This window comes from Calypte anna, chromosome 1 (assembly GCF_003957555.1).
Source record: "Calypte anna isolate BGI_N300 chromosome 1, bCalAnn1_v1.p, whole genome shotgun sequence".
Classification (NCBI taxonomy): domain Eukaryota; kingdom Metazoa; phylum Chordata; class Aves; order Apodiformes; family Trochilidae; genus Calypte; species Calypte anna.
The window spans coordinates 194,932,932-195,058,098 of NC_044244.1; the positions used below are offsets into that span (position 1 = coordinate 194,932,932).

Here is a 125,167-nt window from a genome sequence, read left to right on the forward strand (position 1 = left end):
CTGCTCCAGCCCTCTGAGCATCTTTGTGGCCTCCTCTGGGTTCACCCCAACCCTGGACACTCCATTTCCTTCCTGTTTTGGGGACCCAGCCCTGCAGGGACATCTCACCAGAGCAGAGCAGATTTACTGCTGTGGTGAAGTGTACACAGCTCCCCAGGTGATAATCCCTTGCTACTCAGGGAAACACGTCAGAGAAGACAGGAAAGCTGTATTTAAAACAAAATTCTTTAATAATTTTAACTATAAAGACTCAAATTAGTGCTTGACTGCAGCATGAATAACAAATGAAATACATTAGATATTTCAAAGCTTTGCAAAACAAGATATGCTGATACAGGTAAGCCTAATGTTAGTTACCAGCTGGTTTGGTACAAAGAATCAGTTCAAGATATCAAAATTGTCAATAAGTGTTGCTCAGCAGAGCTGTGTTTTACAGGTCAGCTGCTCTTCCTCTGTCACAGTGTCATTATCCATCTGCAACAATATACTGAATTTCAGGAGAAAAAAATGTTACATCCCAATGAATAGTGTCAATGTTAGAAAGTTTGGTCACATGTGGGGTGTTTCATGTCCCTTACAGGTGGACAGATGTTATCTGCTAAGACAGTAAACATCATCAACACATTCAGCCACAGTTCAGAGTCCAACAGTCAACATCAGCTTGGAAAATCAAGAGAAAAATCAGTTCCTGTTTAGTCTCAGGAGTTTAAGGACTGCTTATGCTGCTTGAAACTCTCTCCTAAAATCCAAGAAGCAATAATGCACACAACCCAAACTCCTCTCCTCTAAAATAAAGCCAGAGCTTTATTTTAGACAACATTTTGGGACACATTTTGCTAAGAGCAGGGGTGAAAGCTCAGTCTGTTCAGTGCTGGCTTTGGAGCCACATCGAAAAACTCCAGAGATTTGGGGAAAGAGGGTTGAATCTGAGATTGTGCTTACAGATATTCCTGTGGACAAATATTGAAAAGATCCTTTATCTCTGCATGGTTAAAAGCTCAACAATCTGCTCTAAACATGAGGCAGATTCAACTTGTGTGAAATATGTGCAAAAAAAAAAATAAAATTTGCAGGCACTGGTTTAGGGTCTTGCATTAGCTGGATTGTGAACTTGGTTCTGCTTGTACCTGCAATTATATGCTAATTAAATTTAAATACTTTCAACGAGTAAAAAGAGAGTTCTGAAGTAAAGTAAGAGGTTCAGGCATCAACCCTGTCCCCAGAATTTGTATATGGGAACCCTTGTATCCCCAGTCCTGTTCAGAGCATCTGGCTGGGAGCTCCAGTAACAGGGCTCTGCATAAAGTGCTTGCTGGACTGGTGTGCCCTCCCACTGCTTATGGTTGAAGTATGGACACTAAAATAAACACCAGTTGCAGGGTTAAATCCCTCAACCAGCTTCCAAAAATCTTAAGAGATGCATCAGGGACAGGGGGTAGTCAGGCACAAGTCTGAATCAAGCAGAAGCAGCCACGTGCTGCATAACTACATTGCTGGGGAGCAACTAAAAAGAGTGTTGGAGGAGAATTTTTAATAAAAATAAAACCCAAACAAACTGACCTCCTATCTACCAAAGATCTTGTATTATGGACCCCAGGAGAAAAAAAAAGCCTCAGCTCTCAGAAAAACCTTGTGAGAGAGATCAGGCACTTGGGAGCTGTAAGCAGAAGTGAGGGAAACTGAACCAAGAAACCCAAACCCAATCTTTAATAGTTCCACAGCATGTTCCCTGCAGTTACACTCTGGACATCCAAAGCTGGCAGAGGACATTCCAGAGGGGTAGGAAATGGATTAATTCCTCTACAAAACAATCTGTGTCAAGTCCCACCCTCACTAAAAAAAATAACATCTGAATAATCTACAATGAAGCCAATATAACAGAATCTACAGCATTTCTATGGTAAAGAAGCTGCAGTTTCACTCTGGACTCCCAAAGCTGGCAGAGGACATTCCAGAGGGTAAGAAATGGATTAATTCCTCTACAAAACAATCTGTGTCAAGTCCCACCCTCATTAAAAAAAAAAACATCTGAATAATCTACAATGAAGCCAACATAACAGAGTCTACAGCATTTCTATGGTAAAGAAGCTGCAGTTTCACTCTGGACTCCCAAAGCTGGCAGAGGACATTCCAGAGGGGTAGGGAATGGATTAATTCCTCTACAAAACAATCTGTGTCAAGTCCCACCCTCATTAAAAAAAAAAAACCATCTGAATAATCTACAATGAAGCCAATATAACAGAGTCTACAGCATTTCTATGGTAAAGAGTGAAGACTCAGCACTGGAAGTTAAATGTATAAAACAGCAAAACCTCCAAATTTGTTACTAAAGTGAAGTTATGGGGAGGGTGGGTGATGTAATACCAGGGGATTCTGTGCTTAATCTTTTGTTATTCCTTTCCATGTAAGATTTTTAATCTCCTTCTGGCTATTGCTTCTGGGTAATAAAGGAATTAATCCCTCTTCATACTGAACTCCTGCATTTAAACAGTATTTTGTGGTTAAAATCTCCCACTGCCTACTTATAAAGTGCAGGTGGGGTTTCTTTAAAGTGAACCATTTCACCTGAATATGTTAATTTAAATTGTTCTGCCAAAATTAAGGTTTGATCCTGGATTCTGAGGTCTACTGAAGAAAACAGGAGTGCAGTTTTCCACTGAGAAGCATTCTAATGAGTGGTTTCACCACCTGCTATCAAATGCCAAAAATACAGCCACAAGGAGAAACAGTTTTTCAAAATGCAAAATAGTATTACCAAAAATCTTGAATGCAGACTCAACAAGGTGGTTGGGACTGTGAGAAACCCTTGTGGTACTGGGAGAATTTTCTGTTGCTAAGAGTTTCAGATGGAGGAGTTTGCTGAGAAACTCATTCAGCTGCTCAAAACCAAATGTCAGAAGCAAATGCACTACAGCCATAAGAATCTCCTGGATTTCAAATCACTGTATTTCCCTCCAGTCAAACAAAACAGCACAGGATCAGATTGAAAGAGAATTAAAACTAATTATAAACCAGTATTTGCCATCACACCTCTTCAAAAATCATATAAAACAAAGTCATCCTGTTTGCATCTTAGCTCTAAATGTAACTGAACTGCCCCAAAGGTCTCACTTTACCTGCCTGAATTCAAGTCCTCCTACTCATACCTCTTATTAAAGCAGCCAGACTTCTGCCCACAGATGCACAGCAGACTGAGCACAACCTGTAAGTGACAGCACTGAACAAATCAGGATGTTTATGGAGAATAAACAATCAACCAAGGATCAGTCCAACACTGGTGCCACCCCAGGGGCTGCATGGTCTGAGGATAAAAACATTGTCTGCACATCCCAGCAGTGTATTTAAGGGCACAGGTATTGTAAAATACATGAACAGAGGTAGATTGGTAGGTGACAGACTGCATATTCCAATTCTGACTACAGGGTAGTCTTCTAAATACTTGTGGGTAGCACATCTTCCTTGTGCTGAGAGAAAAAAGCATTAAAATGAAGTCCAGAGATGAGTAACACTGCTAGCTAACAACACTGTCTTCAAAACACTGATGAGATTCATCCTGATGGCACAGATTTCTGTTTCTTCTGTCTTCTCTTCAGTTCTGAATGATGTATTTCTTGACCTGTATCCAGAAAAATTCCTGGTATAAGGTTTGGTGTTGATCCATACTGGGAGAGGAATTTGATGGTTTTACTTTGATTTCCAAAGAGGAATTTTTCAGCTCCCAAGTCTGCAGAACTACTCCTTGCTGCTTTGTGCCAAGATGATGGTTGTAAGGTGGCAGATTTTCTGGTTCTTCATGGGTGTTAAAGAGTTCATTGCTACCAAGTCTGTCCAACACATCACAAAGGATTGATATGAAACAACACCTCCTACTTCCCTAATTCCCTTTAAAGTAAATGTGCTCTGAATCCTACTCAAAAAACAGCATCAAAAATCACCCACCTTTAAAGATGTAGTGCAAGAAAAGTTTGGGGTGTGCTGTTCTAAGGGTTGTAGAAAAAACATCAGCCTGTCATACAAATGATATAAATAAAAAGCAATTTAAAAGACATTTAACACATCACAGGAACAAGGATGTTATGTCTCTGCAGGCACCAGAATAGGCAGTCTGAATTTCAAGTGACCTGCAGTTAAAACCTGGCTTGCCATTTTCAATATCACTCACAAGATCAGTAAGGCAGTGAAACCAAAGCACCTCTAAGTTTGGATTAATTAAGCTTGGAAGGATACACACATTAATTACATTCTTCAGAGTCTAACAGAAGGTGAAAGAAAGGCTGCTGGAAGGGTGGTAGAGGTGTGCATGGTTTTGGTCATTTGGAATGAAGGAAGAAGCCAATCCACAGATTTTTTAAAGGTAAAAACATCAGTGACAAATGGTATGTGAGTGAAAAGCTAACAGCAGCATCCAACTAAATCAAGTGCTTTTCCAATTTTTTTAAATCCTGACAATTTAATTCAACAAGATCTGAATCTAAACATACACGAGCTGCAAATGTGTAGAAGAATCAATAAATTTCTTTAAAATTGACCACTGTGGAGATGTCTTATCAAATAGAAAGCAGCTTTTCAGCAATCACAGGGAAACCAAAGAGAGCTCCCAGATCCTCCAGTAACAAAACTAAGGCCACTAAAATAAAGTTTTTCTTCATTTTTTTTTTTTTTTTAAGTAATACCATACCTAGCAGGTGTCACAAGTGACTGCTGATAGGTCCTGCTGCTGCACTGCTCCTGCTATGGGACTCTGTCTCTAACTTACAAACCATTGTAAACATATTAATAAGAAAATCAGATACAGTGTACAAGAAGCATGCTTGAGAGAGCTTGGGGGTGAATAGGCAGGCACTTATTTTTAAGCTACATTTTAAAAACACTTCTCAAATCTCTTTATCCTTCTGGATAATAAAAGACACTTGATTCAAGACAGCATTTTCCTACTTTTACTCTGGTTATTCCAACATCTTGCAGTCTGAAGATCACTCACATTTCCCAACATGGATGCTGACTTTGGCTATGGAACTGGAACCCACTGAAAACAAATCTGGTTTAAAATTTTCATTCTTTGCAGTGGTTTGCTGTTTACAGGTTGAAATGCACTGCTATCTGTATGTGCTTAAACCTCACTGAACTCACTCAAGGTTAAGTATCTTCCTCTAGCCTTGAGCTTGGGTCTGTTTAATCCCCAGAGTCCAGGGTCAGTCACGTTCCAAAAGCCACAATTTTATCAGGAGTACAGAAGTAGGAATGCTACTGATGGACAGGGGGGGTGCAGCTAAACTTCAAACAGGAAAAAAAAAAAGATATCAAAGGGAGGAGACCATTTTAGTCAGCATTGATTGTACAATCAAATTTCAGCCCAACTTTTGCAGCAGTTGCAGCAAGAAAGCTTTCACCAGCTGGGGCTTTGTGATCTGGGAGACTGCTTGATAGCTACATTGCCCCCACTTGCTGCTGTGGGCATCTTTTAAATCAATATAGGCTGGGATTTCCAATCAGTCTGAGTGTTTTCCCTTTTTTCCTTCATAGCAGGAAGGCTAAATCCCTCAGAATATCAAAAGCAGATAAAAATTGCATAGCATGGCAGCTAGGAGGCTCAGAGACAGACTGAAGATCTGTAGAGTCAAACCCACAGCCTCCAACATGAGGTATACTCTGAAAAACTGTGTTAGTTCAATGTTTTTTTATGCTTAGTTATTCACTTTCATCAGCTGGGCAGACAAAAATGCAGAAAGCAGAGGATTTGTCCTCTAGATTAATTCCCAAAGTCTGGTTTAAAAATGATGGTCAACTTTCCACAGAATAACCATGTGATGGACAGATTAAAAGCAAGCAAAGTGCTGCTGATTATATTTTGGGACATCCTCAATTTCAATCTTGATCTTTACTCCTTCTTCCTATTTCTAAATCAGAAGATGCTTCTGAGAGCCAGACCAATATTTAAGACTTGTAAAATAAGGGAAAGAGATAATTTGAAAGCTGAACTAGCACACATCTAAGGTGTTTGTCAATCTGGAGCATGAATGGGACACAGGGAATAAACAAGGCTTAGGAAAGGGAGGGATGTAAGTAACAATTATTAAAAAAATAATAAAAAAAAGTGTTTCTTGTATTTATACAGTCAGCCTGAAGTCTCCTGATGGATCACTGGTCACACACAACTAAAAATCCTAATAATGCTTCACTAATTTAAAGTGTCTTCTGCCTGCCACACCGTGGAACATTCTCCACGATGTCCCTCAGTTGGACTAAAGAGAAAATGGAAGCTTGGTACAAAAAAAAAAACCCAAATGGCACAGGAATCCCAACCGTTCTGCTTAACATAGGAATTGCAAAGGAGGCTGTGGAAAAGCAAGATAGAATAAAGGCCGAAATCAATCATTACATACTTCATTAATTGTATAAAAGTGCAAGATTAAAGTAGTTCAGGTTAAGCATTCAGTTCACTATAGGCCACACAAATGCTCAGCTTGGCCAGCAATGGCCTGGTTTTGTCATTCAGTTACTAATATTTGTTTAAACCACAGAAAGAACAACTGAATGAAAAAACATCTGCAAACCACTTCAAAAATGGTTAGTTTTCTGTGACCAGCACGAAATATTAGCTCTGTATCATCAGCTATACAATATATACATAAAAATATTGTGTCTTAATCTTTGTTTTAACAACTTAGAATAAAGCTGTACTAAACATTATTTCCCTAGTCAGCCAACTCTTTGTTCTGTTCCAGCTGGCTGGCTTAGTGACACAGAAAAAAAAAGTCCTTTTTAGAGCAATGGTACTTGAATTGATCCATAATTTTGACACTTCAGCTTCTGTAACTGTTGAATTGATATATTCAGCCAGGCTGGATGATGGGTGTGTGACTGCCCAGGTCTTGGTCAAAGTTTCTTGGGTGGCTCCACAAGAAGAACAGGCCATATTCCAAAAACAAACTGTTAAAAGATAAACAGGAAGAGAGGAAACATTTCCTGGAATATTAAAGCTCTTGGAACAGAAACTGAACACTGTTAAACATTATTTTGGCTACGTTTCTTGGGATTGAAGCAGAAAGCAAAGATACAGCCTAAGAGGCATTATCAGTGAGCTTCAATGCAAGTTGAAAGCAAAAGATATCTGACTGCTGCAGGACATCCATAAACAACAAATATTGGTTGCTTACCTTCACCTTTGGCCTGTGTTTCAGGAAAAGTGTCCTTGTGTATAAACTGAGGAAAAGGAGAAAAAGATGCTTAGAATTTCATGCATAGAAAATAATAATGATGTAATAATCACAGTTTTACTTTCCCACTAGGAAAGAATTGCTTCTGTGATTGCAGAGCTACCCAGTCTGCCTAGATTTACATAAAATAGGAGCCATTAGGTTACAATAAATCCCTTTGTGCTGGTCTAGGATTAACAAACTAATCTATCCTACCACCTATGGGGAGGTGGAGAAATTCAGAGAATTCTCTCTCCACTATGGAAAAGACTAAAGAGTGACCAGAGCCTGTCCTTTTGGAAGAATGAAATTTACTACCACAAAAAATAGCAGATGTTAAGGGGGTGGGGAAACAACACAGATATTCTTTATCTCAGTTCAGTTCCTATACATGTTCTCCCCTCAGTAAATATTTTCCTATCTATGACCTTCATTTTTTTAAGCAGATAAAGGTGATGCCACTATGTGATTGAGGAAAAAACCCAGAAACTACTGCAGAGAAAGCATGTGGTTCACTGGGGTAGGAGTGAAAAATCAGGCATCTACACATTCTCCAAGGGCTAGAGGATGCAAACCCTAATTATTTTCTCTTTGCAGCATGCTGTGGTATCCAAACTGTCTGTATCAGCTTGCTTTCTTTAAGGAATTTTCTTCAAGAGATTATCTGAAACTGTTTAGGGCAGCAGACAACCTGCCAGTCAAAATGGAACAACTGTTTTACACATACCAGGCACTATTTAATATAGATATATTTGTAAAGGTATGTATAGACACACATCCATATATATATGTGTATATATATATACAATTATACATATATGGATATGTATTTTAAAAGCTATTAAAATAGCTACTGGAAATGTACTTATTTTCCTTGCATTTTTCTTTTAGTAGCTATTTTAACATCTGACAAAAAAAGAAGACACAGAAAAACTGATAGGCAATAAAGTTTTCTCAACCTAGAACAACTCTGTTACACATTATGTCATTACATAATAAAAAAGCTCCAGAAATTCTTCAGATTTCACCTTAAAAATCTATTTTTGTTCCTGGTTCCACTAGATGGTGGTAAAGAGCAAAACCAGAAAAATCTGTGGGCTGCAGACTGCTATCTCAGGCTCTCTTCTACCCTGCACTTCTGAGACAAGCTTTGCTCCAACCACTTCAGCTGTCACCTTTCTGCTCTGTAGCATAATGCCTCCTAGTTTACAGGAAGGACAGCAAAAGGATTAGTTTGCCTCTAAAATTAAACATTTTTAAACTCTTCAGGATTGCTGCTCAAGAAGAGAAAGGTACTAAGAGCTGATATCTTGAAATTAATAAATTGCAAGACTATTTGAAAGTGTAACTGCTACAGGGTACCCATTTCTGAACTGCATTTTTCTGAAGAATCAAGATTATTTCAAAATAAAATTATATTTTGGAGTCTTTAGATCAGTTTTTGGACCACTTGCAAAGAGAAATGCAAAACTCCCACCAGGTTAGTAAGAAGTCATTTTCATAGAATCATAGAATCATAGAATTAGCCGGGTTGGAAGGGACCTCAGAGATCATCTAGTCCAACCCTTGACCCACCGGAGCAGTTGCTAGACCATGGCACTGAGTGCCACATCCAGTCTTTTTTTAAATGTCTCCAGGGACGGAGAATCTACCACCTCTCCGGGCAGTCCATTCCATAGCCTAATCACCCTCTCCGTGAAGAAATTCTTTCTAATATCTAACCTAAACCTCCCCTGGCACAACTTAAGACTGTGTCCTCTTGTCTTGTTGAAGGTCGTCTGTGAAAATTTTCCTACTCTTCTGGTTGTTAAAACACTTTGAAGTAATCTGAAGCTGGGAAAAGTCCACAGAGGTTTTTTTTTAGGAGTGTCCAGTTTTAAAAACATTTCCTACCTTAGCAGGATGTGAAGGTAAGAACCCAGACCTGTGAGAATATGCCACCAAGCATGAAACTGTGTCACAGCTCCCACAAGAGGAGGCAACTGCTCTCGTAGTGCTCTGTAAGAAGGAAAACACCATGAAATGTTTTTTTTTATTTCAAGCTAAGGAATCTCAAATCCCTGTGCATCACTCTCAGACCACATGATGCTGTTTCTGTCTCTCAGGGATGTGCTTCATGAAGTCAGGCTTTCATCCTGCCAGGACAGAAAGCTGTGAGCAAACTGGGGTTTTACATATTTAGAGAAAGCACACATTTCTTCATCAAAGAAAGGATCATAGAATCATAGAATTGTCTGAATTGGAAGGGACCTCAGAGATCATCGAGTCCAACCCCTGAACCACCGTTGCGGTTGCTAGACCATGGCACTGAGTGCCACATCCAGTCTCTTTGGAAATATCTCCAGACATGGAGAATCCACCCCTTCCCTGGGCAGCCCATTCCAATGCCTGATCACCCTCTCCAGAAAGAAATTCTTTCGAATCTCCAACCTAAACCTCCCCTGGCACAACTTCAGACCATGGCCTCTTGTCTTGATGAGAGCTGCCTGGGAAAAGAGACCAACACCCCCCTGGCTCCAACCTCCTTTCAGGGAGTTGGAGAGAGTGATGAGGTCTCCCCTGAGCCTCCTCTTCTCCAGCCTCAACACTCCCAGCTCCCTCAGCCTCTCCTCATAGGGTCTGTGCTGGATCCCTTCACCAGCCCAGTTGCCTCCTTTGGACCTGCTCCAGCACCTCAATCTCCTTCCTGAGCTGAGGGGCCCAGAACTGGACACAGGACTCAAGCTGTGGCCTCACCAGAGCTGAGTACAGGGGCAGAATCCCTTCCCTGGACCTGCTGGCCAAGCCGTTCCTGATCCAGGCCAGGATGCCATTGGCCTTCTTGGCCACCTGGGCACACTGCTGCCTCCTGTTCAGCTTCCTGGCAATTCAGACTCCCAGGTCCCTTTCTGCCTGGCTGCTCTCAGCCACTCTGTCCCCAGCCTAGAGCTCCCCATGGGGTTGTTGTGGCCAAAGTGCAGGACCCGGCACTCGGCCGTGTTGAACCTCATTCCATTGGGATCATCCCAACTCTCCAGTCTGTCCAGGTCCCTCTGCAGAGCCCTCCTGCCTTCCAGCTGATCGACACTCCCCCCCAGCTTAGTGTCTGGACTGAGATTTCAGGGAATACATTAATGGCATCCCACAGTCCCAAATGGCTTCTACCATTCACCTTTCCAAAATCCAGTGCGCTGCTGTCCATAGGATGAGTTTAAGGTTTGTGAAACTTGGAGCCATCAGACATGGCCACTTGTCACAGCATCTGTTCTTCACTCCCTGGAAGCTTAGTTTGTCTTTCTCTCTTGTACAGGGACAAAATGGGTGAGCAGTCAAAAAGCAAAGTTGAAGGACTGAAACACCCTGTCTACATCCTTTGTATTTGGCAGAGTTATGGAGTGTGAGCTTCTTGGGAAGATCATAGAATCAACTGGGTGGGAAGAGACCTCAGAGATCATCAAGTCCAACCCTTGATCCACTTGATCCAGATGTAAAGGGATGCAGATGGAGAAAGGGAAGGAACTACAGTACCCTGGTTCCTTCTGCTCACTGGGCTTCTACAGATAACAACTATTTTGGCTGATGGGGGAGTATCTGTCTTCTTTTTTGACCTTCATTCCACATTTAGTCAAAACAAAAGAGAGAAAACAAGGATCCCTTCCAGCCCTGACCATTCTATGATTCTTAAGGCAGAAAAATCTGCAGCTTCTGCAAGGCTTTTTTACTGCTTGATGTTGTAGGGTTCAGTCCCACAGGCTAAATGCTACTCCCTGAACTCCTGCTTACTTTTCAGAGCTTCTCAGCTACAAATATGAACAGAGCTTTGATTCAGACAGCCTGGGAATGACATAGTGGAACACAGAGACTGTCCCCCTGGCACAGCCCCTCAGCCTTTAGAAGGCAGGAAATCTCACAGCTCAAGTTCAGAAGTCCATGGAACCAACCAGGGAAGCTGACTGCTACAGATGTGGTGTGGGGGTTTTTTGTTGTTGTTTTTGTTCTTTTAAAAAAGGTTGATATTTAATGAAATAGAGAAAAAACAAAAACTGAACTAACATACAATTTTTGAACACTAAAACCAAAAAGAGCAAGTGGGTGGATGATTCATAAGTTAGATCTTCAGAGAATACAGAAATTACAAGCAAACAGAATATATTTTCTCCAGAGCTTTGAGTTATAATACCACCTGGAGAAATTCAAGGTTCTGCAAACACCTGATTAAAGCTTGTAAACAATTTTTTTCCCAGCACCTTCACCAAGCAAGTATTATAGGAAATATACTTTTTTTTTTTTCCCTCTTTGCAAATTGAGGATGGAAAAATGTGTTTCTGCAGCTGGTGTGATCTTTGAGTCTAGGAAGAAGTTCCAAAAGCCCCATGGACCTGCAGCAGCTCACCAGGCTTAGTGAACTGGGGGTTATAATCTCACCAGTGATGTGATGCAGCTGCAAAAAGCAACCCTGATGCCAGTATTTGAAAAATCCCTGCATACCCACCCACTCATGTTGGCAAATAAATTTTCTATGCCATCTGTACCAAATGTTTCTGGTACTGGGTATTATATTCAGTTCAACTCTATTAAAAAAAAAAAAAAAAAAAAGAAGTTTCTGAACTCTGTTGGGGTTAACTTCCAACTGGCCAAACTCTGTGCAAGGATTACAGAGCCAAAAGGGACAGATGGAAAACACCAGATTCCTTTAGAGCACACTATGATCTGACCCCAACAAACCAACCTACTAGGACAGTTCTGAACACCACAGATTCAGAAGCATGACAGCATGTCAGTTAGGCAAGGATGGATTTTCTGGATGCTGGCATCAACCTTTCTGTCTCCTTCAGGTTGTGGTGAAACACAAGCATCACAACCAGGTGAAAGAAAGAAAGGTGCAGTTGTCCAGTTGCAGAGGAACAGGTATTAAGAGATGAGTTTTTTAAACTAAATGAGGTAGTTCAAACTGAAAAGAGGGGAGATTTAGATGAGACCTTAGGAAGAAATTCTTTCAACTGGTTACCCAGAGAAGCTGTGGCTGCCCCATCCCTGGCAGTGTCTCAGCCCAGGTTGGATGGGGCTTGGAGCAACCTGGGCTGTGGGAGGTGTCCCAGCCCAGATGAGCTTTAAGGTTCCTTCCTGCCTGTTACCAGCACAATCACTTGGCTCAGAGTTACTGTTTTTTTGTAATATCCCCAACCAGCTGCTGTTTATTGGTGGCAGATACATTGCAATAGATTTTAACTTGCAGAACGACTGCTTTTGATATTTTCCTGAGAAACAGCAAGAGCAGAAACCAAAAAAAATGAAATCACAGATCAAATCAATTGTGAACAGCACGCTTTAGTAAGCCACAGATCCTCAAAATTACTTCCATTATATTACTTTCTCTCAATTTAACTTGCAGTTAAAGAGAAATATCAATTATTTTAAAAATCTATTCATGAGTTTAAAAAAAAGTTGAAGTGTTGAGTGATGAATCAAGTCATGAGCAAACTGGATAAACCCCTTGTGAATGTCTTAGAGGCAGCATATCATACATATCATGAGATAGACTTGAATGTACAGCACAGAAGAAAAAGGAACTTTATGCTAAAAACCTTTAAGAGCTATCCAAAGCAAAAGAACTCACCTTAATTTATCACAGAAAATGTTGTCCACATTCCAGAGAAAAAATCCCATTAAAAATACAGTTAAAGATGTATAGCCTAGACCTCTTAGCCATGGATATACCCTAGAGAGAGAGAGAAATAATGCAAAGTTTAGTTCAAGATTCTTTAAAGGTAGATTCTGTTATGTAACACACATAAATACTATTACATACAATCTGTTTTATCAATTTACTCATATTTTTTTTTCCAAAAGGAGAAACCTCAACTTCAAGTCTCATCTCTTTCAGAATTGCATTTTACCTCCTTCCCTCTCAAACTCACACTCAAGATTGGTCTTTTAAATGTTTTACTAAATACTGAACTCTCCAAAAACAAGGCCCAGTTCTGTTCAATATCTTTATTGATGATTTAGATGAGGGGATTGAGTCCATCATCAGCAAATTCGCAGATGGCACTAAGCTGGGGGGAGTGTGGATCAGATGGAAGGCAGGAGGGCTCTGCAGAGGGACCTGGAGAGACTGGAGAGTTAGGATGATCCCAATGGGATGAGGTTCAACACGGCCAAGTGCCGGGTCCTGCACTTTGGCCACAACAACCCCATGGGGAGCTCCAGGCTGGGGACAGAGTGGTGGGAGAGCAGCCAGGCAGAAAGGGACCTGGGAGCCTGGATTGCCAGGAAGCTGAACAGGAGCCAGCAGTGTGCCCAGGTGGCCAAGAAGGCCAATGGCATCCTGGGCTGGATCAGGAACAGCGTGGCCAGCAGGTCCAGGGAAGGGATTCTGCCCCTGTGCTCAGCTCTGGTGAGGCCAAAGCTTGAGTCCTGTGTCCAGTTCTGGGCCCCTCAGCTCAGGAAGAAGATTGAGGTGCTGGAGCAGGCCCAAAGGAGGGCAACCAGGCTGGTGAAGGGACTTGAGCACAGACCCCATGAGGAGAGGCTGAGAGAGCTGGGGGTGTTGAGGCTGGAGAAGAGGAGGCTCAGGGGAGACCTCATCACTCTCTGCAACTCCCTGAAAGGAGGTTGGAGCCAGGGGGGGGTTGGTCTCTTTTCCCAGGCAACTCTCAGCAAGACAAGAGGCCATGGTCTCAAGTTGTGCCAGGGGAGGTTTAGGTTGGAGATTAGAAAGAATTTCTTTACGGAGAGAGTGATCAGGCATTGGAATGGGCTGCCCAGGGAAGGGGTGGATTCTCCGTGTCTGGAGATATTTCCAAAGAGACTGGATGTGGCACTGAGTGCCATGGGCTGGGAACTGCAGCAGTAGTGCAACAAAGGTTGAACTCGATGATCTCTGAGGTCCCTTCCAACCCAGCCAATTCTATGATTCTATGATAAGTGTGTGGGAAAACTGAAGCTGGCTGAAAGTTTCTAATTCTTCAGTTGCATGTATAATCTTTTGGTTAAAAAACAGCTATGTTACAAATTAGGACAAAGAAGAGGCTCTTTTCCAATATATGATATCACTATACTAGGGGACCTGCTTAAATGAGGTCTTTCAAAATGTCTGTAGACTTTTGTGAATGCAGACCACCACAGCCCACAGCTAATTAGATGAATGGTTTTATAAAACAGAAGTTTCATGTTGGATTTTATCACTGAGTGCTACTGAGGATGGCAAAATGTCCATTTCATTTAGGGAGGGGAAAAAATCCTCTTGAGGATATGGGAAACGCACTGAAAAATCACAGCCAATAACCTGCAGCATTAATAAATGTATCCCCACTATCTGCATTCAGGTTGGAACAAGGAACTGTAAATTTCCTACATGGAAATTGATAGAATTTGCTACTTTCCCACTTGTAAGAGAAGTCCAAAAGCAAACCAAATACCAATGCTAAAAAGCTGTCATTAAATTATTACTTGTTTGGTCTAATAAATGCAGAGAGCAACCACATGGTACCTGGTAGAGACAACACTGTGATATTCCCAACTCAGTTCTAGAGACACAAGCATGGCCAGGACATGGAGGAGCACTAAATGCTATGTTGTGAATGCTGATAATTAGGTAATTATAGCTTGAATTGCTCAGGGAATAAATGGTGTTGTTTTGTGAAGAAATGAGAGAAGGGTTGGCATCACTTATTAATGGAAAACATGCTCTGTGAAAAGAGAACAACATTTGCCAGGTTGTCATCTTGGGAAGGGAGCAGACCTGAGAAAGAGATGAAAAAAGTGGGGGAGAAAGAGGCAGAAGCAGCAACAAATGATGAGGAGAGGAGGAAGGAATAATTTGAGATTCTTATTCTAAGCTCAGGGTGAGTTCAAGCCCTGCACTAAAAAATACAAGAGGAAAGAAAAACATTTAGGAAGAAGGAAACAAAATGAGCAGAAATCAGCTCTGGCAGGGGCATTGGACTAGGTAATCTTTTGAGGTCCCTTCCAACCCTTAACTTTATGTGACAAGGAAGTTGAAACTGGTTTGGATAAGTGGCAGCACTATCAATGGAGAGACAGGAATATGTTTTAGCACTGAAGAGGAAGTAAATCCTAAAGTGTGGCTGGGAACTTCATTGTTAGAAAAAAGAAAGGGTCCTTTGGGTTGGTGCAGCTTCTTTAACAGAACAAAATTTAAAATTAGCAGGAGTTTAGTTAAAATTTAGAAGTAGTTTATAAGCCTACTTCTCTCCCCACTTCAACTTGCTAGCCATAATATAACCAAGGGGGGAAGCAAGTTTTTGTAGGGTCATGTTGTAAAGAAGTGATGGAGGAAACTAAGGAATTATTAATAATTAAGGAAATATACTCCAAAACCATAGAATTGAAGAAAACAGGAGGTGGAACTTCTGAACACACTTTGCTAGAGGAAAACAAGGAATGATATCCTGGGAGGAAGGATGTTGATGCTATAGATAGTGCTGAAATGCACAGAAACAATGAGAATTCACAAGCATGTGGAATGTGCAGAACTGGAAAGACAGCAGAGCCCAGGGTTTGTCTATGCAGACAGGAAGAAATTTAATTTAAGTGTTTAGAACTGTGCTAAATCCCTGTCTAAGAACAAAATCAAAATTAGTTGAACTTTATTTGATACAGTTTCCCTTGGAACTGAGTGAAGGTTGTATCAGCTTAAGTTCCCTATATTACAATCAGAATTTCCATGTTCATGGGTTTGAAAAGTGCCTTTAAATTGATTATTGTTTCTTATGCCATAAGCAACACTGTCAGTTTTAAGTCTGTGAACATTTAAGACTTGGTCTGTGGGTATTTCTTGGGGAATGTTAAACCAAATGAACTAAGATTGCAATTGGAAGGTGATTCAATCAATCTACTTTATATTCACATCTTTTATTAAGTTCTTTTTTGTGCTCCTAAAAAGACAGATGTGTAACTCAAAACAAAGTAACAAAAAGCACAAAGTGAAGACAGTGAAGAGAAATCAGTAATTTTCAGGAGCAATCCCCAAACACATGAGAACATCAACTATTCATAGGGGAGAGACAGGAAGGGGCAACCAGCTGAGTCCCTGAGTCCTGTGTTCACTCCAATACTGATTCAAACCCTTTTTCTTCACACGAACTCACCAAGTCTTTGCTCTGATAATTCTAAGGCTTCTAATACCTTACATTTCTAATACCTTTTTGGTTTTTCTTACTAGTTTTTATTTCCATAATGTGCTGATTTTACCCAGTCAAAACTGTAAGGAAAAACTATTATTCAACCTTCTGTGTTATCTTTTACTTTTGAATTTTAGATCTTTGAGAATAGGAAAGGAAAATATAAATCAGTGGCAATAGATTTCACATGTTACCCAGTAATAACAACACAGAAACTTCATTCCCCTTGAGATCTCAGCAAACAGCTGAAGCCATCAGCAGAACACCTGGCACTGAACACTGATCCTGGTTGTAGAGGTCTTGGTTTTGTTTAATGTTTTCTCAGTGCCTTCAAAAAAATTGAGGCATTCCCTTGCAAGGAGCTACCACTATATACACAGCAAAAGAAATTTTGCCACTGCCAATTTCCATGTTAAACCCACCAAAAAGAGAGGTGCAAATGCCAAGTTCTATCTTACAATGGTTACTTACCATAATACTATATAAACAGAACGTAGAACTATAATGGAAACCAGGGTTCCATACATGATCTGGAAATAAAAAGATAAAAAAATTAAGCAGCTGGATTCAAGAGACTTTATAAAACACTACAGGAGTAAAGACTTTGAAGCCTCTGCTGATTTTTATTTATTATTATTATTTGTTATTTTTATTTATTATTTTATTTTTATTTATTAACCTTAGGAAAACAGTAACCCCTCTAACTTCTTCTCCAGAAATTCTTCCACAAAAGTTGCAAATAAAAGTCTGATTATGAACCATGCCCTTTCATGCAATTACAGGAGAAGTCAGTTGTGTAAAGCTGCTGGTTTTTGAAATAAAAAGCACACACTAGGTGGCACTCAGCAAGCATCCTGAGCCCAAACCTGTAACCAACTCCCATCAGCTCTCCTGTATCCCTGCATTTTATCCCAGGATTGCATAAGCATCAGCAAAAACCATTCTTGAAAGCTCTATTCCTTTCACTGACAGATGATTAATATTTTTTCCTGAAACAAAACACCTGAATTGACTGTGAATTCTGCCCACACTGAGCACCACTATGGTATGGGAGAAACTTTCCAGGAAGTATTTAAACCCAACTATTACAGATTGCTGGGATTCAATCTAATTATACAGTGGGCAGGCAGCATGCTCTGAAAAGATCCAGGAGCAAAATCTTGCTCATTGTAGACTTGATGAATTTGAATGTAATTGCCTGACTTACATAAAAAGTCAAAGTAACAAATTATTTTCTGCCCTGTGATTCTTAAATCACTCTCCCCCTTTTTTATTCACAAGCTGAGGCTCGACATAACAACATAACACCATCTCCAAGATGTGCAGATTAAAGGAGAGAAGAAATGTGGTTAAACCATGCCTGGGAAGTGATGCAGAAGCCACTGCAGTGGGGAGGATTTTTTGACACTGGTGGCATTAAATTACTGCCCAGGCTTTTTATTCTGAATACTCTTTTCCCCCTGCCAAAAGGCAGCTTCTTCCAAGCACTTGTGCCTTGCTCTTTGCCCCTCTGCAGCAGCCCATGAGCCCCCTGCTATTTTTTTGCTTCCCTCTTCCTTGAGCTTCCTTTTTCATTTTGCTTTAAGTCCTATCTAATGCTGCCTTGAAACACAAAAAAAATATAAACCTCTGCTGCCTGTTTTTAAAAGCCAGAGCCCCACAGAGATGCATTTACAAACAAACCAGTGACCTTAACCATGTTCTACTGACCTCCTCATACCTGTCCTTATTTTAGATTATGTTGTCCTTAAGGCAAGGACAACCTCTTCCTCTGCCCTGCAGGCTGTTGTTATTTTCCTGCAAACATCTGCATCTGTCTACTCATCTGACATAAAACAGATTGCTGCAAAAGTGCAAAGTGAAACCTACCTTTCAAAAAAGGTGAATTTTCAAACTCCTTGTAGCTTTAAGAGTGAGGTTAGTGGCACATACACCCTATTTCCAGTGCATATACACACAATAAGACAGGCAACAAAGTCTTTATGTTGGACAACAGGTAAATATTGACTGTACAAAGCCTTTCAGCACAGCAGCTCTTTATCTGCATGCAGATGAAATAACTTCAGTCACTCAGCTACTACTACTGTGTGCTCTGCTCTGTGGAGTTAAAGCAAAACTCTTTGAAAGGCTGATTTGCTCTGGTTTGTGCTTTACACAAAACTGCAAACTAATTCCAGTCCTCTTGCTGGGGTACAGCACATAAATCAGGAAAAAAGGAAAAAAACAAACCATGACAACACCTGCTTGAGCTAGGCTGAGTATCAAGTGCTTTCCAGTCCCAAGCTAAAGGCAGAAGGGTGCTCAGGTGTGCTAGGTGCTGGATTCTTCCTGACTGACATTATACCCAAAAAACCCCACCATATAACAAATACAGTTTGAAAAGTTCAATGCCATTTCACTTCAGTCTCATTTAAAGCAGCCTGTTGTGTTTTCCTAATTAAATCAAACAATTTGTTCTAAGAGAGGGATGGAACAAAGGATGAAACTCACAGAAAGGCTCCTCTCGAACCCAAATCCCAGTTTGATGCCCTTTCCTGGCTCATTTCCTCCTTCCTACAATTTCCACTGCTAAAATGCTCTTCCTTCACCAGACACACAAGAAAAAACTACTCATTAAGACAATTTTCTAACATACTGGTTAGAGGGGCAAGCAGCTTCATGATTTTATCCAATTTGCTCTTGGGTTCTTTGTAGAAGGAGTTAAAACAGTGTCAGCCTATGTCTAGAGAAACATGAGCTGTATGCAGCCCAGGTACAACAAAGGCTAAAAATGCTTTTTCTTGCAGCAGCTGCTAAAAGCAGAAAAAAAGCAAAAGCTATGAAAAGCTTTCTTTGTAGAGCCTCTGGCTTGGTATCTCCTAGTGAGCTGCTTAATGGCTTGCAGAAGAGGACAGTCCTAATGGAGGGAGGCAGGCAAAATACAAAAGGAACCTTGCAGTGACAGAAGAAAAAGATGCCCACAGTTGACACTTCCATTTCTTGCCTTCTCTGCTCCCCCACACAAACAGGTTGTTAGCAGTAAAACACATTTGTGTTTAAAAGCCTGTGAAAAACTGGAACAACAAACTGTTCTGCTCTGCAAGCTCCAATCCTCCTCTTCACACCCAAGGTGAGCATCGAGGAGGTGTTGCTGTGATAAGCAGAACCTGCATGGCTGGCTACAGCTGTTTCTTACTAGAGCCCTAGAAACTGAGCTCCACAACTCAGTTCACCCTTCAGTGCTTTGTTTTGCAACTTTAACCACCCATGGATTTCCTATTTTCATGGTGCTAAAAATTGGGTAGGTATTCTCTGTCTCCCCAAAGAAGGAAAATGTATAAAATAAAATAAGAAATCTACCTTATTCAAGCTGATTCAAACATCTCAGTTCCTTTAGCTCCCTTTGTTTTAATTCAACACATCTCTGAAGTGACAGATAAAAACCCAAGCAACTTTTAGGCTATTTTGTCTCACAGTTCCTTTAAATTCTATAGCTCAAGAACACACTTTGACTACAACTGAAACAAAAGGAACAGCAGAAACTCATCATCTTTTGTTATCACTAGACAGATCCCTCTTTAAGATGCAAATAAAGCTGAATGTGCTTCAGCTCTGAAGCCCATCTCTGCAGTGGGGAAAATCCCAAAGTCTTATTAATACACAGTGGATTACTTGCTAAGAAGGCTAAATATGAAGAATATCCTTCTAACTCACAAAAGGGAATTTAACCTTTTGGGGGTCAGTGTTTGGCAGCATTTTTGATGTGGAGGTAGTTAAGCAAATCAGAGGGATTCACTTCTTATGCAAGTCAGAGAGGCAAGGTTAATACTCTGCACTGGGGGAGCATCCAAAACTGGTTCTTCATCTCCTCTTCCAGGACAGAAAGCAACAACAGGCTGTTATTTCCCCTCCTCTTGTTCCCCCTGCTCCAGTCCTTGGTTAATAAAGTCAATTTATCAGCCTCAAATATTAGTGTACACACTGGGAACTGCACTGAAAGATTTGGGGTTCTTGGCAACCACTCCTTACCTATGAATACACCAACCATAGAGAGTTATTTCAAGTTGGAAATGGGATTGGCAATTTACAACAACAACAAAAAACCAAACCTGAGGACTTCTACATGCTCTTGGTATTGTGGAAAAGAAACCTGAGCAGAGAAAAAGGAAGAGATTCTGGAAAAGAACCACTGAGTAACTTAGCATAGTTGTATTTATTTAGTGCTCCAGGCTGCCTTGAGAGCTCCTGAATGAATTAATTCAGATCCACTTGGTTTGGTTCTGTTTAGATGCAAGAAAGTGATAGTAAAGTGACTCAGATTTTAGTAACTGCAGCAGTGAACTGAGCTTCTCCTTCAATGCCCTATAGAGCTGATCCTTTGGAGGGTCTACAACCTTCTACATTCCCTCAGCTCCTGTAGCCAGAATGAAAGCTGGAAGCTTCCACTTTCTGGAAGACATCTCCAAACAGCTGGGTAAGAGAGTGAAAAGTCACCCAAATTGGTTCTTTACGTGGTTTTCAGCAGGACAAAACCCAAACAGAAATGGATTTGTGGGTACAACATGCCCTGAAAAGCTCATTTTTAACAAACTCCTTGGAAAAGTGAACATGTAGAAAGTAAGAATATGTTGCATGAGAAAGCCCAATATATGAAGCCACCCACAAGCCTTCATCTAACTGTTGCCTTAGCCCAGAAGAGCTGTAGGGCAGCAAATGGATCCACAGAGATTACCCAAAATGTGCTGAGTCCTGTAAACCTAATCAGGTTGTGCCCTGACATGCCATACTCTTCAGGCACTTTCAGTGTCCCACATGTACTTCTCATGCACATTTCATTCTATTTTGTCTTTCTTTTTTGCACTTGTAGATTTAAAACACCTGTGGAGATCCATGTTACTAGTTTTTTTCATTGAGGCAAATGAAATACCTTTTTATCCCAAACTCAACTCTTTTTCCTCTTATCCAACGTCACCACAAATGGTAAATCCAATACTTGTATTTTCCTTCTGGCACTACTGCAGAAAATTCACTGGTAATATTATTATGACTCTCACCAGGATCATTTGTCATCCTCAGGGTCTGCCAGTTACCACTTCACCTCCTCCTCTGTGCCCAGTGATGTCTCTGAACTTGGCATCACCACAGGTATCACCACTATTCCACTTTTCCTGCTACAGGTTGCTAAATAAAACCAATCCCACTACTAATCCCAGGAAAATTCAGACTGAGACTTTCTTCATCTCCTTAAGCCATTTTCCCTTAGTCATTCCCTCCCCCTATTTGCAATTCTACTTCTCCAGCTTCCTTTTTTGTCATGGGACATCAGAACCACCCTTCTGGAATGTTTATACAAAAGACATTTTTAAAATCACATTTCCTAATGTAGAAGAACCAGCTATTTAATCTAATTTTCTATTTACCTTTTGATTACCTATTTGCTCAAAATTTGCTTCCAACTCTTTCAGCAAATGACTATGCAAATAAAACAGGTTTTGAGATCTATTTCATTACTAAACACAATTTGGCCCACTATCTGAAAGGTTTTTGATCATGAGTGTATAGCCAGCATATGGTATGCAGCAAATAAACAAATGAGGATGGAAAATATTGCTTCCTAGGTGACAACTTTCTAGGCTGTAATCATATTAGAAAGAAGGCTACTTGTCAGAATTGAGTCTAGAAGTTTTTACTGCCAGGGTAATTTCTTCTACTTCCAGGGTGGTCTTGTATTTGTGTGTCTGTGGATCACTCCACACCAGCAGTCAGTCTTCTCTCACCCCTTCCCAAGTCTGAGCACAAATAAACAAACAGGGATCAGTAACTAAATTAATTCCAAGGAGGGTTTTAATCTGCTGAGTATCCTCAATCACACTGCCATCAATTTGTGTGCCAGGTGGGAAAAAGGGTTGAGGCAAAGCTGGTTAGAATCATAGAATCATAGAATTGGCTGGGTTGGAAGGGACCTCAGAGATCATCAAGTCCAACCCTTGAACCACCATTGCGGTTGCTAGACCATGGCACTGAGTGCCACATCCAGTCTCTTTTGAAATATCTCCAGGGACGGAGAATCCACCCCTTCCCTGGGCAGCCCATTCCAATGTCTGATCACCCTCTCCAGAAAGAAATTCTTTCTAATATCCAACCTAAACCTCCCCTGGCACAACTTAAGACCATGCCCTCTTGCCTTGCTGAGAGTTGCCTGGGAAAAGAGACCAACCCCCCCCTGGCTCCAACCTCCTTTCAGGGAGTTGCAGAGAGTGATGAGGTCTCCCCTGAGCCTCCTCTTCTCCAGGCTGAACACCCCCAGCTCTCTCAGCCTCTCCACACAGAATCTCTGCTGGATCCCTTCACCAGCCCAGTTGCCTCTTTTGGACCTGCTCCAGCACCTCAATCTCCTTCCTGAGCTGAGGGGCCCAGAACTGGACACAGGACTCAAGCTGTGGCCTCACCAGAGCTGAGTACAGGGGCAGAATCTCTTCCCTGGACCTGCTGGCCACGCTGTTCCTGATCCAGCCCAGGATGCCATTGGCCTTCTTGGCCACCTGGGCACACTGCTGGCTCATGTTCAGCTTCCTGGCAATCCAGACTCCCAGGTCCCTTTCTGCCTGGCTGCTCTCCAACCACTCTGTGCCCAGCCTGTAGCGCTGGTTTGGGTTGGAAGGGGCCTTAAAGATCATCTTTTCCCTTTGATAATGATGCTGGCTTCAAAACCATGGAAATTAGGTAATATTAGTGCTCTAGGCTTGAGAGATTTTGACATGAACAGGACAAAACAAGCTTGTAAAGGCCATTGCTATCTTTCAGTTAATTGATGAGGTGGTAAAAAACACCAAATAAGTTGGGAGGCAAGGAAGTTTGTTTTTTTTTTCCTTCCAATGATCCTCTAACCAACCAAAATACTCATCTCATCCTTCCTGTGGTTGAAGCACTAAGGCCCTTAAAGATCTGCAATATATGGATGGATAAAAAGCTGTTGGTCTCTGGTGCCACTGTGCCAGGAATAACAAGCTGAAATCCCTGCTGGCAGTAAGCAACTTATGAGCTTAAGGTGAGGAGGAAAGTAGAAAGTAATTCACTGAAAAACAGGTCTTGGATCTTGACTACCAAAAATATTAGGATCCTTTTCTACTTTTTCCATTCTTAGTGCATTCTTAGTGTCAGGGAAAAAAATAAACCCACATTGAAACAATGAACAATAAAAAGCTGTCTGTGTAGTTATTCCTCTTTTTACAAGGCTGACAAATGTTGATGATCACAGGCAAGCACCTAGAAGAATCCAAATCTGCTTTATGTCCTGAAGCTGCTTTTTAGTACAGCTAGAGAGCAAGACTATGGTTTAAACTGTGACTGCAAGAGCAGATTTAACCTTACTTCAAGTTTATGTGACCCACTCTGTTGGAAAATACTGAAATTATATTGAGATTTCTTTTTTTTTTTTTTTTTTTTTTTGTACATCAGAAAGTAACCTTGCTTAGCTGTGCAGTCAGAGAAATGTTTCTTCTGGATTTACAACATATTTAGCAAATAATGTAAAAAAAGCATGGGTGCAATACTTGAACATCTGGAATTTGGCTGTGGCTGTTAAGTTCTCCATAAAAATATATTTGGAAAGAGTAGTTGGAAAAAGTCCAGCAATTTTATGGGTTTAAATCTTTTCTACATTGATTCATCATGTATAAATTATAACAGGGGATTCATATTCTGAATAAGAGAAACCAGATGTGAGACATTCAATGTCTGGGGCAACAATTCCAAGTTTCCCTATTTCCATATTTCCTGACAAGTCTCAATATGTATTATCTTAATGACAGTGACATGGGGACAATATCTGTGTCAATGCATCTAACTGGAATATAGTGAATGTGATATATAGTGAATATAGTGAAGCTGTGATATATTTATTGCAATAAGTGTAGACTGAGCAGATAATTGGTTAAAGAAACCAGTCCAACACCAGTAGCAAATTCTACCACTGTGCTTAACAAAATTACTTTAAGTTACTTAATTCAAAACCAGTGCTAACCAGCTCAGTAAAAGCACCAGAAATTAAAGCTAGCACCCCTGTCAGTCCCTTCCTGCTGGAAACAAGTAGAGGGGAAAAAAAATGAATTAAGATCATCAAAAAAACCCTGCAAGTTTATCTTCTTATCTATAAGCAGAGGAACAATTTAAGTTTCTAGGAGAGATTACTCAGAGCAGCTGGGAATTTATTCTGTTATTCAGCACCAACAGGAATCACATATCCTTGTTACAACTGCTGATGCAGCAGGCACATTTTGACAAGCACTACCAATTTCAGAAATTAAAGCTTTAAAGCCCTGTCCTGCAAAGAGCTCAGTGCTTTGCCTTGGCAATTTTTCAGCTGTTCTCCCTGATCAAAAAATCATAAATGAGGAAAAACTACTCATGGCACAGGGAAGCAAGCATGATTTCTAACCTCCTGTGAAGAGGCAAGTGGTACAAGTCCTATCCCCACAGGCAGTGAATGCACATTAATATTATGGGACTGCTACAAAAGGAACCTCTTCCAAAGATGCCATTAAGCCTGCTAAGACAGTACCAGGCTCCTACACAACCCTAGAGGATATCCTGGTTTTGTAAATTCAGCTTGAATTTACACAAAAATTGAGTAGCTAAAAAAACCAAAAAAACCCAAACCCAAACAACAAACTGGTGTGTTAAAGTGGAGAGGAAAACATGATGTCAAGGGATCCAAGGCACATCTTTGCTGTGGCAATTTTTCAGCTGTTCTCCCTGATCAAAAAATCATAAATGAGGAAAAACTACTCATGGCACAGGGAAGCAAGCATGATTTCTAACCTGTGACATAGGCAAGTGGTACAAGTGAGGCAAGTGGTGAAGTTGAGGCAAGTGGTACAAGTGAAGAGGCAAGTGGTACAAGTCCTATCCCCACAGGCAGTGGATGCATATTAATATTTTGTGGTTGCTACAAAAGGAACCTCTTCCAAAGATGCCATTAAGCCTGCTAAGACAGTACCAACCAGGCTCCTACATAACCCTAGAGGATATCCTGGTTTTGTAAATTCAGCTTGAATTTACACAAACTGAAATCGAGTAGATAAAAAAAACAAAAAAACCCAAACCCAAACAACAAACTGGTGTGTTAAAGTGGAGAGGAAAACATGATGCTAAGGGATCCAAGGCACATCTTTGCTGTGGCAATTTTTCAGCTGTTCTCCCTGATCAAAAAATCATAAATGAGGAAAAACTACTCATGGCACAGGGAAGCAAGCATGATTTCTAACCTCCTGTGAAGAGGCAAGTGGTACAAGTCCTATCCCCACAGGCAGTGAATGCACATTAATATTTTGGGACTGCTACAAAAGGAACCTCTTCCAAAGATGCCATTAAGCCTGCTAAGACAGTACCAGGCTCCTACACAACCCTAGAGGATATCCTGGTTTTTAAATTCAGCTTCAATTAACACAAAGTGAAATCGAGTAGCTAAAAAAACCCAACAAAACAAACCCAAACCCAACCAACAAACTGGTGTGTTAAAGTGGAGAGGAAAACATGATGCTAAGGGATCCAAGGCACATCTTGATGTCAGATCCTGGTTTCACAACATCTGCTAATGGAAAGGACAAGGACTCCTGAAGCCCTCCTGCTGGCACACACCTTAGCCCACAGCCAGGGTCACCTGGTTACACTTGCCACATGATGAAACCCACGTGAAATATGAGGTCAAATGCTAAAAGACAACATCCATGAAACCATTCTAGTTTTTCAGGGCAGCAAGTAGAGGAGGATAGCACTATGACAGGCAGCAACACTGATGAAAGAAGAAAGAAAAGGCAAATTGGGCTTGCCTTCCATCTTCCTCCCAGCTATAAAATCCCGTAAAACATTCCACAAGAGCAGCAGAGTTTAAAACAAAGATTAGGTCCTTAAAAAAACCAAGATTTACCTGATGGAATACAGGCTCTTTCAAATTTAAGTAAACCTGAAAAGATCAAAAAAAAAAAGAGAGATAATTTGCAACAGAGAACTATCATAGCATTAGTCATCTCAGTATTGCTAAGACTTGTTAAGAATCAAGACACGAGTGTCTCTCCAAGCACTGTTAAAGTGGATTAAACATTTGAATTTTCCTTTGGCACAGCCTGAGGTCTTAACTATGGAATTATTTTGAAATAAGAAGCACAAATAGGGACATTAACTTCTCTTCATTTAATAGAGTTGCAACACAAAAAAAAAAAAAAATTAAGATGCAGAAATTACCAGATACATTCTCCATATGCAAGAAAATGTACTGTACTTTGATCTGCTGTTATTAATGGTTCTGACAATGCTTTAGCATTTCAGTTCCTTTTACAAAAAGCTAGCAGTGCTTTCTATTGTTAACAGAGTTAATTTAATTTCTGCTTTTGAAGCAAGAAGGGCACTAGATCTTAGGCATACCATGCCACAAGTATAAAAAAGTTTTAGGAGGCACAAAAGAGAACAGGCAAGTATTCTGAAGGGAGAAAACAACCTATAATCCTTATTTTTTCAGAGACCTATTTATCAATAAAAATCATGAAGATGATTCCACCTGTGGTTGACAGCCAGTAAAAATATCATTTTATTCATAAAGAGAACACACTGCACTGAGAAAGGGCACCAAGTTAGCCAGGACACAGTTAAAATATTTCCCCATTTTTTCACAGCTAGGTTTCCTTCTTATTCTGGCTGCTGTTTTAAAACACCAGTCAAAAAACCTAGACTGTGTACCACAGATTTTTTCAGTCTGTTGAACAGGATTATTCTCATTTCTGTAGAAGAACTGAGGAATGCAGCTTCTCCAAGGTCTCAGAACAAGTCAACAGTGACTGTTTTCCTCATATTCCTATTCTAGCAACTGGATTACTGTTTCTCTTCTTCATTTATGCTACACAATGCTTTCAATAGAAAGGTTTTGGGTTCCTCTGGCCAGCAAAACTTCCTCAACAAAAGAGTAATTTGTCCTTCTTGACTGGAAGTGACAGGGATTCAGTACTGGCTCTATAATATTCCTTCACTGTCAACCTACAGGTAAAAAAATCTCATATTAGAATAAGTTACTTACTATGGTGACTACGAAGCTGTATGTTATTAACAAGAAAAGCAGTGGATAATTGACTGTATTCTTGTGCTTGAAACATTCATACCTGGAAGAGAACATAAAGGAGAGTGGTAAGATTTATCAGCATAAAAAGGATGCATTTTTTGAGGTATGCTATCACAGAACTTGTGAGAAAATTGATCCAAAGGAGTCTCAGGCCTTTCAAGAAATTGTAGCTCCTCCAATAAAGATGCAAAATTTTAATTTTTTTATTAAAAAAAAAATCACACTTTTATCAATAAGTGATTTTTTTTTAAATCTAGTGCAAAAAACCCCAATAAGCTCACATAAAAAAAAATAATCTTGTCAATAGAAAGTGAGAAGCAGAAACATTTTCAGAAGGTGCTTAAGGGGTAATAATGGATAGCAAATTAGAAATAAGTTTTAAATGCAATGCAGCTGCTAAAAAACATAACATCTGTGAGCCAGAGGCAACGTGGGAAAGGGACTGCCTTACAAAACAGGGAGCTCTAGACATTTGGTAAAATGCAGATTGTTTATGGCCTTATTACAGTCACAGTGCAGTAAATTTTCTAGATTGGGTACTGGTAGAAGTGGAAAGTGAAAACCAGCTAATTGCTCCCAGTATGTGAAACAACTAATTAAAATTGGCTTCACAATCCCTGTGCTATGCTTCAGTCACAGTTGTGATGGAATTACAAAGATAAATTCAGATCCTATCATCTCCATCAGCAAAAAGATCCAAAAACCCCCAACAAAAATTAACTTTGAGAAGCACAAAATCATTAGGGCTGGAGGAAGTTCTCCAGATCAATCCTATGTTAGGTCTTCACTAGATTATTTGTTTATTAATTTTTGGAAAAAGGCACTACTGAGGGTGAATAAAAGGGAAGAAAGCAAACACATGCAGGAATATCTGGGGGGAAAAAATGTACAAGGCAGCACATTGCAAAACCTTGCAAAATGGTTTGCCAAAGTAATCCCAGAGCTTGGGAGGCAGCAAGGCTGGATGATGTAAAAGGGAAAGTCCTGTGCAGATCCTGCACCTACTTTCAAGAAAGCCAAAATGATTATTAAAGGCTTAACTGAAACATTAGCTTGTTCTTCAGAACATTTTAATTACTACCAACCATACATACACAGAATCTTACTACAGCTAGAAATGTAGTAAGAGATTTCAGTGCTGTTGAAGGTAAAAGAGTAACCAGTGCACAAAAGAAGCAGAATTATTTTTTCAGAGAGATTTTTATAGCCATTTCTCATTCATTTCCCCAACTCTATTCAAGTCAGATAAAATAAATGTAACAGGAATTTCAAAGAGCTACAATGGAAATATTCCCACTGATGGAGGCATTATGATTCTGGTCCTGACTCTGCACAAATCATACTAATGTATGAATCATAAACTGAGGGTAATTTCCACAGATGTAGGACTAGATTTTAGTCCTACAGTGCCCCATCTCCAATGCAAGCCACCAATAACCTTCACTAAAGATCTTCTCATTTTGAATGGCTGAATATTCAATATGCTCAAAAGCAAAGAGACTTTTTTTTTTTTTTGTCTGCAGCAAGTCAGTTTATCATGTGGATTTACAAGTGACAGAACAAATCATGTTAAATTCAGGCAAGAAAATGCCAAATTACAGTATCATTGCATCTGCCAATGCTCCATTGCTCCCCAAATTAAATGAGGAAAAACACCTTGGCATGGCATTAAGCTGTCATGCATGTTCCAAGACACTCTCTATAAAATAGGTGCTCAACTCTTCATCAAATCTTTTTTCTTTAATTTTCCAGTTGAGTGGAAAACAGGCTTAGCCAGAAAGCTGAAATTTACATTTGGAGTCAATAGAAATACAGCTCAATTAAATGGCAGTGTTGATCTATCATCTGGGAGGTGTTACTGAAGTTGATTTTATTATGCCTGCTGTTTATGTGCCAAGTAGCAGTGAGCTCTGCTTGTAGATTACACAAAGTCTTTAACAAGAGGTTTTGTTTTCTTTTCTTGCTAAACAAACACTGGTAAAATATTTCTAAATTAGCAAAAATTAGGACTAAAGCCAACCTGGGGCTCTAATGGCCAAGTTGTAATGCTGTACTGCTAGCAAAACTGAGATGCCACTGAAATCAGCTGCAGCTTCAGTGCCAGCCTCACTATATAAGAGATTTGGCTTCCCAGATTCTCAGTTTCCAAAGTTAATAATTCATAAATATTCAGGGAAAATAAAACATTTAACAAATACTTACAGGCAGTAGACAAACACACAACAACTGTATATCATTGGCAGTTCGTCCAACAGCTAAAAAAGCAGAGACATCAAAATATGAAAACTACTTTTAACTCACACACCTGTGTAATTAAGGAAAGAGAAATCTTAAGAACAGTTTTTAAATCATTCTTGGCTTGTCAAATCCTATTCAACTCCTTAAAGCTTGCTGCATTAATAAGCATATTACTCTGAAGCTTTTGAATATTACATTTCATAAGAAGCCCAGACCTTCAAAGAATCATGCAATTTTTACTGTTCATACCTCCTGAAAGATAAGAATTAGTTTTCTCAGGTCAGATTAAGACCACCCCCTTTACAGCCTGCTCAACATACCCAGCAGCATTTATTATTTCTATACAAACTTCACAGAGAAACTGAAAATAAATATTTTCCATAACATAAAATAGAACTTTAGCCCATTAGGAAATACCTTGTGCTTGCATGTTGATTTCCTAATTTTGGAAATTCCTTACATTGTTTTAATTCACAGAGACAGGGTTTGGTTTGGTTTTTTTTCATTGGTTGGTTGCTTTTTTGGGGGGTTCTTGTGATTTTTTCCCCCCCAAATTATGACTGCCATCTAATGTTTTCTTCTCTTAAATAGCAGAATGTCATGCTACAGATAAAAAGAGTTTTCTTCCAGAATTTGATACCTTAATGGAGCTAGAATTAAAAAAGTAAGCACAAGAAAGGTGATTTCTCAAGAACAGATATGCTCAAAATTGCCATTTATTTATCATTAGAGGGGAAAAAAATAAGAATCATAGCATCAATTTCTTCTAGACCTTTTCTCATCAAAGAACATGAACAAATTTCTGCTCATAAATATATAAACTTACCTCCTCTTAGGAGGGACTGAAAATCATGAAAATGCAAAAGCAAACAAATGGATCAATGAAGACTCCTTCTGATTTCTAACATGTCAAGCAAATGTTAATAGTTGGGCATTTTAGAACTGTTAGACCAGGTTTGAATCTTTCCTAAGAAAATGAACTGGATGCAAACAAGACTTTGAGCTTTTTCATCACTCAAAAGGTGGTTGATGGCCATTCCTGTACAGAAATGACCATCCTACCACTGCTACAAAGTACTTAAGGAGTTCAAAACCATTTTTTTCTGAATAATGAGATAAAGAGCAGCAGCAGCTTGCACAAAAGCCACTCTGACTCTGTTTGTTTTGGGAGAATTTTCCTAACTGAAAATTTGAAAGTGATTTAGTTCTTTACAGAAGAGAGCTGGATCATTCTTAGTGTCAGCTCTTTGGGGTTTTGGTCCCAGAAACTTCAGGAAATGTTTCACAATCCTGACTACCTGCCACTGAAGGTCTTGCTTCTTCTTGGAGCCAGTTCCAAAAGCTGATCCAGCACACAAGTAACCTTGCACAAAAAGGTGGAAATCCCTGAATACTCAGTAAGTAGCACAAAGAAAAGCAACAGGAACACAGAGGTGGCAGCTGAAGCTAAGGGGTGTGTTAGGTGGCACCTTGCCATCACACACTGTTTTATCTTTGCTGTGATGCCTTAAAGAAGAGAAAACAGAAGCAATAGCTGAATTCAGCTCTGTACCAAGAGTTATTATCTGTAAATTCAGTGATATGCTTTACCAAGTCTGCTAGGAATTAGCTGCAGGATTGATGCATGCATCTCTAAAGGAGCAAGTCAGTTAAAGCCTCAGAAGAAAGAAGGGGGAAAAAAAAGAGCAAGAAATACAATATAGTAATTAAAAAAAAAAAATTGGACAGCTGATTACAGTCTTAAGTTTGTATGCTGGCAGCATCTCAGGGAGAGAGCTGTAACATCAAAGAGCCTCTCAAAATACCCTGTTAAGAAACTGCTTGCAGAAGACAATGCACAAGTATCCACAAGAATTAATGCTTCCAGAAATACTGTCAATGCCATGTCTGAACATGTCTGAAGGATGGAGAAACATGGAGAGAATGAAACTCAGGGAGCTGATTTCAGTGGTTAAAGGAACACTTTGGATTCTTGAGAAATGCACAATCAAGCAGATTCCCATAAAAATAAGAGAAAAAGAAATTGCTGCTGAAGTATTCTAAATAACTTTCAAGTTTTCACATTTCTTTTAATTAACCCATCTGAATTGACCATTTACAGTATTATGATTGTGAAACACATGTAAAAAAAAAAAAAGAAATCTCTTTAAGAGTTATCAGTGCTGACTTTTAATCAGAACAAGAGAGCAAGTGAACAAAAAACCCCATTATTTACTGGTTGAACTGTTTCCTCTGTGGTGATTTGTGAGCCAGCAATCAGAGTAACTATGAGCCACTTGCAGATCTTATTTGGCTGCCAAATAACAAGTGTACTTTGTCTCACATGAAGCCTTTTACACCACTTGGAAAGATGATGCAAGACATCCCTACTTCCCACTCATCAGCCTCTGCTCCCACCCTTTACTTCCCATACTCCATGGGGCCCCATAATTGTTCTGATGCACCAGAACTACATGGATAGCAGCTTCAAAGTGATTTGGATTAAAATAGCTTCTACAAACACATAAAAAAAAACCCCAAAACAAACAATCCCAAAAAACCAACCAACCAAAAAAACCCCCCAAAAGCCCAAAACAAACCAAAACAAAAAGTCACCCAAAAGTCCCACATAAGAATGTTTTAAGCCAGGCTCATTATCATGATCTGGGTTTCAAGGTGCCCTTGCTCACTCATCAGTGAGTTTCACCATGACTCCTCACATCAGTGTGAGAATGAGGATTTGAAACACTGAAAGGGTTAGGAAGAAATAGCTGAAGGATGAGAGATTAAAAGGTAGAGATTCAAGGAGGTTTCACCACTGAAGAGAATATAAGTAATTCACACTCAGTTTGGGAGGAAGTGGTGAAATGGATCCAGAAATCCCCTTTCTAATGCCAAGAAAAGCTCCAAATATCCTGTGGGGCAACAGGGTGCTCTGTGGAGGCTGAGTTTCCAGCACATGCCAGAGATATAAAACTAAAGCATTTTGGAGGCAAACTCAATATTGTAAATTCAGTTCAAGCTCAAGACACTTTTGGTGTAGACACATGGAGTGTCCTAGGTCGCCTTATGATTAGCAGAACTCCAGGACCCAATTCAGTTGCCACAGCACAGGTGCCTGATGCCATCTGAGATGCTCTGTCTCCTCCAATACATGCACCCAAGATTAGAGGATGTGACACAGGGGTCTAAGAAACCTACACATTTGTGGGATGGCACCTGGAGGGCAGATAGAACACTCATGGGGTCTAAAATGGCACTGAACACCTATATAAAGTAATATTATTCAAGTGAAGGCTGCCATGGACTTTACTGTATCTCCACTGACTGTGGGTGGGAATGCAGACTTCAAGGATATTTTTAAATGCAGGTTTCTTAGTTCTGAACTGTACCCTGGCTTTGATTCAAAGGTGAATTCCCTTCATCTTCTCAGACCTGAAACAGGACAAGAGGACAAAATTCCTTGTGTCCCTTCAGAAAATGGAGTATACCAGGAGGAAATGTTTAGTGCTTTGTTACAGAATGCCTTCAGCCTGAGAATAAGAGTGAGGAAAAGACTCAGCTCTTGCTACTTAGAAGATACTAACTTCAGTATTAATGCTACAGGTACATTTAGATAAATAAAAAACAGAAGAGAAAACATTAAGATGAGAAAAAAGATACAAGAAAAAGCAGTAACTCATCTGTAAAGATAACAATTTGAGTAAAAAGACAGCTTGATTTCCCATAGGATAAAGTGTCTTCTGCCAACATAAGCAAGTGATGATAGCTCTTATTTTAAATGCAAGTATAGATCCCTGTATATCTATTGGTGGAAAACAGCTAATGAAACATGACCTGTGCTGTTCTTTTGGTGTTTTCATCTAGTCAAGAAATGGCAATATGACTATGTAGTGAGATACACAGTTATTTCTCAATACTCACCTGCATTTCATACTTCAAGGTCATGTGGAAGCACCAAGATCCCAATCCCACAGCTGAAAAGAAATCAAAAAACCTATGGTTAACATAAAAGTCTCCATGTAAAACTTTGAGGTGCATCAATTTAAATGCATGAACTTCAGAACATTTCAGGGACACATCCACAGTTTTCCACAACCTTCTACTTTACATTCTGGTCACCAGTGATGTGCTGGAATTAACAATTTTTGGGGCCAGGTGTCCTCTTTCCCTCAACTCAATATTGTGTCCAAGGAACTGCTGTAATCTCAGTGAGGATAAGACTGGAGGGAACTCTGAATGACTGGATCATCATAATTCTATTTCTCTTTTTTTTCATTTTAATGTAATTAAGATTTATCTGTCCTAATCATTCTATAACACAGAGATTAATTCAGCTGCTAGTACTCCTGAAAGCCCATAATATTTCTATTTACTGTTCAGTTTTAAAATCTAAATTTTAAGAGGAGCTTTTTGTCAGCTCTAGAAGCAGCAATGAATTGCTACTAAACCTCAGAAATTCAGGGTAAGGAAAGAAAACCCAAGCAGGAGAGATTTGCTTTGTAAATGAGATCACCATTTCCAAGCCTTCTCTTTGGAAGCTCATCCTTCTATGTAATGATTTTTATTTGGTATACTTTATTTTTAAACCATTAATTTACTCCTGAAATTAATTTGAGATCTATACTTTGCCAATAAACAGGGTTTTTTTCAGGTCGACAAGGACAATGTTTCTTAGAAGTTAGATTTAGAGCAGAACTGATACAGTATTTAATGCATAATTCATTACTTGGAATTGCTCTCAGTTTAACACTTTCATTAAGCATCAGCTCATTTTTATTTGGTGAGAACCAGCCCATTAATGCAATGTTTTTGTCTTCCTTCAAGAAATTATGTTTTACCTTTCAGAGAAAGCCAAGTCCTTTGCACTTGAGGTTTGCTCCATGGGTAGAGCTGCTCTGCTTTGCTGCAGGGGCAGCACCTTTTCTACTACTGCACCAAGCCATGGTCAGACCCCTGGCCAATAAATTGTGGCAAATGATTGCCTAGGCAGCTGATTGATGTGTCTGGAGATTTTGCTTTAGATTTACTAGCCTAGAATTGTGATGATTACATGTACTCAATGAAATGAATCATCTAAGTGTGGAACTTGAAGATAGGACTGTAATGCACCTCCATTTAAAAATGGATTATCAAATATTTTCACATAATTAATTCTCTGGGAAAATGAAGCCTGGCTGTCTACAAGAATATAAACAATTGCAGGTGCTTTGCTAAGTTCTGGCTAAATTGTCTTGCTTCTGAAGAATCTTTCCAAGAAATAACCAACAATTGGCTTTCATCTCCATTGAGTTCTTAATGAGAAATTCTCAGGGTCATTTTTCTCTGTACACAGGAAATACAACATTTACTGTTCACTCTGAACAAAAAACCCACCAACATGTCAATCATCATTAAAACATGATCATAATTAACATCATATTAACATCATTAAGCCACTTTCCTGGCTGTCACAGTGATTCCTGTATCTTCATGATACAAACTTACAATCTGTTCCAAGTGTAATTTTCAGACAGGGGCAAAATCATTGCATAAGAAATTTCACCTGATTTTAAATGAATAACATGTGTTGTTAGGGTGCTTTTGTTGTTGTTTTGGGGTGAGGTTTTTTGGGTTGTTTTTTTTTGGGGGGGTGGTGGTGGTTAATGTTATTGATGTTAATAAATCTCAATAATTAATTACTGAGCTCCTCCCTTTCCTCCTATATGACTGGAAGCAGATATTCCTGCCAGAGGGGGGCCACAGAGATGATCCAGGGGCTGCTATGAGGAGAGGCTGAGGGACCTGGGATTGTTCAGCCTGAAGAAGACTCCAGGGGGGCCTTAGAGCTCCTTCCATCACCTGAAGGGAACCTACAGGAAGGCTGGAGAGGGACTTTGCATTAGTGTCCAGTGATAGCACAAGGGGAAATGAATTTAAACTGAAGGAGAATAGATTTAGACTGGATCTTAGGAAGAAGTTCTTCAGTATGAGGGTGGTGAGACTCTGGAACACCTTGCTCAGAGGAGTTGGGGATTTCCCCTCCCTGGAGGTGTTCAAGATCAGGTTGGATGAGGCCTTGGGCAACCTTGCCTGGATGAGAGGTGTCCCTACCCATGTCAGGGATATTAGAGTAGGAGATCTCTAAGCTCCCTTCCAACCTCAGCCACTCCATGATTCTGTGATTTTTCCTTTCCAGCTTTTGGAAAAATTAAGACTGCTGCAGATATTAGTGTTTCAGGTCATTAATCCCTTTACTACAATTCATTCTAAAACAAATTAAACCAAACCAAGCCAAAATGCTCTTGCTTCTGTGTAATGATCACACTTTCTTTGATTATGAAATTTTACAATGCATTGAAGAAGGATGCTTTAGCTGTGTTGTGTAGCAATAAAACAGTTATCTGAAACAAGAAATGTTTACAGGCACTCATTAAATGGTCCTTCCTAAAATAAAAACCTCTCCTGGAAATGGCTGTGAGACTGCTTGCTGCAATCTTGACAGAACTGATGAACACAGTCAAGTCTGTCTGGTATTGAAGTGCAGTCAGCAAGAAAGCCAGGATGGTGGATGGAGTAACTAAATTATTCATCAGGTGACACACTCCCTCTCAAGACTGCACAGACAACATTTTCTTAAATGCTGTTTTGGTTACTATGCACAGTTGCATCTTTTTGTAGAGATAGTTTAAATGAAGACTGAAGCTCAAAACTACAGATCTTTATATATCCTATTTATATCTGTTTCTTGTGGGAGGATAACTTAAAAAGGTAGGTTTTACATTGCAGGGAACTTAAAAATATTTTGCATCTAGACACTGAATGAGCTGAGAAACAATTTTCTATGTTAGGCATATGTTATATCTCAACACAAAACTGCAAAAAGCTTCATGAACCCATACAAAAAAAGAAGGAAATTGCATTAAGAGATGATGATGTGAACGACAGCAGCTGAAGAATGGGTAACTGATGAGCTTCAGCAGAAGGGAACTAATGGTTAACACTACACTCACTGGGCCAAGAGCTGTGCTTGTCAGAGCTGCTGTCTCCTGGCTTAGTGTAGGGTTAGTGTTTGGTGCTGAAAACACTAAAGAGTCCAAAAACAAAAGATCTATCACATGTCAAGCATCCCAAGGAAATCTTTATTTCAACTGCTCTACCCAGAACACTTGACCTTTCTGGCACACTTGAAGCATAACTTGCAAAATCAGAAAGGGGTTTGATGTCTGTTTGTCTCCAGTAAACACTGGATTAATTTTTAAGCTCAAACATCTTCACAAGTAGCTTCCACCTGCAGTTCTGCTGGAATGCAGCTGTCTTTAGCTACACCTCTCACCATGCAGCTTCAGAACCAAGACACTTTCACAGAATATTTCCTTCTCCAAACCATTGCTGCAAGGAGGCATTCTGCCAGCTCTCTACTTGTGAACACAATCCCTGCAGTTCCAGCACAGAAGCATAATCCAGAGAAGCAAATCTCCCACACAGCCACTAACAAACTGAGCCATAGATTTACTCCTTATCTTGTAAGCAGTAGTTAGAGTTTTCATTTTGGGTGTTTCCTTTTGGGATGGAGCTTAACTCACTGAAAGCTGTGTACAGGTTGGGAAATTTGAACACCATCTGAAGTAATGCTATTTCCTCTCTAGCTACTGTACCCATTTCTCACAGATACCACTATCACTCCACATTTTTACATCAATGAAATTCTCAAGTGACACAGTTCTTTCAGTGTGCTTCACCACTGTAAAAGACTTTAAGGCAATATCCCTGCTAGAAATAATCTAATACTATACATGAGTTCCAGCTCCACATATGAATGATGTAAGCCCTCTGGATTTGAACCCTAGAAGGATACCAACATCCCCTATGAATTTTTTAATAGTTTTAGTAAGAATCAGAGTATAACATAATCAGTGATAATTCATTTAGATAGAAGACTATCCATCAGCTTTCAAAATTGTTTTCATAAGCCTCAGGCTTTTATAGAAAAAACCATTCATTAGGATTTCATAGATGTGACTTGAATTTAAACTGTACAAACCCTGCAGGAATACATTCTGAAGGAAAGATGCTCCAGATTCACACACTTTTTCTGGGTATCTGGATGTGAACTAGGTGTTTAAGCTTCCACTAAAAAGAATGATATTATAAAGAGTAATTCATCTGTCCAGATATAATAAGGCTGAGCCAAATGTGGGAGGACAGAGCCTTCTGCACATGGTTCAGATGTTTGATTCTGGAGCTGACTGACATCTGTTGTTTCTTACAGTGGTAGAACTGGTAATGGCTTTGAGTGGAAGGGGGTAGATTTAGGCTAGACTTTAGAAAGAAATTCTTCAGTGGTGAAGCACTGAAACAGGTTGTCCAGAGAAGCTGAGAATGCCTCCTCCCTGGAAGTCTTGAAGGCCAGGTTGGATGGGGCTTGGAGCATCCTGGTCCAGTGGGAGGTGTCCCTGCACATGGAACTATATGATCTTTAAGGTCCCTTCTAACCCAAACCATTCTATGAACTGAAGATGAACAGCAACATCCTGCATTGTAAAAAGCCAAAGAATGGACCAAAATGATGAAGCAGAATTAAATGAACAATTGTTACTGCATTATTTTGCTCTGTACTGCTTTCTCCCCACAGCACAAGAGACAGGAGAGACCTTGGTAACTCCAGGGATACAGCTCTGCAAGTGAACTCCATTCCTAGACACTAAAATCTAACTGTCTGTGCTAGTGAATTGTTAGAATAGTCTGTGGGTGAATCTGTCCTGGTCCAAATAGCACTTTCCATGAGCTGCTCCCTGGCACAGCCCAGCAGCCAGAAGACTCCAGGGCCCTTGTCCAGCAGGGAATTTGTATGCAGTCACCTTGGTTTGGAGGCTAAGACAGACACAGGCTGCTCCATGTTACTGAGATTCAGCACTCAGGAATGTTCCTCTGGCTGCTAGGCAGGAATAAAGGAATTAACTTTGACTGAAGGGCTTCTAGGAATTATTTTTACGGATTGAGGCTTTCACTGAAAATGAAGTTTAGTTCTTTACAAGTTCCTATGGCTATAACTAACACTGACAACTTTTTCCATTTTTTTTTTTCCTCTCTCCACTTTGGCTCAGTTTGAATGATTGAGCCCTATTATATAGGCCAAGGGAACAGAAAACAGAACAATCCTTCCAAATTTCATGTAAAGCATCTAATAAAAAGTACAGCCCTCTACTGATTTTGCTTTTTCTTTTCTTGGGTTCAAAACACTTATTTTTATTTTTTTTTTTAATCGGGACTTTTACCTTTTATTTATTCTTTATCATTTTAGAAAATGAATCATTTGCAGGAATTATGAGGAAATGACATATGGTAGAACCTGACACAATAGTACAGCATCAAAAGGAACCATCCAAAACCAACTGCTTCTTCTTTAAATTACTGTCAGTAATTTAAATTACTGACAGTCCCACCAACTTCATGAGAAGCAAGATCCTAAAATAATTGCTTAGGATTATTCTTCATAATTTATAGGCCTATTAAATAGTTCCCTAAAGCCTAAAAATCCTATCCAGCTCCTACTGAGTTAATTGACAACATGCTTTTTGAGCTGAAAGGCAGCAGAAATAGGAGCTGAGAACAGTGTGCTATATCTCAAAGAACTTGCTGTAAAGTGCAACTCGGTCTCAGCATCACCATGAACAAGGAAATTTATTTAAACTGTTAGTTAGAAAGCCCCCTTTTTGTCCTGCCAACTTTGGATCTTAGCATCTATGTGAAAGGAACAGTGCTTCCCTAATTCAAAATGCTTTGGGTTCAAAGAGGGAATAAATGTCAACAACAGAAATCGTGGGGTATAAAAAGTGAAGCATTGAACGTGGTGTGGTAAAACACAAAGGAAGTGACAATCAGCTAAATGTCTGGAAGCATGCAAAAGAAACAGCTGATTTGAATCAAAACAATGTCTAGAAACAACACTTCTAATGTTCTTAAATGCTAAGAGATTTAATTTTAAGGTCCCTTTGACAGCTGCCTTTTACTTCTTGTGAAGAAGCAGTAATGATTCAAACGTTTTATAACCTAACAAAGTGCCCTTCCTTCCACCCCCATCTTCATAGCAAAATTGTTTAAGAATTTCTACTTTAACAAAAGAGTCCTTAGATAGTACTAGCTAGGAGCTCTGCTGTATGGTTTTTAATCAAGCATGGTTCCTGAAGTGAGATCAGAAGTCTATGTTAAATTCACTCTCTCTTTACAGGTTCTGTCTCTTCTTGTTTGTTCCAAATTAAGTAGGTAGCATGAAATCTGTTAAATAAAATTACTGCAAGGGAAAGAATTCTCTCTGGTTCTTTCTTACAAAAAGAAATTTCTGTACCTTTATTTCTACTTTATTATGCTTCTAATTCAGTCACATAGACAGAAAGAATGGCATAATTCCTGGCACATTCCAACTATGTTTAAAATTCTGTTTATCTTCTCATTTGTTTTTTTAGTCTGTAGTTGAACTCATGTTAAGAGGTTTGTGATTCCAAACCATCTTGTTCCTGTTTTTTTTTCTGAAAAACTGTAAAGCTTTCTATATTCCTTCACACCTTTCAACTGTAACAGAATAATTCAGCATTACAAATACCAAAGCACAGGCAAAACAGAAGATAAATGCTTTTGGGAGAGATGTTTCCTGTTAGGTTCCAGCATATAAGATTAAAATGAAGTTGTGCAAGTATTTATCACTTCAGACAGAGTCAAAGGCAGCCCAGTCCAGATGAGCAGAACCCAGCTGGAACCTGGGGCTGCCCTACAGTACTCCTGTCAAAAATACTGGCTGAGCTCCCCTTCATCAACACCAAGAAGAGGATAGAACTGAAGAGCATGGTATTTATTGTGAGCAAAGAAAGAGTTTTTACTTTCAAAAAAGAAAACATTTTAAACATTAGCAGTATTTGGGAGATGTCCACTCAGGGCAGTCTTGGTGTGACTTTCTGCCCTGGTTTGGGCCAGGATAAAGGTGATTTTCTGTCTTGTACTTCTGCTTTTAGCTAAGTCTCCTTAAGTATTTGCACTTGCTGAAATTAACAGCAAGTTTCTCAGACAGTGTGTGCTTCTAGGACTGATAACACTTGATGTTTATAGTTACTGCTAGAGACTGGTGTGCAGAGCCAGGGACACTGCTCAGCTCTGAGAACATTTTACCATCCAGGAGGATAAAGAGGTCCCACCTGCAGCCTCCTTTGGGGAGGAACGGACAAGATAGATGCCAGAACTGACCAAACAGAGGATTCCATCCCATACACATCATTCTCAGTATAAATTTGAGGGAACACGAGGGATTTCTGGATTTCCTGCTTCCCTTCCTTCACCCGGCATCCTGGGAGGATCCCATCCATTCCTCTGCCTGTGCTCCTGATCCATCCCAGCCTGAATCTGTGTGTTCCTGCCTCCAGCTCCCAACTGCTGCTGACTCCAGGATTCCAGCCTGGACTTTCCCAGGGCTGCCCTGCAGCCTCAGTGGTGACGTGAGAGTTATTGGGGGAGAGGAGGGAGAGAAGTGGTATCCATTTTCCTGTATATTTGTATAGATTTAGTAACTTTTCCTATTTATCATTACTGTTTCATTAAAGTTGTGTAGTTTAGTCTCCAACCCATCAGTCTCTCTCCCTTATTCTCTCTCCTTTCTTTATCAAGGAGAGAGAGATTAATAGAGAGCAGCTGTTACTCGGTTTAATTGCCAGGCCAGTGTTAAACCCTGACACTTTCTAATATTCTGGTCAGCTAGTGGCATACTTTGACCATGAAGTGTCACCCACAGAGGCAGTCACAGCTTAAAGTGATGACAATCTCAAACACAGTTTTACTTTTTGTTGTTGCTGTTGCTTTTTGTTTAGAAAGAATGGCATTATAGATACTTCCATTCAAGAGAGTCAACTTCCAAACATACATACACTCTTTCACTGTCTTTTTAAAAGGAAACTCTGACCTTCTTCCTACCAAACTGTATTATACTGAGACAAAAATGGTAAATTACTCAAGCCCATAAAAAGCCTACAAATGGCTATCTGGATATTATTTAGACAACATCCAAAGTTGTGCATTGTTGCTGGTTGTTTTTCACAAGGATCAGGGAAGCTGAAATAACTGAAAAACCATGAAGTTTTACCTATTTAATTGCCATCAAGAGTACAGTTAGCATATGGATATGGGATTTTTGACAGTTTATCTAAACATATTAGTATGCCAATCTTAAAAGTAACATTTACAATCAATCAAATCTCTTAACACTGGGAAAGACAGGCTCTACAGAGAGAGCTGCTATAGCAAACACAGAAACCCTGTGAAACACAGAAATGCTCTGAAATCTATCTCAAGACCCAACTGCCAAATTGCCCCTCTCTTAAGGAAGTCTTCTAATTGCATAACTGATGTTTTAAAGGCAGTTCTTTTCTGGACTTTGCTATTTTAGAAAAAACAGGTTGTCCTAAAGTTCATTTCTACATGAACATCATGTTGTGCTTCCATCCTTGCTAAACTTCCCAGATATGGTGGCAGTTAGGCCATTGGGTGATACATGACAAAAGAGGAATGAAAGCAAATTCCAACTCATGAAAGAATGCTTTTGCACTTCCTTCAAGATCATTTCTTGTACTACTGTTCCAAACAAATGTCACCAAAAAATTCATATAGTGTGAAACTGTTTGGAAATAGGGCATACAAGGTGTGTTCTGTAAATCATCATGAAAGGATACAGTAAGCTAAGATGCACTGAGCAGTATTTAAAGCCAGAAAAGGATCACTGTAAAATCTCATAATGCTATTCAGTGAATTCCAGCTTCACATTCATCAAAAAAATACCAGTTTTCTGTAAACATTAACATGTATAGCAAGTTGAGGTTTATGCTTCCCAAACATAATATTTGGATTTAACTCCTTGGTTTATTAATATCTGGATATTGTTCATTGCACATCTGAGCTTTCTTAATAATGAAAGAGCAAATTAAGTTTTACACATACCTGTCAGACACAAGTAAGCTGCTAAATATCTTTTTTCAAGGCCATCTTTGTAGGTCTGAATCGCACCATAGATTGGAGGTAGAATGAAAATCAGGTTACTCAAAGTGTTCCCTGTGGGACAGAAAGCAAAAGGAGAGGTTAAGAATTGACTACTATGCACTTTAAATAAAGAAATTGTTATTAATTCATTTGTTAAAGGCACATTCAACCGTTTTCATCCAGAAAATTTCATTTTTTCAGAAGCTCTCTTCTGCTTTCACACCTAACACAAAGCTCAGTTTTGGTAAAACATGGTAAACTACTTAAAGGCTAAAAATACTCTAAGTCATCTTTTTTTTAAACATAAATTAGTAATTTATTTCTATCCATATAACTAAAACGTTTGGCTGAGATGATGCTTACTTTCTTGGCAAGGTTTAAATAAGGAAATAAGTTTACCTTGAGTGCACAGCTCATGAATTAAAACCTGATTCTTTAAGAAGATACAAATCCAAAATAGTTCAAGCCTGATATTTTAAAAGAGCTTTTTGTTTGTCTGTTTGTTTTTTAAAATTTTTACTTTATTTTTTTAAAGCTATTCTTGGAACTCTGTCCTCCACACTCTCTACAGATCCTTTAAGGTCAGTGAGTGACTTGTCCTCAAAATGAAACCAGAGGGATCTTTGCTCTTACTGCTCCAGCGACTGCACACATGCAGAACAAGCTGGATGCTGCTGCCTCACAGATCCCCCTGTAACACCAAACACCCTAAGATGGATTCTCAAGTTAGAAGCCACTAAACATCACCAGGACAAGCGACTGCCACAGGTCACCAAGAGTCTGAGCTTCAACAAGGTACCATTGCTCTCCATCCCTCCTGTTGAAGCTGGAATGCAAGGTTAAAAAATGACAGAGGGTGTGGAGACCAGAGGGGACAAATGGCTCTCCCAGCACTGAAGATAAATCATAGAATCTCAAACTGGTTTTGGTTGGAATGGACTTTAAAAGATTATCTAGTTCCAACCCCCTGCCATGGGCAGGGAAACCTCCCACTACCCCAGATTGCTCAAAGCCCCATCCAATCTTGCTAGGAAGGCATCTCTTTTTTTTTTTTTTTTTAATTTTCTTTAAGACTCCTCTTCTAACTTGCTTTAGATGGGTTTTACCAACTCTCCTGCCCTGTGAAAACGAAACAGAAGCCTAAGGCAATTCCTCAGCAGAAGGGCTGCAGATTCAGCTTTTCAGTCTAACAACAAAACAAAATCTTGAGACTAAACCGTATGTAATGGGAATAAAACAGCAAGCAATTTGGGGAAAAAAGGGGAAAATCTCTTAAAAAAGACAGAATGTTGTTTACATAAATTAAACTGCACACTTTCACATGCCATCAGTTAAATACATATAAAACTGAAACTTCCAAATATCTCAATGAAGACTAAAATCTATGAGGCTATAGAGGAAAAAAAAACCCCAAAACAAAACAAAAACAACAAAACAACAACAAAACCCCAAAAACCTCTTTCTGCCTTTCTTATTCAGCAGAAAATTTCAGAAAAGTTCTATTTTCTAAAATGAAGAACAAGAGTGAACAGACCATGTCTGAATCACTCCCCTTATTCCTGCACTTATTTTTTCAGGAGTCCTCCTTATCAAATCATCTCAGACTGGTTTGGGTTGGAAGGGACCTTCCAGCTCCTCCAGTTCCAACCCCTCTGCATGGGCAGGGACCCCTCCCACAGCTCAGGTTGCTCCAAGCCCCATCCAACCTGGGCTGAGACATTTCCAGGGATGAGGCATCCACAACTTATCTGGGCAACCTGTTCTAGTGTTTCACCACCCTCAGAGTGCAGAATCCTCTCACAGTAAAGAAGCAGCTAAGATCCATCTTAGAGAATCAAGTGAAAACGACCAAACTGTGATCATCCCATCCCACACTAGAACAGCACCTTGGGTGACAAAAATCCATACTGCAGAGGTTTACAGAAAATGTAAACCTAAATGGAAAAATGGTTATCTCAGGAGGCATGAAGCAGAAGTGCACCTAGTTAGATTTAATCAGTTAGTTCTTGTAGATTCAAAGCTCAGTTTGAGACAGCCTTCCAAAACCACATCTGTTTATCAGACCTTCTTTAAATCAGTTTCCTATTGATTTAACATCACCTTCTGCACAGTCATGAATTTTCACCAAGCTGTAAGAAGCAAACCAGAGATATGCCCTTACTCTTCTGTAGTGAAGTTCCTCCATGTAAAAGAAGCTCAACAGAAATCAAAACAGCTCTGCAAAGATGTACAAGATTGTATCAATATAAAAGGCTTTTTTCATGCTTGAACTCTTCAAGGAATTATTAACCTTTTACCACATTCCCACAGTGCTGCAAGGGGCAGTGATTCCCTTTCAGTGTAGACTAAATTTGGAAGGAATCCACTAAAACTCAGCATTGTGTGGTCCACTGACCATTACCACATCCTCCCACAAATCATGTCAAGATGACAGCCAGTCTCAAAAAGCAGAGTAAAAGCTATGTAGTCTGGATACTGAATCTTCTGCTTTCCAAAACCAGCTCTCAACTATGCCCATTTTCAAGAGAAATTATTGGAGATTATAGAAATGTCACTGCTCCAAGTCACTTTGTTATGAAACTGGCCCAAACCTGGCAAAAATTCAAATATAAAAATGCTGAACAAAAGAGACACCACGATGTTTACCCCAAACTAGGAAGGCTTGAGAAGAGCTGCAGTAAGATAACATACTTCAGATGGATGTAAGAATGCAGAAAAGAGATTATTCTGTAGGAAGGGGAAGGTTTCAGCACTTCCTGTGAAGTTGTAACTCTGTTAAATAACTGAACATTCGCACGCACTTAATCTAGGACCATCTTGGTGAGAGAGGAAATACCATAGGCCTAATCTAGCTGTAAATTCCTGCCACTCCTTCTCTGCACTTTTTGGCCCTCATTATACAGAACATTTAGCACAGGGTATAGGCAAGTCTGTCTGCAAAACATAATGTCCTGGTTTGGGCCAGGATAAAGGTGATTTTCTGTCTTTTACTTTTTGCTTTTAGCTAAGTCTCTTGTAAGTAGTTGCACTTGCTGAAATTAACAGCAAGTTTCTCAGACAGTGTGTGCTTCTAGGACTGATAACACTTGATGTTTATAGTTACTGCTAGAGACTGGTGTGCAGAGCCAAGGACACTGCTCAGCTCTGAGGAAAACATTTTACCCTCCAGAAGGAGTAAAGAGATCCCACCTGAGCCCTCCTTTGGGGAGGAACAGACAAGATAGATGCCAGAATTGACCAAACAGAGTATTCCATCCCATATACGTCACACTCAATATAAATTTGAGGCATCACAAGGGCCGAGCCAGATTTCTGGATTTCCTGATCTCCTGCTTCCCTTCCTTCACCTGGCATCCTGGAAGGATTCCGTCCATTCCTCTGCCTGTGCTCCTGATCCGTGCCAGCCCATATCTGTGTGTTCCTGCCTCCAGTTCCCGACTGTTGCCGACTCCAGGATTCCAGCCTGGACTTTCCCAGGGCTGCCCTGCAGCCTCAGTGGTGACGTGAGAGTTATTGGGGGAGAGGAGGGAGAGAAGTGGTATCCATTTTCCTGTATATTTGTATAGATTTAGTAATTTTTCCTATTTATCATTACTGTTTCATTAAAGTTGTGTAGTTTAGTTTCCAACCCATCAGTCTCTCTCCTTTATTCTCTCCCCTTTCTCTATCAAGGAGAGAGAGATTAATAGAGAGTACCTGTTATTCGGTTTAATTGCCGGGCCAGTGTTAAACCGTGACAGATTTCTTGGCGCCCAACGTGGGGCCAGGATCCATACTTATTACTGAAAGTTGTGCACATATTTTAAAAAGGGAAATGGGGGTGGGGGAACAATGAAGTCCTCTGGTGTGCTGCTAGCAAAATTATTTCTTCCAAGAAGAAAAACTACAAGGCCTCTTTCAAACCCAAGGTCCCTAAGATTGCAGATTTCATAAAAATCTAGCTGTTCTTTACAGGATTATCTTCACAAAGAGTAGCTTATAAATTCATTAAAAGGGAATTTTTTATTAATTCCATTAAAAAATGGCAGGGAGATATGCACAGAGATTAGCAAACAACAGCAAAGAAGAAAAAGATGACACAACTCAGACCCATAAGACAATTAAGAAACACGGATGTGAAACAAATTTTGAGGGAATATGGAAGATATGGAAGCTGAAAATGGAAAAAAAGAAAGTTAAAATCGTCAATAAACCTAAACTCTTTTTCATCAGATCTTTTTTCTTTAAATGGAAGGAAAAAAATAATGTAAATGTCCCTGGGAAAAGCAGAGACTGAAGAATTTTCAGCTAAGTCACAAAGCAGAAGGTATGCAGTATAATTAAAGAAGAAATTCATGGCTATGCCTGTAGAAATATATTATATAAAAATGAGATTATTGCATGTGGATGAATTTAGGCTTAACTCTGCAGACCATGCATATATTTGGTACTGGATTCCTTGAATACTGGCCCAGGGAGTGATTTATTTTTCATTAGTGACCAAAGACTGCTTCTCAGCCTTTTATCTTCAACGTGCCTGCCAAAGAAAGGAGGACTAGATGATCAGAGGAAGAAATGAATAAAAGGAGAGGAATGGGATTAAATATGATGGACCAGAGCATGCCTTTCAATGTGAATATGAATCCTTATTCTAAAATTATGATTAATCTATTTAAAAAGTGAATTAAGATCACCTGGTGACTGATCCTCAGCCACCACTGTAGACACCAAAGCCCCTGAATTTATTTTCAAGAGAGGCAGGGAAAATATAATGTCCAATCCAACAGCAGAATGCACTGTTCTCTTGTTACCAACAGTAAAAAGAGAAAGCACATCAGGTGCAGATAAAGTTCACTCCCATCTGAGGGATGAATGGGAGCTACAACAACAGAAGGGACCAAAATTTCTTAAGCTCACCTAGCAAGCCCTAAGCAAGGATGGACTAAAACTGTGCTCTGAAAACACATCAATGCCCAAGATGAAAGGGAGCTACTTGGACAAAAGGATTCTATTGACAGAAGAAGAAAGAGATCAGTTCAGGCTAGAAGGTAGAGAAATGCCTCTCACTGAAGAGGAGAGGGTTACAACTGCTTCCCAACAGAAATGGGCAGAAATGGTCAACCTACCTGTACCTGCTCTCAGGATGAAGCTTGGTAAGCTCAGAAGCCAGAGGAGATGATGTGCCAGCCCAGCACAGGGATAAAACAAGTTGTGTCCCCAGAAATGATACATGGTACTAGGCAAAGGGTAACCATGATCAATGCAGATTGTGTGGCTCCCCTTCCAAATTATCATAGAAGTCTTTCAAGAGTGTTTTAATGCAAACCATTGTTCCAAAATCCTGTTTTATTCATTGAGAGGATGCCATATGGTACCAGAACAAAATCAAATTTATGCAAAGCATCATTTCAACAGGCTTCTGTCTATGGGAAGGACAGCTGTATGAGTGTTAAACCACATCTGTACCCTCCTCTATAAATAAAACAGCAAAACCCAACAAGTCTTTTCTGCAATGCATGTAAATTCAGAGTCATCTTTGGGTCCTGAAAATTAGTCCTATTATCATAAATCCACTAAGATCTTTACAAAGATTGACCATCTCAATGACAAAAAAATAGAAACTTAAAGAAGAAATAGTATTTCCAGGCAAACAGAGACACAATATACTGCTTACTGTTCAACAGACACCTTGGTCCTGGTAGAGGACACAAACTTGAAGGACCTTACTTTCATAAAGTTTCCATTTCCCCAAGTGTACAGTTAATTCTACATTAGAAAGGTTTTTCTAGAAGAAATTTGAATGAGGAGTCAAAAGGATAAAGCAAGTATAGCTGGAAATAACTCCAGTTGTAACAGGACATGGTGACAAAGAAATAACTTGCAGGATGTAAAAACATCAGGAATAGAACAAATGGATTTGGGAGACATTTTCAGTGAGGGAGGCAAAGTGCTACTGTAAAAAAGAACCAAAAATTATCAACTTGAATCATAGAATTGGCTGGGTTGGAAGGGACCTCAGAGATCATCGAGTCCAACCCTTGAACCACCGTTGCAGTTCCCAGCCCATGGCACTGAGTGCCACATCCAGTCTCTTTGGAAATATCTCCAGGGATGGAGAATCCACCCCTTCCCTGGGCAGCCCATTCCAGTGTCTGATCACCCTCTCCGTAAAGAAATTCTTTCTAATATCCAACCTAAACCTCCCCTGGCACAACTTGAGACCATGGCCTCTTGTCTTGCTGAGAGTTGCCTGGGAAAAGAGACCAACCCCCCCCTGGCTCCAACCTCCTTTCAGGGAGTTGTAGAGAGCAATGAGGTCTCCCCTGAGCCTCCTCTTCTCCAGCCTCAACACCCCCAGCTCCCTCAGCCTCTCCTCATAGGATCTGTGCTCGAGTCCCTTCACCAGCCCAGTTGCCTCCTTTGGACCCACTCCAGGACCTCAATCTCCTTCCTGAACTGAGGGGCCCAGAACTGGACACAGGACTCAAGCTGTGGCCTCACCAGCGCTGAGTACAGGGGCAGAATCTCTTCCTGAGCTTCTGACAAGGTGACCAATGTCATTTACACAGTGTTAGGAGATCCCTTCTCCTGTGTATGAACACAGAATGACTGCAAGATTTACCACCTGCCAGGATCTTCTCAGACATTAAAATCTTTCTCTCTGTCAAAGATCTGAAGACTTTGCACTCTGCTAATAGGAATAGATGTCACCTTCAGGGAGCAAAGAAGTGAATTTTTGCATTTAAAGTTGACTATATCTAAAAAGCTAATTTAAAATCAAGATGAACAAACATGACATTTATCACAGGCTCTCACCCTCTCCTTACAGACAACTGTGAAAAGAGGAGAAAGAAAACCAAGTGCTGCTTTACAAACCAAATACCAAAGCTGCAGTCGAGTCAAAGTGTCCTTTTTTAAGTAAAACAGGCAAACAGGCAAATAAATAAGATTTGGAGACTAAAAAAATTCATTCAATTGTCTGGCTATGTGGTGCACTGCAGAGTCATTGTCACTGCACTTCCCAGCTCATGGAGCTTTTCCTTTTTCCATCACTGCGTGAAGAAAATAAAAATAGTTTTAAAAAATAAAGCCTGTCAGATGGCATCATGCCCAACCTGAATCATCCTCCTGGCTGCTTTCAAATATAAGGAATTCTATCTCATGGCTTTTGTTTCTGGAGTCATCTCAAAGTACAGCTCATTATTACAGGTTTTACCAAATCTAAAGAAATTGCAAAGCAAAGCAATTCAGGCACACTTGAGAGCATAACCACTTACCATTAGCTCCCCTCTCTTTTAAAGAAAGATCTATCTCTTGGGATGAAGAAGAATCTCTAGGGATGTGGTATCAGAGATGAACACAGAGAGAATAACAGCAAAAGAAAGAGGCAAAAAGGGTGGCTCAGCAGAAAGAGGTAAAATGAGACAAAAAAGAAAAAGCTGTTGGGAAATTAATCTGAAGTTGAAGATTATTAAAGGCTGAGAGGAATCCAATGTGTTTTCTTATAAGAAACTCATTCCAAGCTAATCTGGGACTCCTTGCTAAGATAGAAACTTCACAGCTCAACTATCACAGCATTTTAAGTGTCAACAGAGGAATTAATCTGAATAAAACAAGTTTCTATACAGTATATACTATGTATTATCAGTCAATAATAACTAAGCCAGAGCCCAGAGGAGGTCTGTATCACTGAGGTTTTAAAATGCATTTCATGATTGTTCAGAAGCCCACCCTACACAGAATCAGCTTTTTTTTTGGGCCCCTAACTTCAATCTGGTGCTGTTTTTCCTTGGGGCTTATCACCAGGAGGGCATCATAGCAATTAGATTTTCACTTCCACCAACCACTTTTAATATCTTCCACTTCAAAGTCTACAGTAACAGCATTTCAGAGTGTCAGGAAATGAAAACTCCTGTCTCCATTTGATATTTCAGAAGGACCTCAAGGGGAGAAAATCGAGTCATTCCGATGGGAATTTTGCCAATATGTAATTACTGAACTCCCTGCTTCCTAATGTGCATGAAGGATCAATACAAACTTCCTGTTACTCACTGAAACACAACACAGAGGTATTTCAGGTTGGAGCACAGGACACATTCTGCCCTTAAAAGGAAAACAAAATTTAAAAAAAAAAACAGAAATAGGGACAGGGGTGTTTAGAGTCTCTATATTCAAGCAACAAGATCTGTTTCTCACCTCCTGTAATTCTCCTTTCCAAGCATTAAGCAAGCTTTGATTTGGTTTACCTGGACATCACTAAAAGTTCCATCTCTAGCAGTTTAGTTGCAGTTTGTTTTAGGCACAATACAAAGTGTATTTTTATTATTTCTAATAACAAAATGGGAAAAATACTGAAAGAAACAAAGAACAAAGCAATTACTGAGCTGTAGAAGTAAGCTATGTATGAGAGCTTTCTGAAGAACCATAAAAACAGGTATTAAAAGAAACAAACCACTTGAAACTAACAGGTTATTAGAGGGACATTAAATCTCCCAAGGTATTTAAATTGAAACTAGAAATCTAAAGACCAAGTTCATCTAGTTCACTGGAATTATAAAATTAAAAGGCAGATAAAACAACATATAAAAATGTGATAAAGCGAGTGCATTACAAAGGGATGCCTGATTAATCTAGCTCTGAACAGATGTTGATATACCAGTATGAGGAAAACTGTAAAAGAGAAATGAGAGGGAAAGGCCCCTTGACCAAGGTACCAGCTACAAGAAAGCAATGTGGAATCCAACAGATTTACCTAAAAAAAAAAGTAAAAAAAAATAAAATAAAAGTATTTATATTCCTAAAGAAGTGCATTCTGATCAGCCCTAACAAACTGAAACAAGGAAAAATGAAGGTAAAAGATCTAGAAATCAGGCTTATTTGGCAGCAGCAGCATCTCCTAAAAGGAGCCATGAATCCTCGAAGAGTTTCCAACAAGAACGACACAGGTGAAGAAAACACCAGGAGAAAGGAAGGAAAGGAGGTAGGAACGTGGGCTCCTCCTCAATGCCTTAACACCAACACAGACACAGCCATACCATGTTCTGGCCACAAGTTTCTCAGCCACAACCCAGAGCTGCTTCCAGCTCAGCAAAATGCTGGGAGGAGGCCCAAAAAGCTGAGGTCAGTCTTGAGGTTTCAGTGTTCAGGGCAGTGCTTCTCCATCTCCCTGTCTGCTTCTCTCTTTCCTCAGTTTCTCCAGATTATCCCAGTGTCTGCTGATATCTTTCTGAAGAGGTGAATCAGCTCAGTGATTTACTGGCTTGGGGAAGGGCAATGAGGTAATTTAAAAAAAAAAAAAAATCAAATTAATTATTAACAACTCAATTTGATTTTTATTCCCAGGGCTCCTTTGTGAGCAGATCCAATGTGCTGTGTCAAGCTATCCAATTGATTTCTGGCCTTACACACTTTCAATTCCAGCTGCAGGAATCATTCCCTTGGCATTCATCATACCAGGTGCACTAATATTTCTGTAGCAATATATATTTATTGATATAAATATATTTATATTCATATAAATATGTAGTAATATATATTGAATATATATTTATTCACCTTTACGCCATTCTGTGTTCTGTTTGTGTTCTTAAAAAACAATTAAAAGGTAGTCAGGGAAAATAAAAAAAAAGCTCTGGCCACTCCTAATAAAGCACAGGAAAAGAAAGCACAGTTCAGACCTGGGAAGTGTGGGTGTTTTCCCATGCACAACCCTTGGTGTCCATGTCTTACAAAAGCAATGACTGAACTGCTTCTGAATTGCCCCAGGTTATAATTAAGCTTTTCTTTTCCCAAGTGTTTTGCTACTGTGTGGCAAAGACACTAGAAAATTAAATCCTTCCAGGAGGCCTACTAAGGCTGACCTTGCTCTTATGTATATTCTACTAAAAATAAATGAGTGAAAGCTAATGCTACAGGAATGCAAATTTTAAAGCTCCACTTTTCTTCTTTAAAAAAATAATAATAATAAAAAAACCACTCTTTCAGTCCCAGAAATCCAATATTTGTGTTCCCAATGCATATTTAAATTTAGTGAATCATCCATTGCTGGGCTAAGCTCTCCTCAACTCTAAAATGTGTGGGTTACCTATGTAACTGCAGTGCTTGAGCATCCCAGACTTATCCTCAGCATCCTTGGAAGAGGAGAGGATTTTATCAACAATTATACAAATATTTAGAGGGTGTGTGTCAGGAGGATGGGGCCACTCTTTGCTCACTGCTACCCTGTGGCAGGACAAGAAGTAACAGGCATAAACTTGAACACTGGAAGTTCCATCTAAACACGAGAAGAAAGTTTTTTACTCTGAGGGAGGCAAAGCACTGGAACAGAGTGGTGGGGGAGTCTCCATCTCTGGTGAAAAACCAAAACCTGCCTGGATACCATCCTGTGCAACCTGCTCGAGCTGAACCTGCCCTGGCAGGGGGGTTGGACAAGATTTCCAGAGGTCCCTTCCAACCCTTAACATTCTGGGATTCTCTGACAGGCTTCTAGAGGGGGCTTGAGTCCCAAGAAACACATAAAAGTGATGCCAGGACTTTGAAACACCAAAGCTTTCCTCTAGCCACTAGACCACCCCTTCACCTCTCAGCAAGACAAGAGGCCATGGTCTCAAGTTGTGCCAGGGGAGGTTTAGGTTGGAGATTAGAAAGAATTTCTTTATGGAGAGAGTGATCAGACATTGGAATGGGCTGCCCAGGGAAGGGGTGGATTCTCCGTGTCTGGAGATATTTCAAAAGAGACTGGATGTGGCACTCAGTGCCATGGGCTGGGAACTGCAGCAGTAGTGGATCAAGGGTTGGACTTGATGATCTCTGAGGTCCCTTCCAACCCAGCCAATTCTATGATTCTGTGATTCCTTGTCACAAGAAAAATTCGTGAGTTCACCACAAGAGCTCCCCTAAAGAAAGCTCTGAATTGAAATCCCACCCCAGTAAGAACTGGGTACTTGCCAAAAGCAACATTTTTATTACCAATTCTTAAAATGTTTAGCATAACAGAGTCCTCTTCCTACTGGAACTGTTGAACACTATCACAAATGAAGCAAAAATGATGACCCAGAACTTGGGTTTGGTTTTTTGAGGCAGGATTGCTTTTTTTCTTTTTTCCAAACAATCTTTCACAAAGCCTTTCATGAGCTGTTCCTCAGAAGAGGGTTAATAGGGCAGATTACAAAATGTGGAGGTTGGACTCTGAAGTTTAACAAATAATTACGAAAGCAATTGGAAGGGAAATATGCTGAGGCCAGAATAAAGATAGCTACAACAGCTAAAAATAAAAAAAAAATGTTTTCCTCACTTTTGAAGCCAGTTTTACTTCTTCTCTTACTGGGGCTCTAACTGTGTCTATCACATCTAGACCTAGACAAGTGCAGGGCATTATGAATCCGTATTGAATGGGGGGTTTTGGGTTTTGTTTTAAAGGGAACATTCCACAAAAAATAACAGTAAATACAAAACAAAAATGCTAGAATCTATCCTTGGTTGGTTTTTTCAGAATGCAGAAAGCAGTGTGGACAAATATGCTGCTATACAGCTCCTTAGCAGGACATTTTATTCCCAGTCCAAGATTTCCACATTTAAATAGACTCCAAGGAATAAACTTCCATTACAATAAGCTCATACCCTATTCCATAATATTTCAATGTTTTTTTCCTAGAGGATGGGAAAAGAAAGCATTATTTTGCTAATAAAGGTGCCCCCAAGATGATAGCAAACAGACCAATTACTTTGAAGTACACCTGGGAGGATTTTGCAAGTAAATTTGAAGGAAAAACAGTTGACATAAGCAGATCATTTGAAATATCAATCTAGAAAGTTCACTGAAAGCAAGTGCTTAGTGCTGGGAAATGCAATCAGAGTCTAAAGAGATTAGGCTGAGATGATGTAAAGTTAGAATATTACATGCAATAAGCTTCATGCTGAAGGGCAGGTTTGAAGCTATTAGAGCCTCAACTGGAAAACAAAAGAGAATATATTTTAAATGTTGTTTTAAGGCAGGCAAGGAAACAACCAAAACAGAGAAGCTTACTCTTCAGTCACTGCTAGAATTAAGCAGTGACCAATACCATGTTGGAGCAATGAACCATTTAAATTTTCATCATACATAACTCCTTCCAGTTCTCCTTTCCTCTTTCCTGCTTTCATGTTCAATGTCTGCACCAACTTCTCTAAACCTAAGGGTCTGTCCAGAACAGAAAGCACAGCTTTTGGGAGCTGGGGACATCCAGCCCAGCACCATCCAGCCTCACCACCCATAAAGATACCAACTTGAAGCACTGTGTGCTGTGGGGATCATCTCAGAAGCTCTGCAGTTCTCTTGTAGCCACTGAACAGTCAGACATCAGGGCTAAGTAGCTGGAGAGTCAAATATGCCCCCTGGATGGGGGATGGCAGAGAATAATGTGTCCATGTTGTTTTCCACATAGTTGTAGCTTTTGTTTGAGTAGAATTTCTTCAAAATCCAAATCAAACCATTCTATGATTCTGTAAGGACATGGAGGGAGCTGCTGGAATGAGTTCAGAGAAGGCCACAAAAATGATGTGAGGGCTGAAGCAGCTCTGCTATGAAAGGCAGAGAGAATTGGGGTTGTTCAGCCTGGAGAAGGCTCAAAGGAGACCTCAGAGAACCTTCCAGTAAATGAAGGGGCTAGGGAGGGACTTCTGGCATGGAGTGACAAGAATGAGGGGGAGTGGTTTCAGGCTGAAAAAGGGGAGATTTAGGTTAGACATTAGGAAAAAACGCTTTGCTGTGACAGCAGTGAGCCCCTGTCCCAGGTTGCCCAAGGAAGCTGTGGCTGCCCCATCCCTGGCAGTGTCTCAGCCCAGGTTGGATGGGGCTTGGAGGAACCTGGGCTGTGGGAGGGGTCCCTGCCCATGGAACTGGATGAACTTGAAGGTCCCTTCCAACCCAAACCATTCTGTGATTCAACAGAATCCCCTTGCTTCCCTCCCTTTCTTGATCTCAGCATGGATTTCCCCCATATGTTGAGGCTGATTAAAGGCTGATAATGACTCACTCCATTCTTTTGCCCTACCTGGATGGTAGGAAATCAATGCTGAGATGCTGTGTGCCAAAAGAGAGCATGTGGGAATAAAGAAACCATCCAGCAACTACAGTCTGACTCAGATGTACAGCAAACCCTGCCTGATGACATTCCCTCTTTCAGCAGCAGTAATAGCAGAAAATCCCATCTGTAACTTCTCTGCAGAACTGCCTTAAATGAAAAATCCTAAGGCTACCTGAAACACGAAAGAAAGGAACCTGAAAAGTTACTGTTTTTCTGAGAGAGGAAGGGGAGAGAGGAAGGGGAGAGAGGAAGGGGAGAGAGGAAGGGGAGAGAGGAAGGGGAGAGAGGAAGGGGAGAGAGGAAGGGGAGAGAGGAAGGGGAGAGAGGAAGGGGAGAGAGGAAGGGGAGAGAGGAAGGGGAGAGAGAGAGGAAAAGGAAGAAGTGGGGGGGCAAAGGGGGAGGAAAGTAAAAGGAAAACCCAAACGAAAAAAAAAAAAGATAAAGGCCTGAGTTTTCATTCATGAGCAAAACATCACCTGGAGCAACTCAAGAGTTTATACATTTTGTTTTTTCTTAAACATACAAGATTTAAAACCTGGAAAAAAAAAAACATCTGTGTCCTCCTGTGGGAGGAATGCAAGGAATATCTACAGAATTACATCCTGAAGTTCTCCATATCCTACAGTGCAAGAAAGCTCTGGTGCTTGCCTGACATAGTCTGAGGCCAGCACTAGACCAGGCTCTGGCAGGAAAGAAGTGGAAACTCTCTCAAAGAGCAAGCAAGTCTATAATGAGCATCACACAAACACCCTTTCCTACAAAGCAAACCTTGTTAAGTACTCGTGGAGGAAAAATTCACCCATTTCACCTACAAAAAAGAGAATTTCACTCTGTGACCCTAAAACGAGGTTTTTGGATCATTTTAGCTCCCTGTTGTAGGTGACCCATTTGACTTCAGAGAAAGCCAGGTCTGCAATCCTATTTCTCCAAGACACGTAAGTAATTTTTCAGGTATCTCTGGGTTTTTTCACAGTGAGTTCAAAACAGGCACAGGAAGGGGTCACAGCAGCATGGTTTCCAGTTGGGAAGCAGCTCTCTGCCTGAACAAATGGTGTTGATCAGGGAAGATGAAAAACTGATGAAGAAATAACATCTAATAGAGAAATACTCTGCCCCAAGACTGTCAGTGTCCAGACTCTCTTTAATGCTACACAGCTCTACAGGACTTCCTTCATCTAATACTGCATCTGATTCCTAAATGCTGGATCTGGTCCAAATGAAAAATCCTCATCCCACCAGAATTGGCAATTACTAAAAATTCAGCCTACAGGGTAGCAGCATCTTGAGTTTCTGCTGCTAATAACAAGCTCATTAAAACACTCTGTAAATCAGAGAGCTTGGAGGGTTGTGTTTTATGACCACAAAGTTGATACTTTGAAATCCTACTAGCTGGAATTCCTACAAAACACACTCTGGTGTTCTGCACCATACATCCAGGACTTATAAAAAAGCAGATGTGAAGGAAGAAACTGAGAGAGAGGCAGGGATAAGGTTATATACAGTGTGCTGGCTGCACTCACCTCCTGCTGTTACAGAGGGGCAGATGTTCAGCTCACCCCCAACACCACATTTTTGGCTAATTCTGCTTCCCCACCTAAAGACCACCTACCTTTGACTTCTCAAACCTAAAAGTCAAGTCTCAAACTAACATCTTGAACCTTATCCAGCTGTCCACACGCTTTTCCCCTTTCTCCAGTTCCTCTAGTTAAGAGAGAAATCAGGGCAATATTGCCTGGATGAGGCTACCAAGGGAAAATACCCCCCTGCTCCCAGAGCCAGCTGGAGATCCTTTAAGAAATGCAGACTCTGCACACATCATTCCAGGGTCACCCCAAGGATACTGAATTCAGCAAACAAGTCCAAAGGAACTCAGGAATAACACAAAACCAAATAAAGTAAAATAAAGCCCCAGGACACAGCTGGGAAACAGATACACTGCTGGACATCAATCTTCATTTTGAAATAAAGTTTGGAATTTCCCTCAGGAAAGCTCTGGAACGTGGAGGGCAGGTTGAGACACCAGTTGCTGGAAAGGCAAAGAACTGGAGAGGAATCTCATGAGGCTGGAGGTGAGAAGGGGAGGTTGTGCACAAAGGGTGCATCTCCCCAGGGGGACTGCCAGAGAGGGCTACTTCTGCCTCCCAAATTCCATACATTGAAGTACATCCTCTGCCAGAGGTCCATGGATCTTACTGTAAAGGAGGTAATGATCCTGCAGATGCTGACTGCACTCATCACTCAGAAAATGCCCATTTTTCAGTCACTGATCACAGTGCAGATGCAGTGTATTTCTTCAAGGAAATTAATTTTTAAAAACGGATGAAACAAAAATTATCTTGTTCAGATACTTCAGGGGTTTGAGCTAGGGCAAAACCCAAAGTATTTTAACTTTAATCTTGCCTGAAACCTGGAATTTTAACAATGCCCAGAAATATCAGTGTGACTCTCTACACAGAGCTACACGGAGATAGTCAGATCAATTAAGAGTTGGGCTGATTCCAACGGGATGAGGTTCAACAAGGCCAAGTGCCGGGTCCTGCACTTTGGCCACAACAACCCCATGGGGAGCCCCAGGCTGGGGACAGAGTGGTTGGAGAGCAGCCAGGCAGAAAGGGACCTGGGAGTCTGGATTGCCAGGAAGCTGAAGAGGAGCCAGCAGTGTGCCCAGGTGGCCAAGAAGGCCAATGGCATCCTGGCCTGGATCAGGAAGAGCGTGGCCAGCAGGTCCAAGGAAGTGATTCTGCCCCTGTGCTCAGCTCTGGTGAGGCCACAGCTTGAGTCCTGTGTCCAGTTCTGGGCCCCTCAGCTCAGGAAGGAGATTGAGGTGCTGAAGCAGGTCCAAAGGAGGCAACTGGGCTGGTGAAGGGACTCGAGCACAGATCCTATGAGGAGAGGCTGAGGGAACTGGGGCTGTTCAGCCTAAAGAAGAGGAGGCTCAGGGGAGACCTCATCGTTCTCTTCAACTCCTTGAAAGGAGGTTGGAGCCAGGGGAGGGTTGGTCTCTTTTCCCAGGCAACTCTCAGCAAGACAAGAGGCCATGGTCTCAAGTTGTGCCAGGGGAGGTTTAGGTTGGAGATTCGAAAGAATTTCTTTCTGGAGAGGGTGATCAGACATTGGAATGGGCTGCCCAGGGAAGGGGTGGATTCTCCATGTCTGGAGATATTTCAAAAGAGACTGGATGTGGCACTGAGTGCCATGGGCTGGGAACTGCAGCAGTAGTGGATCAAGGGTTGGACTTGATGGTCTCTGAGGTCCCTTCCAACCCAGCCAATTCTATGATTCTATGATTCTATGATAAAGTCTGATATTAGTGATGCTCTGTTTGGTTTGTTGGGTTTTTTTTGTTTTGTTTTTTTATTGTAACATTCTCTATAAACTTCCCTCCTCTTAACACAAATATTCCTTCTTGGTAGTACTTGCATAAACACAGAATAGCCAAATATCTTGTTTCATGCAGCAAATCAGTTTCTCAGACTGAAAATATGCCTGCAATTAATGAGGCAGGTTAGAAAACCTGCCCATAGAAAACTCAAAGCAACTGAAGCTGGGTGGCTTTTCCCTGATAACCTTTTGTAAGTGGGTTCCCTTCTACCATTATAAACTTAATTTTGATACATATATTGAATTTAAACTCTTAGCATTTTCTGAACCTTCTGAGATCCATGAACCTTCCTGAAATCCTCTATATAGATTTTTGAAGCAGAGAAACAGTCAAGTGGGTTTGCACTTGCATGCACAGCAAGATGAAATGCCCATATACTGCTGAGCTGTTGGGATTGGAGACCACTCCCTGAGTCCCTCTGAACATTTCTGCAGCTATTGTTAAATCTTTCCTTTGTTGAAAAACATCTCACCCACTGATCTGTGAAAGGCTCCAGCAAATATGGAAAATGCATTACATAAATAGCAATTTCACACACAAAGACACAACAAACCCCAGACGAAAAACATTTTTGTCTTTCAATTATAACAGACTAATTTTTATCTGTGACTAAAAGCTCATTTAAAGGCATTTAGAAGTCAGCTGTGTTCCCTTACCATAATTTATTTCACATTAATCTTCTTATTTCTAGCTACACACATATATATATTCTGCAAATTTGTGCCTGGCAGTTCAGAAGCCTCTCTGCCTTGGTTTGCACATAAACAAAACTGTAAAAATGCCACTGCTCTGTTACCATTTGGAGTGGCAGATGTCCAATTGCCAGCTGTACAAGTACTGAATATGAAGCACTAATTACAGAGTAATCAAATGCTTTGTTAAACCATATTTAAGAATTTTATTGTCACCTATACAAGTATTAGCAGATAAACACACATGTGGTTCATTAGCACAGCTTCCCCCAAGTTTTCAGCATCTCCATAATGTGTTGGAGAAATGAGAACTCTTGATTGGATGAATGCAGACTTTCCAAAAGCCTTTGACCTTGTCTTTCAATGAAAAAAACTCTTGGGAAAACAGAAAATTAAGCTGTCCTGAGATGAAAGGCAGAGTTGCATCATGGATTAAAAAACAGCAAAGAGATTAAGAAAAAAAAAAAAAAGAGGAAGAATTAAAAAAAAAAAACAACAAACAAAAATCATATAGATTATTAATTATGGCAAAATGCATCAAAACAGTTCCACAAGTTAATCTTCAGACTTAAATCAAGTATATACATTTACAATCTGCTGAGGGAAATAACTTAATGCACCAGTATTTGCCACTGACTCGAAATCACTTAAAATCATTAAATGAATAAGAAAGCCCAACCACAGAGACCATCTGTCTGCCCTAGGAGTTTATTTCTGCTACATTATTCTCTGAAGGATGGAACCCCTCTTTCAACTCCTTTTTGTTCATAGCAGAAAAAACCCAAAAAAAAAAAACAAAAAAACCAAACAAAAAAAAAAAAAAAAAAAAACAAAAAAAAACCCCACAACAAAAAACAGAAGTCTTCATCTTAAAAACCCTCTCCCAGCTGAGCACCATTCTGTCCACTCCACTTGACCTTATTCTACCCACCAGCAATTAGTTTAATGTTCCCTTTAAATTTTTGCTGCCCCCTAAGTTGAAGGAGCTCCCTCCAGGAGCCTGATAGATTTAAAGAGAAAAACCTGTGGGGTGGCTTCCTGTAATTATGTCATTAAAGTTACACACTCAAATCCCTTTCAGCCTTAAAGTCTGGGAGGCTGGGACATGGTCTTCTCTTAAATCACACTTTAGAACTCATCTGTGTCATAATATCTTGAAATAATTCAGCTGCAGACAGGCAGTGGGGCTGATCCCACTCAGTTAATCCTGATGATTTTTCCCTCACTTGCCACTTCATTATTGAAAAATCAGATCTCTTGAAGCCAGGAAGAGTTTGCATAATTTTATTTTTTTAAACTCTCAGGGATTCTACCTTACCCAGCAGTCTCTGGCTGCTTTCCAAACCCTCTGGCAAAAGAGACAAACTCCAGCAGGATGTGGAAAAAGAACAGGTGAGAGTACATATGTGGCAGTCAAAACTCAACATTAAGGACATGATTCTTATTTTAAGTATATTTTGTGAGTTTTTAACTTCTAAAGTAATGATCCTCAGGCAAAACAGAGAGCTCTGCATCTTTGACAGCTGTCTTTATTGAGCAAAGCTTACAAAAAACACCAGTGTCACTGCTTGAATGGCAATCTATGCATTAATGAGATATCTTGCATCTAACAACCTCTAAGTCATCTCTAACTCTTGTCAGAAGCAAAAATGGAGAAGCTGATTACAGGTTGGGTAGAGAATGGACTCAGAATTACCCTAAAAAAGAGGACTTAGAATGGTTGGTAGAAGCTCAACATGAGCTGGTAATGTGCACCTGCAACCCAGAAACCAACTGTGTCCTGAGCTGCATCAAAAGCATCATGGCCAGCAGGTTGAGGGAAGGGATTCTCCCTCTCTGCTCCACTCCAGTGAGACCCCTGTGGTTTTGTGTCCAGTTCTGGGACAAACGAGGCCACAAAAGTGGGCTGAGGGCTGGAGCAGCTCTGCCATGAAAAGAGTTGGGGTTGATCAGCCTGGAGAAGGCTCTGAGGAACCTCAGAGCACCTTCCAGGACCTGAAGCCTCCAAGACCCATGGGGACAGAGTTTTTAGCAGGGCTTGTAGCAACAGGACAAGAGGTGATGGTTTCAAACTGAAATAGGGGAGATTCAGACTAGATAGAAGGAAGAAAATTTTTACACTGGGCTTGCCCAGGGAAGCTGTGGCTGCCCCAGCCCTGGCAGTGTCTCAGTCCAGGTTGGATGGGGCTTGGAGGTTGGATGGGGCTGGTAGGAGGTGTTCCTGCCCATGCAGGGGGATTGGATCTTGATGATCTTTAAGGTCCCTTCAACCCAAACTATTCCATTTCAGGAAGAGCAGCAAAAGCAGCTAGAAACACAGGCAGATCCTCATGAGTATTTTTTTCCTAAATAAGTGTCCCATAAGAAAAGCACAGATACAAGTATTTATTTACCAGATCTCTAGTGAAAGGGAAAAGAAATGGATTTAACTCTGCTAATGAGAAAAATATTTTCTTATATGAAGACAACAGAAAGTACTGTGACAAGAGCAGATGCCCAGAAAGAAACAATTTCCTCAATTCCACGAGAAGCCTGGAGCTATTCTCCAGATGCTTGATGCTGTAAATGCCAACATAAGGGTATCTCTCTCAAAAGCAGTCATGTTGAAGATGATGCATATTACTCATAGACAATTATAGCTTGAGGCAATGTTTCACATACTGGGAAACATCACTCAAGTTTGATCCAAACACAGCACTGAGTTGATAACAACAACAAATTTGCCCCATGATTCTCCTGACTGAGAATTACAAGCCCTTGGGTACCACACGGGGCTGCTCTGAATTTCAAGTGTTTGTTTAAATTGATGAATTGAAATTTGAGAAGTTTAAATTGGATCTCTATCTTTTCCAGAAAGGAAATGAAGATCAGTTATATCCACTCCTCACATTCTGAAAGATAAACTCTTCTTGCAATGATGGAAGAGAAAGCAAGAAGGGTAAGGATGTCATCCAGACATCCACAGCAAAACAGTCCCCTAAACTGAACACCACCTGGGCTAAACCAGGCTGAAACATCAACCCAGCTAAAATGAGTAACATTTAAACACTTAAATGTTAAAAAACAGCACTTGACCTTGCTCTGTTGCTTGGTTAGGAGGATGCTGGTTTTATCCTTTATTATTTTGCTTATGCTGGTGTACAAAAATGGGGTAATTCAGCTCAGAGCTGGAAAAAAAAACCAAAACAACACAACCATCTCTACTGCTTCCCCACAAGAGTGAATTCTAAACTTCTGAGAAACCCTGAAAAAGGAATTACTACACCACACAGTAGATTTAATCACTGAGGGATGCTAAGAGTTGTTTTAGGGCTTAGCATAGTTAAGCTGGCAAAATAATACCCTTCAACTGGTTTTCCATTTCAGTTGTTGTAATATTCTACAGAAGGCCGTAGAGCAATTAGTCATCCACCTCCACAAGGGAGGAAAATTGGCAAGGTTCAGGCTCAGAAAGGCAAGAAAAAGCATTTTTCATTATTAAACATAAGAATCTTTGCATACAGGTCATTGTGTTTGGGGTATATTAAGAGAAGAAAAATAGAGAGAGCTGCAAAACCACCATAATTCACCTTCACAGCTTTGAATGCCAACAACTTTTTAGCTACCACCATTAAGGAATTCTTTAAGGAGTGAATGGCAAAGAACTCACTGCATGTGGGCTTCAGGAACACAATGTAGCAACTGGTACTAAAATTAGCATATTAAAAACAAATTCCTAAATAGCACAAAGATGTCATTTGCACAAGCTTTCAGTTTGGCTCTTCAGACTGCAACCTAATGGAAGCATAATATTTGATTTGGACCTCCAAGCATTCTTCAGGTTTTGGGGCCTACAACAGCTTCGTATAAATTATTCCTAACAAATATTTAATGCAAAAATTTTTAAATAAACCAGCAGCTTAACTGAGTGGTACCAAGAGAGCAAGAAGTCAGAAACTGATTTTCATTTTTCTGTAATATAGGCTGAATGTGAGCTTTAAAAACAGCGTCAGCAACATCAATTATTACAGTAAGAACTTTGAGATGAGAAAAATATTTTTGTATTTTCTGGTTTGTTTGCTCTCTGAATTTAAACTTTTGATAGAGTAAGGGGCCATAAAAGCACAGCAATTGGCAGAAGACCACTGGGCCACAAAGAACCTGAATATACCCTCAGTTCTTCTGCTAAACACTAATTTCAGGGTAACATCTCTCTGATCTTCCAAAATAATTAGCTTCATGTCAAGCATTTTAGAGTAAGTTGGGAAAGACCCCCTGGTTTGTTTTCTGAAAGGTATCTTGCCAATCAACTTTTGCTGGCTAAGAATTAAATGCAGTGGGTTCATATCCTCCAAAAAATATCATCCTCTCACCCTGAAAGTGCAATTACAGAATTACTGATGAAGAAAATCTAAACCCCAGACATCTCTACTAAAATTATCCACTGTGAAGCTAATCCTAAAATAAAGTTGGATTATTTACTGATTTGCTTTTTAAACTTGGACCATTTTAAAAGCTGTAATTTGCAGCACAGCCCTTACATGTATATTTTTCAGCACAACCAAAAAACCAACAAACTATGGCCCTGAACACTAAAACAGTAAGAAGGGACCAGCCCTTCTATAATTAGTCCCTTTTTCTTCAGAGCACACCTTTCTACCTCCCACCATTCTCCTCATCCTCATCTTCCTTCTGCATAATCTAGAAACGGATTAAAAGTATCAGTTCAGAAGAGCAACAATGTGGGGATTATTTAAAAAAAAATCCATGCTAGTCTAATTTATTTTTATGTGTGTGGTGCAATGGAGCCTCCTCTTCCCAATGAGCATTATCTCAGAAATTACTTTTTACCACGAAGAAAACTCCAAAAGACAAGTTCTGCAAAAGTCTCATGCTATTTAAGAACTTCTAAGTTCATCCTGGTTTTAAAAGCATTTAACTTTGTTCCCTCTTCAACCAGCCTGCCTCTTCTCAGCCATAAATCTACACACCAACTTCCTTTTTCCTCTGAGTTTCTATGCTGCTGTTATTCAGATCCTCTACTCCCTTCCCATTCCCACACTCCAAAACCTCTTCTGCAATTTTTCCTTTTGGTCCTTCACCCGTGTCAGTGTCTGTAACCAGGACTCACAGCTTGGAATGGACACCCAGAACAGAACCTTCCATCTCCTGCATGCCAAGCTCTTCCCAAGCACTGCTGAAGCATCCCAGCTATGCAAAAGGCCTTCTCAGATTGCCCACTCCAGGCACTTCAGGGTAGGTGAGCTGGGTCACTTCAGGACTATTTTCCAAGAGTCTTAACACTTCAAAAGCAGCTGCCTCTTGTGAAAGCTTTTTGTGGGCCAGGCCATCTGTCAAGTGGTAGCACTTAACTACTACACCCTTTAAAGTCACTGACCAGGGTGCAAAAATATTAATTTTTTTTCAGCAACACATCAGGGACAGAGGGTTTGATCCTTTACCTGCTACCACTGCTCACTTCTTGAGCACCAGCTGGATGACCTGCAGTCAAAGCAGCTTTTTCCTTCCCTGTGATGAGCTCCAACACATCTAAACTTCTGGCTGGCTCTGAATAACAGCTTTTTGAGGTCAAAACAACTGCCTGCTCTCTTGCTACTCTTAAAAGAGCACCACCTGCACCAGAGGGATCCTTCAGGCTATTCCAACTCCCACCACCTGCACCAGAGCAACCTGATGACAGCCAAGACCCAGCAAAGCTGAGCTGGGTGAGGGTGTCTCTGCTTGATGAAGATCTCTCTTGTCCACCAATACCTTCTCCCTCCCTGCTCTCCCTCAACACTTTCACACGGTTTGATCAGCGGGACCTGGGCAGATGCTTCCATCTCCTCCCAAGGCGAGCAGAGCTGCAGACTCACATGGCTTTACCCCAAGCACGAATTGAGTGAAAAATCCCCTCTTCAGCCAGCCACACAACCACCCTGCTCCAGCACTAAGAGCTCCAAGCCTCACCCCACCTCAGCCACCCTCTTGATGCCTCCCCAAACCCCCGGCCACCCTCCTCTTGCCCCACCATCACTTCGGACAGAGGCCAAAGGGACAGATTGTGGGCGAGGAGAGGCAAAAACCACGCCGGGACACAGGGAGAGAGGAGGCTACACCACTCCGTCTTGAAGAGACGGATTTGGGGGGGGGGAGGGAAACAGGAAAACACCCATTTCCACCCACCGGGGGTGGCTGAGGGAGAGGGGCCCCATTACCCCGCCATTTGTCCCCCCCTTCAGGAACGGGGGAGCCATGGACGAGGGGACATTCCCCAGCCGCGGGGCCTAACGGAGTGGCGGCGTGAGGGCCACGGAGGGTTGGCGAGGGGTGACTGAAGCGGCGGAGGGACGCGGCCCCCCCGGAGCCGGGGCAAAGGCGGCCACTCACAGAACTCGGCGATGTAGTAAGAGATGGCGTAGTTCTCCTCACACCACTCCAAGGTGGAGGTCGGTTGGCCCCAGTAACCCTCCCGGTCTCTGACCGGAGCCATCGCGGCGCTCGTTTACAGGCCAGAGCGGTGCAAAGAGAAAAGGGAAGGAGAAGGAGGAGGAGGAGAAAAAGAGAAGGGCGCCGAGCCCGAAGAACGGCGGTAGTGGGGGGCGGGAGCCGCGCTGGGCCCGCCCGGCTGAGGGAGGAGCCGGGAGCGGAGACCCGCGCGTTGCCATGGCGACGGGCTGCGGCCTGCGGCCTGCGGGCGGGGAAGGCCGGAGTGGGCCGGGTTGGAGTGTGAAGGGGGGAAATCTTAAAAAGGAGGAAAACGTTGAGGTGAAAAAGGCAGATTGAAAGAAACCGGAGCGGCTGGGTGTACTTTTGGCTCAGAGGGTCCGCGGGAGGACCTGTGGAGAAGAGGCAGGGTTGGCAGAGCCGCTTTCTCCTCACCCGCTTTTCCAGGTCAGCCGCGAGTGGGTTTGGTGGCACTGAGGTGGTTTCCCCTCTGGGTTTTTCCTTGCAGGCTGTAAAAGAGGGTTTGTAACGTGAGCGAGGCAGCGTGGCGGCTTCATGTTTTTAAATGAAGAGGCAAACGTGTCTCGTAGTCGTGGGCTGGAGGGAGGAAGGAGGTTTTTTTATAGCACTGCCTATTACACGAGGGTTTTCTCTCCTCTGGTGCCTTATTTAGTTTCCTCGGTGCTTACTACGAGTGCTATACTTAACACCCGGAATATGCAAAGTGCTTTGCAAGCAGAGTTGAGATCCAAAGGCAAGTAGGGTTTAAAAAGGGAAAGACTTGAAGCACATGAGGAAAGAACGAGTACAAGTAAAAGCCTAAGGGTGTCCTGTGTTTTTTCTCTTTCAGAAAAAATGGCCAAAGAATTGATGAGAAGCTTCAGACAGATCTTGAGGGCTCAATGCAGTGACTACACCCTGCTGATAATGAGAGTTTATTATACTTGCATATAAACACATAAACTTCCTTTTCCATGTCTTATTTATCCTCACCGCCCCTTCTGTAAGCTGAAAAGCTCCAAGGTAAACACAGACATTTTCTAGTGAAAATGCTGGTGTTTGACAATGTATACATCTATAGTGAACTGTGAGGAGCAACCTGCTGTCTGCAACTCACCTTTTATATAGTTGCTGTCAGCATCAGGTGAAGTGTGTTTAACATTTTTCTAGTGATTTTCACAGCAAAATTGATTTTACTATTACTAAAATATGAGGATTGTCAAAATATCATCAGAATGCTGTAGTTTTCTTGTGCAGCCCCCCCCTTTTTTTTTAATTTTATTTTTAGAGTTAGAATATCATCCCCAGATTTCAACTTTCAAGATTGAGGTCTGGAATTGTACCAAAATGATTAAGAAACCTGAAACTGCTTCTGAACAATGCAGAGGAATCTAGCAATCTAGACTGCTTGATGGACTTAAGCTTTTTTGACTTTGGAAGGTACAGTTTATATAGTCAAAAATCACAGAATGGTTTGGGTTGGAAGGGACCTTAAAGATCATCCAGTTCCAACCCCCTGCCATGGGCAGGGACCCCTCCCACAGCCCAGGTTGCTCCAAGCCCCATCCAACCTGGGCTGAGACACTGCCAGGGATGGGGCAGCCACAGCTTCCTTGGGCAACCTGGCACAGGGGCTCAGCACCCTCACACCAAAGAATTTCTTCCTCCTATCTCCTCTCCATCTCCCCTCTTGCAGCTGGAAACCCTTCCCCCTCATTCCATTCCTCCAGGCCCTTCTCCAAAATCCCTCCCGAGCTTTCCTGGAGCCCCTTCAGGCACTGGAAGATGCTCCAAGGTCTCCTTTCCTCTCTCCTCCAGGCTGAACACCCCCAACTCTCTCAACCTGTTCCAAGCTCTCCCCACCCTCAAATTCCAGAATTTCTTCCCCATCTCCAACCTCAATCTCCCCTTTCTCTCCAACTTTTAACCCATTTCTCTTCTCCTCTCCTCTCCCTACCCCCCTGTGTCCAAAGCCCTCCCCCAGCTTTCTTGGAGCCCCTTCAGATATTGGAAGGTTGCTCTGAGCTCCCCTGGGAGCCTCCTCTTCTCCAGGCTGAACAACCCCAATCCCTCAGCCTGGCTTCCCAGGGAGGTGCTCAGCCCTCTGAGCATTTCAGTGCCTCCTCTGGACACCTTCCAGGAGCTCTGTGTCCTTCTGATGCTGGGGACTCCAGAACTGGACACAGGACTCCAGGTGGGGTCTCAGCAGAGCAGAGGGGGAGAATCCCCTCCCTCAACCACTGTCTGTGTTTTTCCTGATGCCCCCAGGACAGGGTTGGTTTCTGGGCTGCAAGCACACATTGATGGCTCATGTTGAGCTTCTTCTCCACCCCCACCCCCAAATCCTTCTCCTCAGGGCTTCCCTCAATCCTTTCTCCTCCCAACCTCTATTCCTGCATGGGATTTCCTTCACCCAGGTGCAGAACCTTGCACTTGGCTTTGAACTTTGTGCAGTTTGCATGAGTCCACTTCTGGAGCCTCTCAGTGTCCCCCTGGATGTCATCCCTTCCCTCCAGCACTTTGACATCACCACACAGTTTGGTGTCATCAGCAAACTTGCTGAGAGTGCACTCAATTCCAGTGTCCATGTCACCAACAAAGATGCTAAACAGCTCTGCTCTGAGTTCCAGCCCTTGAGGAACACCTCTCATCCCACATCTCCATTTGGACACTGAGCCACTGATCACAACTCTTTGGGTGTGACCACCCAGCCAGTTCCTTATCCAACGAGTGGTCCATCCATCAAATCCATATCATTCCAGAGATCAGAATGCTGTCTGGGACAGTGCTGAATACTTTGTACAGGTCCAGGTATTTGATAGCTGTTGCTCTTCTTTTTTCTTTTGAGGCTGTGACCCTGTCATAAAAGGCCACCAAATCAGTCAGGTAAGGCTTGTCCTTAGTGCAGCCGTGGTGGCTGCCATCAATCACCCTTTTGTTATCTGCTTGCCTTATCAGAGCCTTCAGGAGAATCTGCTCCATGACCTTGGGAGGCACAGAGGTGAGACTGACAAGGAAGTTGTAGGGTTCTGATCTATCATGGTTAACCATTTTAAGATTAAAAGTTCTTAGCAGAAAAATAATTCAAAGTTTGAAATTGCAGCAGTTCAGAAGCTAGCTAACTATTAAATATCCCATTTGCACACCAGGAGCAGAAGATGGGAACAATATGAAAAACCAAGCAATTTGTATGATACTCAATTACAGTTGGCTTGAAATAAATAATAGAAAATATTGATGGTTTTTTTCTTTTCTCATCACATGCATGCTTGATGTGAGAAGATTTTTAACCACAATAGAAGCAGAAACCAGACAGGAAGCCAGCTTTAAAACTGGCCAAGATAAATTAATGAAAGATTGTGTGAGGTGGATAATAACAACAGTTTGTTTTATTATTGATCCTGTTTTGTTTTGTTTTGTTTTTCTGGAGAAGGAGAAGCAAAAATGTGCAGCCAGCCTTTCATTTGAATAACTGCAGATTTTTAATTTATATTTATATTTTTATAAATATTTTTATTTATATTTCTGTAGTATTCTCTACCAAAATATGCATTTATTTGTGACTTACTCCATGGTTTGGCTCTCTGCTTTTGAACTCTGGAAAACCTTTCCCTCATTGCACTCAGAACCATAGTACTGAAGAGGTAACCACAAACCATTCTAATCATAGAATCATAGAATCCTAGGGGTTGGAAGGGACCTCGAAAGATCATCTAGTCCAACCCCCCCTGCCAGAGCAGGGCCACCTAGAGCACTTCGCATAGGAACGTGTCCAGGCGGGTTTTGAATGTCTCCAGTGAAGGAGACTCCACGACCCCCCTGGGCAGCCTGTTCCAGGGCTCTGTCACCCTTACAGGAAAAAAATTTTTCCGGATATTCAACTTGAACCTCCTGTGCTCCAATTTACACCCATTACCCCTTGTCCTATCACTGGTCACCACTGAGAAGAGCCTAACTCCATCTCCCTGACACTCACCCCTTACATATTTGAAAACATTGATGAGGTCACCCCTCAGTCTCCTTTTCTCCAAACTAAAGAGACCCAGCTCCCTCAGCCTTTCCTCATAAGGGAGATGTTCCACTCCCTTAATCATCTTAGTAGCTCTGCACTGGACTCTTTCAAGCACTTCCCTGTCCTTCTTGAACTGAGGGGCCCAGAACTGGACACAATACTCCAGGTGCGGCCTCACCAATGCAGAATAGAGGGGGAGGAGAACCTCTCTTGACCTACTAACCACACCCTTTCTAATGCACCCAGGATGCCATTGGCCTTCTTGGCCACAAGGGCACATTGCTGGCTCATGGTCATCTTCTTGTCAACCAGGACCCCCAGGTCTCTTTCACCTACACTGCTCTCCAGCAGGTCAGCCCCCAACCTATACTGGGACATCGTGTTGTTCTTCCCCAAATGCAAGACTCTACACTTCCCCTTGTTGAATTTCATCATGTTTCTCCCTGCCCAACTCTCCAGCCTGTCTAAGTCTCTCTGAATGGCAGCACAGCCCTCTGGTGTGTCAGCCACTCCTCCCAGCTTAGTGTCATCAGCAAACTTGCTGAGGGTACATTCTATACCCTCATCCAAGTCGTTGATGAAGATATTGAACAACACTGGTCCCAGTACCGACCCCTGAGGGACTCCACTAGTCACACACCTCCAACCAGATTCTGCCCCATTGACTACAACTCTCTGACTCCTTCCTTTCAACCAGTTCCTGATCTAATACATTCCTTTTTTCCCTGAAACTGTTTTGTAAAGGTAAGTTCATCTTCTGTAAAGCCAACTTTGACCATGTTAAAATAATAAATATTAAAAGCAATGCTTTTCCTCTCTAACCTTGAGCTACTCTTTGTGTGTGTCACTGCTTTGGATATAATGTGACAGTCTGAAGTTATTTGCATCTCAATGGGGTCTGTCTGACTAGAATGGTCACACCTACCCTGTCCAGGTGTTGGATTGTCTTAGTCTGATCTGTACAATTTACAGAGGAAATGTCTTGAGTCTGAAATAGCAATAAGGGAAACAGAGCTCCTGAAATGCTTCTTTCTATGGCTAAAAAGATACTTGACATGCCAATGGAGTAGTATCCTGTGGCATCATGTTGCCTGTGGCAAAGGATCACCTTTCCATGCAGTTTTCTGATGTCCTGAAACCTCCTGGCTGAGCTGAGTTAATTGAGTCATGTTAATTTACACCACTAGAGGGGTGTGTCCTGTAAATTCAGTATGGGGATCCATTAGTTTTTTCCTTGGGGAATGGGGAAGAGCTGCTGTTCAAAAGTGGCATTTTCCAGAATCCCAGAATCATTTGGGTTTGAAAGGAGCTCTGAGATCATCAAGTCCAACCCTTGATCCACTCCTCCCGTGGTTCCCAGCCCATGGCACTCAGTGCCACATCCAGTCTCTTCTTCAAAACCTCCAGGTATGGAGAATCCACCCCCTTCCTGGGCAGCCCATTCCAATGTCTGATCACACTCTCTGGTGATTTTTTCTCATTTTTCCTGATATCCAACCTAACCCTCCCTTGGCAGAGCTGAAGTCCATGCCCTCTTGTCTTACTGGTGGGAAAAGAGCCTGATCCCCCCCTGGCTCCAACCTCCTTTCAGGGAGTTGTAGAGAGTGATGAGGTCTCCCCTGAGCCTCCTCCAGACTGAACCTTCCCCTTTTGATCTGAAATTCAGGGAATGATACCTGAAGATGAAAATTTTTCTCAATGCAAACACTTTATCCTGACTTGCACTGCTGGTTGTTTAATTCCTGCATAAAAGGAGACCTGACAAACAGATTGATTAGAACTCATTCTGGCTACATATGTTGGAGAAAATTGTACATACTCCCTCTCATCAGAATATGCATGTGAAAGAAGAGATACAATTGACACAAAATCTTGAAGATGTTTTCCTTACGTGGTTCTAATAATATCAAAATAAAGGTGGCAGCCATCTTAATAAAGCTGAATTTTGTGCTACAAATCCCCTGTTCAAATTTTACATTAATTATGAGCCTGTGCTTCTTCTGGGTTCTTATTTTATTGGGTCATAATGCATGCAGCATCTTAGGAGTGGAATCCTGACTCAGATTCTTGGCATAAAAATCTCACATCCCACCTTAATGTCAGCATCGTTACCAGGGCTGCAGCTCCCAGTACCATTACCTGTGGCTTTCTGAATTGTCCAGTCCAAACTGGTTGCAGAAAAAGGTCACAAACACCTCTAGATCCTGCAAGCTTGGTCCTGTGTAATGTGATTTATCCCACTGATTTATATGCAGATATCATGAGTAAAATGGTAAAAGCAGGATTATAAGAAGCTGAGTCAGGCTCTTTGTAAAGTGCCTTGAAGTTTAGGGGTTCTTCTATGAGAGCCAAGGTTGGGATGATGATAATTATGCCTGAAGTAGTACCACAGAAATTTTTTGACCCCTGAATGAGTGGAGAGCAGCCAGAGAGGGACCTGGGAGTTTGGATTGACAGGAAGCTGAACAGGAGCCAGCAGTGTGCCCAGGTGGCCAAGAAGGCCAATGGCATCCTGGCCTGGATCAGGAACAGCGTGGCCAGCAGGTCCAGGGAAGGGATTCTGCCCCTGTACTCAGCTCTGGTGAGGCCACAGCTTGAGTCTTGTGTCCAGTTCTGGGCCCCTCAGTTCAGGAAGGAGCTTGAGGTGCTGGAGCAGGTCCAAAGGAGGCAAGTGGGCTGGTGAAGGGATCCAGCAGAGATCCTGTGAGGAGAGGCTGAGGGAGCTGGGGGTGTTGAGGCTGGAGAAGAGGAGGCTCAGGGGAGACCTCATCGCTCTCTCCAACTCCCTGAAAGGAGGTTGGAGCCAGGGGGGGGTTGGTCTCTTTTCCCAGGCAACTTTCAGCAAGACAAGAGGCCATGGTCTCAAGTTGTGCCAGGGGAGGTTTAGGTTGGACATTAGAAAGAATTTCTTTCCAGAGAGGGTGATCAGGCATTGGAATGGGCTGCCCAGGGAAGGGGTGGATTCTCCGTGTCTGAAGCTATTTCAAAAGAGACTGGATGTGGCACTGAGTGCCATGGGCTGGGAACTGCAGCAGTAGTGGATCAAGGGTTGGACTTGATGATCTCTGAGGTCCCTTCCAACCCAGCCAATTCTATGATTCTATGAAAAAAGAAAAGCAATTTCCTACCGTGAAGAAGGATCTGACCCATGAAACTTCAGGAGGCTTTAGCAGAACTGATTTCCCATTCACAGCGGGGCAGAACAGAAATGTCTCTGCTGAAATTCCATGGAGTCACAGGTTTGTAAAGCATCATCAAAGGGACTCAAATCCCGGAGCCATTTAAAAACGTTCCAGTGGGATGCCACTGTCCTTAGCCATTTTTCCAAGGCCACTGTAGGTGAATGAGTGTGGCAGTGGATGAGAGCATCAGGGATTTCAGCTCTGTGAATTCTTTGAGCATCCAGCACTGAAGGGCTCAGGTATGAGTACAACAACTTGAAGATTGTTTTAAAAGGTTGATGAAAACAGAGGCTGCAGAGCACAGGTATTTAGGAAAGAAGGAGAGGAGAGGAGAGGAGAGGAGAGGAGAGGAGAGGAGAGGAGAGGAGAGGAGAGGAGAGGAGAGGAGAGGAGAGGAGAGGAGAGGAGAGGAGAGGAGAGGAGAGGAGAGGAGAGGAGAGGAGAGGAGAGGAGAGGAGAGGAGAGGAGAGGAGAGGAGAGGAGAGGAGAGGAGAGGAGAGGAGAGGAGAGGAGAGGAGAGGAGAGGAGAGGAGAGGAGAGAACATTCTTTCATGCAGAGAAAACTCCAGTCCTATACCCAATCCCTGTAGCAGATTTTTGGGATGCATTTCTCTTTTCCATCCTTTTCCTAGCAAAGCCTATCTAATTGAGTCTATCACAAATGTATCCCCAAACCTTTGGAAATCAAAAGCTGGTGTAGCTGATACCATCCACAGCAGGTCCCATTTTGCCCAAATCTGGATGTCTGCTTTCTTGCAGCAGTGGATTTAGCTAAAGCTCATCTGCACCCAGTGCTTTCTACCCTGAAAGCAGACAGCATGCGTAGGTGTCTCCAAGCACCTGCAGCTTTCAACCCATTGCATTAACATGAAATAAAATTGATGTCAGGTTGTGCTAATTTGCAGGGCTGGAATTGGTACAGGAGGAGATAAACCTCCTGTTCCACCATTCCTGAGGGAGAAGCAGTTGACCCTGGGAAAAGTGTGGAAGAAGAGCTCAGCCTTGTAGCTTTTCCAATAGTCTGAGCATAATTTACCTTTATATGTGAATCAGAGTGTTTATCAAGATGTGGAGAGTAAATGTACACCAGCTGAAATATAAATAAAAATCTATCATGGGAGGGAGACATTCCAAACACACAAATGGCATTGACTTTCTAAGGAATCTGGGAATCAGGCTGTCTTTCTGCTTTGGAATTCTCTCTCATTAAAAAAGCAAAAGCAAATGCTGTAAGGATTAATTGTCTACACTTGTAAAGAGCTTTCTCCCTAGGAAAAAAAAAAACAGAGCAAGCTGTCTTTTTCTGCCTGCTAATTTACATACACAAAGCTCAACGCAAAGACATTTGCATGAACTCCCTAACAATATTTAACATGTTAATCTCAGTTTGAATCCTGCCTTAAAGGCTCCATTCCCTTCCATAAATGCTGGCATCTTGTATCGTTTGAGAGTCTTTCATAGCAGTACCTGAAGGCCAGGAAGGATGCCCTGGAGTCACTGGATTTTCCCTAGATCCGTACCCCATATGGCTCTCAGCTGCTGTGTGTCCAAGAGCACCAAATATCCATATTTTGGTAGCTTCACTGAGTTTTGGTGTCTGGATTTGTTGTCTGGATGCAGTTGGGTGAAATCATGAATCCCAACTCCTAACTCTGTTCTGATTTGAGGTCAATGAAGCTCCTGTGCTGTCTTCTGTACTCATGGGGTCCATGGGAGATCCAAACCTAATCGACTCTTGGACTTGCTTTGATCTCAGCTGTCTGGAAGTGAGACATTTATGGGAAGCAGCCCTCCTCCTTTTTATTACAGCACTCACTGGAGTCATCTGTCTTCAGGAAAATAAACCCCCTATATGAAACCTAGGAGGAGAGAGATACTGGAGGATGAGAGCCACAAATTATTGGTTCTCTCCAGTGCTTGAACAGTCAGCATGGAGTCCATCTGGGACTCCAAAAAATGGCCCTTTTGTCACGGTAGAACAGGAGCTCCTCTGTTTTTCCTTCCAATCCTAGCTCTCTCCCCATGAATGGAGCTGAGAAAAGGTTTGGAGAAGAACACATCCCTGGGTCTCTTTTACAGCCAGCTCCTTCTGGGGAAGAGAAGGGAGGCCATTGGCATTTTGCAGTTAAAATAAGGTTCTGGACATAGTTTTGTGATATTGCTCTGGCACAGAGGAAAGACAGTTGTAGCACAAACTTGTATTTTCAACCTTGCAGGAAATTTTTGATTTACTGATATCAAGTGCCAAGCCCTCTTGTGTATCCATCCTTCCCACTCACACCATTTTGGGGGTATGGTCAGATGGAGACTGGGCAGACTGGTTACTGATCACCTGCTACAGGAATGGATGTCCCAGCAAGATAAGTGTGACTTAAGGCAAATTTTGAAGGCAAGACATTATCAAGAAGAAAGGAAGTGTCTGGAAAAAGCTGAACTCTGTGAGGGATAAAGGATTGCACTTTTTTACTCCAAAATTTCACTGGAAATAGACTTAGAAGAACTGTGTCTTGCCAGTGCCTTTCCCTTTTCTTATAACTTTTGGTTTAGGGAAGAATGCACCCACAAAGCATGTGTTCACCATAGTTTGTGTAATGAATCAACTTTTTTTGGATTGCCAGGAAGCTGAACATGAGCCAGCAGTGTGCCCAGGTGGCCAAGAAGGCCAATGGCACCCTGGCCTGGATCAGGAACAGCGTGGCCAGCAGGTCCAAGGAAGGGATTCTGCCCCTGTACTCAGCTCTGGTGAGGCCACAGCTTGAGTCCTGTGTCCAGTTCTGGGCCCCTCAGTTTAGGAAAGATATCGAGGTCCTGGAGCAGGTCCAAAGGAGGGCAACCAGGCTGGTGAAAGGACTCGAGCTCAGACCCTATGAGGAGAGGCTGAGGGAGCTGGGGGTGTTCAGTCTGGAGAAGAGGAGGCTCAGAGGAGACCTCATCACTCTCTCCAACTCCCTGAAAGGAGGTTGGAGCCGGGGGGGGGGGTTGGTCTCTTATCCCAGGCAACTCTCAGCAAGACAAGAGGCCATGGTCTCAAGTTGTGCCAGGGGAGGTTTAGGTTGGAGATTAGAAAGAATTTCTTTCTGGAGAGGGTGATCAGGCATTGGAATGGGCTGCCCAGGGAAGGGGTGGATTCTCCGTGTCTGGAGCTATTTCAAAAGAGCCTGGATGTGGCACTGAGTGCCATGGGCTGGAAACCACGGGGGGAGTGGATCAAGGGTTGGACTTGATGGTCTCTGAGGTCCCTTCCAACCCAGCCAATTCTGTGATTCTGTGAACTGGTGTCTGACCCTGGAAAGTGATATAACCCACCCCATGCTCCATAAGCCCCTCAGCCATCCAGTTGTGCCCTGTCTGGCATTTGGTCTCATATATAGGCAAAACCTCTGCAAAAAAATCCAAAACAAAACAGGGGAGGGGGAGCCCCTAGGAGGAAGCAGAAAGTCTCAGAGGTAAGCAGATAGAGAGAGAGTGAAATGTCGGTTGTTAAAAGTATACTTAAGAAATTAAAAACTTGAAATCATTTCAGTTGCACTGCACCTACAGTAGGAAAGGCAGCTGCTATTTTATTTCTTGATCTCTGGGAAAATGGCATATTTACCCCAAGCATATGCACATTTTTCTACCTAGCCTGGGAATGAAGTACATTCTGTTCATGTAAAGAAAACATTTTTTTTTATTTCTCTCATTTGCTGCAGGAAGGAGGAGGAGAGGAAAGAGCTCGAGTCATTATTTACTTGGTAAAATCCTTTGTTACTTTTCTGCCTATCAGTTAATTACCAGTGAGTAATCAATCTACACCTCAGCCAAACCCAAACTCCTTTAACAAGTCATTAATAAAGGAGACTGCTCAGATAGTTCAAATTTACTTTATTAGCATAACTTGGATATTCCAAACCTGTGAACTAAGAGGACAGAAGGAAATACAAAGAAATACAGTAATGGGTTGCCACTTGCAACTTTCTTCTGGGGTGATGTGTGTCCCAAGGTCATTCCTGCTGTAATATTTGATGATCAGCCTTGATAGAATCATAGAATCATAGAATTGGCTGGGTTGGAAGGGACCTCAGAGATCATCAAGTCCAACCCTTGATCCACTACTGCTGCAGTTCCCAGACCATGGCACTCAGTGCCACATCCAGTCTCTTTTTAAATATCTCCAGGGACGGAGAATCCACCCCTTCCCTGGGCAGCCCATTCCAATGCCTGATCACCCTCTCCGTAAAGAAATCTTTCTAATATCTAACCTAAACCTCCCCTGGCACAACTGCAGACCATGGCCTCTTGTCTTGCTGAGAGTTGCCTGGGAAAAGAGACCAACCCCCCCCTGGCTCCAGCCTCCTATCAGGGAGTTGGAGAGAGTGATGAGGTCTCCCCTGAGCCTCCTCTTCTCCAGCCTCAACACCCCCAGCTCCCTCAGCCTCTCCTCAAAGGCGAGGTCATTACTAGACAGAGAAAGGAAGACATTTTCTGGAGCTTTTATACCACTTTTATAACACTATATGCTTTCTTGGTGTCATCAGCTCCCGAGGTGTGGGTCACTTTAGTTAATATTGCAGAAGATCCTTGCTTTACTCACCTTGGTGAGGTCCTAAGGATTCATTAATTCAGTATGAATGAGAACTGACTTCTGGGCATGGTTGTGTTGAAATGAACCAAACTTCATACGTCTGTCACACCAAAGGTTTAAATGACAGCAGGTCCATCGTGACAAACTTTTCTGCAGTGTCATCCAAAGGTGGGACATAATTTTTCATTACAATGCAAACTGCATAATCACAGCCTAGGAAGAGATGAAGCACGTTCTGAATTCTGTCTGTGTCATGGCATAATGGCTGCAGTGGTAAATCAATATAACTTAATACTTAATACTGAATTTCTTGGGTAACTTCTGCCTGTACCAAATGCTGAGCCTGGCAGCTGTGGACAGTCTGAATGACTCCATGGTTTTCTGAGCAAAAAACCCACAGTAGATGTGAACTAAAAGTTAGGCAGTGCTAATACATGGTTTAAACCTGACACAACATGCTCAGCACAAGCCATAGAGCACCTTCTGTGAACCCTGTGAGATTTGGGTGATCCATATTCATGGCTTTGTAGCTTTCTGGTAGAACCTGGAGTGTGACTGTCACAGGAAAGGGATACAGTGACTCTCCCTTGTAAGCTATAGATCAAATCCCAAGGTTTTTACAGGTTTGTCACTTGTAAAATAAGAAAAGGGCCCTTGGAATAACCATGACTTTCTTTAGGATCATCTCTGAACAAAGCTTGGGATCTAGACTGCTCTTGGAATGAATTGTCTGCACCACTTCTGCCATCCAAACCATGATCAGATGGGACTGATACAGGTTAGGGAACTGCTGATGCTCAAAAGAAAGGGGAATAAAATCCAGCAAGACTCCAGCTCAGATCCTGCTCTGTCGTGCCCCTCTGCTATGCACTCAGAGGTCAGGGCTCTACCCCAGCCCATCTCATCTCATCAAAGGCTTAGGAGTGATGCTGGATGAATTAAATAATTTATTATTTTTTAAATGCCATCAGAGCAAAGGTGCTATATGCTATTCAGCATAACACATAAAGCTTAACACCAGACTCCCTGTGTTCCCCTTTTAAAAGGAGCATTTCTACCCACACTCCCATTGCCAGAGACTCTGCCCTATTCACATGACCATCTCCATTTTTTGAAGCCAACCCTCCCTGATGGCTTTGGAGGCCAGACTGCTAATCTCTTGACAAGCAAGTGAATTTCTTGACAGGGTGATTGGTGTTGGCCCATTGCCCTTAATGGCTTGGCCCTCTGACAGCTGGCAGTGATTTCCTGACTGCTGGAGCCCCAGTCACATGCCCCCTGACAGCAGCAGAATAACATTCTCATGCCTGCAATAATGGCAAATGCATTTGGAAAGCTCATGAATAAAATTCCCTCCTCTGTCTCTTTTTATAAGTCTGACATGTTTTTCTGCTGCCCCGTTTCTCCTCATTCTTTTTCTTTTTTAATTTTTTTTTTCCCTGAACCCCCTCCACAGTTTTTTCTCCCACTCTGTTATTATTCCTTCTGTTATCAGAATGGCAGAGACAGACACTTCTCATTTCTTCCCTGCTCATGGCTCAATGGTCTTTCTTTTGGTCTGTGAGCAATATTCCTCAGATATTGTTGGCAGGAGGCTGAGTCCTGTATGAAGCTACAGTGCAGAACTTCTTTGATTTTGCTCCTACCAGCTCCTAACAACACCGGTTCCATCTTCCATCACCCCTACTTGCCAGGTTTGATATTTATTTTCAAAACATGCCTTGGGCTCTTGTGTTTTCTCAGAAACCTTTGGGCATGGTTCCACAAGCCTGACATAGCTCCTAATTCAAAGAGCAGAGAGGAACCACGGGGACAGGGAGGCAGGGAAAGGGGGAGCCGTGGTTTTAAAGCTGATTTTTATTTTTGCCTGAGCTCATGGAAAATATGTCTTTGCCTTCAGCTGAGCAGCTGGTGATTGGGACTTCTAGCTCAGCTACATGTCAGAGCAGGAGTGGAGGAAGAGGAGGCTGGGGATTTTTTCAATGGGACTTCTTTATTATCCCAGAGAAACAGGTCGTAGGAGGGAGGTGATTGATGCCAGCATGCAGGAAACCTCTTGTTTCATCAATCTGGGATGAAAGATGAATGCCTCATTCTCTGGGGCCTCTGGTAAGATAGGAAAACAGATCAGCTTGTTGGTTGCAATGCATCCCTCAAAACAATTGTGTGTCACTATATGGAGAGTCCTCCTCCTTATTCAAAGGTGGGACACTGCTGCTGTTGTGTGTAACAACACCCATCCCATCCACCCCCCTTCCCTCTGATACCTGTTTTACCATTGCATTCATTTAGCAGTGCTCAGTGGTGCCTGATGAAGCCATCTCCAAGGCTGGAGAAGTTCCTGGGCTGTGTTTGATCTCAGAAAAGAGGGCTCAGACTCATGAATCTTGCAGTGTGGGCACTTTGCTGGCTCTGAGCCTGCCTGTAGCAGAAGTTCAAAACTTCCACACCGTGTTTAGGAATAGCTGAGTGGAGCAAAATATTCCTTTGCCTGGTCCCATGTCCTGCTTTGGGAAATGTGAAGAAGAGCTGGGATCTGCATGGCTACACCCAACATGGGCTCCAGCCTCCCTTTCACAGCTGCTCCCCAGGCTGTGCACAGCTATGGGAAGAGCACGGGCATCAGCCTGGTCCTGAAAATGGGATAAACCCAACAGTCTTTGGGGTTATTTATTGTCCTGGTTTGGGCCAGGATAAAGGTGATTTTCTGTCTTGTACTTTTGCTTGCAGCTCAGTCTCTTGTAAGCAGCTGCACTGCTGAAATGAACAACAAGTTTCTCATTGTCTGCTTCTGGGACTGATAACACTTGATGTTTATAGTTACTGCTGGAGATTGGTGAGCAGGAGAAAAGGAGCAAAAAGGTCCCACCTGAAGCCCTCGCTTAGGGAGGACTGGACAAGATAGATGCCAGAATTGACCAAACAGAGGATTCCATCCCATCCACCTCATCCTCAGGATAAATTGGAGGGATCACCAGGGTCAAACCCCTTCCTGCTTCCCCTTCTTCCCCTCTCCCTCTTCGCTTGGGCATCCTGGGAGGATCCCATCCATTCCTCTGCCTCTGCTCCTGATCCATCCCAGCCCATATCTGTGTGTTCCTGCCTCCAGCTCCCAACTGCTGCTGACTCCAGAATTCCAGCCTGGACTTTCCCAGGGCTGCCCTGCAGCCTCAGTGGTGACATGAGAGTTATTGGGGGAAAGGAGGAGGAATGTGGGATCAGTTTTCCTGTGTATTTGCATATATTTAGTAATTTTTCCTATTTATCATTCCTGTTTCATTAAAGTTGTGTAGTTTGGTTTCCAACCCATCAGTCTCTCTCCCTTATTCTCTCTCCTTTCTTTATCAGGGAGGGAAGGGGAAGGGGGATTAATAGAGAGCATATATTACTCAGTTTAATTGCTGGGTCAATGTTAAACCCTGACATTTATACAAAGGACAAGAGCAATGCCTGTGGAGGTGAAAACTTTCAGTATTCCTAAATCTCATTGCAAGGGAGATCCACAAGTGAGCCTAAGATCACAGAATGGGTTGGGCTGGAAGGGACCTTCAAGCTCATCCAGTTCCAACCCCCCTGACATGGGCAGGGACCCCTCCCACAGCCCAGGTTGCTCCAAGCCCCATCCAACCTGGGCTGAGACACTGCCAGGGATGGGGAATCCACAACATCCTTGGGCAACCTGTCCCAGTGTCTCCCCACCCTCACAGGAAATAATTTCTTCCTAATGTCCAACCTAATAGATTCATCAGAAACTGTTGGTTTAAGTCTTAGCAGAATAACTTGGGTGTGCAACCACTGTAAGGGAGGGGGACAGGAGGCTCCTGCATTTAGTGAAGTGTTCTAGGCTCAGGTCTGATTGCTCTTCACCTTTCTGCTGTTTAGTTGTGTTGGTGAGGGAGGAAAATAAAAGATCTTTATGTCTCATCTGAGTTTATAGGTCAGCCCTGGGGAGCACTTCTGCACAGAGCAGAACCTCTTTTCCTGGAGTTCGCAAGAAAAACCTGCAAGCTGCTCTAGCCTGAGCTCTTCCAAAGGCAAGAATCTACTTTTTGGAAGTGTTTGGGGGAACTCCAGGAGAACAACTTCTTTTGGAGGCAAGGAAATTGCTGCAGATACCTGTACAGCCAGGTGGGCAAGATGAAACAAGTGGATCCCTGCAGCCCCATCATGGTTCTCAGGAGAGCAGTTGGGAAAAGGTTCTGTTCTGGGTGAGTGGGTGTCTCAAATTAGGAAAAACACCCAGCAATTTCCTCCCTTTGCTGCACTGCTGCTGCTAAAAAGGGGCTGCCACAAAGGATCTCATTTTATTTTATCTAGAGATGTTCCTCAGAGTTACCTCAAGGGTGTCTTAACTGGGTATTTGTGAAATATTCTCTGGAGCCCTTCCTGGTGGACCAGGAAAATGATCTGGTTCATCAGAGAGCTGTGGTGATAGAATTACAGAATCTGGGTTGGAAGAGGATTCTCAAGGATCATCTGGTTCCAACCCCCCTGCATGGGCAGGGACACCTCTCTCTAGGTGAGGTTGTTCCAAGCCCCATCCCACCTGGCCTTGAACACTTCCAGGGATGAAGCAGCTTCCAGGGTCCACCTTGGTTTTCTGTTCTCAGATATTGAGATGCTGTAGGATGAAGTAGACCAGAGCCCAGTTCTCTCCTGGACTCTGAGCACTGCAGTGCCAATGGGCTTTCATGTCTTCTGTGAAGGTGAGTCTGTCTTCTGGACAGACTAGAGAGCTGGGCCGATTCCAACGGGATGAGGTTCAACAAGGCCAAGTGCCGGGTCCTGCACTTTGGCCACAACAACCCCATGCAGCGCTCCAGGCTGGGGACAGAGTGGCTGGAGAGCAGCCAGGCAGAAAGGGACCTGGGAGTCTGCATCGACAAGAAACTGAACATGAGCCAGCAGTGTGCCCAGGTGGCCAAGAAGGCCAATGGCATCCTGGGCTGGATCAAAAACAGCGTGGCCAGCAGGTCCAGGGAGGTGATTCTGCCCCTGTACTCAGCGCTGGTTAGGCCACACCTCGAGTACTGTGTCCAGTTCTGGGCCCCTCAGTTTAAGAAGGGTGTAGAGGTCCTGGAACAGGTCCAAAGGAGGGCAACCAGGCTGGTGAAGGGACTCGAGCACAGGCCCTATGAGGAGAGGCTGAGAGAGCTGGGGCTGTTCAGCCTGAAGAAGAGGAGGCTCAGGGGAGACCTCATTGCTGTCTACAACTCCCTGAAAGGAGGCTGTAGCGAGGTGGGAACTGGACTCTTTTCACAGACGACCTTCAACAAGACAAGAGGACACAGTCTTAAGTTGTGCCAGGGGAGGTTTAGGTTAGATATTAGAAAGAATTTCTTCACGGAGAGGGTGATTAGGCTATGGAATGGACTGCCTGGTGAGGTGGTAGATTCTCCGTCCCTGGAGACATTTAAAAAAAGACTGGATGTGGCACTCAGTGCCATGGTCTAGCAACTGCTCCGGTGGGTCAAGGGTTGGACTAGATGATCTCTGAGGTCCCTTCCAACCCGGCTAATTCTATGATTCTATGATTCTATGAGCAACAGAGCATCAGCTTTGTCCTGAGTTTGCATGGCCAGGTTTTCTGCCAGAACTTTCTTTTTCCCCTTGCCTTCCTTTTTTTTTTTCCACTTGGTTCAGCTGTGTCAGCAATTTCTCTGACTGATCAAGTGTCTACAGCTAATTTGCTATATTTTGTACTACCATACTTTACACGAGTAGCAGTAAAACCCAATTATTTTGTGAAGAACAAGGCCCAGCTCTAACACAGTGATGTATTATAGAGAAATACAGGGCTGGGACTACAGCAGAGACCTTGGGGAGTGGAGGTAGGAGGTACAACATTGAGGGGGGCACAGATGGGATGAGAAAAGATGGGGCATGGGCTGGCATTGGAGACCTTGTGGCTATAAACAACTCACCCATGGGGAGTTACAGAAATGCAGACCTGGAAAAAACTGATTTTAGGGGTAGCAAAAAAAATAAATTAATAGTATCTAACATACATGTATATATATTCAGATGTAAACTTGATCTGGAAACCCATGAAGGAAGAGAAAGGTGTAAAAGCTTATTTACAAGCATATAAAAATGACCCAAAGTGGATTTTAGAGTGAGGATGGATAAACCAGTAGCATAAAGCTCATGTTCTTCCCAATGAAGGGCAGCAGAGACTGATGATGACTTTTGGTGTTACCCTCTCCAGCAGCCCAAAATCATTAATGCAACTTTTATTGTATCATTACTATTAATGAAACTTTTTCTGTAGAAAATTACTGTAGATGTAATCATTATTCTTTTTTATCTAACAATTACATTGGGACTAATAACAATTCTTGAATTAAAGAGTTAATTTTTCAGTTGTACTAGCCAGAAGTTATTCCTTTTACATACATCCATGGTGTGCTTCCTCTTCGGACCTGCACAACATTTGGATTATAACACTGCAGAGGTTGAATTCTTCTGGATGAAATATAAATATCTACAGGGTAGATGTTGCCATCCAGGCTGGTTTGCACAGATGCCCACTCTTGCCAGTGGGGACTATAATTTAATCCTAAAGCAGAAGCCTAAAAAGGGGTCAGATTAATTATGCTGTAATACTATCTTTTTTTTTTCTTTTTTTTTTTTTTCTTTTCTTGTTAATTATACAGAGAACCCAGGCTGTGGTGTTAGATGGAGTTGATTTAAGACTTCAGATGTCTTGAAATAATGCAGATCCACCCCAGATGTGCATCGTGTTCTGTCTCCACATGATTTACTTTGAAGACCCAAAATGTCCAGGTGATCCTGGCAGCCTTTCCTGGATGGATCCACTGATCATGTGAAGCTGCTGCAATGGGAGCAGAGGATAAGCAGAAGAAGGTGGCAAGTGGGGTCAGGTCCCATTTGAGAAGTTAGTATTTCCCCAAGGCTTCCTCAAGCCAACACCAGAGCATGGTCTTGCATTTAAAGAAGTGAATTTGGATGGGAATGACAGTGACAGCTACTCTTGCATTCACTTTCTAACATCAGGCTGAATTTTTTTTTCAGTTACTTAGCTAATCTAAAGCATCTAAAAAAGACCTGAACCTCAGAAAACATTATTCCTTTCCAAGACCATCAAGATGCTGATGTTACAGAGAGCTGCCAAGCCAAGGAACCAGTTTGTCTGGGCTAATGGATGCAATTCCATGGAAGGTCATGCACATGAGTGTGTCTGGGCTGGTGCTCAAGCTTTGGAGATTATTTTCTGCTGAGCTGAAGCATCTTTCCTTGAACATATCAGTCCCTTGCTATTCATTTATTGGGTACATTTATTTTACCTGAGGGCTTCCCATGCTATCTGGTAAGATCTGCCCTGGACTGACCCAGGGACTCATTTAGGTTGGAATCATTTAGGAATTTAGGATGGAATCATTTAGGTGGGAAAGTACCCTTGAGATCATCAAGTCCAATTGTTAACCCTACTGCCAAGGCCACCCCCTAATGATTTTCCTAAGTGCCACATCTTCATGTCTTTTAAATCACAGGGATGGTGACCCAACCACCTCTCTGGGCATCCAGCACCAGGGCTTGACAACTCCTTCAGTAAAGAAATTGTTCCTAATACCCAAACTAAACCTTCTCTGGCACAGCCAGGGGTTGTTTCCTCTCAGCTGATCATTTACTACCTGGGAAAATGGGTTCATCTTGTAAAGGGCTTCTCTTTCCTACAAGAACTCCAAGTGCCTTGTCAGAACCACGTTGCAGAAGATCAGAGATCAGGCTTTGAATTTGGGCATCTTCTGCATCCCAGGACATCTTCCATATCTCTGGAGACTTCATTTCTCCACGAGATTCCACTAAGAGCCCACGAACACACAATCTGTGTTGCTCCAGTGGTTCTTCATCCCTCCCTGGTGTAAGGCTGGCATCAAGCAGGAGCTCTCTTGAAGGCTTCCACCTTCCAGGTGCTTTTCCCTATGGATGGAGAACAAGAGGAGTGCAATGCAGCTGCCAGTAAGGCTGGGGACTGAAAACAACCCTACTGAACAGCTTTTACCAGTACAACCAGGGCAGAGAGAACCCAAAGACCTTTCCTCCAAGTGAGTTTCTGTGCACAAAAGGACAACTTTTCCCTGAAAGAGGAAAACCTACAATTTTTTCCTTTACTTTTTTTTTTTAGTTTGTTTGAAATTGAATTTTGCAGTGGTGAGCAGTCGTGTTCCCAGGGCAGCCCATGGTAATCAATTGTCCCACATGCCAATTTTTAATTAAACAGGCAACTGGAGTGAATTAGGGCAGGGAAATTTGGATTGCAGATGATCATGGGGTGATGCAGTGAACTTTGCAGTCAGGAGCTCTCGAGTCTGTGCCTGACTCAGCCCCAGAACTTTTTTTTAACCTTGGGCTTTAAGACTTCACCTTCTCCTCACCTACATGATGTGTAAGGTCTTCAGGACAAACCTTGCCTGCAGCTTTATATGGGGAATTGTGGACTTCTAAGGATTGAATTGTGACTTCTGGTTGCTGCAGTGATGCAAAAACCTCTGTAGTGCTGGATAATGTTTTATTCTATAAGATAGAGAGGATAAAACACACTCCATCAGGCTGGTTCTTGGTTTAAATCCACTAAGGATTAATTGATCTCTGTGCTTCTGATTCAGGGGTGTTTATTTAGTCCATTTTTGCTTCAAACAGGAGTTCTTTTGTGTTAGCTGGGAACGTGGTTTTGTGCCAGGTCTGGTTAGCAGTAAATACAAAAGAGTGGTCAATGTGAGAGTTTTGGCAATAATCACCTTGTGATGGGACAGGACCCCTTGTGAAGGTGATGATATTAATGAGGTGATATTCCTGGAGTGTTTACTGATGATTGGAAATTGCTCTGTGAATCCCAAAGGCTGGTATGGATTCCTGAACTCACTCATCCAAAACTGCTTGGAGTTTCTTAGAACTACTTTTTGCCTGCAGCATTTACACCTAAGTTCACAGTCTTACTGAGATGGTCAGTCCTTCCAAAAGTCTGTGGTTTGACAGAAATGACAAACATGAGGAGGACAGGACACCCATGAGGATGGGGTTATCCACCTGGGCATTGCACATCAAGTCAAGTGACCAAAAGCCCAGAACTTTTGTCCCTGATGCCCAATCTTGTTCAGCTGATGACACAAAGGTTTTCTCCATGTTTCCTGCTCTGCTGCTTCAGATGTTCTTTCCTGGTGGTCTCTTGGTGGCCACCATGTGAACCCCATGTCCTGGGGCAGTTCTTCTCACTCCCCACCTTATTCTTAGCTGAGCTGGCACCTATTCCCCAAGTTGCAGCAGTGCTGGGTCCACTGGGGTTTTGCTTCCAGCCATATCTCAGCTCAACAGGGATGTTTGAAGCAGTTCACTGGAAGCTTCACCTTGCCAGTTATGAGGTTAAAACCCCACAAATTACCTAGAACCTTTCTTCTTTTCCTTTTTTTTCCCTGTAAAAGGTGCAGCAGATTCTTATTTTCCAACTTAAAAAACAAAACAAACCAAAAAGAAACCCCAACCAAGACAGTTAGAAATGTGCTTAAAAATTCAGAGTTCTCTGCATTTAAATGATCCCAAGAGTTGGGATTCACCCCCCCTTCCAACCCTATTTCCTCATCTTCCAGAGGTGTAGGAAGCTCAGTAGCCCATGACTCACATTGACTCAGATTTGCTGAATGCCTCAAACCCATCTTTACATGGGACAGCAGGAAGAGAATTGCTTCAGCCCACTTTGCATCTCAGGCTGAGGGACTTTGGGCCTCATCTCTGTGGCAGCAACACTTAAGAGTGCCAAATGTTGGGCTTTGTTAATACAAGTGCAGCAAGAGACAGCTGCCTTTTGCTATTTGCAGCATGTAAAAATCAATAAGCCACTTACATATCTGCTCTGACTCTCATCCCAGACACTTCTGCTCTGCTATTACAGGCAGAAAGTTTGCCTCATTCAAACAGAACACTGTGGGTTTTCTGCACCTTGAGTCCTGTGCCCAGTTCTGGGCCCCTCAGCTCAGGAAGGAGCTTGAGGTGCTGGAGCAGGTCCAAAGGAGGCAACTGGGCTGGTGAAGGGACTCGAGCACAGACCCTATGAGGAGAGGCTGAGGGAGCTGGGGGTGTTGAGGCTGGAGAAGAGGAGGCTCAGAGGAGACCTCATCACTCTCTCCAACTCCCTGAAAGGAGGTTGGAGCCAGGGGGGGGTTGGTCTCTTTTCCCAGGCAACTCTCAGCAAGACAAGAGGCCATGGTCTCAAGTTGTGCCAGGTGAGGTTTAGGTTGGAGATTAGAAAGAATTTCTTTCTGGAGAGAGTGATCAGGCATTGGAATGGGCTGCCCAGGGAAGGGGTGGATTCTCCGTGTCTGGAGCTATTTCCAAAGAGACTGGATGTGGCACTGAGTGCCATGGGCTGGGAACTGCAGCAGTAGTGGATCAAGGGTTGGACTTGATGGTCTCTGAGGTCCCTTCCAACCCAGCCAATTCTATGATTCTGTGAAATGCTCCAATGTTATGACCCCATCCAAACTATAGGACTGAGAAAAGGATTTATGAAGGGTATTACAGGATGGGTGGGTTCTGAAAACAGGGTACAAATCTCCATGAATGAAAATATCCTTTCTGTTCCCCTAAGCCCTGAGCTGAGAATTAAAATTTGACCGTATACCTCAACTGTAAGGTGTTTGTAGACCTCTGTCTTGGAGGTGTGGTGGAAAAGGACAAGTTGACATCCAGCATCTGAGAATCCCTTAACTGCTCCTGTCCCATCTGATGTACAACACTTCAGACTATTTTAGGGCTGAAAAGCCAGGCTGCTGGGCATAATGGATGAAAGACACCAGAGCTTGTGGGACCACGGTCTTAAAATATATGGCAGAGGGGAGAGATGGAAATGGAACAAGGGAGAGAAAAGATGGTTGAGAAAATGTTTGAAAATGCTCTATGGACAATGAGCTGTTTTAAAGCATGTAAGATACCTGTAGTTAGATACACCTGGGAAGGACAGAAGTTCAACTTGTTCCTCTTCCAGCAGGGATTTTTACCCAGATTTGGGACATCTGCATACCAACAGCCTCCTGGTTCCCAGGATGGAGTAGAAGCCATCTGCTCTCCTCCCAGTGACAACAGCAAAGATTTTGTATTGAAATGAAACTAAATCCTTGCTGGGACAGTGAACTCACCCAGAAAACCCTGGTCTGGCCCTCAGTGCAGAGGGGCAGGAGCTGTCACAGAATCATTGTATGGTTTGGGTTGGAAGGGAACTTAAAGCTTATTTAGTCCAGCATGGGCAGGGATCCCTCCCACAGCCCAGGATGCTCCAAGCCCCATCCAACCTGGGCTGAGACACTGCCAGGGATGGGGCAGCCACAGCTTCTCTGGGCAACCTGGGCCAGGGGCTCAGCACCCTCACAGCAAAGAATTTCTTCCACATATCTAATCTAAATCCACTCCCTTTCAGCTTGAAATATTCTCCCCTTATCCTATCACTCCATGCCCTCTCCAGCCCCTGGGAATTCTGCTATAACATCTCCAGGGTCATTCGCTTCTCCATCCCTTGCTCTTGCTGCAGGATAGATGGCACCCACCCCTCTCAGTGCATGTTCTCATTGCAGCAAAAGGAGAGGAGTTGTTCCTGATTTCTCTTGCTCCATCCCCCTTGGGGGCTCACAGGAGACCTTTAGGTTTCTCCAGCAGCCTTTCTCTGCTCTCAAGCAATTCCTCCTCCTCCCTCCTGCCCAAGGTGATTTCTGGCACTGAGCCCACCCTGGTTCCTTCAGGGGGAAGGTGCCAGCAGATGGTGCTCTAAGACCCCAAAATTAACTCTTCTGCCCCACATCCCAGGGCAGGGGGACCTTGGCACAAGCACCCCAGAATTCCCTCCCTGCTCAGACCTTTCCCACTCTGGGAACTCTCTCTGTCCTCTGAAGTTTCTGTGCAGTCAATGCTCAAGATGAAATTCAACATCATGTATAACATTTTCTATCTCCATCTGTCCCCTTCCATACCAGTTACATTTTTTTCCTGGCTGGGGGGACTTCCAAGATACAAGAATCATAGAATCATAGACTCGACTGGGTTGGAAGGGACCTCAGAGATCATCAAGTCCAACCCTTGATCCACTCCCCCCGTGGTTCCCAGCCCATGGCACTCAGTGCCACATCCAGTCTCTTTTGAAATATCTCCAGACATGGAGAATCCACCCCTTCCCTGGGCAGCCCATTCCAATGCCTGATCACCCTCTCCAGAAAGAAATTCTTTCCAATCTCCAACCTAAACCTCCCCTGGCACAACTTAAGACCATGGCCTCTTGTCTTGTTGAAAGTCATCTGGCAAAAGAGACCAACCCCCCCCTGGCTCCAACCTCCTTTCAGGGAGTTGGAGAGAGTGATGAGGTCTCCCCTGAGCCTCCTCTTCTTCAGGCTGAACACCCCCAGCTCCCTCAGCCTCTCCTCATAGGGTCTGTGCTCGAGTCCCTTCACCAGCCCAGTTGCCTCCTTTGGACCTGCTCCAGCACCTCAAGCTCCTTCCTGAACTGAGGGGCCCAGAACTGGACACAGTACTCGAGGTGTGGCCTTGCCAGAGCTGAGTACAGGGGCAGAATCCCTTCCCTGGACCTGCTGGCCATGATGTTAATTTTTTTCTTTCAACTGGCTCAGAAAAATCTTTGGCCTGCATCTTATCTGCACAGCCTCAGAGCCTGTTGACAACAGTGATTTGGTGAGGCAGCAGGGATGTTCCCAGTAACCCTCAGGGTTGGACAAAGCCTTTTTTTTTTTGGATAAAAACCACACACATTCACATACACATACACACACACACACACACAAAAAAAAAAAAAAAAAAAAAGCAACATTTACATGGATGGAGTGATGGGAAGTGTGAGTTATAGTTGAGCCCTATAGTTTATGGGAGAAGCAAAGACTGTGTTTACAGAGAGAGAAGAGTGTCAGAAAGTGCTTTTAAGCTGTCAGGTACTTGTGTCCCTTGCTTGTTTAATTTGGAACTAAATATAACAGTGGAGAGACCAGAGGGTGCAAGTATTCGATGCCTTGGCACAAAAGTGCTGCAGGAACATTAAATTCATCCAGCCCTACTCTTAGCTTTCTGGCCAGGATATGTGGGGAAGCAATAGCAAGAGGTGAAGGTTTGGTTGTATCACCTGGGGTTGTGTGGGTATTTGGGCTGGGGGGTCAAAAGAGTAACTTTTGTTCCCTTACAACTTCTGAGTCCATTGGTTCCATTGCTGCTATGCATGGATTTAGTGTTTTGGGGGGAATCAGCCAGGCACCTGCTTTGGTAACAACACTTCCTTGCTAGAAACCAAGCTGCAGTTGCTCACGTGAGAAGAACCAACACTATGGTGTTAGCTTCAAATTCGTAACTGGGTTTTGTGGCCAGATCTAGAGAAATTACTTTTTTCCAGACAAAATGCAGCTGTCGCCAAGATCATAGAATCCCAGACTGGTTTGGGTTGGGAGGGACCTTCAAGATCATCTAGTGCCACCTCCTCTGCCATGTGCAGGGACCCCTCCCACAGCCCAGGTTGCTCCAAGCCCCATCTAACCTGGGCTGAGACACTGCCAGGGATGGGGCAGCCACAGCTTCCTTGGGCAACCTGGGACAGGGGCTCAGCACCCTCACAGCAAAGAATTTCTTCCTAAGATCTAATCTAAATTTCTCCTCTTCCAGTTTGAAGCTGACCCTCCTCATCCTCTCACTCCATGCCCTTGTAAAAGGTCTCTCCCTGACTTATCTGTATCCCCTCCAGACACTGGAACGTGCTCTAAGGTCTCCCTGGAGCCTTCTCCAGGCTGAACACCCCCAACTCTCTCTTCCCCTTACTCCAGAGCTGCTCCAACCTCTGAGCCTCTCCGTGGCCTCCTCTGGACTCACTCCAACGGCTCCATCTCCTTCCTGGGTTGGGTACCCCAGAACTGGACCCAGCACTGCAGGAGGTTCTCATAAAAGTGTAGTAAAGAGGGGAAATCCCCTTCCTTGACCTCCTGGCCACACTGCTTTTGATGCAGCCCAGATAAACCACAGCAGGGCTTGAAACTGTGCAACTGCAAGAAGAGTTGCACATCCTGCTGAAACTGCCAAGAAGAAGTGGGGTTTGCAAGGATATAATTACCAGAGCTAGAGTTTGGTTGTGTGTGTCACTAAAGTTAACATCCTTTCACCCCCCAAAAAACCCTGTGAAGGGTTTCAGCCTGGAAAAGAGAAGGCTCAGGGGAGACCTCATCACTCTCTACAACTCCCTGAAAGGAGGTTGGAGCCAGGGGGGGGTTAGTCTCTGTTCCCAGGCAACTCTCAGCAAGACAAGAGGCCATGGTCTCAAGTTGTGCCAGGGGAGGTTTAGGTTGGAGATTAGAAAGAATTTCTTTCTGGAGAGGCTGATCAGACATTGGAATGGGCTGCCCAGGGAAGGGGTGGATTCTCCGTGTCTGGAGCTATTTCCAAAGAGCCTGGATGTGGCACTGAGTGCCATGGGCTGGGAACTGCAGCAGTAGTGGATCAAGGGTTGGACTTGATGATCTCTGAGGTCCCTTCCAACCCAGCCAATTCTATGATTCTATGAGGCTTGTTCCTCAGTACCATGCTGGAGATGGCAGCTCCTGGGGTGGCTCTGGGATCCATCATGGGAGGAATGGATGGAAATGCTGCTTCGAAGTCCTGCAGTCCCCCAGCACCTATGCTTTTTTGGAAGAGGCTGGGGGGAGAAAGAAGATTTTGCTAGAAAACAGAGAAATGCACCAGTAATAAGATAGCTGTCAACACTCCCTGTGGATAACCTCACGACAGCGGAATTATTTATAGAGGGAAGTGGCTGAGAACTTATTTTCTTTTCCTCTGTGGCTGTGGCAGGGTAATGGATAGCTTTACAGGATGAGTTTTCAAAACCACTCAATTAGGAGCAATGAGGTGCAAAATTACATGTGCAAAGAGATGGAAATGGAGATGCTGGAGATGAAAAGGGCCTTGCATGGCCTGCCAGCACCACCCTGTTCCCAACGGGGTAGAAAGACAGCTCTTTTGCAAGCACCCCAATGGAAAATCGTTCTTTTTTTTTGTGGGTATTTTTCAGCATGGGACTATGATATGTGGAGCCTAAAAATTAGAGATAGTTGGGCTATTTTTTTGCTGCTCTGCATGCCCGTGTGGGTATAAATCCCTATCTGCACAGGGAAATTGGTTTCCTTTTCTCCAGAGGAAAAAAAAGTTAGAAAGAACTTGATGTAAAGTAGAGTTCCCATTTTGATTCATTCCTTAGGATAAGAGAAAGAGTAGCTTCCTCCAAAAGGACCTGTCCTTCTGAGGAGGGCATTAGAGAGCTCACCAGAAACTGCTCACTTAGAAGCTCACCCAGCAAGCTCCCCTTCTTTTAATTCTTCACAGAATCCCAGAATCATTTGGGTTGGAAAGGAGCCCTGGGATCATCTGGGATTGAGGTGCTGGAGCAGGTCCAAAGGAGGGCAACCAGGCTGGTGAAGGGACTCGAGCACAGACCCTATGAGGAGAGGCTGAGGGAGCTGGGGGTGTTCAGCTTAAAGAAGAGGAGGCTCAGGGGAGACCTCATCACTCTCTACAACTCCCTGAAAGGAGGTTGGAGCCAGGGGGGGGGTTGGTCTCTTTTGCCAGACGACTTTCAACAAGACAAGAGGCCATGGTCTTAAGTTGTGCCAGGGGAAGTTTAGGTTGGATATTTGAAATAATTCTTTACGGAGAGGGTGATCAGGCATTGGAATGGGCTGCCCAGGGAAGGGGTGGATTCTCCGTGTCTGGAGATATTTCAAAAGAGACTGGATGTGGCACTCAGTGCCATGGTCTAGCAACCGCAACGGTGGTTCAAGGGTTGAACTTGATGATCTCTGAGGTCCCTTCCAACCCAGCCAATTCTATGATTCTATGATTCTATGATTCTATGATTCTATGTTGGCTCTTGCCATCACTGCAGCTGCACGTGGATCTGTCCATGGGGGACAAATATGCACAGAGTGGTCTTGTGTCCCTCCTCAAGTGACCTGTGCCTGTGGACCACATGCCATCCCTGAGCCATGGGCCAGGACTCACAGAGTGATCTCAGAGGCTCCTGGCACAGGGAAACTTTGCATTTGAGACCAATGCCAATAAAAGGGCACCCAAGACCTCACTGGAGACAATTTTCAATTTTAATCCCAAATTTTCCCCTTCCCTGAGTTTGCTACTCTTGCTCCAGCCCTGGGTTAGGGTAGGATGCTGTGGGTAGGTGTCAGGGTTTAACACTGGTCCAGCAATTAAACCAATTAACAAATGCTCTCTATTGATCCTCCTCTCTTCCCTGATAAAGAAAGGAGAGAGAATAAGGGAGAGAGACTGATAGGTTGGAAACTGAACTACACAGCTTTAATGAAACAGTAAAAAAAATGACTAAATCTATAAAAATAGACAGGAAAATTGATCCCAGATTCCTCCTCTGTAGAGAGACATTGTCAACCAGGTGCCTTGAGTTGCCAAAGAGTGGGTGTGAGTCCACCTGTGCCTGATTAGGACAGGCCCCTATTGGGCATGAGCAAGACCAGGGGGCCAATAAAGGTGGGACACACACCCACAGAAGGTACCTAAGCTCACTCTGGTGCGAGGCATGGAGAGGCCAGCAGCTCATTGAGCCTCTGGAGCAAGAAAGGCTCTTCCCGCTACACTTCTACCCTGGAAGCGCTGTGTGGTGGCTGGAGTCCTGGAAGAGACCAGCAGCTCGTCGAGCTTCAGGAGCAAGAATGGCTCCTCCTGCTACACTCCTCCTTTCCCCCAGTAACTCTCACATTACCACCAAGGCTGCAGGGCAGCCCTGGAAAGTCCAGGCTGGAATCCTGGAGTCAGCAGCAGTTGGGAGCTGGAGGCAGGAACACACAGATTCAGGCTGGGATGGATCAGGAGCACAGGCAGAGGAAGGGATGGGATCCTCCCAGGATGCCCAAGCAAAGAGGGACAGGGGAAGAAGGGGAAGCAGGAAAGGGTTTGACCCTTGTGATCCCTCCAATTTATCCTGAGGATGAGGTGGATGGGATGGAATCCTCTGTTTGGTCAATTCTGGCATCTCTCTTGTCCCTTCCTCCCCAAAGGAGGGTTCCAGGTGGGACCTCTTGACTCCTTTTCTCCTTCTGGAGGGGAAAATGTTCCTCAGAGCTGAGCAGTGTCCCTGGTTCTGCACCCCAGGCTCCAGCTGGAACTCTAACCATGGAGTGGGATCAGTCCCAGCAGCAGCCACTGCCTGAGAAACTTGCTGTTCATTTCAGCAGTGCAGCTGCTTACAAGAGATTGAGCTGCAAGCAAAAGTCCAAGACAGAAAATCACCTTTATCCTGGCCCAAACCAGGACATTCCACCCCTTATTCCACACCATTTGCATCATGCACCAATCATTACTCTCTCTTATCCCTAAACACACCTATACATGAACTACCACTACCTCTCTGTACTAAAATTCACTCAGTTATTAGTGACAGGACAGGAGGAAGCTCCATCCTCTCAGGGATGCCCAGAGGAGCTGGGTGGCACCCCCATGGAGGTCTGTGTGCAGGTGGCCTCCCCTCTGCCCCATTGCTTCCATAAAATGAGCCCAGTTCAGGCATTATGGATGAGGAGTGTGTTGGTGTGGAGGGAGCACCATTCATCAAGGGGCTTTGGTCCCTACTCATTATGTGCAGGCTACAATAAATCAACATTAATGAGGCAGGATTTGGTTTGGTTTTTCTTTTTTTTTTTTTTTCCTTTTTTTCCTTCTTTTTGTTTTTTCTTCTTTTTTTGGTCACTTCCACTTTGTACACACAATAATTACTTTCCACCCTTGCAAAATAGTCTCTAATTAAACTGATGGATTTCAGCAAGGTCTTGCAAGACTAAACCCTGGTCCTCCTTTATAGGGACAGCGTGGCCTGTGAAATCCATTGCCATAGAGCTCTGCAAGGCACAACAGAGCTTTCAAATGCCTCCTTTTGCCAGATTATTTTAACAGGCTGAGCAAATGGGAAGCTTTGGTGACATCAAAGATAAAGGAAGAGGTGACATGCCTCTTCCTTGTGGAGGAAAAAAAAAATAAAATTAAAACAGCCACCCAACCTAATTCCTTTAAATGCCCTAGGACAACACACTATCAAATGTGCAGGAGAGCAAGATGAAACTCATTAATTCACTTGAGTCAGAAATTCCTGCTCATGAAAATGCAGGCAGGAAACTGCTCTCTTTTTAGTGCCTGAATTAAACAAGGAGTGATGTTTCCAGGTATTGCTCCCTGCTCTATAAACATCTTATGCAAAGAAAGCATCTGAATGCAGCTGTTGGGCCACACTGGAGCCCTATTTTTCCTTAGTGATGGCAAATGGAGGTCAAGAGCCTCTTCTACCTGCCCTGAAGAAAAGAAATGCTCTTCAAGGAGCCTGGAGGAGCCTGTGCACTAAAGATAAATGGTTTCACCATTAAACCATTCAACTTTTCCTGCTGTCCTTGGACCAAGCTGCTCCGACAGCTTTGGAAGGGGTTGGTGTTTGTTGCATGAGCAGAGCACAACACATCAGCTGAGCCACAGCAATTTCTTGGGTGTAAACTTGTCACCAGGCAAAAGTGCTGTAATTGGTTTGGGCTTAGCTCATGAGGGAAGAGGATGAGCCTAAACTAGGTTATCTTTTGTTATCTGCAGTCTGGAAACACAAGGAGATGATGAGCAGTATCTCAGGACTCTTAATGTGACCTCGTGTTCGTGTCCTCAGGCATTAGGAGCATCACATCTGTGGCTGCCTGGGGGCTGAAAGCAAAAGCAAAGTAGGAATCTAAAGCCTCATGTAGAATCCATGTGCTCCAAGCTCAGAAAAACACTTTGAGGGGAACTTCATGGGAGAAAGATGCAAGCCCAAAGCCAGAAGTACATTGGAGGTGACCTTTCCACACCATATAGGAGCTTATCCCTTTATGTCCCATTCTGTTCCTAGGGGAAATATCATTCATACAAAGATTAAAAAGACAGAGGGGCTCAAAGCTGAAATGTGTAGGGCTCAATCAGTGGTGTTGATAATGGTGTGAAATGCCTGTTCCAGTTTGGGTCTGCTGCCCCTTCTTGTCCATCATGGGGCACCACTGGGAAGAGCCTGGCCCCTTCTTCTTGACACTGACCCTTCAGATATTTGTAAGCATTAATAAGATCCCCTCTCAGTCTTCTCTTCAGACTGAACCCAGTCTGAACTCAGACCCAGAACCCTGGGTATCTCACAGGGAAGGTGTTCCCATCGCTTGACCAAACTCATAGCCCTCCATTGATCTCTCTGCAGCAGATCTTGTCCTTTTTGAACTGGGGATCCCAGAACTGGACACAAGACTCCAGATGTGATCTCACTAGGGCAGAACAGAAGGGGAGGAGAAGCTCCATCGACCTGCTGGACACACTTTTTAATAATACACCCCAGGAAGCCAGTGGCCCTTTTGGCCACAAGGCCACATTGCTGTCCCATGGAGAGCATCTTGTCCACCAGGACTCCAAAGTCCTTCTCCATGGAGCTGTTTTCCAGCAGGTCAGCTGCTAAACTGAGACAGGGAACACCAGGACAGGGCTGTGAAATCCTCACACCAAAAGCACAGTGAAGACCATTGCTGCCTCCCCATGAGCCCATCTCCAGAGACCATGCCCTGGTCCTTTCTCTTCATCTCAGCATCTTACATACCACTTTTCTGCCTGATTTTCCTTTTTGGTCTTTTAATTTGCTGTTCAGACATCAAAATAAAACCAGAACAGAGAGAAAGGTCTCTGAGACCTTAAGAGGCATGCTGGCAAAATAGCACTTGGAGCAGAAGGATATCAGTTTAGATATGGAGCATTGATTTCTTTTTACCACTTTGCTTATTAACTAAAAAGGATTTGAGAAGAGAAGAGAAGAGAAGAGAAGAGAGAAGAGAAGAGAAGAGAAGAGAAGAGAAGAGAAGAGAAGAGAAGAGAAGAGAAGAGAAGAGAAGAGAAGAGAGAAGAAAAAAAGGAAGGGAAAGGAAAGGAAAGGAAAGGAAAGGAAAGGAAAGGAAAGGAAAGGAAAGGAAAGGAAAGGAAAGGAAAGGAAAGGAAAGGAAAGGAAAGGAAAGGAAAGGAAAGGAAAGGAAAGGAAAGGAAAGGAAAGGAAAGGAAAGGAAAGGAAAGGAAAGGAAAGGAAAGGAAAGGAAAGGAAAGGAAAGGAAAGGAAAGGAAAGGAAAGGAAAGGAAAGGAAAGGAGGACAGCCCAGAGGAACTGTTTGAGATAAAGAGAAGGATGTTTGCTCGAGTTATTTCTCATCATGAAATGCTTTTAGCTCCAGATCATCAGTAGGGAACCAGTTCCTCATCTTCCTTTTCAGTAATTAAAAGAAGAAAAGAAAACCTGGCAGTTTACCAGCCATTCTTTAATACCTAGAATTAATATCTTTTTATCTTCATAAGATAATGCAGTGAACTGGAGGTCTCAGATCAGAACATGAACATCTTTGTTGTAATTCCAACTCAAAGGAATATTTTTGCTGTAAGAAAACCTAACAGGATTAGGTGCTCTTGATTTTCCATTGCAGTGTTGTGGCTTGGTGCCCAAGTAGCATCATATGGCTGGAGCTTCAGATGGGGTAAGGTGCTTAATTTACTAGTCAAGTAAAAGCCAAAGCTATTGATTTAGCTGGGACTCTCTTGCTCAGATTAAACAAAGAATCCAGCCCAATGATTTGGTTTGCAGCAGAGTATCAGTGTTAGAATCAAATTGCCAGACCACAGGATGCAGTGAGGTGCAAGGAACAATGCAAAGGTACTGAAAAAAAAAAGAAAAATAAAGTAACCCAAGGAAAAATTAAGAAATTCCTCAGGTATGGAGATTTGAGGAGAAAAACAGAAAGTCAGGACATTTACTACAAAAGGTGGTGTCATACACTAAAAATCAGCAGCCCTAAATCTGCCTGGGATTTGTTCCTTGTGAGCAGCCCAAGGAGACAAAGCAAACCCCTGCCTCCCAAATTCTTTCCTTTGATTGTTTCCCTATTTTCATATCAAAGACTCATCTTGGGTGTCTTCCACCTTGGTTATCACCATCACCAAGGAATGAGCTTCAAATCAACCTTCTAGGAAGTCAGCTTCTGGGGAAACTTTCCTCAGTAACAGGTTTTACATGTCTTCTTAAAACCCCTTTCAGGAGCATCAAAGCACCCACTAATTGCTGTGCCCTGCTTCAGAAGTACCTGGATCTGAAGGGATGCAGAGGATCTTCTCAGACTGGTTGATTTGGGAATATTTCACTGTTTCACTCCAGGGTAGACAATCAGGAGGCAGAAAAATGCTCCTCCAGTCAAGTGTCTTTGAGTTAAGCAGCTGAGCCCCACACCCTGCTCTTGTTTTTCCAAGGTCTTCATGTCATTCATGTCATTCCAGCCATTGTGTCATTCCTGAGAGATTCCCAAAGTTCTCATCTTCCTGCACTGCCCCAGATGAGCTCAAGGAATCACCCCCTCACATCCTCAATGGAAGAGACCCCACAGGTTGTGTCTTGTTGAGACCCAGAAGTTTTTGCTTCACCAGACATTATATTCTTTAATATAAAAGCTTTTAAAATGAATTTTTTCTGAGCTGCAATGCTGAGTCCCCATAAATCCCTTAGCAATGTGGATTTGAGGATGAGATTGCTCTGAGTGTCTTCTAAACCCAAAATGATCTCCGTGGATTCTGGATTCCAAGACAGGATCATCTGTAATGAACCCAGATGCAGTGAGGGCAGATGTGGACACAGAGAAGGTTTAATCCCATTTAATCTCGTTTAATCCCATTTAATCCCATTTCAGTTGCAGTTTCTCATACTCCAGGTAATTCCACTCAGATTGCTCTGTCTTCTAAACCCAAAATGATCTCCATGGATTCTGGAATCCAAGACAGGATCATCTGTAATGAACCCAGATGCAATGAGGGCAGAGATGGACACAGAGAAGGTTTAATCCCATTTAATCCCATTTAATCCCATTTCAGATGCAGTTTCTCATACTCCAGGCAATTCCAGAAAATAACAGGCAATGGGTGTCACTAAAAACCATCTGAGTGGCCACCTGGAAGGGTGGTTTGGAGGTTCAGTTCCAAGCTGTGAGCCAGGAAAGCAGCTCAGGACCCAGGTGCTGAGACCCACCACAAACAGGACCTTGAGTTACAGAGAGAAAACAGAGCAGGAGAAGTGTTTGCCATTCAACACTGAAATGACTTGCAGGGAGATGAGCACTAATTAGCTGCTCTTGCTAATGAGAACGTTGGGTTTTGGCAATGCAGCTTTTTTGATTAGAGAGAATTGTGGATGCTGGTGTGGAGGATGGGACAACAGGATGCTAAGGGATTTATGGGGGCTCAGCATTGCAGCTCAAAAAACTTATTTTAAAATTAAATTAATTAAATTAAAAAAGGTTTTCTATTAAAAATGCACTTGCATTCTAACAAGAGAATAAGAAGCTGAGACCTTGTTTTGTCAGGTGCTCTCAGAGGTTTTCAGTTCAGGTTTTGCTGAGTAATGTGGGGGGTTTTTTGTGTTCCTTTTTACTTATCTGGGCATTTATGACACTGATTCTACCTGAGATACACCACAGATCTATCAGACTCCCAGAGGTCACCCAGGTCTGTGTTTGCCAGCAGATGCACAGCAGTGTCCTGGTTCATTGTTATTCCCAAGGGAAATATGTGCCTTTCCAAGATTATTTAAGTGCTGCTAATAAGTAACATTCCTTAACGAGATTCCTCTCTCCTTCCTGCAAACCTCATTCCTTCAGGGATCTTCTGAAGGACAATTTGAGCAAAAATCTGCTGCCGTTTTTCAGGATTAATCAATTCATTAGTGCCAGGGCATGTTCTGGGGCCTGGAGCATCCCTTCAATTATCTCTTGCTGCATTTCCAGGCTGCTCTGGGCCTTGGCTCCCAGCTCTGCTGAATTTCTCAGCAGGTTTCAAGGGATAACATGGGCCAGGAACCATTCCAGAAATATTCATCCCTCCACCTGCTGACCATCAGGGAGCACAGACAGAGGTGCAGGGGCTGTGTCACAGTGTCCAGCTGTTTGTATCTCTGTTATGTTGGCCAGCTTCACTTTAAACCAGTTTTTGGCTCTTTCCCCTGCTGCTCCCATCCATATGGGGCTACCAGGACATGGTTAGCACAGTGCTGAGCCCTGACAAAAATCTGAGTTGTCAAGGACAACAAGGTCCAGGACCACAGATGCACTTCTTGCAGTGATGGGGCATGGATGGAGAGGAGTTACCTGCCCCAGAATCCTTTCCAAAAGGATGGTAGGGAGACAGAGACTTCTGCACAGTGATTATTAACATAACCTTACTAATTTTGTCCCACAGATAGGTAGATTTATAATTTTAAAATAACCCTTTAGTCTCTGAAAGGCTGCACTGGTGGAGCTGAACGGCAGGGAGAGGTGACCCCATGTTTCTAGATAGGGCTGATGATGCTGTTGGATAGAGGACACCCAGTTTTCCAGCCTTTTCCAGCCTGCCCTGCTCTGCCAGGAGCATCCTTGCTCCATTGGGACAAGAAGCAGCCAGATCCCTCCATGTGCTCACCTGGGATTTCCAGGTCCTTCTTGTCTCCCGCACCTTCAGATCTCTGCCTCTTGTGTCCATCTCTTGGTGGGTTTGGAGTCCCACATAGGGATTTGGCCCTGATGCAATGATGGTTATCAGATAAAATGATCAGAGGTCATCTCATTCACACAGAAGTGGTCAGCTGAGCTGAGCAGAGATGCATGGAAAACTTTAATTAGATCCCCAATGATTGTCCTCCAGGGGACAGTCACTTGGTGGCTTGCTCAATGGGTGCAATATACGGGGTTGGTTGCCACCAGGAGCTGGAGGGTATCTCCCAAGTGCTGCCTGCTCCCCAGAGTAGGGAGAAAATCTTTATTCTGTGGCTGAGAGTTCCACATTAATCAATGATTGTCAGGCACCTGGAATCCTGTGTTCATTTTTGGTAACTGCTATGTGAAAAAATGTTATGGACAGTCTGGAGATAATCCAGAGATGGGCCACAAATTGATCAAAAGAGTAACAAGGATGCTGTACAAAGAAAGAGTGAGAAAAGAAAGCTTAGGAGAGATCTCATCATGTTCCAGTATTTGAAGGGTAGTTAACAAGAAGATAGAGATAGAAGTGATTCTGCCCCTGTATTCAGCCCTGGTGAGGCCACACCTCGAGTCCTGTGTCCAGTTCTGGGCCCCTCAGTACAGGAAGGAGCTTGAGGTGCTGGAGCAGGGCAACCAGGCTGGTGAAGGGACTCGAGCACAGGCCCTATGAGGAGAGGCTGAGAGAGCTGGGGCTGTTCAGCCTGAAGAAGAGGAGGCTCAGGGGAGACCTCATTGCTGTCTACAACTCCCTGAAAGGAGGCTGTAGCGAGGTGGGAACTGGACTCTTTTCACAGACAACCTTCAACAAGACAAGAGGACACAGTCTTAAGTTGTGCCAGGGGAGGTTTAGGTTAGATATTAGAAAGAATTTCTTCACGGAGAGGGTGATTAGGCTATGGAATGGACTGCCCGGGGAGGTGGTAGATTCTCCGTCCCTGGAGACATTTAAAAAAAGACTGGATGTGGCACTCAGTGCCATGGTCTAGCAACTGCTCTGGTGGGTCAAGGGTTGGACTTGATGATCTCTGAGGTCCCTTCCAACCCGGCTAATTCTATGATTCTATGATTCTATGAACCCAAAGCAGGGAGAAAAATGTCCAATATGAATGAACTGGTCACAGGTCTCTCTGCTGCAGGCTCCAACACTTTAATCACAATTCCTCTGCCCCCCCTCCTAACCCTCTCCCACGTCCTTTGTTCCCCAGACCTGGCAGAGATGATATGAATGAAAGGGAAGGAAAAGCTGGCACACTGAGTGTTCCCCCCAGGCCAAGTCCTCTCCCCCAGAGACTTTGCAGAACTGCAGCTCCTTATCCCATCAAACCCACCCAATCTCCTTCACAAGCTTCACGTGGCTTAGTTTTGTTTAACCTTCCCTTTCCAGCTCTTAACAAACTTCCTTTGGGCTTTCTTTAGAACCAGCAGTGGTTCCCACTGGGATGTTGCCAGGCAAGGAATTAATTTGGTTGGTTGGAGATAGGAGGGGTCAGAGTGGCTGCTGTAAATTTAGACAAAGCTCAGATGTTGGACTGGCTGCTCCGAGCATCCAGCAGGAGCAAACTGGGGAGGGACTTTTGACAAGCAATTGGAGTGCTGGGATGAGGGGGAATCATTTCAAGCTGCAAGAGAGGAGATTAAGATGAGGTTTTTAGGAAGAAGTCCTTTCCTGTGAGGCTGGTGAGACCCTGGCAACCTGCCCGGAGTAGTTGTGGCTTTCCCCTCCCTGGAAGTGTCTCAGCCCAGGCTGGATGGGGCTTGGAGCATCCTGGGTGGTGGGAGGTGTCCCTGCCCATGGAGGGGGGTTGGAACTGGATGAGTTTGAAGGTCCCTTTCAACCTAAACCATTCTATGGTTTTGTTTCTTACATTTCTGATTCATAGATGACCCTGCCCTTTCTCCTTCTAGCAGATGTTGCTTCCATCAGGGCCTCAGCTTTTGATTGTGCCACCTTACTGCTGCCCAGCTGCTACAGCTCATTTGTCTGGATGACATTTTCATGCACAGAGGTGACAGATGATGCTGAACTCGTCTTCTTTGCCAGGTGACACGCAAAAAAGAGGAAGCTCGGTGTGACAAGCTGTCAAGATGCTTTTCTGGAGGAGAATTTCAATCCTAACCATTCAAACATGTGGCTGACAGCATCTGCCCAAAGCATCAGCCTCTGAGAGAGGGAATCACACAGGGAGACTCTGCAAAGCTTCACTTCAGTGCCTAAATTGTTCTCTCTGTGGCCTCACACCTTTGGTGGCTATTGGAAAAATGGGAAATGAAGAAGCAGACCCATTGGTTTGGTTGGCAGCATTTTTTCCATCCCCATCTTTGCCTGCACCTTTGTTCCCCTGGGGGAAACCAGGTAGAACTGTGAGAGGTCCAGAAATTAAGTGGAATCAGAAGGAAAATGGGAGGATGTTTTTCTTGCTCTTTTGAAATTTCAGATGCTGGAGGCAGAGATGGAAGAAATTGTTTCTTTGAACAGCCCAAACTGGGGCTCATTTCTCCTTTCTAGGTCATCATGGAGATGGTCACCAGGGGCTTCCTTAGTAGTCAAGAGGGAAAAAGGGACTTTTGGGCTGTGATTCAGCTGTCCTGCTTCAGATTTTCACCCCTGGGTGAGAAGATCCATACACCTCAGTGCCTCCTCCCCTCTGCTGAGCTTCTGTCTTGGATGGAGATGTCTATATGGGATAAAACAAATCCCCACCTCCTGCCCCTGTGTCTTGTTCTGGCTCCTGAGCTGTCTCCATTTTTGACCCAGGGTGCTCAGCTCTCTCACAATATAGAGATATTCAAACCCCTGGTTAGCTAGTGACTGTGTCAGACTTCTGTAACATCATCCCCTGCTTAGCCAGCACGAGGCAATTCTTCCTCATTTCTTTCCTTTGGCCCAAGGAGAATAATATGATCTCCAAGGTCGATGTAATTACTTTCTTCTCATTAAAGGAATTGCAAAAATCATACATTTAAAATCATCAGCCTCCCCACCCCTTGCATTGCAAATGATTTATGATGGGGGTTATATCTTCCCTCCTCTTTTCTCCTGCACCTCTTGCTAAATAGGAGGGTGAAATCCTATTAATTGCAGAAGGAAGAACATGGAAATCTAGGAAATAAAGGAGGCTCCTGTTTGTTTTAAAGAAATAAAATCCATCTCAGGGTTGATGGTTGGACTGGATGATCCTGAAGGTCTTTTCCAACCAAACTGATTCTGTGATTGAGAGCAGTCCTGGACTGAGAGCAGCCCTGAGGAGAACAACTTAGGTGTGTTGGTTGATGAGAAGCTCAACATGACCGAGCAAAACTGGAAAACCAGAAAGCCAACCAGCTCCTAAGCTGCACCAAAAGAAGTGTGGCCAGCAGGTTGAGGGAGGGGATTCTCCCCCTCTGCTCTGGTGATACCCTACTTGTGGTACTGGGTGTCCAGTTCTGTGGTTCCCAGCTCTGAAGGGAGATGAAGCTGTTAGAGCAAATCCAGAGAAGGCCATGAAGATGCTCAGAGGGTTGGAGCAGCTCTGGAGCCAGGGCGAGAGAGCTGGGGGGTGTTCAGCCTGGAGAAGAGAAGGCTCCAGAGAGACGTTGGAGCATCTTCCAGTGCCTGAAAGAACTTTTTACAAGGGCATGGATTAATAGGATGAGGAGGAACAGTTTCAGACTGGAAGAGGGGAGATTTAGGTTGGACATGAGAAAAAAATCCTTTGATTTGAGGGTGGTGGGACTCTGGCCCAGGTTGCCCAAGGAAGCTGTGGCTGCCCCATCCCTGGCAGTGTCTCAGCCCAGGTTGGATGGGGCTTGGAGCAACCTGGGCTGTGGGAGGGGTCCCTGCACATGGCATCGGGAATGGCACTGGATGAGCTTTAAGGTCCCTTCCAGCACAAACCAGCCTGAGATTCTCTGATACTGAAGGAACAGCTTCAGCCCCAAGTCCTCTGCTTCCAGGCCATGGGACAGAGTAAAAAGTTTCATAGGTCCTGGTTCAGCTTGGAGTTTGAGCTGTTTGGAGCTGTGTGGCTGATGTCCCACATGTCAGGCTCAATGTCTTCCTGGCAAGACAAACCAGCAGCTTAGACTTGGTGCTGGCTGTTTGGATCCTTGGCCAGGATCTGCAGAACTCTCAGCTGATCCCCTGGAAGTTACAGATTTCAGCCTGGGCTGAACTCCCAACAGCCTTTTGTTGCAAGTGTTTGAAAACTTCAGTGCTAATGTCGTGACAGGGCAGTGAGTGGTCATGTTTTCAACCACTTTTAATGCTCTTGTCTAAAGCCACAGCTGAGCTGAGCTGCCAGCACTCAGCAGACCCTGTAGCTGACAATTTTATTCATTTAAACCTCCTGCAGTCTGCACATTCTTACTGCAAACCCTCTGGTAACCATCTCTAGGAACCAGCTGGAAAACCCTTGTGGGGAGAGGGATGAAGCAGCAGCTTCTGAGTCTTGTGGATGTTCAGCCTTGGGAAGAAAAGTCTTAGGAGAGACCTTATTACAAAATTCCAGTACTTAAAGGTGAAGCTACAAAGAAGATGGAGACTCCCTGTTTCCAAGGAGTCCCATGGACAAGACAAGGGGCAATGGGCACAAGTTCCTCCTGGGGAGATTCTGATTTAATACAAGAGGAAAAATTTTCACTCTGAGGACAGTCAGATATTGGAATGATCTCCCAGGGGAAGTAGTGAATTATCCCACTTTGAAAAGCTTGAAGTTTCAGGTCAAGAGGGTGCTGAGACATCTCAGATGAACAATAACATAGAATCATAGAATCATAGAATCATAGAATCATAGAATCATAGAATCAGCCGGGTTGGAAGGGACCTCAGAGATCATCTAGTCCAACCCTTGACCCACCGGAGCAGTTGCTAGACCATGGCACTGAGTGCCACATCCAGTCTTTTTTTAAATGTCTCCAGGGACGGAGAATCTACCACCTCACCGGGCAGTCCATTCCATAGCCTAATCACCCTTCCATGAAGAAATTCTTTCTAATATCTAACCTAAACCTCCCTTGGCACAACTTAAGACTGTGTCCTCTTGTCTTGTTGAAGGTCGTCTGTGAAAAGAGTCCAGTTCCCACCTCGCTACAGCCTCCTTTCAGGGAGTTGTAGACAGCAATGAGGTCTCCCCTGAGCCTCCTCTTCTTCAGGCTGAACAGCCCCAGCTCTCTCAGCCTCTCCTCATAGGGTCTGTGCTCGAGTCCCTTCATCAGCCTGGTTGCCCTCCTTTGGACCTGTTCCAGGACCTCTACATCCTTCTTAAACTGAGGGGCCCAGAACTGGACACAGTACTCGAGGTGTGGCCTCACCAGCGCTGAGTACAGGGGAAGAATCAACTCCCTGGACCTGCTGGTGATGCTGTTCCTGAAGGGTTGGACCAGATGATCCTTGAGGTCCCTTCCAACCTGACATGCTGTGAGTCTGTGGTTTTTTCTGGTGGTGTGATCATGGTGTGAGGATCTCAAGATGCAGCAAATTCCCTGCAATGCTTCTATCAAATGTGTCCATGCGATGGGAGAGTAAACAGGGAGCATGGTGATTTAGGGGATGTCCCTAACTGTCCCCACAGCTGCTGTCCCTCAGATCATCACAAGTACCTGCAGGATTATAGTCAAATACAGGCCAATAATAATAAATAATAAATAATAAATAAATAATAAATAATATAAGAAATGGAGCAGTGGAACAGGCTGCCCAGAGAGGTGGTGGAATCTCCATCTCTGGAGACATTCAAAATCCACCTGGATCCCATCCTCTGCAACCTGATCTTGGTGAACCTGCCCTGCCGGGGGGGTTGGACTGGATGATCTCCAGAAGTCCCTTCCATCACTTAATATTCTGTGATTCCATAATAAAAAGGAAGAGGAGCACATAGAGACTGAACAGCAAATCAGGATAGAAGAGGTCAAGTTCTGGTCTCACAGCAATTCTGAACTTCCATGGGGGTGTGAAAGGAGAAATTTCTAAAAGCTCCTTCACTGTTGAGCTCTTGGTCTAAAGTGTAACAACAGGCATAAGATCTTTTAAAATTAAAAGAAATGATTACAATTAAAAGACTTGTATCTTTTGGTCTTGGCAGCCTGGCTTAGAAACCTTTGAGTTCTTCCCAAGTCTCTTTTCCTGCCTGCAGATGAAGCCAGCCTTAATTTTCACACCTCCAACATCTTTCCATTACTGGCCCTTGCAGTTTGTCCACTGGGAATAAGCAGGGAGGGATTGATTCCTGCTGCTTCCTTTGCTGGGGCAGGTGTTATGGGTACATTAGGATCCTATCTCTCTTCTTCCTGCCTCAGTTTCCCCCTCCAGCCAAAGGAAGGTAAGGGCTTTGGCTTTGGAGAACAAGGAATGTGAAGAATTTCAGGATAAATCCTTTTGTGGCCTCCTTGGGCATGCTGGGCTTCACAGCCTCCTTCAGCACTCTTCTCTTGAGGTCTTCTCCTACACCAGAATCAAAGTGCTCATGGCCAAAAGAAATGAGTTTTCTCTTCCAGTGTTTTCCTCCAAACACAGAGGGATCCTCAAAGAGGAGGTAAAGTCTCTGACTCTCTCCATCATATCCCTGCTCCATGTTTGGAGCTTCCTCACAGCCCTCTCTGTCCCTTTGCCCTTTCCCCACCTGGTTGGATGTCTTAGGGCTGGCTGCCCCATGTCTCAGGTATAGAAATCCCTCCCTACATCATCCCAATTCACTGTGAACTGTCAATAACTTGTGGCTTTTTGGTGCAGGGAGGAAATTTATCAGTCCCTGACACAGGTTTAGATGCCTTTAAGACAGAGGACATGAAACTTCATGCTGGGGATGATGGAGTCATCTTCTCTCTATCACCACCTGGTCTTCTGGGATGGGGAATGTCTGCCATGATACATTTGTGCAGTACATGGCAAAGTTTTCCTGGAGAATCAGCCCTGGTCCTCCAGCCATGGAGCCATCTGAAGGCTGAAGAACCATCCCTGGCCTCATGGGACACATATCCTGGGACACATATGCTATGATGTTTGGCATCATAGCAGGGATCAAACAGCCAGGTCTGTGCCCTTCATGCCCAGTTGGCACCTGACAGGCCTGAGTGGTTTCAGTCTGATCTCCCTGGTGCCAGGAGGAATGTTTTGATGCACAGGAGTTCTTGTTCCACACCACCTCAGCTCTCTGCTAATTAAATCCAAAGGGTAATCATTATTTCATTGAGTTTCCTCCAGTGCTGTAATTCCATCTCTGCTGTGGCAAAAAGCCCTGGATGGAGGAGTTACAAGGGCAGTGCTTTAGTTAGCTTTACTGCTTTAGTGCCTTTCCTTTCCTTTCCTTTCCTTTCCTTTCCTTTCCTTTCCTTTCCTTTCCTTTCCTTTCCTTTCCTTTCCTTTCCTTTCCTTTCCTTTCCTTCCTTTCCTTTCCTTTCCTTTCCTTTCCTTTCCTTTCCTTTCCTTTCCTTTCCTTTCCTTTCCTTTCCTTTCCTTTCCTTTCCTTTCCTTTCCTTTCCTTTCCTTTCCTTTCCTTTCCTTTCCTTTCCTTTCCTTTCCTTTCTTCTTGGGGGTTCTTGGCCATTTTCTTCCCTGAATATGACACCACCCAGAAGTTTACCTTGTTTGGGCAGATCCTGACTTTGGCCACATCCCTTGGGGCTTTCACCCCTTTCTCCATCACAACCCCTCTATTTATCTGCTCTCCCAAGCTTTTCCCTGTTTTAACTCCTCTTTATTTTGTCACAGATTGGGTTGCCTGGAGGATTGTGTTTCCAAGTGGCAGATGAGTCCTTCCTTGTTTGCCTTCTGTCCTCAGCAAGATATTAATCCCTTTTGGGGCAGAGGAAACTTTTCCATCCCCTGTTAATTTCACTGCACCTCTTTATTGCTGTTGCAGTATCAATACCAGGCAAACCCCAAAAGTTCTGTGATTCATATGAGGTTTGAAGAAATGTGGAGGCTTATCTGGCTTCCAGTAGGCTGATGAGATAAGAGCCAGGAATTTCTCATCTCTCTTCCCAGCATTGGGAAGAGGCTCTTGGGATGGGACCTCAGCCTGTGCTACTCATTTCCCTTTGGTTTGCCTGACATGTCATGTAGCAGATGAAGATGGTTCCTTACCCAGGGCATTTCATGCTTCCTAAATTCACAGTCAAAAGACACCACAAGGATCATTGGACCTGACCTCTGTATACAGAAAATATATATTTTTTTCCCTAGTTTGATTCATCTCCTTTTGTAGATACCTAATCTTTATTTCAATAGAAGAACTGGGGGCTTGGCTGCCTTCCTGATAAGCTGTTCAAATATTTAATTTCCTTCCTAGAAATAAGTTGGTGTCCTCTTCAAAGGTTAAATTTATCTAGTGCTATCTTCATCCATCATGTCCTCTTATCAGCATGACTGAAGAACCTCCTCTCCTCTGCCTTCCTGCCTTTCCCCTTTGTAAATACCCACATGAAATGATCCCTCTCAGCCTTCTCTTTGATGTTTAAGGTTCTGAACCTAAATCTTTACATTGCCACATTGTGCAGCTAATCCCTGGCCCTCTTCTATTTCCTCAGCTTCTGGTGTGTGCTCAGCAGATCTGACCTGTCAGCTCCTAGCAGCCCTAGCCCAGTGTCTACTAAGGCAAGAAAATGTCCTTTTTGTGAGACCTTTCTTCATTTTGGATGCCCAAGACCTTTCTGGGCTTCTTCTGGAACATCAGCTCTTCTGCTTCTCACCCATCCCCAACTCACTGCAGTTCAAGGCACTCTCTCACCCTTTAGGGGGGAAATATCATTTAATGGGGTATTTTGCCTCCTGGTTGACACCCCTTTAACTATTTCTTCTTTTGGGGATGCCCTGATGTTTCAGCCCAGTACATTTCCCAGCCCACAAACCTTCGAGCTGCTCTTGCCAACCCCTCTGCTTCTCAGTCCCCTGAAAGTCCTTCTGCACCTCCTGCCTGACCCATCCTCCTGAACCTTCCTGCAGGCTTTCATCTTATTAACCCCCTGTTCCTGGACCTTCTTCCATCTGCTTTTCTACTACTGTCCACATGGTAGGAAAAGGGTTGTAACCCCATCCCTTTCCAGCCATGTTTCAAGAGCTGTCAGGGGGGCAGCTCTGACACAGTTTAATGCAGGTTTTGTTCATCTCATCTACTGAAGTTTAGAAAGAAAAAAAATAAAATTAAAAAAAAAAAAAAGAGCAGAGTGCCTTGGAGGAACTGCAATGTATTCAGCTGTCAGAGCTGCCTTTAGCAACAGAGCCTCAGCACCTGAACCATGAGGAATGCTGATGAAGTTTTGCTGCTTTGCCACCTGACAGAGATTCAATTGCCCACCTTACAAGCCCATGCATGAAATCCCAAATTAACTACTCTTGTTTTGCTAAAAACTCCTCACACTTCTGGTTGCCCCCTTCTCCTCTGCCCACGTTGCCATCACCCAGGCCCTGTGCCAGCCCATTTCTCTTCCATGAGGTTACCCCCAACCTCTCAGATTTAATGTTAGTAGCTCTTTGGGTCATTGCTTGATGGCTTCTGGCAATGAGTTATCCAGGACTATTGGTCTGGAAGATGATATTTGAGAAGATAATTCTCCCTTGCTGCAGATGGTAAACTTTCTGCTCCATCCACCTTGTCATGGAGCCTTCTTCCAAAAGGGACTGGAGAGGTTTTTTAGGGATTTCTGAGCCATTGTCAGTGATCAGCCTGGTCCTGACCTTGTGTTCTTTTTGCTTCTATGAATTTTTTTTAAAAAGGTGCCTCTGAGCCTTGGGTCTGGAGCTTCCAGAGCCTGAGTCTGACTTTCTATAGAATGAACTCAATATCTAACCTGGTTTTAAAGGAACTCAGACCCATGGTCACATAAACTTTTCTCCCAGAAAGAAGTTAACCTGAACAAAGGGCCGAATGGTAATTAAAACTTATCATTTTTCCCATCAAAATCAGTCCTTCTGGATAAATGCATAATTTTGACCAATGTTATAGAATCATAGAATGGGTTGGGTTGGAAGGGACCTTAAAGTTCCTCTACTTCCAATCCTCCCACATGGACAGGGACACTTTCCACTAGACCAAGTTGCTCCAAGCCTCATTCAACCTGGGCTTGAACATGTCCAGGATGGGGCAACCACAGCTCCTCTGGGCAGCCTGGGCCAGGGTCTCACCACCCTTCTTATAAAAAATTTCTGCCATGGGTTCAGGCTGTCTCATCCTCTCTCATCTTCCTTCTCATCACGAAGAAATGGAGTCTGGATTTTTGAATTATAGAATTGTTTGGGCTGGAAAAGACCTTTAAGATCATCCAGTCCAACCATTAACCCAAGGCCACCACTAAACCACGTCTCTCAGCACCACATCTAAACAGCTTTGTAATCTCTCCAGATATGGTGATCCCACCACTGCTCTGGGCATCATGTCCCACTGCCTGAAATTTGCAGGCATTCAGGAAGATCTTCCATGTCCTGGATCTCCAGAGGTTTCCAGATTCTGGGAGTTTGTCCTCTTTTCCAACTGCTTGTGAGAAAACTCCGTCCCTGGGAAGAGCCATGCAGCTTTCTTCCAGGCTGCCAAACACATCTTGAGTTTGAAGAAAGAGCAGATAAAAGCAATTAAAGCAAATCCAACAAATTCCTCATCCCTCTTAGTGCCCAGCTGCCCAGCATCACCTTTCAAACAGGAGGAAAAATCTTTTCATGGACAACCAAGTACTTTGCAAGGAAGTGTTTGATTCTCAGGCATCTCTGGATGTGGGAAGAGGTTTGGAGTCTCAAGAGCCCTTCTAGCTCCCAAGTTTGCAGCTATCAGGAGCTCAGGGGCTTGGTCTGTCCATGCCAAACCAAGAAGGGAGGGATGGATGTGTGAGGAGGAGAGATTCAAGCTGGTGGGACCAAAGCCAGGCAGGTCCAGCTGCAGCCAGAATGCCTTGGCCAGGTGACAAGTAAGCTTGGTGCCAAAGCTAATAAACCTGCCAGGAGCCAGGATTTCCTTGCTTGGATGAAAAACTAGGCTAATGGTGCTTGACTGGCTCCAGACCTCTGCTGGAAACTGCAGAGCTCTGCTTCTGCCATGTGGAATTGCTGCTGCTTCAGATGAGGCCATCACCTTCTCCTCTGCAGCACGAAGGGACAGTGGCACTGAAATGGGGACACAAAGGTTGTCCTGTGTCCCTCCTTCTCTTCTGCTGAGGCTTGAAGACAGAGAAACAAGGAAATCCCACCTCCTTTCCACCCACCTCATTTCCACCAGGCTGCTGGGGCTGTCACCATGATTTCAATATGCCCTTGATGATCCCTGCTAGGTAGGGTGCTGCCACTCTGCTTGGATTGTTGGCACCCTGAGCACTTTATAGGTCTGATATTTTAGCAGGCAGAGCTTCCCCTTGCCTAAATGGGTTACCCATTTTCTGCAGGCTGTGACTGGGGAATGCTCTCCCTGCATAAAGGACCTCCCACTGCTTTTCTGGGGCCAACAATATTTGCAGAGCCACAACAAAAAAATACTGGTTTTCCCCCAAAGCAATGAAACCCAACCCTCCTGTGAGCCTGGTGATGCTCTTCCCCAGAACAACAGCTCTTGTTCTGGCATCACCAAGTACCTACACTCTTCCTGTGGAGCAGAGTCTGACCTGCTTGGCTCTGTGAGTAAAAGTAGAGACAAGAATATTCCTATGGGGAATTTTTGGGGGGTGAAAAGGTGTCTCACTGGTGAATTCAAACCCAGCTGTGAAATAGCCCCCAAAGGGAGAAGCCACTGGGCTTGTAGACAGGTTTGACACATCTTCAGAGCAAACTTAGAGCAAGGAGCTATGGATCAGGTGGAGCCACTGTGGGTTCCCAAAGAGACCAAGGAAAGATTGGAGTTTTGTGATGAGGCTTTGGGAAAACTGGCTGGAACACAGTCCTACTCATCCCATAGATCACAGATTCATAGAATTACTTAGGTTGGGAGGGATCCTAAAGATCATCCAGTTCCAGCCCCTCTGCCATAGGCAGGGATATCTCCCACCAGCACAGGTTGCTCCAAGCCCCATCCAACCTGGGCTGAGACACTGCCAGGGATGGGGCAGCCACAGCTTCCTTGGGCAACCTGGGACAGGGGCTCAGCACCCTCACAGCAAAGAATTTCTTCCTAATATCTCACCTAAATCTCCACTCTTTCAGTATGAAGCTGACCCCCCTCATCCCATATTTAACATTTCCCTTGTGAAATGTCTCTCCCCAGCTTTCCTGGAGCCCCTTCAGGCACTGGAAGATGCTCTAAGGGTTCCCTGGAGCCTTCTCCAGGCTGAACACCCCCAACTCTCTCCCCCTGGCTCCAGAGCTGCTCCAGCCCTCTGAGCATCTCCATGGTGTCCTCTGGATTCACTCCAACATCTCTACGGCCTTCTGGTGTTTGAGGCCCCAGAACTGGATTCAGTATTGCAGGAGGATGATGATGATGCCTCTTTGAAAGTATTCTCTGGTGTCAAGATCTTGGGGGCAGGATCCTTCCCAATGTTGCCATGGAGAATTGTTGGTTTGGGGAGGTTAAGGATGCTGCCACAGGCCATTTAAGAAACAGTGGTAAAAATAGCACCATGTCACAAGTTTCACCATGGATTATCCAGGCATTTCCCATGGGATATCACAAGGATATGGTCAGTGCCCTCCTCCTTTCCTGTTTACCAAGGGGATTTTCACCTCTGCAGTCTCCAGGATGCAGGTCCCAGGTGGCACCAGGACAAAGACAACTGTTGGGTGGGGGTTGGGGTTTTTCATTGGTTTTTGTTTTGTTTTGGTTTTTTTTATGTCCTTTTTTTTGTTTGTTTTGTTTTGGAAAGCAGACAATCACCACACAAAATTTAAATGAGAAAAAATCCATGAATGAATACTTCTGGGGAGAACAGAGAATTTTTATGCTGGTGATTAGGATTAGTAGCAAAATAGGGAAAAATCCTGCCCTTTATGTTCTTGGGAAAGAGACTGCAGGTTAGGACCAGACAGGAATCTCTTTTCCTTGGTGTATCTCACAGGAAAAGTTATTCTCTCTTCAGAAATCATAGAATCATAGAATTGGCTGGGTTGGAAGGGACCTCAGAGATCATCAAGTCCAACCCTTGAACCACCATTGCGGTTGCTAGACCATGGCACTGAGTGCCACATCCAGGCTCTTTTGAAATATCTCCAGGGATGCAGAATCCACCCCTTCCCTGGGCAGCCCATTCCAATGCTTGATCACCCTCTCCAGAAAGAAATTCTTTCTAATATCTAACCTAAATTTCCCCTGGCACAACTTGAGACCATGGCCTCTTGTCTTGTTGAAAGTCCTCTGGCAAAAGAGACCAACCCCCCCCTGGCTCCAACCTCCTTTCAGGGAGTTGGAGAGAGCGATGAGGTCTCCCCTGAGCCTCCTCTTCTTTAGGCTGAACACCCCCAGCTCCCTCAGCCTCTCCTCATAGGGTCTGTGCTTGAGTCCCTTCACCAGCCTGGTTGCCCTCCTTTGGACCTGCTCCAGCACCTCAATCTCCTTCCTGAGCTGAGGGGCCCAGAACTGGACACAGTACTCAAGCTTTGGCCTCACCAGAGCTGAGCACAGGGGCAGAATCCCTTCCCTGGACCTGCTGGCCACGCTGTTCCTGATCCAGGCCAGGATGCCATTGGCCTTCTTGGCCACCTGGGCACACTGCTGGCTCATGTTCAGCTTCCTGGCAATTTTGTACCTTAGAGAGAGACAGGAGATTAACAGGCCTGAGAATTACCCCCAGAGATACCCAGTCCTTCCTGCAAATAAATCTCTCCACTATTTCAGGTTCTGCAATCACTGAAGCAATAAAAGAAATTACAGCACTGAGTACGAGTAAAGCCAAAAAAAAAAAAAAAAAAAAAAAGACAGTAGAATATTATTCTTCAGAAATATCCTAAAGGTCATGGTGCAGCACAGCCTGATTTATGCTTTAATATGAGTTCTCAGATGTTTGATCAGCAGGATGAGGTTTTATGAATGGTGGTTGACCTGTGGTGATTACACACTCAGTTTATTGCAATCATGAGGAGGTAATGATGTAAATGACTGAAGTTCACACTGATGTGATCTCTCACACAACAGCTGGAGCTCTGGGCAGGGATTTAATCAGTGAGTAGGGCTCAGCTGAGGTCTAGGGATTTTGTAATCCATGATAATTATTGTAGGGATGAATCTTACAAAAAGGTAAAGACAATTGTTGGCAGAAGGGGATGTGAGAGCCTGGTGTGGTTGAATTAGGGATAGGAGTAGAGCCATGAGGACATGAATGACTTGCCCTCCAAATTCAAGGGCAGCTGAATGAGGTGAAAACCAGCACTGGCTGGAAAGAATCACAGAATCATCATGGTTGGAAAAGACCTTCAAGATCATCGAGTCCAACTTCCAGTCCTACACCACAAAATCCTCTCCCAAAGTGCTACATCTCCCGATTTTTTTCATGCCTCCAGGGATGGCAACTCCACCATCTCCCTGTACAACCTGTTCCAATGCTTCACCACTCTTTTAGTGAAGAAATTTTTCCTAATATCCAATCTGAACCTCCCCTGGTGCAACTTTCTTTTTCTTTTTGTTGCCTTTGGAAAAGACTTCTATGAACACCCTGTCCAGCTGTCAGCATTCCCCCTGCATAAACTACAAATATCAATATCTGTATAACCCACAAGAGCATGTCCTGAGGAACCTCATCTAGATGGCTCTTAAATACCTCCAAGGATGGTGACTTCAGGCATTGTAGCTTTTCTCAGAGCTGTAGAGGTCTGTGCCCCATGAAGGGCTCCAAAATCAGTTTTGGGGTCATGCCAGAGCTCTGCTTCATCCCTGACCTTCTTCTTTGCCATCATACCTTGTCCTGTTCCAGGTGGTGAGAAAATGTTGGGATAGTTCCTCTCAAAGGAACAATTTGGGTATTGAACACACTCAGAGATGCTTCATGGACCATGAAGACAAAGAGGAGAGCTCATGTTAGCTGAGACAGCATCATTAAGAACAATTTTAGGACCATAAGCCCAAAGATGATCCCATTTGTCATGGAGATGCAGCAATGCAGCTCTGGTGAACTAGAACTTATCTTGTTGGACTTATCATCTCATCTACTGGTCCAACAGCTCCCAGTCTTACATTTATCTCCGTAGCAGCCCAGACAGGGTCAAGTTATAAGCAAGGAAGATTCTCAGAGGTATTTGGGAGCTTTCAGGCTTTCAAGCCTGGTTCAGCTCACTGAGCTGTTTGAAAACTGGTCTTTTGTCTTTTTTTTTTTTTTTTTTTTTTTTTTTTTTGACACAATGAAGGGCTGCACGAATGCTGCTGGCCTTGATGTCATGGAAGAGAAAATCAGAACAAACTCTCTCTTTCACTCTGCTGTCACAGGGAAGGAAGGAAACAGTTCAGAAAAGTTTCTTTGTGCCCAAGCTCCCCAAGAAAGTGTAATATGGTAAAGGGGCTTCAACCAAGTTCCTAGGTCAGTGACCCATGATCTGTGGCTCTTCCTTGGTCCCCTGTCAGCTGAAACCCCTTTCTGTGCTGCTGGGACATCAATGTTAACAGGTTTCTGACATTCCCTTGACCACCTCTGGAGTATTCCTTCACCCCTCTGAAATCAAGGACCAGCCTGAATTCCTGGGATGCACCAAGAAGAGTGTGGCAATCACAGGTTGGGACTTGGACAGACTGGAGAGTTGGGCTGATTCCAATGGGGTGAGGTTCAACACAGCCAAGTGTCGGGTCCTGCACTTTGGCCACAACAACCCCAAGCAGCGCTACAGGCTGGGGACAGAGTGGTTGGAGAGCAGCCAGGCAGAAAGGGACCTGGGAGTCTGGATTGCCAGGAAGCGGAACATGAGCCAGCAGTGTGCCCAGGTGGCCAAGAAAGCCAATGGCATCCTGGCCTGGATCAGGAAGAGCGTGGCCAGCAGGTCCAGGGAAGGGATTTTGCCCCTGTACTCAGCTCTGGTGAGGCCACACCTCGAGTCCTGTGTCCAGTTCTGGGCCCCTCAGTTCAGGAAGGAGATTGAGGTGCTGGAGCAGGTCCAAAGGAGGCAACTGGGCTGGTGAAGGGACTCGAGCACAGACCCTATGAGGAGAGGCTGAGGGAGCTGGGGGTGTTCAGCCTAAAGAAGAGGAGGCTCAGGGGAGACCTCATCGCTCTCTCCAACTCCCTGAAAGGAGGTTGGAGCCAGGGGGGGGTTGGTCTCTTTTGCCAGAGGACTTTCAACAAGACAAGAGGCCATGGTCTCAAGTTGTGCCAGGGGAGGTTTAGGTTGGAGATTTGAAAGAATTTCTTTCTGGAGAGAGTGATCAGGCATTGGAATGGGCTGCCCAGGGAAGGGGTGGATTCTCCGTCCCTGGAGATATTTCAAAAGAGACTGGATGTGGCACTCAGTGCCATGGTCTAGCAACCGCAACGGTGGTTCAAGGGTTGGACTTGATGATCTCTGAGGTCCCTTCCAACCCAGCCAATTCTATGATTCTATGATTCTAAGCAGGTCAAGGGAGGTTCTGCTCCTTCTCTACTGGTGGATGAGGTGGTGAGGACTCATCTGGAATACTGTGAGCAGTACTGGAAGGACAAGGAACTACTGAAGAGAATCCAGAGCAAAGCCACTAAGATGATCAGGGGACTGGAGCATCTAAATGCTGTCTGAGGAAAGGCTGGGAGAGCTGGATCTGTTCAGCCTGGAGAAAAGAAGACTGAGGGGGGAACCTTATCAGTGCTTACAAATAAAAGGGTGGGTGTCAGGAGGATGGGACCAGTATTGTCCAATGACAGGACAAGGGGCAATGGTCCCAAACTGGAACAGAGAATGTTCAACCAAAACATAAAGCAGAACTTTTTTATTGTAAGAGTAACAGAGCACAGGCCCAGGCTGTCCAGAGAGGGGATGGAGTCTCTGTCTCTGGAGAAATTCCAAACCCACCTGGACACTACCCTGTGCAACCTGCTCTGGCAGGGGAGGATTGGACTGGATGATCTCCAGAGGTCCCTTCCAACCCTAACTTTCTGTCATTCTGTGATTTCCCCACACTACATCATCACAAACCACTGACACCATCATCACTGCTCAAATACCAGCAGCTCGAAGGTGCCAGGCTCCCATCAAAAGAGGCTCTGGGAGAAAGAATCCATGTGTTTCCTTTCTCCTGCCATAAAATGAAGCAGTTCAAAGAGAAGAGAAAGGAGGTTAATGATCTCTTTGAAATGTAGGATCAAATTCCCAGCACAGCCTCAGCCAGTTACCAACCAGCAGTGACACATCCCCACCAAGGAGGAAGAGGAGGGGAACACGTGGCAGGGCTTAAAGGACATCCCCACAGTGGTGGGATAAATTCCAGGGATAAAACTGGTGTTTTTTCTTTTGTTTTGTTTTATTTTTCAAGCTTGTTCACCCCCCTGGAGTGGAGGCTGGAGGGGATGGAGCTGGACAAGGTGGCAGCTCAGCCCCCTGCCCAAACCCCACTGGTATCTGGGGGGTTTACTGAAGGATGTTCAAGGATGAAGGATGTTCAACTCCTGGAACAGGGGGGATGCTGCTTTCTCCAGGGTGCTCCTACATGGCAGAAAAAAACACTTTTATTTTAACACCTTTACTGAAAGACAGAGCAGGGGTGGGGATTGGTAGGAAGGGGCTGGGTTTGTTCTGGTGCTGGGGAATGGGTACACACAGCCATACAAATGCTGGGAGACAAAGACTGTGAGTAAGGATGGTGCTCCAGCTCTTTCCTTATTACAGGAATTATAGGATTTATCTGGTGGCCTAGTTGCAGCTCCAGTTTTCCACCTTTTCAGCAAGGTCCCAGGTCCACTCAAAAAGGGAAGAATGAGGATGTCTCTTGAGTAATGGGGCAGAAATAATTCATTCTACAGCATGGCCTCTAGAAACGTTTATGAGACAGAGGGTTTGGTGGCTCCAAACCTTTCCTAGGAGGCAGATCCTGGAGCAGCAGCAGGATGATGCCCAACCCTGCAGCATTATTTTCTGGCACAGCAAGAGTGCATCCACACTTTCCAGCCTGACCAAGCCAGCATGTGTGGAACAAACATGTTGGAAATAAAAACCTCCTGCAAAATGGAAAATGTGCAGAGGGGAAGCTATTTTTAAAAGGGACTGTACCTACTGCTGCTCTGAACTTACTCCCATAGTGGGTCAGCAAAGGACTTGTTGGCTGACAGCTCCAGCAGAAGAAAAGGAGAATTTTTAGGTTTCAAGATGTGCTTGTTTTCAAATAAAATCAAGAAGGTTTTCCTCTGCTGCCCTGGAGATGAGGCAGATGGGGGGAAGCAATCCTTGGTATCTTTCCCAAGATGCTGATGGTGGGGGGTGGGATGCTGATAACACCCCAGGACACTGAGTGCTACCAGCAAATGTCAACTCAACCACTTCTTCCCCCTCCTAACCCAGCCTATCCTTATTGCCCAGACTCAGCTGAGGTTTTCTGACTTCTAAAAATATTCAGCCTCTAATTAAAACTCTCATCTTGCTTGCCAGGGCAAATGTATCCTGCCACAGAGCTCAGCTGCTCCAGGAGACAGCCAGAGCTTGGAGCTCAGCAGCCTGGCCAGTTCTCCTGGCATGGGGTGATGTCTGACACCAGGACTGTCACAGAATCACAGGATGGGTTGGGTTGGAAGGGACCTTAAAGCTCATTGAGTCCAAAATCCCTCCATGGGCAGGGACACCTCCCAGGTTGCTCCAAGCCCCATCCAACCTGGGCTGAGACACTGCCAGGGATGGGGCAGCCACAGCTTCCTTGGGCAACCTGGGCCAGGGCCTCAGGACCCTCACAGAAAAGAATTTCTTCCTCTTGCCTAACCTAAATCTCCTCTCTTCCAGTTTAAAGCCCCTTGTCCTGTTGCTACATGCCCTTAGAAACTCCCTCCACTGCTGTTTTTTCCATCACACTGTGGTATCAGACTGACCACAGGAACCACAGGAAGCTGGCATGAGGATCTTGAATTTTCCAAGCCTGAAGCCATCATGTTTCCTTTTCCTTCTCCATGGGGACATCAGTGCTGTGTTTCAGGTGTCTGAGCCACATGGCAGAGGGATGCATGTTGGCAGTGGAGCTTCTTGCCATGCAGAGGGCTTTGGAAAGGCTGTTTAAATAATAGAAATCACTAGAAGAATGAGGGTAAGGTAGGGCAAGGGGTCAAAGGATTAATGGGAAAGAAAAGGTCCATCAGTGCTGGAGCATCCTATAAATGGGGAATTCATGTGGAAGTGAGAGAAACCAGATTCAGACCTGACAGCATCCATCCCCTGGCAGAGGGGAGCAGCAGGACACCTCCCACCTCTCCAATCTTCTTGTGCCAGGGCTGGAAGGAACCCATCCAGAAGGGCCTCCAGAAGTAGCATGGTTTTGTAGCCTCTATATTCCATAGGTTGTGTAGTCTCTATATTCCATAGGTTTTGTAGCCTCTCTAGTCCATAACAGTGCTGGGAGCAGGATCTGGCCTCTCCTGGAGATGTCTACCCCCAGGTTACATCTGAACTAGTCCCTTCTTAGGGTCTGACTAAACCTTGTATGCAATTCCAGAGGAAAGGAGGGTTTGGGAAGGCAGTCAGAAAACCAACAGCCTCTTTCAGGCAACCTGCAGCTCTGCCTGGACGGAAGATGCTGTTGTTCCTTCAGGTTTGAGAGGACCAGGAACACTGCAGCTTTCCAGGAGTGGTTTTCCCAGGGGGGCTCCCCTTGCATCACCTCTAGAAACAACACCAAGAAGTGCTTGAAATTCAATTTGCTATTTAATAGCAGGCAAAGGCCTCTTGAGCTGTTCCCATTTATTTAACTGCAATGACTCTGCATGCTCTTAGCTCTCCATGCAGCAGCCCCTGCTCCTTGGAGAGTGGTCCTGGGGCAGGACCATGAAAGCTCTGGGGTCTGGCAGTGTCCAGTTGGCTCTGGCATCTCTCATGTCCCCATTTCCTTCCTCCCACCCTCATGGTGGAACAGGGTGCCCAGGGATGTAGTGGAAGCCCCATAGTTGGCAGTATTGGAAGCCAGGTTGGACGGGGCTCTAAGCAACCTGATCTAGTGGGAGGTGTCCATGCCCAGGCTTGGATCTAGATGATTTTTAAGGTCCCTCCCCATCCAAACCATCCTATGATTCTATAGTCTTGTGAAACAGCTCCTGGGCTCTCCCCACATCACCAGCTCTGCAAATCCAGGTTTTCAGACCATGTCCCAGATTGGCCAAATCCATGAAGAGATCCCCATCATCTCTAACAAGCTTTGGAGGAGAACCTGGAGCTGGGAATTTGCTCCAGATGCTCTTGTGTTGCTTCACTGCCACGTGTCCATGATTTCCTTCCAGCCAAGCAGTGAAGCTCTCTTTCTGGCAGTGAGAATCCCAGGAGGCCACAGAGTGGGACAAATCCTGACCTCAAATTGGAGATGCAACATCCCTGAGGCTGGTGGGGCCAAACAGCCCAAGGACAGAAGCTGTGCTGAGCTTTGGACCCATTTGTGCTGCTTCCTCCCAGCACTAAAGCAATAAATCCGAGGGCATCTGCTTTTATTCTCCTCCAGATCACTTTATTCTATGGGGAGTAATCAAAAAGCCTGAAAAAAAAAGCAACCAAACACAGCAAAGGGATTTGCCAGCTTTTGCCTCTTTAGCTGGCAGGCAGTGGGAGATTACACGAGGACATCTTGCAGTCTTTGACAGGGTTTTCATGTTGGGTTCTAGATTTACCACAGTGGCATAAAGACAGTAAATGTGACATTGTGGGATCCCTGGAACTCTTCAGCTATGGACAGACTTATAAAATTAAACAGATTTTTTTTTTCTTTAAAAAAAAATTTTAAAAATTCCATTTTCTGCCAGCAGAAAAGAATTCTCTTAAAAAGGCAAGATCCATGAGAAACCACCCCCCTTCCTCCCAAATTGCCTCTCTCTGGCACTGCACTTGGTTGCTGTTCTTGTTGCCTTTTTAAGAAGATGTTTTGTGTGCCTGTGAAGGCTGGGCAAGCATTGCAAAGGCTCAGCAGAAAGGGGAAAAGCCCCAGAACTGAAAGAAAGGGTTAGAATCCCACCCAAAGCTCCCCAGTCAAATTACTGAAAAGGAGATGGATGAGAATGTGGGTGAAGGATTTCAGTGAAGTGTTGACTTTGGCTTTTATGGGTTCACTGGGTTTCCCCCAGCGCTGGGGAGAGCTGCAATAGGGTTTCCCTTTGCAAAGACCTTTTTGGGGTGTCAGGGTAAAGGTTGATTTCCCCCCAGCACTCCCAAGGAGGGCTGTGGGATGGGTTTTTATCTTCATCACATGGACCTCTCTAAATCAACTTCAAACGTTAAAGTTGCCCTGTTGCAAGGACAGGACATGGCTCATTCCCAACATCCCATCCCAGGGAAAAAGTGTGGCAAATGTGGACCAGACCTCAGGAGACACATCCATTGCAAGAGCTCCTGTGAGCAAGTTGGAGGCTTCACACACACCACTTTTTCCTAGCCTGGAGAAGAAAAAGGATGAGAAGGGCTCCCCTTTGCTTTGCCAGCACTTCAGCTCTGGAGGAAAAAATGAGTAAAGCTCTGAGGCTCAGGCTTTTCATCAGATTTCAGCTGGCAGACAAGGAGCTGTGTGAGAGAAAGAGAAACCACAACTCTGGAAAAAAACCCAACCAAACAAAAAAAAAACCAACCCCAACAACCCAAGATCTTTTCCCTGATAGGCAAAGAGCTCCAGGGTCACAGACATCAATGTGAATTCTTCCCCTGACACATTCTGGAAAGTGTTTCAAGCCCAACAGAGTCTCAGAGGTTGTGTTCAGCTGAGGAACATCAGCATGGAAACAGCTTAATCTCATGTCCTCTGGGTCCACATCTTGGTTTGATAAGGTCACAGAGATCAGAATCATCCAAAATTTTCTCCCAAGCTTGCCCAGAAAGAGAAGAGGGATTTTTATTTTATTTTATTTTTATTTTATTTTATTATTTTATTTTTTAAAATGGCCTACACAATCTCTTCAATTTGCAGCTCAGATAATTTCCTTCATTGGAGGTTGGATCCTGGGTGGGACGTGGCTGTTGGCAGATCCCTGCTTCCCTTGCCCTGCTGCACATCATCTCTGAGCAATAACTTGCTAAGGTTAAGAAGGAAGGAGGCTGCCAAGTTTGGACCTGAAGTAATTTAACATGAAAAGGATCAGGATGGGAAAAGAGAGAGAAAATTGTGGGAAAAGTTCTCGACTTACTCAATGCTCGTTGCACACCTATGCAAATAACATGTAAAAACCAGCACATTAGGAGCACCCTGTATTCAGGTTTGTCTGGAAATGTTTCTTCAAGACTGAAAGTGCATGACAGGGAGCAGGGTGCTGCTAATGAAGGCAACATCCAGAAGGCACTTTGTGGGGAATAATAATTAAAAAAAAAAAAAAAAAAGGACGATGCACGAGCTTGTAAGCAAGAAGCTACTGAGTTGGTACCTTTTGGTGTGTGCTCTGGACAGATGGAGCTTTGCTTCTGCAGCTGTGTCTGGGTCACTAAATGTTGGCTCCAGACTGGTTGTTCTGCCCTGGGACCTGCAGAGCAGTTTGGTCCCATTGGTCCCAGTAGCATCCCCCAGTAGCATCCCCCATTGTTGAGGTACTGGGCTGCGTGCAGGACCTCAATGCACCAGGCAAAATCTGAAACCTGCAGACCATCTGGGTGAGGATTTGGGAAGTTTATAAAATCCACAGACAATCAAGTATTGGCGTATACAAATATATAAATTATCAACAGTTTTACAAAAGGCACACTGCAAGCCAGCTCAGTCCGACACCTGTACAAACCCCATGGCCCCCACCCAACCATTCCCTTCCCACCCCTTTTTCCCCAGTTTTCATCATGAAACATAAGGTGCTGCTGCTACAGTCCCATGGCTGTCGTGGCAACTGAGGACCTCTTTTTTGGTCAGCCCAATTTGTCGGTGGTACTGTCCTTCTTTGATGGTCTTAAAACACTGGATGTTCTTCCCCAAAGTGATGCTTTTGATGGAAGGCAGGTATTTCAGCACAGTCTTTGGCAAGGTTGCCACAGCTGTCCCAGAGAGGTTGAGCTCTTGTAGGGAGTTCAGACCAAAGATAACTTCAGCAGTCAGAGATTTCAGGCCAGGATTGTTGGATAAATCCAGAACTTGGAGAGCTGGCAGTTCCTTGAAGCTATAAGGAGATAACTCTCCAAAACCATGCAAGCCACTGAGGGATAAATGAATCAAATCTTTCAACCCTGTGAAGTCTCCTTTTTTAATCTTGACTAGAGGGTTCCCATCAAGATTTAAATATCGGAGAGGAATGCCCTGAAGGTTTGGCACAGCTGTCAGCCTGTTTCCAGAAAGATTTAAGTTCTGGATGTTGGGGATGCTCTTTTCACGGTGCCTCGTAATTGTGCCAAGCATATTGTTGGATAGATCCACATTCAAGGGTTTGCCTTGGCCTTTTGAAGCAAAAACATCCATTCCTATCTCCAAAAGCTTGTTATTGCTCAAATCTATGTCACTCAGAGGAGAACTGGAGAAACAATCCTCGGGAAGGACTTCCAAAGAGTTATGACTCAGATCCAAAGACTCCAGATACCGAAGCCTGGAAAAAGTTGTGGAGGAAATCTTGGCAATTTTATTGTAGCTCAGGTCAAGGCTGACTAAAGTGGTGTAACCAGGGCCAGTGAGCATTGATTCATTGATTGTTTCCAGTTTGTTGGATGAGAGATCCAAGTAAGATGTATCCAGAGGGATT

General features: G+C 43.6%; 2 protein-coding genes across 4 annotated transcripts in view; both read right to left on the minus strand.

The window, feature by feature from the left end:
* Window positions 1–211: 211 nt before the first annotated feature.
* ACER3 (alkaline ceramidase 3) lies at window positions 212–66,343 on the minus strand. The gene is made up of 11 exons (XM_030449413.1): window positions 66,110–66,343; window positions 42,585–42,695; window positions 33,552–33,604; window positions 29,613–29,665; window positions 27,369–27,450; window positions 26,229–26,264; window positions 16,793–16,851; window positions 12,793–12,894; window positions 9,090–9,194; window positions 7,158–7,203; window positions 212–6,930 (listed from the first exon to the last, which is right to left on the minus strand). Exons 1-11 carry the CDS (start codon window positions 66,210–66,212, stop codon window positions 6,877–6,879), a joined length of 804 nt encoding a protein of 267 aa, XP_030305273.1. The 5' UTR covers window positions 66,213–66,343; the 3' UTR covers window positions 212–6,876.
* A 57,078-nt stretch (window positions 66,344–123,421) lies between these two features.
* TSKU (tsukushi, small leucine rich proteoglycan) overlaps window positions 123,422–125,167 on the minus strand; it is a 19,983-nt gene continuing 18,237 nt past the window's right edge. For all 3 annotated transcript variants that reach the window (XM_030469441.1, XM_030469442.1, XM_008495193.2), the window contains one exon: window positions 123,422–125,167. This exon is cut by the window's right edge and continues 177 nt beyond it. In XM_030469441.1, coding sequence (XP_030325301.1) covers window positions 124,279–125,167 — 889 coding nt within the window. In that variant the 3' untranslated portion in view covers window positions 123,422–124,278.

What these genes read in the sequence shown, in the direction of transcription:
- ACER3 (XM_030449413.1), bottom strand. Translation starts at nt 66,212, where the DNA reads ATGGCTCCGGTCAGAGACCGGGAGGGTTACTGGGGCCAACCGACCTCC. An exon ending in AGCTTACTTGTGTCTGACAG is followed by an intron (nt 33,605 to 42,584) that starts GTATGTGTAAAA and finishes ATTTCTTTTCAG; the next exon opens with CTGTGGGATTGGGATCTTGG. An exon ending in CCTTGAAGTATGAAATGCAG is followed by an intron (nt 29,666 to 33,551) that starts GTGAGTATTGAG and finishes CTGCTTTTTTAG; the next exon opens with CTGTTGGACGAACTGCCAAT.